The sequence below is a fragment of the Brachycentrus maculatus genome, unplaced genomic scaffold (genome assembly GCF_059751285.1).
Source record: "Brachycentrus maculatus isolate JH-2025_06_01 unplaced genomic scaffold, ASM5975128v1 h1tg000685l, whole genome shotgun sequence".
NCBI classification, from domain to species: Eukaryota; Metazoa; Arthropoda; class Insecta; order Trichoptera; family Brachycentridae; genus Brachycentrus; species Brachycentrus maculatus.
Window position 1 is genome coordinate 5,353 of NW_028281417.1, and position 129,597 is coordinate 134,949.

At 34.8% G+C, this 129,597-nt stretch overlaps 2 protein-coding genes across 2 annotated transcripts; both read right to left on the reverse strand.

Moving 5' to 3' along the window:
- Positions 1-2,421: 2,421 nt before the first annotated feature.
- LOC148300610 (chymotrypsinogen B-like) lies at positions 2,422-55,453 on the reverse strand. The gene is made up of 7 exons (XM_088274526.1): positions 55,100-55,453; positions 24,276-24,452; positions 7,499-7,676; positions 6,378-6,570; positions 5,721-5,825; positions 3,882-3,989; positions 2,422-2,845 (listed from the first exon to the last, which is right to left on the reverse strand). Exons 1-7 carry the CDS (start codon positions 55,443-55,445, stop codon positions 2,669-2,671), a joined length of 1,284 nt encoding a protein of 427 aa, XP_088130652.1. The 5' UTR covers positions 55,446-55,453; the 3' UTR covers positions 2,422-2,668.
- Positions 55,454-60,671: 5,218 nt separating this feature from the next.
- On the reverse strand, positions 60,672-119,267 carry LOC148300611 (uncharacterized). The gene is made up of 17 exons (XM_088274527.1): positions 119,157-119,267; positions 117,815-117,950; positions 113,798-116,823; positions 99,145-99,283; positions 90,999-91,655; positions 89,218-89,498; positions 86,817-86,955; positions 83,649-83,842; positions 81,139-81,277; positions 79,428-79,651; positions 77,938-78,112; positions 76,775-76,954; positions 75,873-76,168; positions 73,862-74,051; positions 70,214-70,353; positions 65,228-65,399; positions 60,672-64,508 (listed from the first exon to the last, which is right to left on the reverse strand). Exons 1-17 carry the CDS (start codon positions 119,251-119,253, stop codon positions 62,888-62,890), a joined length of 7,806 nt encoding a protein of 2,601 aa, XP_088130653.1. The 5' UTR covers positions 119,254-119,267; the 3' UTR covers positions 60,672-62,887.
- Positions 119,268-129,597: the final 10,330 nt, after the last annotated feature.

Below are 129,597 nucleotides of genomic sequence, written 5' to 3' on the forward strand. Positions count from 1 at the left end.
ATAATATGTCACAAACCTTAGCAAATATTTTCTATATTACAAATTATTTCTTCTTTACAATTTTTTTCCTATTCTTCTACGACCGTCATATCAACACAATAATTTACAGAACACCCTCATCTTTCATTTTTAACATTAAAAAATAATGTTCTAATCAGTGGATACAAAAATACTTACATATAAAAGAAACGGTTCTTTGTCAGACGGAAGTAATATCTAACTTAACATACTCAACCTTTAAAGGATTGTATTAGACTCGTGAAGTGTTTATAACAGCCGATATTATCAATATTTTCATTCATCATTTTCTTTTGGAAAATTCGCCTTCGAAAAAACGTTGTTTTCGAAAGTTGGCAATGAATGACGTCACAGAAATTATTAACTTATTTAAATATTGGTAGCATTGCTAAATTATTGGCGGTTCTATTTGTTTTAGTCTATGGTCCATCATCTCCCCCTCCCCTCATATTTGTATAAAAAATGGTAGTGTAGTGGTAAACAAACAATCCACACTACTACTAATACAGCTCTATAAAACAAAGGCAATAAACCATATGGCGTCATAAAACGTTCAATGACGGAAATTTGATGACGTATGCGAGTGCAAAAATATGTAAAGTTTAAACCTTCATATCTCCCTTAGTTCCCTACAGATTTCAATAAGAATGCTACCGATAGTCTTGTGATTTTTCATATTATTTTATTAGCCAATAATCACACATCGTGAAAATTATCCATTGTGAATTTAATTTCTCCATTTTTTAAAATGTGAAATCTTCATTTATTTAAAAAATTAAATATAGAAAGACATTAAAAATCATAGTTATTTTTAAAATCCTTATGGATATATTTACATTACAATAGAATCAATATTTATTTTTGTACATATGTCGTACAGGAGAAAGTGACCAACTACCAAAACGTAAAATATTCAGGAGGGCCATTTAAGTCACTTTTGCTTGGCAACAAAATAAACATCAATGCAGTTAGTCATTTTTACCAAGTCAATATATTATACTTTCAAGTTTAAAATCCTTTGGGATTTTTCCAGGGCAATATTAAGCTAGTAAGATATCAAATAGTCAATGATCACATTTTGTAAAACAATGCACTCGGTCACTTTCTCCTGTATGACCACGATATATTTACTAATATAGGATGTTTTTTAGAGGTTTCGTTTTTAATCTGGCAACATTGTTTCTACAGACTGTCAACTTGACAGTTGATATTCGATTTGTAGTCAGTACGTCTTACCATTTCATCATGAATAGACTAAATGGTCATTATGCGCGTCGTAGGTTCGGTAAATGGGCCGAAAACAATATTCAGCTTGATCCTCTTTTTCAACGCAAAATTTTGTTCACCGATGAGGCACATTTTTGGTTAAATGGCTATGTCAATAAGTGGAATTGCCGAATTTGCAGTGGAGAAAACCTAGAAGCCTTTAAAAGTCACTGTTTGGTGTGCCTTATGGGCAGGCGGAATCATTGGAATATACTTTTTTAAAGACGATGCCGGCCAGAATGTTACGGTCAACGCAGAGCACTAAACAACCATGATTACTGACTGCTTCGTACCTCAGTTGAATGGCATTGACGTGACAGAGCTGTGGTTTCAACAAGATGGCGCAACACGCCACACGGCGGGCGCCACCAACAATTTATTGTGGGAAATTTGAATTTGGATTCCTCTAAAAAAACGTCCTTTACAAAAAATTATGAAAAGATCCACTAGTTTTGATCTATGGACAAGCCTACAAAATAATTTTATTTTAAAATCACTACCACATCACTTAATTAATTGTAAAATTGTTCATAATTTATCATTACATTTAAGTACACAAAAAAAATAAGTGAAAGGATTTTTTTTTGATTATTTATTTACAAAAAAATTACAATGATTAAAGAAAACACTTCGTTTTTTACCACTTGAGTTTTATCATAGACTACATGTTTCAGAAGTTAAACTTCTATCATTCAGGTCTGTATAATAACTCAAATATAAAATATAAAATTGTTCTAATAATAAGGAGAGGGGAAAGTAAGGGGAAGGGGTTAGTCAAGGGACGGAGTTTGAAAACAAAGGAAAAATGGAAAGCAAAGGCGAAGAATTTTGAAACAATATATTATTTAATAAATTATTATTAGAATTCAGGTTTTTTTGGATTTCTAAATTTTCAAGATAATTCATAATTTGGCCTTAAATTTGAATTATCTTGAAAATTTAGAAATCCAAAAAACCTGAATTCTAATAATAATTTATTAAATAATATATTGTTTCAAAATTCTTCACCATTGCTTTCCATTTTTCCTTTGTTTTCAAATTCCGTCCCTTGACTAACCCCTTCCCCTTACTTTCCCCTCTCCTTATTTATAGAACAATTTTATATTTTAGTTATTATACAGACCTGAATGATGGAAGTTTAACTTCTGAAACATGTAGTCTATAATAAAACTCAAATGGTAAAAAACGAAGTGTTTTCTTTAATCATTGTAACATGTCTTACCACAAAGTTAATGCCGAAACAATAAATAAGTCTACTTCATATTTTAGCACAACTTCTTCTTCTTATTTCTTCTTCGTGTCACCTGTAATGCTTTTCCCGTCTTAAAACATTTTCAATTGTGTAGTTTTATAATTTTTATAACTTGTTTGACCGGCTTCGTCTTTAGTTCATGACTTTTTCTAGCCAGGGTACGAATTTTTGTATGTTGGTGTAGACTCCTGGGAGGTGTTCTCTGCCGCAGCCTATTCCCCATGAGACGAGACCGATGAGGGTGTTTCTTCCTTCTACTTTCATAGTCAATGGGCCACCTGAATCACCTTGGCAAGAGTCTCTTCCACCCTAAAAAAATACAAAGGTTAATTCCTAGAGGCTTGTCTGCGGGTAGGATAGTAAGGATAAGGAAGGTAGAGGTGAAAAATACATTACAGCCAATTGAAAATACATCTTTATTGAATGGGACGGGAATCGAACCCACGACACCAGTTTTGAGTCGAAGATTTATCCAACTACGCCACGGCACCTGTCTTCAATCACGTTTTTAAGTTTATAAATGATGATTTAAAAAATATTTTGAGAGCGTATTTAATTACAAATAAGTTAGTTATGATAAAACCCTTATCCGCTACCCAATGGTGCATAGGGCACTGCTTCATATAAACGCAGTGTTATCTTGATTGTTTACACATGAAGGAAAGGTAATCAGCCCTCCGCTTCAGGTACCAGTCCAGGGTAATATTGAACAAATATTACAGTGAAAAAATCACTTATATTTATTTGACCCCGCCTGGGAATTGAACCCGGGACCTAAAGAACGGTAGCCGAGCGTGCTGACCATTACACTACGGAGGTGGAGTTAGTTATAGAGTATTTTAATGCAAACAACGTTGTTAGAGAGTATTTTAATACAAACAGCGTTGTTAGAGAGTATTTCAATAAAAAAAGAAAGTTGTTTAGGAGTATTTTAGTGCTTTTTAAAAAAACGTTAAAAGAGAGTGTTTTAATACAAAAAAAGGAAATACGGAGTATAAGAACGTTGTTAAAGATAATTTCAATACAAAAAATGATATAAGAGATTATTTAAATACAACAACAAAATCACTGTTAGAGAGTATTTCAATACAGAACACGTTCATAGAGAGATTTATTTTTTTAATACAAAAAAACGTTGGTAGAGTATATTAATACAGTGCTGCTATTTTTTTTAAACTAAATTATTTTATAATCGTTTTCCTTTTAAACTACTCTAAACAGAATATACAATAGTTTATTTTGATCTAATCAACGCTGATTTTCAGCACTGAGCTGAATTTTAGTCCTTCAAACATTGCTTTTCCGGACCATCATCAAGTTCGCTGAAAATCAACGAATGCCTTACCTCCTTGTACCCAGCACAGAGAAAGACGTCATGAATAGTCTCTCTTCTTCCTGCAGCTCTGAACCAGCGCTGGCATCTTTCGTTTGGGATCACCTCAACGTCTACTTCCTAAAAAGAAACATTTGATTTTAAAAAAAAATTGAGTTTAACCATTATTTTTTGACATCTCATCAAAGATGAAGAAGAAATGGAAGTCTAGGCATTTACGGGGCTGACGACCGTTATGATGGTCTAGTTTAAGTGATCACTTTACACACGTTCACCAATTCTACCCATTATTGACAACCACACTACTCAAATTCTTGGAAGTTCTATATATATGAACCAATTTTGAAACATTATTCTTGGATCACTAGAAATTCATTAGAGACATCTATTGGTGAGATGAAAAGAAGCTTTTTATTGAGTAGAAACTCTTTTATTAGTATGTGAGGTCCGAATTCTGGATTATAATCACACACATGAGAAAAGCCAGAAAGTATCATTTTCATTTTTATTATTTAAGCTTATTATTTGACCAGATAATTTATTTACAACATTTTGAGTGTGTCCAAATAGTGTTCACAAAATCTGGATTATCTCCAATTACAGGAGTTATTTTCATATTATGTTTTGACATCTCATTAGATGTGTTTTTCTTCATCTTTGATGAGATGTCAAAAAATAATATGAAAATAACTCCTGCAATTGGAGATAATCCAGATTTTGTGAACAAGTATTTGGACACACTCAAAATGTTTTGAGTTTAACATTTAAGCTTTATTTTTATTGTTTGTTGAAACCGCAGTTCTGTCGCATCAATGCTTGATGGTGGCACTTGCCGTGCAGCATGTTGCGCCATCTTGTTGAAACTAAAGCTCTGTCACATCAATACCATTCAACTGAGGTACGAAGAAGTAAGTAATCATGGTTTAGTAGCGCTCTCCATTGACCGTAACATTCTGGCCGGCATCGTCTTTAAATAAATATGGGCCAATGATTCCACCTGCCCATATAGCACACCAAACAGTGACTTTTAATGGATGTAAGGACGTCTCGACAAAGGCTTCTGGGTTTTCTCCACTCCGAATTCGGCAATTCCTATTATCGACATAGCCATTTAACCAAAAATGTGCCTCAAAGGTGAACAAAATTTGCGTTGTAAAAGAGGATCAATCTGAATATTGTTTTCTGCCCATTCACTGAACCTAATGGTCATTCAGTGTATTTATGGTGAAATGGCAAAATGTGCTGACTACAAATCAATTGTCAACTGTCAAATTGACAGTCTGTAGATACAATGATGACAGTTTTAATTCCAACTTCTAAAAAAATACACCATATTAGATACTTGACGTAAGAGAGCAAGCAAACAAGGCCTCTGCTGTAGCTGGATGCTTAAAAAGTTTTTGTATAGAGAAACAAATACATGCTGAAAGAGGTGAGGATCTATAAAACCTGCGTAAGACCGATCCTGACATACGGCACGGAAACAAGAGCCGACACTGCGAGCACACAAAAAGCCTTCTTAGCACACCGGAAATGAAGACTCTACGACCCATTGCAGGCCTAACACTTCGCGACAGAGTTAGAAACTCAGAAATAAGAAAAATCTGCGATGTTGAAGATGTTGTGCGATGGGAAATAGAAAGAAGACGTTTCTGGAGGTATCATGTGAGAAGAGCGAGTTCGGATCGAGTGGTGAGGGTGGCAGCGGACAGCAGCATAAGCGGGATCAGACCCCCAGGAAGACCACCTAAACGATGGAGGGATAGCTGGTCTTCCACCTCCCGGGAGCGACCCGAGAATGATAGGACCTAGTCCTAAAATAAGAAGAAGAAGATACTTGAACATGTTTACCTGTAACACAGCTGGAACAGTGCTTTGTCCATGTTTGGTTCTCCCCCAGCCAGCTACAGTGGCCATCTTTCCAGCCAACTTCATTTCCTTTGCGGGCAGACACACCTAAAAATCAAAACCAGCCATGACCAATACATAGAAATACTGCAGAACTCGTTTATAAAACAATAATTATTCCACAAATCGCTAACTCCTTTCAACAACGTCAAACATCAAAAATCGTCAATTTTCAGTTGTGCATGTTTTCAGAATGCCCAGAAAATGTACTATATCCCAGCAAAAGCGGCATATTTTAAACTTAATATTTACCCGCTACAGGGCAGAAAGTGTTGTTTTTGCATTTTGAAGAAAAGGTATTGTTTAATTATTTTTTTAAGTATCCAAAATATTTTTCAAATGGAGAAAAAATATTCAGGTTTTACCTAAAGAGATCTGTTGTCTATGAAAAAATTGTTCTAATGTATTTAATCTAATAATAATAAAAATTTAAAAAAAATTATTAACATTTCGGCTTAACACAGGCCATGCCTAAAGAGCTGTAATACATATAGTAAAAAAAATGTATGTTTCTATGAAACTAATTAAAAAATTAAAGTCGTTTGTAATCTGGATACGGCGACACACTTCCAACTTCTCGTGGAAATTGATTATCCTTACCGGTAGAATGTGCTGCTTGAAGGCCACAGACCTGCTGAGTCTGACCAGAGCCACGTCGTTCTTGAAGTCGGTGGGACTGTAGGAGGGGTGTACCTCCTTGCGCTCCACGGCATACTCCTCGTGAGGTAGTCGCTCAGCCTGCGCACGCACGTCCCATTCCCCAAGTCTGACTCGAAGATTGGAGTTGGGAGTGCTAGAACATGGAAGAGAAAGATCACCATCTCGTATGGACATGTGATAAACACTACTAAATTTGGCACAAGCTGCTTAAATTATATTGCTAATACCCAAATTAACCAGCTGCCTGACATGTATAAAATAAAACCCGTTCAGGGATCCAAAATAAATTATATATGTAGTGATATATCGCTCACTTCTTTCAAGAAGGTCATAAATCAAAAATCGTCAATTTTCACTTGTGCCCTGAAAATGTGCTATATCCCAGCAAAAGCGGCATATTTTGAACTTAATATTTATCAGCTACAGGGCAGAAGGTGTTGTTTTCACATTTTGAAGAAAAGGTAGTGTTTAATTATTTTTTTAAATATACTAAATATTTTGCATATGGAGAAAAAGATACATTCAGGTTTTACCTAAAAAGATCTGTTGCACAGTAAAATGTTCAAAAAGTGGCTTCATAATTATTTTTAATACATTTTATTATATTTTTAAACTTTAAAAACGATCTCCTGAAAAATCAAGGCTCTGAGATAAGCATTATCGATAAAATTAAGAAAGGTGTGTTGAGATGGTTTGGACATGTAGAACCAATGAGTGAGGAAAGAACGGTAAAACAAATTTATGAGGCGAATGTCATTGGAAAAAGGAGCAGAGGAAGACCGAGAAAAACATGGCACGATCAAGTATGCCAAATACTTGAAAGTGGTCAGGTTAGGAGTCTTAACAATCGGCGGGTATGTATGAGGAGATGCATGAACGTTGAAGAGGCGAAGAATGTTTGCAAAGACAGAGTGGTGTGGCGTTCTATTCTCTCTGCCTACCCCTGCGGGGAAGCGGCGTAATGGTTAGTTAGTTAGTTAGTTAAGTGTTGTGTAGTCCATTATTCCACATGTGACTTGACTTCAAGCCTGTTTTTGATATGATATTTGTTTTATACTAACGTTGCCACGCAATGAGCCGCCGTTACCACCCATCTGTCGGAGACCAAGGCACCGCCACACGACAGCTTCTTGCTCAGGAAGCCTGACTTGATGAGAGCAGCTTGCCAGGGATGAGAACCAAACGCTGTCGAATGCCCTCCCACGATCCTGTTAGACCTCGTATAAAGCTCTCCACAGGCTAAAAAAGATCAAAATAGAATGTCACAATACGGTAAAAAATTATTCCTGTCAACAAATAAAATCTCATACATTAGACAGTAAATTATGTGGTGAAAATTCAAAATAATATATAAGAAATGAAAATATAGGTTTGTATTTTACAAAAGTATTCTTAAATCTACTGTTTGAAGACTGGGATAGTCACTAATTGTTAGAAACATTGAGAGTGAGATGATCTTTAGAAAAAGACTAAAAACACATTTCGCTCACTCCTTTCAAGAACGTCATAAATCAAAAATCGTCAATTTTTAGTTATGTATGTTTTCAGAATGCCCAGAAAATGTACTATATCCCAGCAAAAGAGGCATATTTTAAACTTAATATTTACCGGCTACAGGGCAGAAAGTTTTGTTTTAGCATTTTAAGAAAAGGTATTTTTTAATTATTTTTTGAAATATACTAAATATTTTACAAATGGAGAAAAAACCTTCAGGTTTTACCTATAAAGTTCTGTTCCGCAGTAAAAAGTTCGATAAGTGGTTTGATATTTATTTAATACATTGTATTATATTTTGAAACCTTTGAAATGTAAATATATAAAGATGATGTAAATGTATATAATAGTTTATATTAGTTTTAATATAAGCTAACTTAAGAAATAAATAAAAAAAAAAAAAAAAAAAAAAACGTTCTGCTGAAAAATCAAGTTTTTTGATTTATGACGTTCTTGAAAGGAGTGAGCGATTTGTTTGCTAAATCATTTCCACTATAATATTTTCCCCAATTCATTAAACGGCGCTATATAAGTTATCCAAATTTATTATTTTTATTAATTTTAGTCTAGCTTTGGTCTTACATAGTCTGGACTAGGTCTGTTGTTGTTTTGCTAAGGTCTGAAATAATTCGGCTTAGGGTGGTGACTGACATGTTACGATGCGAGTTCGTATAGTCAGTACAGCGAGCCGAGCGCTCCATCCATAGTTTCGGATGCTCGGTGATGCTCGCCGCGAGCGATGTAACAACGTTTGTTACAACGAAATGCTCCGGTCAGTCACCACCCTTAGGTTTAAAATAGTCTGCCTTAGGTCTGACACAATCTGGCTTAGGTCTGACATAGTCTGACTTAGCTCTAAAAAAGACTAAGGTGTGACATACTAAAGTCTGGCTTGGGTTTGAAATAGTCTGCTTTAGGTCTGTTATAATCTTGCTTAAGCCTGATATAGTCTGCGTCAGGTCTGACATAGTTTGCGTCGGATCAGACATAGTCTAGCTAAGGTCTGACATAGTCTGACTTAGGTCTGACATAGTCTGACTTAGGTGTATAACAGTTTGCTTTTGGTCTGTCAATATCTGGTCAATTCTACTACATATTTAAAAAAGCGTCATTCTCTTAGGCTAACTGATAATTTTTATCCTTCTTCTTCTTCCTTCTTATCCTGATCACCACTAAATGGTGCAAAAGGCACTGCATCAAATTGGTGCAGTATTAAGTTGATCATTCATTATATGAAGACAAGGCGGCCAGTCTCACGTTTCAGGTACTAGTCCAGGGTAATATTGAATATTGTTGTGAAACATATATTTATTTATTTTGATACCCTGGAAATCGATCCCAGGACCTTCAGCCTAGTAGCCAAACGCAAGGCGGACTATTGTTGATTTTAAAAGTCGAAAGAAAAGAATAAAATAATCGTAAAAACTAAAAAAGATTGATTTTACAAAAATATTGAAAATATACAGAGGAAAAATCTAATGAACTAGTACCGCAGATAATATAGAAAAACGTCAATCTATATGTAAGTATGTGGTAAGAATACAGACTTATAACATAAGAAGAAAGGGGTTTTCATGTGTTGAGGAAAAAACTAAAGAAGTGAAAAGAGCTACATGTTTGTGCTGTAGACGGACTTATCACTCACTCCTTTCAACAACGTCAAATATCAAAAAACTTGATTTTTCAGGAGATCGTTTTTAAAGTTTAAAAATATAACCAAATGTATTAAAAATAAATATCAAGCCACTTATTGGACTTTTTACTGTGCAACAGATCTTTTTAGGTAAAACTTGAAGGCTTTTTCTCCATTTAAAAAATATTAAACAATACCTTTTATTTTAAATTCAAAAACAACACTTTCTGCCCTGTAGCGGGTAAATATTAAGTTAAAAATATGCCGCTTTTGCTGGGACATAGTACATTTTCTGGGCATTCAGAAAAATTTGTTATTTTTGATTTATGACCTTGTTGAAAGGAGTGAGCGTTATGTGTAATACGTAGGTTGTAATATTACAAGAGTAGAGAGTTATATGGTAAAACAAAAATGAACCAAAATCTTTACAATAGAATACAAATATTTTTTAAAAGATAAGATAAGAAGAAAGTTACTGAACTAAAATTGACTAGTTTTGGTGTGATGTGCAACGAACCATATTGTTTAAAAAGTAAATTTTGAGCTAGACTTTTGATAGTAAATATATGTACACGGCTGTTTGATTGTGTCCAAATACTTAAAAAACAGGAATTATTTTTACATTTTAACATCTCAACAGAGATGAAGAAAAACATGCAAGTCACAGGGCTTGTGACCTCTCATAGGCTGGTCAAGTGATCACTTTACACACGTGTAACATTCGCTAATTCTACCCATTATTGACAAACATAATACTCAAATTCTTGGAAGTTTTATATATATATATGAACCAATTTAGAAACTTTGTTCTTGAATCACTAGAACTTCACTAGAGACATCTATTGGTGAGATGAAAATAAGCTTTTTACTGAGCATAAACTCTTATATTAGTATGTGAGGTCCGAATCCTGGATTATAATCACACACATTAGAAACGCCTAAAAATATTATTTTCATTTTTAATATTTTAGCTTATAATTTAACCAGTTAATTTATTCACAACATTTTGAGTGTGTCCAAATACTTGTTCACAAATCTGGTTCTACCCATGATTGACAAACACATTCTACCCATGATTGACAAACACACTCTACCCATGATTGACAAACACAATCTACCCATGATTGACAAACACATTCTACCCATGATTGACAAACACAATCTACCCATGATTGACAAACACATTTTACCCATGATTGACAAACACATTCTACCCATGATTGACAAACACATTCTACCCATGATTGACAAACACATTCTACCCATGATTGACAAACACTTTCTACCCATGATTGACAAACACACTACGATTGGAAGTCAGTCTCATGACGTTCCATGATTGAGTTTACAATAGCCATCTATGATTGGATTTAGAAGGAAGGGTCTCTGTTAAACAAAAGTTTTCTCATGCTGATGACTGTTCTGAAGGCATATGTAGTGTGTCATGAGATAGATGATATATATAGGAGTTCCAAAAACTTGAGTAGTGTAGTTGTCAATCATGGGTGGAATAATAAATTATACATGTCGCTCACTCCTTTCAAGAACGTCATAAATAAAAAAAGCTTGATTTTTCAGTAGAACGTTTTTAAAGTTTAAAAATATAACACAATGTTTTAAAAATAAATATCAAGACATTTTGAACTTTTTAATGTGCAACATATCTTTTTAGTTTAAACATGAATGTTTTTTCTCCATTTGAAAAATATTTAGTTTATTTAAAAAAATTATTAAACAATACTTTTTCTTCAAAATGCTAAAACAAATTATTTTGCCCTGTAGCGGGTAAATGTTAAGTTAAAAATATGCCTCTTTTGCTGGGATATAGTACATTTTCTAGTCATTCCAAAAACATGCACAACTGAAAATTGACAATTTTTTATTTATGACGTTCTTGAAAGAAGTGATGGATGTGTGTAAAATGATCACTCAACCAGCCAATAAACAGTTATGAACCTTGTCACAATATCCAGACTTCCATATTCTTTTTCATCTCTGTTGAGCAGTCAAAATATTTTTGTATTTAAATATGTTTTATTTTAATTTAGCTAAATTCTGAATTAATTTTTGTGAAAAATAACTTGTCTCGTGTGATGTAAACAATATTAAAAGCAATCGTATATATCAATACAGCGATGCTTTGCATAACGACCAAAGCCCATAACAAACTTTTTATATTCCATTATTCTTCTTCTTTTAACCCTTATCCGCACCCAATGGTGCATAGGGCACTGCACCATATTGACGCATTTTGATCTTTACTGACATGAAGGCAAGGTGGTCACTCCTGCGCTTCAGGATCCTGTCCTGGATAATATTAAATAAATATTAGAGTGTAAAATCACTGATATTTATTTTCAATCCCCCTGGGAATTGAACCCGGGACCTCCGACTAAACACGCTAACCATTACACCACGGAGGTGGACAAACCTTTGATTCATACAACGAACCTCGCTTCATACAACGGACTGTGTCTTATTTTGTCTTGTCGTTCGAATGCTCCAAGGTCGAAAGCAGTCAATACACTTGCACGAGGAGTTTATTGAAGAACAGTTACATAAAAGCTGGCAACTAATAAACTCCAAGAACTTCTAGTCCAACAACATGATGAAGCTCAGAGGGAAACTTCATCTCAAGACGAGGAGGTGGAATCTAATCAAACAATCACCAACTGCTCCCATCGAGAAGATTCTGGTCAAATGGGAAGAGGTGCTGAACTTTTATCCGAACTCAGCTGAGGCCAACAGGATCTACCATCTCTACAATAGCAGGTGTTCAAGAAGAGGGAGAAACCATATTTTGTGCTACAGAACAATTTTTTAAACATGTTTTGAAATGGAAAAACCCGTTTCATATAATAAAGTACGTTATGCAAGGCATTACTGTTGTTAAAAGGGTTGCTACTACTATTTTAAGAACTGTGCCAGGGTTGGAGATTAGGTGCTCAATTTGCACAAATTTTGTATCAATTTACCCCGAAAGCTAGGATCATTCGTGCCATCGTCACCGTAAAATCCGGATCCACCTTGCCCTTGCAAAGACACTGGTTCATAGTTGTTGTCGGGGGAGTAATAGTCATCTGGTTGTGGGATTTGGTTGGTTGTAGTCTCGTAGTGGTTGTGGTAGGAAGGTTTGACGTGGAAGAAGGGGTTCTGGTCGAAGTTGTCTGAATTTGGTTTTGTGGGTCTGTAGAAATCTGGTTTCACCCAGTTATATTCTGGCTTCGGTCTGTCATAGTCAAGGTGAGGTCTGTCAAAGTCTGGCTTGGGCCTATCGTAATCTGGTTTGGGTCTGTCGTAATCTGGCTTGGGCCTATCGTAATCTGGTTTTGGTCTGTCGTAATCCGGCTTAGGCCTATTGTACTCTGGTTTTGGTCTGTTGTAATCCGGCTTGGGCCTATCGTACTCTGGTTTTGGTCTGTCATACTCTGGTTTTGGTCTGTCGTAATCAAGACTAGGTCTGTCGTATTCGGGTTTGTGGAATAGGATAGTGGGTTCGTCATAGATTGTCAGGGGTTTGTTGGAAATGGGTTTGGTGTCGTATGAGTGAAAATTGTCTGTTGGAAAGTGTCCCACTAGCTGTATAAGATCACCTGTTGAACAATGAATTTGTTAATATGTGTTAGATTCAAGTTTTTTTACTCACATTTCTTCATTGAACTTCATTTTATAAAATAAAATAACACCATTTAGTTATTTTTCACATTTATTTCATATGTCCAGTGACCGGGTTTCGTCGTTCCAGACATCATCAGGCACCAGTCTGATGATATCTTCTTTGAAATTTTATAGATGAAGATGAATATAGGTATTTACAGGGCTTACAACCTGTTACGGGCTGATTAAAAGAATTGTATGTTTTCATCTTCAAACCCTTATTCGCACACTGATGGTGCATAGGGCACTACAGCATATGAATGGAGTGTTATCTTGATCGTTGATATATGAAGGACAGGTGATCAGCCCTCCGCTTCAGTTACCAGTCCAGGGTAATCTTCAATAATCATTAAATCATTAAAATTTATTAGACTCACCCCCCCTGGGAATCGAACCCGGGACCTCCAGTACGGTAGTCGAGCGTGCTGACCATTACAATACGGAGGTGGACTAAGATTTTTTTTTTAGTATAAAGTTATTTTATTAGTTACGATATAAGTAAAATTAAAACAAAAACACATGTTAAAATCATTAAAAGTATTTGATTAATATGTACGAAAGAAATGGGAATGTTAATATCTCAACATAGATGAAGAAGAATACGAAAGTCTGTGTTTAAGTGATCACTTTACACACGTGTAACATTCACAATTCTACCTATGATTGACAACCACACTACTGAAATTTTGGAACTCCTATATGTATTGATCAAATTCGATTTTTTTATTTATTTATTTAAATAAATTGTATACGTTTACTCACATTACAAATATAAACATATTTAAAATATATTTTTTGCAGAGACCCACCAAGCCACCTTGTGTGTCTTGTCGGTGGAGTTCTTTTTACATACATTATTTATTATTGTTATCCGTTTTAACCTAATATGCACACAAAAAAGAGAGAAAATTAAGAATATAAACTACTTTACAAATTTTCATAGAATTAACTTTTGATCATTTACCCATTTCTTTATTTTGCCTTTGTTCCATATTTTATTTTGACCTCTAACCTCCGTGAGCAACAAATAAAAAATGTTTGTAACGATATATTGCAGTGTTGGACTCCCATATTTATTGTTAATTCTTGGGACTATCAAACCTTCGTTGCTGGTAAATCGTGTATCATATTTTTTTATATTTTTATATGTACAAGCTGTTTAATTCCCAAACAAATAATTTAATAATAAATAAATGTGAAGTTCAGTGCATATAAATACATATATATATATATATATATATATATATATATATATATATATATATATATATATATATATATATATATATATATATATATATATATATATATATATATATATATATATATATATATATATATATATATATATATATATATATATATATATATATATATATATATATATATATATATATATATATATATATATATATATATATATATATTTTTACCAAAGACGCAAACCTTTTTTAGCAAAGATCAGAACAAAACAAAAACGTCAAAGACGAATAAGGCACTTTCATTTCAACTCTTGTCACTAGATGGCGCTAAAATATAGTAAAATACAGTAAAGTGATTAGCAGAATTTGTCAGAAATGAAGACTCTAAGGAGCATATCTGGCAAGAGTCTACGAGATAGAATAAGGAACGCCGGGATCAGGGAAATATGCGAGATGGAAGATGTCGTTAGGTGGGGAAGGCAACGAAGGAGACAATGATATACGCATGTCGCTCACTCCTTTCAAAGTCATTAATAAAAAATCGTCAATTTTCAGTTGTGCATGTTTTCGGAATGCCCAGAAAATGTACTATATACCAGCAAAAGCGGCATATTTTTAACTTAATATTTACCCGCTACAGGGCAGAAAGTTTTGTTTTTACATTTTGAAGAATAGGTATTTTATTAATTATTTTTTTAAATAATAATATAATAACCATATCCGCTCCCTAGGTGGAGCATATGGAGTCCACAAACTATCTCCAGGCTTTTCTGTCGGCTGCCAGCTCGCTTGCATCCTCCCAAGTCAGATCCGCGTCCCGAAGTTCTGACGAGAACTGCCGACGAATTGTCAGCAGTGGTCGTCCTGGGCGGCGCGAACCTGATGCCTTGTAAAAGGGGCAAGCTTGATTAAGGGTCTCGGGAGGCATGCGGAGTACATGGCCAAGCCAACTGAATCGCCTTAATTTGTATACTTAATTATTTTTTTAAGTATACAAAATTCTTTAAATGGAGAAGAAACATTCAGGTTTTACCTAAAAAGATCTGTTGCACAATAAAAAGTTCAATAAGTGGCTTGATATTTATTTTTCACACATTGTGTTATATTTTTAAACTTTAAATACGTTCTTTTGAAAAATCAAGGTTTTTGATTTGTGACGTTCTTGAAAGGAGTGAGCGATATATGAAGTATGGTCAGGTAATGAGTCGAGGAGGGGAGATAGTGGAACATTATAAGGTTGATATGTAAGGGTTCTAAGGACAGATAGTAATGTTCAAGGCGTTTGTAACTTGGAGATCCTCAGACATGGTGCATTTTTCCCATGAAGAGGTCATTGATTCCATAATGTAGCTACTTGAACAATTCAGGAATGACTGAAGGATGATGTGTTATGTGGAGGAATGGAAGGTGTTCTCCCCCGAGAAGTGGATACACCATGAACGGAAAGGTAGATGAAGATAGTAACGTTTCAGCCATTTCTTGAAGGTGGACAGAGAAGGTGCCCTTTTGGTGTGGAGATGCAAGCTGTTCCAATGCAAGGAAAAGTGTTCTCACCTTAGGACAACGGAACAATATACCATGATCAGAGAGTAGAAAAAATCATACTAGGCATAAAAGGAAAGATTCCTCAAATATTTCAATTACTAAGCTAATTGCATGTTAAGAAAAAATAGCCCTATTGTCGTTCTGATTGATACCGTGTCGCGCCGCCAAAAGATCCCTCTGAACTTTCTCCGTCTCGCTCCGACGCCCGATGGACGGAATCGCCCGAGGTCAGCCGAGCGCGAACGAAGTGCGTGACCCGGAGTTGCCCGGAGAATACTCCATACATGTACTTGGACATCTAGTGATGGACAGCGGTGTCCCACAAGGCGCTTGTCTGGGACCAATACTTTAAACTATATATATATATATATATATATATATATATATATATATATATATATATATATATATATATATATATATATATATATATATATATATATATATATATATATATATATATACATATATAAATCTTCTCTCTAAACTAAGGGCATCAGCCGAAATACAACATGTTTCGTAATAACAACTAACGTACGAAAGGAATCCTACAACACTTGATGTAAATATATACATTCTTCCTCTTATTTTTCAAACCCTTATCCGCACCCAATAGTGCATAGAGCACTGCATCATATATACGCAGTGTTGTCTTGATTGTGTACACATGAAGGAAAGGTGATCAGCCCTCCGTTTCAGGTACCAGTCCAGGGTAATATTAAATAAAAATAAGAGCGAAAAAATCACTTATTTATTTAACCCCTCACCTGGGAATCGAACCCGGGACCTCCAGTAAAGTAACCGAGCGTGCTGACCATTGCACTATTGAGGCGGACAAAATATAAATATGCCTCGACAAAATATATATTGTCCTTGCAAGCATTCTTCGCCTCTTCTACGTTCATGCGTCTCGAAATTTCTGTACAAGCATGGACATACTCAAAATATTTTGATAGAATCTTGTTCACTGCCTTTTTGTCGGTTTAACTTGAATTCTTCTTCTTCTTCTTTTTGGTGTAGGCATAAGGCCTACACCAAAAAGAAGAAGCCTATTTTCAAGACGGATAAGCCTCCTACGAAGTCGATTTCCAGCTGTCAATCCATCTCTTTGGTGGTCTGCCCGGGAGTCACACTCAAAATATTTGGATACAATCTTGTTCCATAGGCTTTTTATTTTAATTTCATTTTTTAGTTTTTTTACATCTTCTTTCACTCTTTTTGCCCTTCTTTATTTGGTTTTCTACTTTCTTCCTCATTGAACCGCTGCAAAACACTTGTCACTTAGCATGACCATCGAAGCAAAACGATATCACCTGATTGTTTTTGTATCAGAGTCATTATCAAGTCATGAGTCGTTACAATTATTTACAGGCGTTTACTATGTTCGTCGTTCGTTTCATCTTCTTCTTCTTCCTAGCTCCATTCCTACTTATCGTCTTTGTAGACTGTTGAAGTCAGCTATCCTCGTCCTCAGGTTGTGGGTCCTTCTATTATGGACAACGCCACCTAGGCCATGCCTTTGAATGGTGTTATCTTTCTGCACCATCCATGATTTTTTTCATGACGCAGCAGCTGGTCACTTAATAATTTTGTACATTTGAGAATACACCATTAAGACTCTGTTACCGTCTTTTTCTCCATTTGAATCCTCATTACTGAGGGTTGTAGCCCTTGTGGAAGCAATGTCTCTTCTCCAGTTATCCCTTGCCTGCGCTGCACGTAGCGCTCCAACCACCGAGGGCCTGCTGTTGCCCTAACTTGATCGGTCCAGAATAGAACCCCACACCACTTTGTCCTTGCAAACATTCTTCGCCTCTTCCACGATCATCTCCTCATGCACGCCCGACGATTATTTCGGCTCCTAACCTGTCCACTTTCGAGTATTTGACACACCTAACCATGCCAAGTTTTCCTCGGATTTCCTCTGCTCCTTTTTCCAACTACATTCACCTCATTCATTTTTTCCGTTCTTTCCTCACTCATTAGTCCCATATGTCCAAACCATATCAACACACCTTTCTTTTTATTTTTTTTAAAGAATAACCCGCAAAGCCAGAGGCTTGTCTGCAGTTTTGAATGTAAGGATTTTTTAAAACCCTTATCTGCACCCCAATGGTGCATAGGGCACTGCTTCATATAAACGCAGTGTTATCGTGATCGTTTACATATGAAGGAAAAGTGATCAGCCCTCCGCTTCAGGTACCAGTCCAGGGTAATATTAAATAAATATTAGAGTGAAAAAAAACACTTTTATTTATTTAACCCCCCCCCCCCGGGAATCGAACCCGGGACCTCCAGAAGGGTAGCCGAGCGTGCTGACCATTACACTACGGACGCGGACGGAATGTAAGGATAGGGAAGGTAAATGTAAAAAATGCATTACAAAAACACTTCATCAGACTAATTAAAAATAAATCTTTCTTGAATTTATTTTGAATTGACGGGAATCGAACCCGTGACGCCAGTTGCGCAGTTGAAAATTGCTGATTTTTTACATATGAGGTTTGATCATAAGATTTTTTGGCTTGATTGGTTTTATGGATAATTCATTTAAATGGACTTTTCGTCACAAGGACAAATATTGACGGGTTTTTTGAATACGGATTATATGTAAATACATCCCAAGAAAAATTCGTAAGAAACAGTGTGTAGAACGGTTTCTCTTCTATTCGCAGATGGTACTTTGGGCACTTTAAAAAATAGACTATCTTCTAATTTTGTCCGCCTCCGTAGTGCAATGGTCAGCATGCTCGGCTACCGTTCTGGAGGTCCCGGGTTCGATTCCCAGGGGGGGTTTAATAAATATATAAGTGATTTTTTTCACTCTAATATTTATTCAATATTACACTGGACTGGTACCTGAAGTGGAGGGCTGATCACCTTTCCTTCATGTGTAAACGATCGAGATAACACTGCGTTTATATGAAGCAGTGCCCTATGCACCATTGGGGTGCGGTAAGGGATTTATTATTTATTATTATTACTATCTTCTAATTTACTGATGGCAGACAGCGCGCTTCTTTACAACAGCTGTCACTTTGTATTTTTAAAGGAGTGAATGATATGTACTCGTACGTTCAGTTCGCTCGAAGTGTTTGCGCGGATAAGTGAGCCGAGTTAGCGACAGACAATGGAGAAGATTCAGCCGCCGGAACGGCGAGGAAAGTGAAAAGAAGAAAGAGCGAAATGGCCGCTGCGGTAGCGAGAGAGGCGATGTTACTATGGCCGGTGTTATAATCACAGATTGGTGAGAATTACGGACCCCCGAAGAAAGTAAAAACGTACTGCAAGAGCTAACGAAATTGGAGTGAAAACGAAAGTCGACGAAAGGGACACCGAAACCGCAAAGCGCCGATGTCTTTTTCACCAAATTACTAGTGAGTATTGGTCTGTAATGGAGTGCCATCACAGACCTTTTCATTTTTTATTATTAGTGAGTATTGGTCTGTAATGAGTGATTTTTTATTATTACTGAGTATTGGTCATTTCATTTTTTTATTATTAGTGAGTATTTGCCTGTAATGACCTTTTCATTTTTTATTATTAGTGAGTTTTGGTCTGTAATGACCTTTTCATTTTTTATTATTAGTGAGTATTGGTCTGTAATGAGTGAGTAATAAGTGGTGTGTAATTACTAGTGAGTATTGGTCTGTAATGGAGTGCCATTAGAGACCTTTTTATTTTTTATTATTAGTGCGTATTGGTATGTAATGAGTGATTTTTTTTATTATTAGTGAGTATTGGTCATTTCATTTTTTATTATAAGTGAGTATTGGTCTGTAATGAGTGAGTAATGAGTGGTCTGTAATTAGTAGTGAGTTTTGGTCTGTAATGGAGTGCCATCACAGACCTTTTAATTTTTTATTATTAGTTAGTATTGGTCTGTAATGAGTGATTTTTTATTATTAGTGAGTATTGGTCATTTCATTTTTTTTATTATTAGTGAGTATTGGTCTGTAATGAGTGAGTAATGAGTGGTCTGTAATTAGTAGTGAGTATTGGTCTGTAATGGAGTGCCATTACAGACCTTTTCATTTTTTATTATTAGTTAGTATTGGTCTGTAATGAGTGATTTTTTATTATTAGTGAGTATTGGTCATTTCATTTTTTTTATTATTAGTGAGTATTGGTCTGTAATGAGTGAGTAATGAGTGGTCTGTAATTAGTAGTGAGTATTGGTCTGTAATGGAGAGCCATTACAGACCTTTTCATTTTTTTATTATTATTAGAGATGTGCCGAGTTTTACCGAGTTACCGAGTACGAGTATTACTCGGTTTGTTGTTTGCCAAACCGATAACTCGACCGAACAACTCAATCAATCAATTATGCCCTACTTTACTGGATCCCAGATTCAGAATGAGATTTTTTTAATAATTAAAATGTAACTTCTTATTTTTTGACATCTCATCAAAGATGAAGAAGAATATGGAGTCTGTGCATTTACGGGGCTGACGACCGTCATAGGCTGGTTTAAGTGATCACTTTACACACGTGTAACATTCACCAATTCTACCCATTATTGACAACCACACTACTCAAATTCTTGGAAGTTCTATATATATATATATATATGAACCAATTTGTAAACACTGTTCTTGAATCACTAGAACTTCACAAGAGACATCTTTTTTTGAGATGAAAAGAAGCTTTTTATGAGCAGAAACTCTTTTATTAGTATGTGAGGTCCGAATCCTGGATTTTAGTCACACACATGAGAAACGCCAGAAAATATCATTTTAATTTTTATTTATTATTTGACCAGATAATTTATTTACAACGTTTTGAGTGTGTCCAAATACTTGTTCACAAATCTGGATTATCTCCAATTATACAAGTGTTTTATTTCAATGGACGAACTCAAAGACAATTTTAACACCTGATTTGCTGGATATACAAATATGGCTTCCCATACTTTTAGCCTACGCCAAAAAATAAATAAAATTACCGTCGTTTTCAAAAGGTTTTTTTTAAACAGTCATCAAATTTGTTTTTGGAGAACGTGGGTTAGTTTTATGTCTTGTAATAACACCATTTTGATGTTTTGTATAATGATAATGTATGATGTTGTTTGATGATTAGAAAAATACGTTTTAAAGAAGTCGAAAGGAATAATTCATACATTCGTTCAACGGATCTTTGTCAGACGGGAAGAATATCTAATTTAACATACTCAACCTGTAAAGTACTTCGTAAGATTCGTTTTGTGTTTATAACAGTCGATATAATTAATGTTTTCATTCATAATTTTCTTTTGGAAAAATCGCCTTCGAAAAAACGTCGTTTTCGTAAGTTGGCAATGAATGACGTCGCAGAAACGATGGAGCTATTTTAATATTGGTGACATTGCTAAATTATCGGTGGCTTTATTTGTTGGTGTCTACGGTCCGTCCTATTTATTTTTAATACATTTTAATATATTTTTAAAGTTTAAAAACGGTATGCCAAATACTTGAAAGTGGTCAGGTTAGGAGTCGTAACAATCGGTGGGTATGTATGAGGACATGCATGAACGTGGAAGAGGCGAAGAATGTTTGCAAGGACAGAGTGGTGTGGCGCTCTATTCTCTCTGCCTACCCCTGCGGGGAAGCGGCGTGATGGTTAGTTAGTCAAAAACGATCTCCTAAAAAATCTAGTTTTTTGATATATAAAGTTGTTGAAAGGAGTGAGCGATGTCCAAAGCATCTCAACACACCTTTCTTAATTTCATAAATAATGCTTATCACAGCCTTGCATTTTTCCTCAGCTTGCAAGAGCCTGGGTGAGGACTTATCAGACATCGTATCCGTGATAATTCATAAGAAACTGTCACGAGAGGTGGTATCATACATGATAAAACTAGTGAAGGACATTGCTACCATAAACCAAGCTAGGACACAAATGCAGAACCCTCTTCTAGTGGAACGGAAGGCCTGCTGAGGACAGTCAGCAGTCCGCCTTCTGCTGAGGAGTTCAACGTGGTTTCCTCCCAGCAATGGGCAAATGCTGACAAATCCCGATTGGCCCACACTAGATTATCCCTCCTGTTCCCAACACAGATAGAAATAAAATAAATATTTAGCTAGAATAAACAAAAATCCACTTAACGTACTAAGCTAATAAACCTTTGACAAAATAAGCAAGGTAAATCGAACATCTACCATACATGGTTTTGTACAAAACCATGTATGTTACATGATACATGGTTTTGACGCATATAGATACTATCTAAACTGCATTATTTCCTTATCACTTTTCTTGAAATTTTCTTTGTAACGTCCACGAAGAAGAATATGCTCCATCCGCGCAGTAATGAAGGCAAGAACTGTTAAATTTGGCGCCGCAGAATCAATTGGCTCAAAGACTGTTAGAGCGGACTTGGAGCAATTGCAAAACAGGTGAATTAGAGCACATCTAATAGGTGCTTAATTGGATATATTTTATACATTACATGTGTTTTCTGTTAAGTTAAAACGTGCCCAAGCATTATAACGTATGTTTCGTAATTGTATTATACAATACTTTAAGAAATACCACCTAAAGACCTACTCTAGGCAACTAGAAACTGCTGAAATGTGAATGCTGTGAAAGCTGGAGTGTCCCTTAGAGACAAAATAAAGAGTTCACGCATTCGTGGCAGCCTGGCTGTAACAGGCATCAATAGTAAGGTAGGGGAAAGGCAATTGGAGGTGGTATGGGCACATAGGACGCAGAGAACCTGGTCATATTGTGAACCAGGCAATCACACTGGGGAACTTCTAGAAAATTTGGTGATGGACTTACAATCTTGTATTTATTAAGACTGGCAGTGACAGGTATATTGAAAGCTTTTAGATGTAAATTCACAGTAAAATCGGGATACAATTTTATGTTGTTTCACATTTTCAATAAATTTCACAACTTTGTTTTAAAAAAAATTGCTTAGCAAGAGCAGATCTGTCAGGAAGCCTAGATGCTTCTGTATCCGATCTGGGCATGCGGTGGGACAGCTTTCAATGAACCAGGCAATCATCATAGATGTGAAAATAGTACAGAAAACAATAATTATATTAAGTTATTTAAAAATATATATTTATATATATATATTTCCAACAAAATTATTATTTACAAAATTTTAAGTCCCAAACATAGAAGCCATTTTTTTAAAAAAACGCAATTTTTCAATTTCTAAAGGGTGACAAATATTCGAATTTGAAAAAAAGTTTACCTTTGAGATTCTCAAATGATTTTTCAATTCCAAAATGTAATACTAAACAATTTCAACAAATAGGGTAATAAATTAAACCCTGAAGAGGGTAACCAACAGGTTGTTGCCGAAACTAGTTGGTTAGTAAAAATGTGAGTGGATCAGAACACAAAGTATTTTTATTTCTCGAAATAATGTAATTTTAACATAACTTCAAATATTCGGGAATTAAATATTTCAATAATAATAATAATAATAATAAAACCCTTACCCGCACCCCAATGGTGCACAGGGCACTGTGTAATATTAACGCAGTGTTATCTTGATCGTTTACACATGAAGGAAAGGTGATCAGCCCTCCGCTTCAGGTACCAGTCCATGGTAATATTGAATAAATATTACAGTGAAAAAATCACTATTATTTATTTTACCACCCTTGGGAATCGAACCCGGGACCTCCAGAACGGTAGCCGAGGGTGCTGACCATTACACTACAGAGGCGGACAAATATTTCAATAAACTCCCTAAAGAAATTAAAAAAATAGAAGACATAAAAATTCTTAAGAAAAAAATTAATGCCCATTACATATAAATCTTGGAAAAAATATATTAAAAAAAGACTATTATACCATTCATTATATAAAACATTACACCTTGAGTTTAAGTCCCTCTCCAAGCACTCAAGAGCTCAGTTCCTTTTTTGGAGAGGCACAGCGAATCTAAAACTATAAATTTGCCATATGTATATTTATACATATGGCAAATTGTATTATGTTTAGAAATTGTATCATGTTGTACTTAAAAATGTAACTATATTAAATTAAAAATTTAAAAAAATAAAAATCTTCTTCGAAGGACATCAAGAGGAAGATTAAAGAATTCACGGAGGCTGCAGAAATTTCATTCATGATTCGAAAGCACAACCTGGGTGACATTGTCCATGGTCCAGAAGGACCTACAGCCTGAGGACGAGGAGAGCTCTACCACCAACAGTCTACAAAGACGATAAGTTGGGATGAATCCAGGAAGAAGAATATATATTCTACAAAATTACAAAGTAGATCGCTTCAAAATCCATCTTCATCTATGCTGAGATATGCATTTATAATATTTTTTTGTAATGGTGCAATTGCCGGGTACTTACTGACGTTGTGGAGGGTTGGAGGTTCGGGCTTGTCCGCGGGCAGGTCCCTGTCCACGCAGCACGCCCATATCATCCCTCCGGAGCACAGGTCCACGGGGCGACCGCCGCCAAGCACGCAGGAGATGCTCAGCCCGCACTCAAACTTGGCGCCCTTATACCGACAGCTCTGAGGGATCACTGAAACGCAACAATTCATTTTATTAATTGATAGAAAGAAGAGATAACACCTCGAGAACGAAAAACGTTCTTAGAATAACCGAAATGAAGACTCCACGACGCATTGCAGGCCCAACACTTCGCGGCAGAATATGACAGATGTATGATAGATGTTCGAATAGTGAAATAAGGAAGGAATGAAAAGCTGAGATAAGCATTATCGATAAAATTAAGAACGGTGTGTTGAGATGGTTTGGTCATGTAGAACGAATGAGTGAGGAAAGAACGGTAAAACAAATTTATGAGGCGAATGTAATTGGAAAAAAGAGCAGAGGAAGACCGAGAAAAACTTCGAAACAATCTGCGGGTATGTATCCTCATACATACCCTCAGATGCGTGAACGTGGAGGAGGCGAAGAATGTTTTTAAAGACAGAGTGGTGTGGCGTTCTATTCTCTCTGCTTACCCCTGCGAGGAAGTAAATATATATATATATATATATATATATATATATATATATATATATATATATATAAATATATTTATATGTATATATATATATATATATATATATATATATATATATATATATATATATATATATATATATATATATATATATATATATATATATATATATATACATATATATATATACATTATATATATATATATATATATATACATATATATAAACATTTATTTATTTACTTTAAGTTTCTTTCAGACTCTTTTCATTCTTCATACATTCAGGCATTTTCAAACCCTTATTCATTATTTAATTTTGCGACTCTATTTTTTTCTCCAAAAATGGCTTATTATATCCTTATTTCTAGTACTATGTATGTGTAAAACTATTTCATCCTTAAAATATTTAGGTAATTTATACTTTTAAAAAATTGAATAATTATGTACATAGATCAGTTGGAAAACTGAAGATGTTTTTTATTTATTTAGCTGGGAATACGTAAGTATGTCAGATATTTCCATATTGTACGGATATGAAAATTGCTTCCGTGTTGATTTTCCCACAGTTTTAAGAAATTTCTCACAATTTTCACGCGTGCGTGTCTCACATATGAAAGTTCATTGTATTTTGTAGAGCCTACATCTTGCATTGTTCCTCTGTCAAAACCGCAATCAAATCAGGCAACATACATGTGCTCATATCGCTCACTCCTTTCAACAACGTCATATGTCAAATATCGTCAATTTTCAGTTGTGCATGTTTTCGGCATACCCAGAAAATGTACTGTATCCCAGCAAAAGAGGCATGTTTTTAACTTAATATTTACCCGCTACAGGGCAGAAAGTGTTGTTTTTGCATTTTGAAGAAAAGGTGTTGTTTAATTATTTTTTTAACATACTAAATATTTTTCAAATGGAGAAAAAACATTCAGATTTTACCTAAAAAGATCTGTTGTGCAGTAAAAAGTGGTTTTATATTATCCACTGACACTTCGTGATGGAATTGCATTTTTCAATATATTATTAGATTAAAACCAATATTTTTAGCTATTCCACTTTATTTGAAAGCTTATATATATTTCCCTTTTCCACTTTATTTGAAAGCTTATATTTTTAGCTTAAATAAAGTGGAAAAGCTAAAAATGTTGGTTTTAATCTAATAATATATTTAATAAGTGGCTTGGTATTTATTTTTAATACATATCATTATATTTTTAAACTTTAAAAACGTTCTTCCAAAAAATCAAGTGTTTTGATTTATGACGTTCTTGAAAGGAGTGAGCGAGATGTGCTCATACCTGGCTCTACACATGGTTATAACGCATCAAGTCCAACATACTTCCTTGCTGAGCTCTTGGAAGTGTGTGAGGAAAATTTGTAATGATAGCTGGATGCTGTATCAATTTTTTTATATACGATATTGAATGCGAAGCGATAGTGCAAGTATACAAGCCTGCAGTCATCTGAAGGATGCCTGAAAAAAAATATATGGAAAAACCCTGACATGAAGATCGTCAGCAAAATTAAAATATATAAAATTTGTGTACTGTACATTCGATCCCATATCGCTCACTCCTTTCAACAACGTCATAATATATTTAAAAAAAACTAGATTTTTCAAGAGATCGTTTTTAAAGTTTAAAAATATAATCAAATGTATTAATTAAAAATAAATATCAAGCCACTTATTGAACTTTTTACTGTGCAACAGATCTTTTTAGGTAAAACCTGAATGTTTTTTCTCCATTTGAAAAATATTTAGTATGTGTAAAAAAATTATAAAACAATACCTTTTCTTCAAAATGCAAAAACAACACTTTCTGCCCTGCAGCGGGTAAATATTAAGTTAAAAATATGCCGCTTTTGCTGGGATATAGTACATTTTCTTGGCATTCGGAAAACATGCACATTTGAAAATTGTCGATTTTTGATATATGACGTTGTTGAAAGGAGTCAGCGATATGACATGATGGGTCGCACACAATTTGTATATATTTCAATTTTGCCAACGATTTTTATATCAGGGGTTTTTAATATAGAATTTATATAGATCAAATCATATTATCTACAATACAACAAAGTGAATGGTGCACTGAAATCAGTTATAGCAAATAAAAACCTGTCAGCGGAAGCTAAACTGGCAGTGCACAACGGAGTCCTGGTTCCAACTCTAATGTATGGAAGTGAAACATGGAGTTGGCAAAAGAAGGATGAAAGTAGACTGAATGCAGTCGACATGCGATCTCTCAGAAGAATGTGCGACAAAACGATGTATGATATATGTGCGAATAGTGAAATAAGGAAGGAATGCAAAGCTAAGACAAGCATTATCGATAAAATTAACAAAGGTGTGTTGAGATGGTTTGGACATATAGAACGAATGAGTGAGGAAAGAACGGTAAAACAAACTTATGAGGCGAATGTTAGCGGGAAAAGAAGCAGAGGAAGACCGAGAAAAACATGGCACGATCAGGTATGCCATATACTTGAAAGTGGTCAGGTTAGGAGTCGTAACAATCGGCGGGTACGTATGAGGAGATGCATGAACGTGGAAGAGGCGAAGAATGTTTGCAAGGACAGAGTGGTGTGGCGCTCTATTCTCTCTGCCTACCCCTGCGGGGAAGCGGCTTGACGGTTAGTTAGTTAGTTAGTTATATTATCTAAGACATGACATCTAGGCCACACATTTTGCAAGACCCACAAAATATGACATGACATAATAAAACGTTATGTGATGTAATTGTAAAAAGGAAATGGTTTCAAACAGTTTTGGAGTTCCATTGTTGAATTTCCTGATTTTTCAAACATACTTAAAGGCCTAATTAAAGCACGTACTATTTACTCAACACACACCGCATCAGTGATGCTCAAACGTGTTTGGCTACAAGACCCTTTTGAGAAAGTAAATATTTTACAATTTCATTCATTTCATTCAGACCTTTATCCGCATCCCAATGGTGCATAGGGCACTGCATTATATAAACGCAGTGTTATCTTGATCCGCAAAAAAAAAATGTGTCAAAAGTCTGCGTAATCGGAGGGCATGTATGACTAGATGTATGGATGTGAAGGAGGCGAGCAGTGTATGTCAGGACAGAAGAGTGTGGCGTTCCATCCTCTCTGCCTACCCCTGCGGGGAAACGGCGTGATGGTAGTAGTAGTAGTAGTTATCTTGATCGTTTACACACGAAGGAAAGGTGATCAGCCCTCCGCTTCAGGTACCAGTACAGGGTAATATTTAATAAATAAAAGAGTGTAAATTTCACTCATATTTATTTGACCCTCCTGGGAATCGAACCCGGGACCTCCGGAATGGTAGCCGAGCGTGCTAACCATTACACTACGGAGGCGGACAATAAATAATAAATATTTTAAGGGGATCAAAATAATAAAAATAATTATAATAATCGGCAGGTCTGAAGCACAGGAGTGATCACCTTGCCTTCATGTAAGTAACAATCAAGATAACACACCGCGTCAATATGATGCAGTGCCCTATGCACCATAGGGTGCGGATAAGGGTAAGATGTAGAGGGGGTGCATGAATTCGGAAGACGCGAATAATATTTTTAAGAGAGTGTTGTGGCGTTTTATCCGCTCTGCCTACTCTGCGGGGAAACGACACCGACAGGTCGATAATATACGGTTTAAAATTAAAAGTTGTATTTGTAATGTGTGGATGACTTGCATGTTAGTCTTATAATGATACGGGTGAAAAATGATATTTTTTATTTTTTTATTTTAAGTATTTATGAAAGAAGTTCCAATGGTGAAACAAGGAAAGAATGCATAGCAGAGATAAGGATTATCAATAAAATTAGTGTTTGGATATATGGACCGAATGAGTGAAGAAAAAATATTTTTAAAAAACGTACAACAACGCTTTGAACCCTATTAAAATAGTTCAGAAAACAATAATTTGAGTCATTTAAAAAAAAAAATCCAACAAAATTACTATTTTCATCATTCGTCCCAAGTCACTAATGTAGAAACCGTTTTAAAAAATCGATTCTTCAAGTATTAGGGTGATAAATATTTAATATGTATTGAAAGAAAAATTCATCTTTAAAGTTTCAAAACAAATTTACAATAGGAAAATGCATTACCGAAAAATTCCAACAGAACTCCAAATATTTGGGAACAAAATATCTCGAAAACCTTCCCACAGATATATAAAAAAATATAAAATATTCGAAATTCTAAAAAAAATAATTAAATGCTTTTTAAACATGTCAATCGAAAGAAGAAAAACACATAAAATAAAAAAATATAAAGAAGAAAAAAAACTATTATTTCATTCATAAGTATTAACAATAAATTTGATTGTAAGTCCCTCTCCAAGCACAAGAGCTTAGTCTCTTTTTTGGAGAAGAGCGGCGTTAACTAGTATGAAGATATACGAAATAGAATTGTTTAGGAAACAAAGAAAACAAAAATATGTTTTCTTGAATGATTTTCTAAGATACTTAATGGCACATTTTATAAACTTTATAAAACAAAACAATTTTATTTTTAACCACTTTTTATTGGTGCTTTTATTCTCTAACCGGTTTCGACAAGAACCTTGTCATCATCAGAGTTAAGCATGCACATGTTTAACCCTGATGATTATAAGGTTCTTGTCGAAACCGGTTGGAGAAAAAAAATACCAATAAAAAGTGCATAATAGTTTTATTTTATAAAAATAATATATTTAAAAACAACATAAATAAAATACCCTTACTTCTTTCTAAAAGTTGGACTATGTTTCCATCGCTGTCGTGGTAGCTTCCTTTTCTCCTCGCAAACGCGTCAAGGATCATCAAATCCTTCTCCTGCTGTGTCGACGGCCTCTGCCTATCCAAAGGATATATGTCGTCGACATTCCTGAACAAGTCTACATCGAAATTCACGACGTCTCCATCATCTGCCTTAGAAAATCCGCATGAATTCGAAAAAACTGCACTTAGTATGAAAATGGCGCCCAATGTGGGGCTTAAATTTTGAAACCAATTTTTTCTTTTATTTTTAAAACAAACAGAATTATTTCTACTTATTTTATTCAATTTATCACTTGAATGTTTATAATCTTTAGTTTTTCTTAATTTTTTGGTACATTTTTGATCTTCAGTGTCCGAAATTTGGCGTTTTATACAAGTTTTTTGTTTTTCAGTTGTATACTTAGTCCATTGTACGCACTCTTGTATTAATAAGTCTATATCAGTCATTTTTATGCGGAGTAAACTATTTTCTGCACTGCACTTTCATTTTCAGCCGTATAAATACTTCCGGATGGGTTCTTATGCAAAACTGAATAATATAACGGCTTATTCAAAATCCAACAATGGCTTTGCACTTAAAATTGTAAAGATGGATGGTTGATTATTGTTTATTTGAAATGAACTGTACCCGGCCAAGCATTGCTTTGGTTTAGTCAAGTAAAATGGAAAAAAACAAACTGTTTGCAAATAAATGAAAACAATAAATTTTCATTAATTGATTCGGCAGTCACCTTGTGGTAAAATCAATCCACGTTAAATTAATGTTTTACTTAGTAAATAGCACTTTTTCTTAAAATCTTTTTATGCATTACGCATCATTTTCAATGCATCGAAACACGTGTTACAGTAGATTAAAAAAAAATGGTATTTACTTAGTAAAACTATATATATATATATATATATATATATATATATATATATATATATATATATATATATATATATATATATATATATATATATATATATATATATATATATATATATATATATATATATATATATATATATATATATATATATATATATATATATATATATATATATATATATATATATATATATATATGTATATATTTATAGTATATATATATGTATATAACGTGGTAATATTTTCCTTTTGAAAATTAAGTGTAAATAATATGTAAAGTGGGTGTATAATAATAAAATAAACAATGTGTTGCTTTGTAATTAAAGAAACGACAATAAAAGTTTATTCTTAATTAATCTTTACAATAATTTTTATATCTATATGATTCTGACAGTTAATAATATTATCGGAAGTCTTTTGTTTTCTTCTGAGTGACGCATGCGACATCTGTTGGTAGAACTGTTTTATGTAGGTACTATTTGTAGGTACTTAATAAAATGTATGGGTAGGTACCTAGTTATTTTATTACATCTCCCCCCTTGGGGATGAAAATTCATAGTAAAATTTTCACTCGTCCTCCGGATCATCTTCTTGTAGTGAAGGGACTGGTATAAGTTTAGTGATATGATAAAGGTTTGATTTTATTTTTTTGTGACCTGTATCAATTCTGTATATTGAGTTAGAAATTTTTTCAATAATTTTATAAGGTCCAATTTTTAGTTCATCCAATTTTTTTCTGTTTAGCTTGTTTCCATTTTCCACATACACCATGTCTCCTACGTTGAATTCGCAGCCTATTCTATTTTTGTCAAATAATGTTTTATTGTAATTATGTGATTTTATTGTATTTTCAAGCGCTATTTTCCTGTCTCTAATCCAGTCATTATTAGATTTTCCTTGTTTTAATTCGTTGGGTAAAATATTTACATCTGTACCATATAAAAGATAACTTGGGGAAAAGTCAGTGACTGAGTGATTAGTATTATTATATTTATTAACACATTCTTGAGCTATTGTGGTCCATGCTCTTCTTTTTCCTTTTTCATTTATTTTGCATCTGATTTTGTTCACCAATGTTTGATTCAGCCTTTCATTTAGGCCATTTGAGAATGGTGCATTTACTGCAGTGAAGATTATTGGGATCTGCTTGTCATTTAAGAATTCCTTGAATTCTTTCGAGTTTATTCCTGGGTATTGGTCGGTGAGAAGCATACCAATATCCTCGGTTTCTGTTATTTTGATTAGTTTTATAAAATCATTTGCATTCTGAGTTTTCGAGGTTAAAATAAATGCGTATCTTGTAAAGTGATCCACTAAGAGATGTAGATATTTTTTTGTTGATCTTGAACCTCCTAAACCTCCAATTGTGTCTAAAGATATTATTTCAAAAGGCTTTGTGGCCGGGCCTAGATGAGACATAAATCCAAATTTCTTTTGTCCTCTTGATTTATTTTTAATACAAATTTCACAATTTCTACAAATTGTTTTTATGTTTTTCGTCAAATTTTTGGCTGTGTAATGTGGACTAATAGTCTTTTGCATTTGTCCAATTCCAATATGGCATAGGTTTTCATGTATGTCTTTTATGATTTCGATGCTAAACGGTTCTGAAAGAATTATTTTTTCTTTTTTCTTGACCTTTTTAAAATAGACATTGTTTTTTTCAATCCATTTGTTTTTTTTCTGTTGAATTCTTTCATTTTTATTCTGATCTCTTAAAATATCTTCTAATTTAACCAAATTTACAACTTTTAATTGTTCATCTGCATTTTCACTCGATTCTAATACTGGATTCCTGCTTAGACAATCTGCTTCTAAATTCTTCTTTCCTGGATTATATTTTATTTCAAATTCATATTGCGATAAATAATATGTTAAATCACCTAACTCTTCATCGGTCCTAGATTTCAGATTCATATTTTCCAAAGGTTTGTGATCTGAATAAACCGTAAATGATTTACCTATTAACCAGTATTGCCAGTATCTTACTGCTTCCTTAATTGCTAAACATTCTAAATATATTGCTTTTTTTTTCTTCTGGGCTTCATTTAGTTTTTTTGAAAAGTATGCCACTGGTTTTTCTCTACCATCGGGCTGCTTTTGTTTCAAAATGGCCCCAACACCTTCTAAAGAAGCATCGGTATAAATGTTGATTGGTAAATCCTGATCAAAAATTTCTAGAACGGGCTGTGAGCAAAGCATGCTTTTTGTTATTTCAAATGCTTTTTGGCATTTATCACACCAAATAAATTTTTGATTTTTCCTTAGTAAGTTATGCAATGGATCTAGTAATATTGCACTCTTTGGTATGTATTCGTGGTAAAAGTTTATTTTCCCCAGAAATTGTCTTACATTTTTTATCGTTTTTGGAACAGGAAAATTCTTTATTGAAATCAAATTATCCTTTACTGGTTTTATTGAATTATTTTGAATTATATGACCTAGATATTTTACCAAGTCTGACGCAAATGCGCATTTTGTAAATTTTAACCTGAAACCTTCCGTTTCGATCGCTTCCAGCAACTGTGTTAGATGTTTAATGTGCTCAGCAAAAGTTTTAGAAAATATAAGAATATCATCTATGTAATTAACGGTGAAATCAGTAAGTTTATACTTTCTTAATATGTTACCTAGTATCCTTTGAAAAATTGCTGGTGAGGTCTTCAATCCAAATGGTAGGCAAGTCCATTGGAAATGTCCTTCTTGTGTAACAAATCCCGTCTTTTTTCTGTCTTCGATTCGTAAAGGAATAGACCAAAACGCTGAGTTTATATCTAGTGTTGAAAAAAATTTGCAATTCCTGGTCTTTATCATTAGGTCTTCAATTAAAGGAAATGGTTGAGCTTGAGGCACTACTATTTTATTCAAGTCTCTGAAATCTATACACAGTCTGGATTTTTTGTTTTCCTCTTTTTTAAATGCCAATGTAACAGGTGCAGCAAATGGACTGTAGGATTCTTCTATTAGCTTATTATCCAGTAATTTTGCAATTTGTTTTTCTATCTCCTTTTTATCTTCTACAGTACATCTGTAAGGCCTCTTACTGCAATATCTGTCTACTAGTAAGTCTATCCTCGCTTCGTATCCACTAACAGTGCCAATATCATATTTGTCTTTTGCAAAAACGGATTTATATTTGCAAATCAGTTCATTTATTTTAGATTTTTGAAATTGATTTAAATGATTTATTTTTATTTCAAAATCTTCTTCTTTTACATGTTCATTATAATTTATTTTGCATTCCTTGCTGTTGTTATTTTCTGTATTTTTAAATTCACTATTTTTAATTTTATATTTTGTAGAAATTTTTTCTACTTTCTTTTTATTTTCATTTTTCAAGCATTGTCTTTGTGTTATTTTTAAGTCTTCATTTTGGATTAGTTTAAATTTTTTTATCATATCTAATCCTATCAAAAAATCATATTTGAAATTTTCTTCATCAATAATATATACATCAACGTTTTTTTCCAATTCAAATATTTTTATTTTCAAAGTCGTCAAACCGTTTGTCTTTTTAACACCATTAATTGTTACTAAATCTGCTTCATTCATATTGTTTCCTTTTCCTTTTAGTTTTAATAACTTAGAATTTATTAGAGAAACATTTGAACCTGAATCGTAAATTCCAAATATTTCAATTTGATCATTTAGTAATAGTTTGACATTTATTAATGGTGTTACTATTCGTTTTTTTGATCGGTTTCGTTTAACTTAGCTTCTATAACTGAATTGTTTACATGTCTGATAGTATTTTTATTATTAAACTTATCATCCTCCTTTGTTCTAAACCAGCACGTTACTTCAGGGTGATATCGAGTTCCCTTATTTAATTTTTCACAAATCTTACATGGACTTTTATCTTTAATTTTACCACTAGTTCTTAGATTTCCATATCTTCTTTGATCCGAAAACCTTTTTTTATTTACAATGTTTTCGTGTTTTTTTACTTCATTGAATAAATCGACTGTATCTTCTAATTTTTCTCTATCAATCATATTAATTATAAATTCTGGTAAACCAGCCACAATAAGATCTACTAAGGTACCCATGTCGATCGTTCTTCTCATCTCCAACAAAAGTTTTTCCTTCCTTATGGCATAGTCTAACAAGGAACCGTCGTTATATTTAAAAGATAATGCAAACATTACATGGTTCCATCCCTTGTTTGTAAATGTTTTACAAAAGTTGTTTTTCCATACTATCCATTCTGAGTTCATGGAAAATTTTATCATCATCGAACTGTACCAATCTTCACAACTTTTATCCATAAACAATCTTAATATTTCAATTTTTTTCTCATCCGTTGTCACCTCAAAACGTATACATTCTTTTTCAAAAATATCCATCCACTGGTTTGCATTAGGATTTTTGCTTGTAAATTTTTCAATGATGAACTTCTCTGAAATATCTTTTAAATTTTGATGTTTGCTTACCTGAGCATTTTGTATTAATTTTTCTAGTAAGTTTTGTAATGTTTGAGGAGCAGTATCCATTTTTATTTTTATTTTGTTTCTTTATTTTTGATTAACAAAATTGTCGTTTTATAACGTGGTAATATTTTCCTTTTGAAAATTAAGTGTAAATAATATGTAAAGTGGGTGTATAATAATAAAATAAACAATGTGTTGCTTTGTAATTAAAGAAACGACAATAAAAGTTTATTCTTAATTAATCTTTACAATAATTTTTATATCTATATGATTCTGACAGTTAATAATATTATCGGAAGTCTTTTGTTTTCTTCTGAGTGACGCATGCGACATCTGTTGGTAGAACTGTTTTATGTAGGTACTATTTGTAGGTACTTAATAAAATGTATGGGTAGGTACCTAGTTATTTTATTACATGTATATATATATATATATATATATATATATATATATATATATATATATATATATATATATATATATATATATATATATATATATATGTATATATATATATATATATATACATATATAATTATATATATATATATATATATATATAAATATATATATATATATATATATATATACATATATATATATATATATATATATATATATATATATATATATATAAATATTTATATATATAAATATATATATATATATATATATATATATATATATATATATATATATATATATATATACATATATATATATATATTATGAGTGGGTAAATATACTTGACACTCCAAGACGGAATCGGTTAGAATTACACATTTACAAAAATAAGATTCTTTTATCGTCGTAATTTGGCCAATTACCGGTTTCGCAACTTTCGAACATTGACGAAATTTCACTTTTAAACTTGAATCAAGTACCGTCTCTAGAAAACCGGCTTTCCGAGGAATGCATTGGGCCAACTGTGCAATAAATTAGATTGTACCTCTATATTACACTCGTACACATTATTTGAACGTATTTAGATAGTACCGGCATAGTAACTAAAGTAATTAATGAAATATAAAGAAAAATAACAAGCTAGCTCCGTAGGGAAAGGTACAGAGAAGAGAACGCTGCACCAATCGGTATTTGCAAACAAACTTCGTCCCTTAACGTGAAATAAATATTCAAACATCTCCTCATTTATTCATTTAATTCATTCAAACCCTTTTCCGCACCCCAATGGTGCATTGGGCACTGCATCATACAAACGCAGTATTCTATTGATCGTTAACATATGAAGGAAAGGTGACCAGCCCTCTGCTTCAGGTACCAGTCCAGGGTAATATGGAATAAATGTTGGAGGTAAAAAATCATTTACATTTTTTTGACCCCCCCTGGGAATCGAACCCGGAACCTCCAGAACGGTAGCCGAGCATGCTGATCATTACACTAAGGAGGCGGACAAAATATATATATGTATGCCCTCCGATTATACCGACTCCTGACCTGTGCACCCTGTAGTTTTTTTTTTAATTGTCAACCATGCCAATTTTTCCTCGATCTTCCTCTGCTTTTATTATCAACCACACTAGCCACATACTTTTGTTTTGCTATCCTTTCTCCATACTACAACACACCTTTGTGAATTTTATAAATAATGCTTGTCTCGGCCTTGCGTTCCTTCCTAATTTCACCATTCGAACATCTATTTTACAACGTTTTGCCGCACGTACTTCTGAGAGAAAGCATTCCGACTGCATTCAGTCTACTTTTATCCTTCTTTTTCCAAATCCACACTTCACTTACCATACTTCCAGATCCTGCCCATATCAAAGTATTTGAAACACTAAGTACATGCCAAATTTTCTTCCGTCTTTCTCTGCTTCTATCGTGCATTATTATTATTATTATTCATGCATCTCCTTATAATCGTTAGGTGTGTGTAAGGAGATGCAAGAATATTGAAGACACATATCGCTCATTCCTTTCAACAACGTCATTTATCAAAAAACTTTTCATTTATCAAAAAACTTTCAGTTGTGCATTTTTTCGGAATGCCCAGAAAATGTACTATATCCCAGAAAAAAATGCGTTTTTTAACCTTATATTTACCCGCTACAGGGCAGAAAGTGTTGTTTTTGCATTTTGAAGAAAAGGTATTGTTTAATTATTTTTTTAAATTTACTAAACATTTTTCAAATGGAGAAAAACCTTCAGGTTTTACCTAAAAAGATCTGTTGCACAGTAAAAAGTTCAAAAAGTGGCTTGATATTTATTTTAAAAACATTTCGTTATGTTCTCCTGAAAAATCTTTGTTTTTTATATATATTACGTTGTTGAAATGAGTGAGCGATATGTCGGATTGTGATCCCGTGAACTCTTAAGTCAGAGTTACTTTACCACAATTTGATACCTATTTACGATAATGAGCCGCTTAGGCTCAAAGAAATAGTATAAAATTGAAGTATTTTGGTAAATAATAAAAACACAAAAAATTCTTAAAATAAAAAAATAAAACAATATAATATTTGAAGAAAAAAAACAGATTGGTGTCGCGTTCTTTTCTCTCTGCCTACCCCTGCGGGGATGCTAGATAATTAGTTGGCTAGCGTTTAATAAGAGGAAAGTGTCGTTCGGTAATCAATCGATAACTCCTATACATTAAGTGCAGTTTTGAAATGACACATCCGGTAAAAGAAGGTCATATTGCAGCAAATTCTAATGAATGATTAAAATTCCTCAATGCTCTTATCAACAGTTTCCCAACTAAGTATAAGTATGAAGCTTTAATGGAAATTACTAAACGACTTTCGTAACCTTCGAGACATTACCATGGATGAACTAACTAACTAGGATTCACGGATCTCCTCATACATACACCAAATACCAAATACCTCTTGCGCCGTTCTGTACTCCTGGTAGCTTCATGGAGTTTGTATGGAAGTGATGAGTGGAATATCATAATGTATGTGTGTTATTGAATTATGTTGGAAGGTTGTATGTATCCCTTCGTAGTACTATAGTAAAAAATATAATTAACTAATTTACTGGCATGGGTACCAAATACCTCCTGCGCCGTTCTGTACTCCTGGTAGCTTCATGGAGTTTGTATGGAAGTGATGAGTGGAATATCAAAATGTATGTGTGTTATTGAATTATGTTGGAAGGTTGTATGTATCCCTTCGTAGTACTATAGTAAAAAATATAATTAACTAATTTACTGGCATGGGTACCAAATACCTCCTGCGCCGTTCTGTACTCCTGGTAGCTTCATGGAGTTTGTATGGAAGTGACGAGTGGAATATCAAAATGTATGTGTGTTATTGAATTATGTTGGAAGGTTGTATGTATCCCTTCGTAGTACTATAGTAAAAAATATAATTAACTAATTTACTGGCATGGGTACCAAATACCTCCTGCGCCGTTCTGTACTCCTGGTAGCTTCATGGAGTTTGTATGGAAGTGACGAGTGGAATATCAGAACGTATGTGTGTTATTGGATTGTATTGAAAGGTTGTATATACATACACCCTTATAATACTATAGTAAAAATAATCATTGACTAACTAACTAGCATGGGTACCAAATACCTCCTGCGCCGTTCTGTACTCCTGGTAGCTTCATGCCATCAGTACCTTACATCCTATCATCAAAATAGGTTGATCTGGGTGTTTTAGCTAGCTAACCGTCACGCTGCTTCTCCGCAGAGATAGGCAGGGAGAATACAACGCCACACCACTCCGTCTTTGCAAACATACCTCGCCTCTTCCACGCTCCAATTTGTTTTACAGTTCTTTCCTCGCTCATTCGTACACATGTCCAAACCATCTGAATCCACCTTTCTTAATTTTATCGATAATGCTACTCTCAGCCTTGCATTCTTTCCTTATTTCACCATTCGAACATCCATCAAACATCGTTTTGCCGCACATTCGTCTGAGGGATCGCATATCCACTGCATTCAGTCTGCTTTCTACCATCTTTTGCCAACTCTATGCCTCACTTCCATACATAAGGGTTGGAACTAGGACTCCGTTGTGTACTGCCAGTTTAGGTTTCAATGACAGGTTTTTTTATTTCCTATAACTGATTTCAGTGCACCATTCAATATCTTTTCTATATCTTTATCAATCTTTCCATCCCTAGAAAACATACTACCCAAATATACGAAATCATTTACCTGTTCCAAAATCTCCCGATTTAAATGGCTTCAAAAAACCTTCTTTCATCCCACCAATAGATGTCTCTAGTGATATTCTAGAGATTCAAGCACAAGGTTTCAAAATTGGATCAAATATATAGAATTTTTAAGAATTCGAGTAGTGTGGTTGTCAATCGTGGGTAGAATTGGAGAATGTTACACGTGTGTAAAGTGATTACTTAAACCAGCCTACGAAGGTCGTAAGCCCCGTGGATGCCCAGATTTCCATATTCTTCTTCATCTATATTAAGATGTCAAAAAATATATTTTGGCTAATATTGTGATAAGAGTTTTTGGCTTCATTGGTAAAATGTCATAAGAGTTTTTGGCTTTATCGGTTAACTGTCATAAGAGTTTTTGGCTTTATTGGTTAATTGTCATAAGAGTTTTTGGCTTTATCGGTTAACTGTCATAAGAGTTTTTGGCTTTATTAGTTAATGTCATAAGAGTTTTTGGCTGTATTGGTTTACTGTCATAAGAGTTTTTGGCTTTTTTGGTTTTATGGATTATTAATTTAAATGGCCTTTTCGTCCCAAGGTCAAATATCGACAGGTTTTCTGAATACGGATAATATGTACATACATCGTTTGTATAGTTGCAAGAGAAATTATTAAAGGTCATTGGAAAGTTGAACAAGTAGTTCAATACTCAAATGACAGCCATTGCTGTAAATCCATACAATTACTTCAATATCCCAAGAAACAGTCTTGTATGTAGAACGGTTTCTCTTCTCTTCGCAGACGGTGCTTTGGGCACTTTAAAAAATAGATCTTCTAATTTACTGATGGCAGTCAGCGCGCTTCTTTACAATAGCTGTCACTTAGTATTTTCAATAACAATGTCGTTGTATTGTCACATCATACTAGCTTGCAATACAAATTTGGCATATATATTCTTGCATTTAAATGAGTGTATGTATGTATATATATATATATATATATATATATATATATATATATATATATATATATATATACATATTTATATATATATATATATAATATATATATATATATATATATATATATATATATATATATATATATATATATATATATATATATATATATATATATATATATACATATATATATATATATATTTATATATATATATATATATATATATATATACATATATAAAAAAATAAGAATTTGAAATATCTGCCAAATTTTCTTCAGCCTTCCTTTGATCCGTTTTCCAACAATATTCACCTCGTTTATTTATTTTATCGTTCTCTCCTCACTCATTTGTTCTACACGTCCGAACCATCTCAATACACACTTCTTAATTTTATCGATAATGCTCGTCTCACTTGGCCATTCGAACTTCTATCATAAATTGCTGCACATCTGTCTAAGAGTTCGCGTTTCCATTTCATTCAGTCTCCTTTCTTCCAACTCTTCACTCCAAAAGTTTTACTTGGTACTCTCTTATCATTCACCGTTCACCTTGTGTAATACCACCAGATTAACGATGAATGATAAGGAGAGTGTTATATTACAATACCACGAAGTTTACAATGCGTTTAATATACAAAATATAATAGCGAATTTACTGCACATGTAATAATTAACATCACTTTTGTTTCGGTCAAAAATATTGTAAAATTTCACTAGAACAGTACGTTTCGGTAATGCGAAGTAAATCCGGTAATTTGAAGTAAATAAACTAATGATTCCGGTAATTCGAAAAAAATAAACCAACGAATTCGATAATTTGATGTAAATGAAGGAGGAGAAAAAGGAGAGAACAGGGTAGTTAATTTAAAGATTTTAAAGTAGAAATGTCCAGAAAATTAATTAAATTATAATTTTTCTTCTTCCTCTTCTTTTAATAGATCCTCAGGATCTGTATATGCCGCCCCCTGTCGCTCTTTGCATTAAATTAAATTATACAAAAAAATCAAAAAATTATATTAAATTATTTGAAATAACATCCCAAGAGCTACAAGCGGAGGCACAAACAGATTCTAAGCATCTAGAAAAAGAAGAAGAAGATTTAAAATAAGACTCTTGTTACTATATTATGTAAATAAAAATAAATAAAAAATGAAAACGATAATTTGACGTAAATAAACTAAAAGATTCGGTAATTTGAGGCAAATAAACTAACGATTTCGGTAATTTGTGGCAAATAAACTGAAAACTTCGGTAATTTGTGGCAACTAAACTAACGATTCCGGTAATTTGGAGTGAATTTGAACCTCTTTTGATACCCGATGCGGTAAAGTTCGCGGCGGCTGTCTCACGACCGGGTCAAGTCGCGCCGAGTCTACAACTGAAGCCTCCAGCGGACAATGGCAGCGCCTCCCACCCAGCGCGTCGGGCCCGGTGGTGGAGTGGTACGAGACATGCTTGCAGAGTCACGGTGCGCGGGTTCGAAAGCGGGTGTAGCGATAACACTTTGACGCCCGGAAAATTTTCAATTTGTTTTTTTTTTTAATGTAAAAGAAGGAACTTCTTCAAACCAACCCTTATCCACACCCCAATGATGCATAGGGCACTGCAACATTTAACGCAGTATTATCTTGAATGGTTACACATGAAGGAAAGCTGCTCAGCCCTCCGTTTCAGGTACCAGTCCAGGGTAATATTGAATAAATATTATGGTAAAAAAATCACTTATCATTATTTGATTCCCCCTGGGAATCAAACCGGGATCTCCAGAGCGGTAGCCGAGCGTGGAGGTTAATATATACACCTTTTCATATTGATATAACATACATAGGATGAATAATACAGTGTCTGATATGATATAATTAAAAATGAAAAACACCTGTTTTTTTACCACTTGAGTTTATTTAATGACGACTTGTTTCGGAAGCCAAACTTCCATCTTCAGGTCTAAATGTAAACTAAAACATGACAAATAATTATCTGTTCTGTAAATAATATATTATTTCATATTATTTTTCGACATCACATCAAAAAAGAAGAAGAATATGGAAGTCTGGGCATTTACGGGGCTAACGACCGTCATAGGCTGGTTTAAGTGATCACTTTACACACGTGTAAAATTCACCAATTCTACCCATTATTGGGTACCCAACCACACAACTCGAATTCTTGGAAGATCTATATAAGTATTTGAACCAATTTTGAAACATTGTTTTTGAATCACTAAGACTTTACTAGAGACATCTATTGGTGATATGAAAAGGAGCTTTTTATTAAAATAACTCTTATAATTGGAGATAATCTAGAATTGTGTACCTACATATATTATTTATTAAATAATATATTGTTTCAAAATTCTTCACCTTTGCTTTCCATATTTCCTTTATTTTCAAACTCCGCCCCTTGACTAACCCCCTCCCCCTAACTTACCCCGCTCTTTACTTAAAGGACAGATAATTAATTATTACGTTTTAGTTTCAATCTAGACATGAAAATGGAAGCTTAGCTTCCGAAACTAGTCGTCATAATAAAATAAACTCAAGTGGTAAAAAAACAAGTATTTTTCGTTTTTAATTACATCATGTCTTACCACAAAGTGAATGCCGAAACAAATAAATAAAATACCAGATATAATAAATAATAACAAATTTTATTTTACACTTTTTAAACTACTACTACTACTACCATCACGCCGTTTCCCCGCAGGGGTAGGCAGAGAGGATGGAACGCCACACTCTTCTGTCCTGACATACACTCCTCGCCTCTTTCACATCCATACATCTAGTCATACATGCCCTCCGATTACGCAGACTTTTGACACCGCCAGATTTCAGGTTCTGATTGATCTGATCGTGCCAAGTCTTTTTCGGTCGTCCACGTTCTGTTTTCCCTCTCACATTCGCCACATATATTTTCTTAGTCATTCTCTCGCTATCCATTCGCTCCACATGTCCGTACCACCGCAAAGAGCTCTTCCTAATATTTTCAATTATTCCTCGTTCAGCCTTACATTCCTTTCTTATATTCACTTTTTAAATGAATTTTTTAAAACAAGAATCAAGGTCTGAATGGGTTTATTCTAATTTTATTGATTTAACTCGTAAGTGAAATGTATTTTAATAACTAAGAACGCTATTTTGTTATTTGGTCATTTTTCAATTGTATTTCATCATATGTAGTGTCCGCCTCCGTAGTGTAATGGTCAGCATGCTCGTCTACCGTTCTGGAGGTCCCGGGTTCGATTCCCAGGGGGGTTTAATAAATACAAGTGATTTTTTCACTCTAATATTTATTCAATATTACACTGGACTGGTACCTGAAGCGGAGGGCTGATCACCTTTCCTTCATGTTTAATCGATCGAGATAACACTGCGTTTATATGAAGCAGTGCCCTATGCACCATTGGGGTGTGGTAAGGGTTTTATTATTTATTATTATTTCATCATATGTATATGACAATTCATCATATCGCTCACTCCTTTGAAGAACGTCATAACTAAAAAAACTTGATTTTAAAGTTTCTGAATATAATGAAATGTACACTTCAAAAATCACTTCTCTTCCACATTCACGCATCTTCTCCTTCATGCCCGCTGATTATTCCGACCTTTGACCCGACTACAGTCAAGTATTTGAAATACTTGATCGTGATATGTTTCGTTCGGTCTTCATCTGCTTCTATTACCAACCACATTCGCATCATCAATGTGTGTTACTGATCTTTCTTTACATATTATATAAACATCCCCAAACCATCTAAATATACCTTTTTTAAATTTTATCGATAATGCTTATCTCAGCCTTGCATTCTTTCCTTATTTTACCATTCGAATATCCATCATGCATCGTTTTGCCGCATATTAATCAGGGTGATCGCATTTCTACTTTCATTCTTCGTTTGCTAACTCCATACTTCACTTCTACCCATTAGCGTTGGTACCAGGACTCCATTGTGTTTGTTTGTTCATACTGAGATTTTTTTTACAATCAATCATATGTATTTTTATTTACTTTTTTAATGATCGTCGAGTATGTATGAGGAAATGCGTGAATGTGGAAGAGGCGAAGATTGTATGCAAATACTAATTAGTTTGGCGTTCTATTCTCTCTGCGTACCCCTGCGAGAAAGCGGCGTGAAGGTAAACTAATTAGTTATAAATATACAAAAGAATTGTTAATCGATAACAAGGATGGCAAAGGAAGTAGCATCAGGTAAGGAGTTGAGGGGGGGAGGAATAGAAGAAGAGGCAGCTAATGAAGAATCATATGATGGACAGCTAGGGTTTCGAGGATATATACAAATATAGCAATGTTTCAGATGGTTCTTGAAAGTTTTCAGAGATGGCGCATTTTTCGCATATGGATGTGATTAAATTCTACTCTCTCCGTTCATATTATGTCCGAATTGTTATTGAATGCAATTCACGTACTAAAAAAACGAAAGTATATTCGGCAACATTTATTTCGAATTATAAATATCGATTTCGAATTATCGATAACTGTAATCGTCATTCGTCATCGCCGTCCGCTTTAGGTAGGAACCTTTCCAATGCATTAAGGTACTGCTTATTTGGCTGTTGTTACGAAACAAAATTCAATGTGACTTTTAATAACTTGTCTGTTTTTTTTAATCACAACATATCAAATTCACGTTAGTTCGAAATGACAACATATCAAATTCACGTTAGTTCGAAATGACAACATATCAAATTCACCGTAACTCGAAATCACACACATTGAATTCAGAGTACATCGAAATTACAATATATCCTATTCAAGACAGCTCTAAATCACAACATATCAAATTCAGAGTAGCATATGAATTATATATGTTGTGATTAACAACGAATACTATTTTAATGTGTCGTGATTCACAGCCAATATGAATTTAGTGTGTTGTGATTTCGAGCTGCCGTGAATTTGATGTGTTGTGATTTCGAGCTACTCTGAAGTTGATATGTTGTGATTTAGAGCTGTTGTTAGAGATGTTGTGACTTCGGCCAGTGAGAATTTGTCATGTTTCGAGTGAAATTTCAAACTCTGGACCGCAGCCTTATTAAACGATACGTTTTGACAAGTTTTCGGTCAAACGGTGAGGGAAATAAAGAAATTCAAGGCTTCTCGGTTCGATTCCCACACCGGCCTACTTTAGGGTCAATAATTACATTTCAAAGTGATTTGAAAGTTCCGGTTTTGCCCTTGAATAATTTCACATCGCACGGTAATCTTTGTATTTCGGGAATATAAACTAACTTACTAACCACCACGCCGCTTCCCCGAAGGGGTAGGCAGAGAGAATACAACGCCACACCACTCTGTCTTTGCAAACATTATTCGCCTCTTCCACGTTCACGCATATCCTCATACATACCAGCCGATTGTTTCGACTCCTAACCTGACCACTTTCAAGTATTTAAAAATGAACTGAACTCTTAAAACGCTAACTACTAAATTTCGATAAATAAATACTTGATCAATACTTGATCGTGCCAAGTTTTTCTCGGTCTTCCTCTGCTCATTTTTTCGACTACCTTTTTCAATATTATATATATATATATATATATATATATATATATATATATATATATATATATATATATATATATATATATATGTTTGTTCGCCTCCGTAGTGTAATTCCCGTAGTGTAGTGGAGGTCCCGGGTTCGATTCCCAGGGGGGTCAAATAAATATAAGTGATTTTTTTTCACTGTAATATTTATTCAATATTACCCTGGACTGGTCCTGAAGCGGGGGGCTGATCACCTTTCCTTCATGTGTAAACGATCAAGATAACACTGCGTTTATATGACGCAGTGCCCTATGCACCATTGGGGTGCGGATAAGGGTTTTATTATTTTTATTATATATATATATATATATATATATATATATATATATATATATATATATATATATATATATATATATATATATATATATATATATATATATATATATATATATATATATATATATATATATATATATATATATATATATATAAATATATATATAAGTGGTATGATTTCATCGAATAACTTCTTTATTCCAAGTTTCTAATTGATATTCAAGGCACATACAATTTGTCCCATTTTTGTAATGTGCTCTAAAGTAAATTGGGGTAACATCGACTAAATTATTCTCGCATTAATTTATTTGACCAATGACCGGGATATTGACGAATACCGACTAATAACGATTATTTGGTCGCAGGTCCGGTAAAATAAGTAGGAAAAACTATTATGGCTATTATTTAAATTAAATGCTGGATAAAATTTTTATTTGATGCAATAACTTTGTGATTTTCCATTTTAAAATTAAAATGTGACTTTGTATAAAAATCACTGTTAATATTTTATTATAACTTAATTATAATGTCATCCGGTTTCGAAGCTTCTTCATCAAGACTGATTAATTGTATTCACACGTTTAACCTCTTCTCGTAACGCATGTCTGTATTGGAAACTATAGTGCATGTTGGTCTTCGGGTCGACCATAAATCGCATGTGTTAGACATTTTGTGTAGTTTTGAGTGTGTAAATGGTGCTATGGTGGTGAAGGGTAGTATTGTTTGCATGCTGTGGTAGTGGTTGTCCTGACGAAGAGACGGGTACGTCTCGAAACCGCTAGACATAAAAATCTCTGTGAGTGGTTATATACTGATTTTATTAACATTTTTGGAAAAAAAATAAGTAAAAATGACTAACCACAAAGTAAATGCTTTGAATATTAATAATGTTGAGAATATAATAGTAATTAGTCTTGATCAAGTTATAATAAAATATTAATAGTGATTTTAAAACAAAGTTACATTTTTATTAAATGTGCTGGATTTTTGAATTCTTATATTAAATATTTCTTCTACTCCCTTGCTTCATCCCAAATTATTGTTGTGTGTAAGTCTGAATATTCCAAGATCTTCCATTTTATTTGTCACCATTTTGCCCGTTTTCATTTACATATTTGTGAAAAATGTATAATGTACTATGCGATGTTAGATTCCATTCGTATGTTTGCTGTAATTTTGATAGACGGTCTTACTTCTACGTATAAAAGGAATCCAACAACTGTTCATATATATATATATATATATATATATATATATATATATATATATATATATATATATATATATATATATATATATATATATATATATATATATATATATATATATATATATATATATATATATATATATATATATATATATATATATATATATATATACGTAATAAATCATTCAAATATTAATGTTATAATAATAGTCATTGGTGTTATGTTAGCACGCTTATGAGGTCCCGGATTCGATTCCCAGGGGGGGTGAAAATCAATATAAGTGATTTTACACTCTAAAATTTATTCAATATTACCCTGGACTTGTACCTGAAACGCAGGAGCGCATCACCTTTCCTTCATGTGTTAACAATCAAAATAACACTGCGATTATATGATACAGTGCCCTATGCGCCATTGTGATCAGATAAAGGGTCAAAATTTAATGAAAATATATAGTTAAGGTTGTAGAACTTGGTAAAAGTGTCTCTAAAAATTGCATTTTTTTAAATTATTTTTTGTAATAATAATAATAATATAATAAAACCCTTATCCGCACCCCAATGGTGCATAGGGCACTGCGTCATATAAACGCAGTGTTATCTTAATCGTTTATACATGAAGGAAAGGTGATCAGCCCTCCGCTTCAGGTACCAGTCCAGGGTAATATTTAATAAATATGACAGTGAAAAATCACTTATATTTATTTTACCCCCCTTGGTAATCGAACCCGGGACCTTCAGAACGGTAGCTAAGCGTGCTGACCATTACACTACAGAGACGAACATATATATTTTTTTTAATAATAAAATAAAATAAAATTTATTTCCCCAGTAATTTGGAGTGACCCTAGTTTACAAAGGTACATCTACTCTAGCGGTCACGGACGGTGGACAGCCGATGTGAGAGTCCGGTGTTCCGTGAGTGCACTTTCACTTAGCGCCGCGCGTCCACAAGACGGAGGAGCCAAGTCCAAAATGCAACGTCCGTCGGGCGACGGACGAAAGATTAAAATTCCAAAAAAAATTTATATTATATACAAAATTTTGAGTGTATCCAAATACTTGTTCACAAAATCTGGATTATCTGCAATTACAGGAGTTATTTTTATATTATTTAAAAATATATATATTAAACAAAAAATTAAAGTAACTCCTGTTAGATAATCCAGATTTTGTGACCAAGTATTTGGACACACTCAAAATGTTGTAAATAAATTATCTGGTCAAATTATGAAAAACGAAAATGATATTTTTTGGCGTTTCTCATGTGTGTGATTATAATCCAGGATTCGGACCTCACATACTAATATAAGAGTTTCTGCTTAATAAAAAGCTTCTTTTCATCTCACCAATAGATGTCTCTAGTGAAGTTCTAGTGATTCAAGAACAATGTTTCGAAATTGGTTCATATATATATAGAACTTCCAAGAATTTGAGTAGTGTGGTTGTCAATAATGGGTAGAATTGGTGAATGTTGCACGTGTGTAAAGTGATCACTTAAACCAGCTTATGACTTCCATATTCTTCTTCATCTATGTTGAGATGTCAAAAAATAGTCTTATTCATATAAGTTTAGACGTAACAAATGCGAAACAACTGTTGGGAATGAAACACAAATTTGTGAACAACTATTTGGACGCACTTAAAATATTATTACCTTACCTTACCTTACCTTACCTAACGTAACCTTTGATAATTTTAAAAATATTAATTTCGAATCGTTTTTAACACCTTGCGGTGTGAGAACTTTCACTTTCATTTGCTGACAATGTTGACACTTGAAATATAAAGAATTTCACCTTTATGCAATATCGCCTTAAAGGGTTAACGATACTGCAGTCAGGTGTATTCAATTTTAAATAAGTTTTTTTTGTATTTTTTTTAATGAAATTAGCCACAGTTTGTGGTTAATTTTGGACTTTTGGCCCAAAAATTCTTGTGTTGCATTCAGCAGTGTGGTGACTCGGGTAGGTCTCTAAACAGACAGCAGACCTGTCAAGCTGTCAAGCTGTCAAGATGTCAAGCTGTCAAGCTGTCAGGCTGCCAAGCTGTCAGGCTGCCAAGCTGTCAGGCTGCCTAGCTGTCAGGCTGTCAAGCTGCCAAGCTGTCAGGCTGCCAAGCTGTCAAGCTGTCAAGCTGTCAAGCTGTCAAGCTGCCAAGCTGTCAGGCTGGCAAGCTGTCAGGCTGCCAGGCTGTCAGGATGTCAAGCTGTCAGGCTGTCAAGCTTTCAGGCTGTCAAGCTTTCAGGCTGTCAATCTGTCAGGCTGTCAAGCTGCCAAGTTGTCAAGCTGTCAAGCTGCCAAGCTGTCAAGCTGTCAAGCTGCCAAGCTGTCAAGCTGTCAGGCTGCCAAGCTGTCAGGCTGGCAAGCTGTCAGGCTGCCAGGCTGTCAGGCTGTCAAGCTGTCAGGCTGTCAAGCTGTCAGGCTGTCAAGCTGTCAGGCTGTCAAGCTGTCAGGCTGTCAGCCCTTACACGTTTGCTTGGGTATTATCACTTGGAAGAAATATCAAATTTAACATACTCCACCTATAAAGGGTTGTGTAAGACTCGTTTTGTGTATATAACAGTCGATATAATCAATATTTTCATTTTTCATTTTCTTTTTCAAAATTCGCCTTCGTTAAAACGTTGCTTTCGTAAGTTGGTAACGAAGGACGTAACAGAAACGAATCCACACTACTACTATTACAGCTCTATAATGCAGATACATAAAGGGATACGCCCCATAACACACCCGATGACTTTATATGATTTTATAAAATGTGCCGAGTATCTGCGAAAAACATTCTAAGAATTGTGAATGTTACACTTGTATAAAGTGATCGCTTAAACCAGCCTATTTAAAGTCGTACACCATGTAAATACCCATCCATTCATATTCTTCTTCATCTCTGCTGAGGCTTTTGACAAAGGCTGGTTGAGTAGTGATCACTTTACACACGTGTAACATTCACCAATTCTACCCATGACTGACAAGCACAATACTCATTTTTTTGGAACTCCTTCATACAGAGTTCACTTGAGCTATCATTGGTTGGTTTGAGCAAGCTTGAAGAAATACTGAGCCATTGAAGAAATACTTTTCTTCGTCTTTGTCGAGATGTCAATAAAAATAACTTCTTACTTGAGAAAACCCAGATTTGAGAACGTGGATTTGGAATCACGTGAATTTCACGATGACATAAATTAAAAAACCATTGTATCAACTAAAAATCAGATACTATGTAAGATTATAACACGTTTTAGCGTCATATTAGGTGTACAATGTATGAAAGTACAGTAAAACCTCAATATAATGGACCTCTACATAACGAACAAAAAAAAACGATGAAAAAAAGTAAATTTTATTCATTCATTCCATTCGAACCTTTATCCGCACCCCAATGGTGCATAGGGCACTGCATCATATAAACGCAGTGTTATCTTGATCGTTGACACACGAAGGAAAGGGGATCAGCCCTCCGCTTCAGGTACCAGTCCAGGGCAATATTGAATAAATATTACAGTGAAAAAATCATTTTTATTTATTGGACTTCCCTCTGGGAATCGAACCCGGGACCTCTAGAACGATAGCCGAGCGCGCTGACCATTACACTACGGAGGCGGATAAGATATAATCAAGACGTAAATATTATACATTCTTAAATTCCGAATCCTCCTGTAGCTGAACGGAAGGTCTTCTGATGACAGTCAGCAGTCAAGATAATACTGCGTCAATACAATGCAGTGCCCCATGCACCATTGGGTGTGGATAAGGCTTAGACGAAGAAGTAGAAGAATCTTTATCTCTTCGTATATCCTTTATTTATTGTTATTATAATGTATTCTGTTTGTTAGAGCTTGAAATCACTTGAAACCAGTGGAAACTTCATTAAAAAAATCACCCTTCTTTCTAAACCTAATTCTAGAAATGCGGTAATAATTTCTGAAATTATAAAGCAAACAGCATTTAAACTACGTAATTTTGTATTAATTGTTATTATTATATTGTTTGTTAATCAAAAATAATACTTGACACTGTCAGAAACATCCTTTCACTGGGTGACTGCCAAATATAAGTTAAAAATTGAAAAAAATAAATAAATAAAACTGTTCATACTTTTAAAAAAAAAAGTTCTTTTGATTTATTTTAAACTTATTTTTATATAACGGACTCTCGACTTTAACGGAGACCCCCTCCCCCTAATCAGTCCGTCATAACGAGGTTTCACTGTAAATATATATATATATATATATATATATATATATATATATATATATATATATATATATATATATATATATATATATATATATATATATATATATATATATATATATATATATATATATATATATATATATATATATATATATATATATATATATATATATATATATATATATATATATATATATATATATATATATATATATATATATATATATATATATATATATATACGTCCGCCTCCGTAGTGTAATGGTCAGCATACTTGGCTACCGTTCTGGAGGTCCCGGGTTCGATTCCCAGGGGGGTTTAATAAATATAAGTGATTTTTTCACTCTAATATTTATTCAACACTGGACTGGTACCTGAAGTGGAGGGCTGATCACCTTTCCTTCATTGTAATCGATCGAGATAACACTGCGTTTATATGAAGCAGTGCCCTATGCACCATTCGGGTGCGGTAAGGGATTTATTATATATATATATATATATATATATATATATATATATATATATATATATATATATATATATATATATATATATATATATATATATATATATATATATATATATATATATATATATATATATATATATATATATATATATATATATATATATATATATATATATATATATATATATATATATATAAATATATATATATATATATATATATATATAAATATATATATATGCAACATTTTGAGTGTGTCCAAATACTTGTTCACAAATTCTGGATTATCTCCAATTACAGGAGTTATTTTCATATTATTTTTGGACATCTCATCAAAGATGAAGAAGAATATGGAAGTCTGGGCATTTACGGGGCTGACGACCGTCATAGGCTGGTTTAAGTGATCACTTTACACACGTGTAACATTCACCAATTCTACCCATTATTGACAACCACACTACTCAAATTCTCGGAAGTTCTATATATATGAACCAATTTAGAAACCTTGTTCTTGAATCACTAGAACTTCACTAGAGACATCTTTTGGTGAGATGTAAAGAAGCTTTTTATTAAGCTGAAACTCTTATATTAGTAACAACATATACATATTACTTTACATATCTACGCAGAGTAATTCTCGTGTCGGGTTTGGTGCGCGCACGCGTTGATGTCTCCGCTAAGGAAAGTGACCCACTTCGTTTGGAGCTCGATAAAGCGTATAGGAAACAAGTCTGTGTTTGCTTTATATATCCATACCTAAGTGGACGTGTTCACGTTACATCTGTTGTTAGGTGAAACCTGCCTTTGGTACTTCTCACATTTTTATATGGAAATCAAAAATGCACCAGGGTTGCCATGTCGCTCACTCCAAGAACGTCATATATCAAAAATCGTCAATTTTCAGTTGTGCATGTTTTCGGAATGCCCAGGAAATGTACTATATCCCAGCAAAAGCGGCATATTTTTGACTTAATATTTACCCGATACAGGGCAGAAAGTGTTGTTTTTGCATTTTGAAGAAAAGGTATTGTTTAAGTATTTTTAAAATATACTAAATTTTTTACAAATGGAGAAAAAACATTCATGTTTTACCTATAAAGATCTGCTGCGCAGTAAAAAGTTAAATAAGTGGCTTTATATTTATTTTTAATACATAGTATTATATTGTTAAACTTTAAAAACGTTCTGCTTAAAAATCAAGTTTTTTGATTTATGAAAGGAGTGAGCGATGTATTCACTACTTTTAAATTATTAAATTATTTTCAAAGACTAAATTTTTCATATCATTTTTTGACATCTCATCAAAGATGAAGAAGACTATGGAAGTCTGGGCATTTCCGGGGCTGACGACCGTCATAGGCTGGTTTGAGTGATCATTTTACGCACGTATAAAATTCACCATTATTGTTCTACCCATTATTGACAACCACACTACTCAAATTCTTGGAAGTTCTATATATATGAACCAATTTTGAAACATTGTTCTTGAATCACTAGATCTGTACTAGAGACATCTATTGGTGAGATGAAAAGAAGCTTGTATTGAACAGAAACTAAAGTCGTTTTTCAACTTTACGTACTTATATCAACACCTATGGATAATTTTTTGCACTTAAATTTTGTTTGAAGCATGGATAAATTAGTTCTCTTTGATTTATTGTCATAAAATATCAAAATTATTTTAATTTAGTGTCAACTTTATCGTGAATACTTCCGGTCGGCTCGTGCTCCGCAGATACGACAGCCGCGTCTTCTATACAGCCGCCATACTTTAGGCCGCGAGTCCGTCAATGTTAATATTTTTGTGTAAATACACCATAAAAACATAATGAGTAAAGTGCATTGTGTACTGTGAACATCTATGATGGATATCCGAAAGTTTCACTACAAAAAATAGGCAAAAATATACTTTTTTTGTCAAAAATATTGTAACGTAAAATAATCCAGCACGGGACGGAAAGTTTGACACTCGAAATCGAGCAGCTTAGAGGTTCATAATCCAGATTTGTGAACAAGTATTTGGACGCACTGAAAATGTTGTAAAAAATTAATTTTATTGCTAAACAAGGCTCGTTACTCCATCGGGTGATATTTAAATATGTTTTTCCCCAATTACACAATGTCATGATTCAAAAGCGGACACCGCCAATACGGACGTAGACGCAAGTTTCACATCGAAATTTTTACATAACCAATGAGCTGCATTGAATGTATCATCCAAACGTATTTCTGCAACTTGTGACGTCATCTGTATGGGGTAAAAGTTGGTTCAGTTGGGTATTTCGCATTGGGCAACGCTCCAAATTCCCATGAATCATTACAAATTGACTAATATGAGTATCAAATACCTCCTGCGTCGTTCTGTACTCCTGGTACCTTCATAGAAGCTTGTATGGAAGTGATGAGTGGAATATCAGAACGTATGTGTGTTATTGAATTGTATTGGAAGGTTGTATGTATCCCTTCGTAGTACTAAAGTAAAAATAATAATTAACTAACTGGCATGGGTACCAAATACCTCCTGCGCCGTTCTATACTCCTGGTAGCTTCATGCCATCAGTACCTTACATCCATTCATCAAACTAGGTTGTTTTGGATATTGTAGCTAACTAACCATCACGCCACCTCTCCGCAGGGGTAGGCAGAGAGAAAAGAACGCCACACCAATGTATCTTTACAAACATTATTTGCCTCTTCCGCATTCTAGCACCTCCTCATACATATGAGCTAGTTATTCCGACTCCTGACCTGGCCACTTTAAAGATTTTGAAGTACTTGATAACGCCATGTTTTCCTCGGTCTTTTTCTTATTCTATTACCAATCACATTCGCCTCATAAATCTTTCTTCTTTTTAATCCGTCTCTATAGTGTAATGGTCAGCACGCTACCGTTCTGGAGGTCCGGGTTCGATTCCCAGGGGGGTCAAATAAATATAGTGATTTTTTTCACTCTAATATTTATTCAATATTACCCTGGACTGGTACCTGAAGCGGAGGGCTTATCACCTTTCCTTCATGTGTTAACGATCAAAATAACACTGAGTTTATATGATGCAGTGCCCTATGCACCATTGGATGCGGATAAGGGTTTGAAGAAGATTCTTTCCTCACTCATTCGTTCCACATGCCCAAACATCTCAACACACCATCCTTGGTTTGATGGATAATGCTTATCTCAGCCTTGCACCCTTTCCTTATATCACCATATATCGTTGACCGCATTTAGTCTACTTTATTTACGCATATTAGGGTTGGAACCAGGACTCCTCTATGTACTGCCAGCTTAGCCAAAGGTTTTCATTCGTTATAAACTCAACTATGGTAGAAAACTTAAAACTAATTTGAAAAAAATTAATACTCACATCCCAAGTCTTCGAAAAACTTGGACTTCAGTGGGACATCGTCGTAGAACTGTCCCACATCCGGTTTGGGCTTCCGCCGCCCCGGCCTCTTCCGGTCTGCTTCGTTCTCGCTCTCCCCAACTTCCTGATCAGGGTTTATGACGTCATCGACGTAAAAACTCAAAGGTTTAAATTTGACACTGTCTACCGTCATATTTGTGATATACTTATTAACGATCGGTTTTAAAATAGTCAAGTCAGCATTAGTAGCGTTTAATTCAACAATTGTAAGTGCGTTATTTGAATTATTAGATAGTTTAGTTGAATTTTTGGAAAGATGGGTTTTGTCGTTGTTGAAATTTGTCATTAGTATTGGATTCGTTACTAGTTTGTTTGCGTTAAATTTGAAAATGTCTGGTTTTAGTTTTACAATGTATGGTTTTTCAACGTCTTCATCCAGCGGTTTTCTGATTGATGTTATATGGTATTTCTTTCTGTTAGCGCTAAAAGCGTTATTTGGTCTAATAGGTTCATAGTATTGTACTCTTTTAGTGTTGAAAACAGGCCCGTTGATGGGTATAATGGGCGTCTTGCTCACCAAAGTCCATCTGTTGTTTTCATCTCTTTTGTCGTCGTAATATCGCGGTTCCAACACTTCGCGAAATTCACTTTCTTCTTGCGCGTCATCGTGTCTAAAAACTACCTTGTCTTGCCCGGAAACTAGACAATTAGCGAACAGCAGGAACCCGACCGCACACAAAAACATAGTCGAACGGAGCTTGGCCACATTTGTGCGCAATTCGCGACCGTCTGAACGATTCGAATACAATGTCATCTTAAAACACGAAACGGTTTTTTTTAATGTGCTGTCTAAAAACTTGACTATCTGTTTTTCAGAAATGATTTTAAACCATTTTAAAGATGTAGACAGTTAAAAACACTAGTTTTATCTGATTTTTTAAATTGTTATTTAAAACACATAGTTTTTAAATAAAAAATAAGTCAATCAATTGAGTTTTCATGTGTCTTTTTTAGTTAGTTTTACAAAGAAGTTTATTTTTAATTATTTTTACATGATAACAATATTATACGCGGTATTTTTTAATGTGAAAACCTTAGAAAATGTTAGTTAGTTGGTACTTTTAATGATTTATTTATTTTATTATTATTTTTAATATAAATATGTGTTCAATTACCGTGTGATAAGGTTTTTAAATAATTTTTTAAACGTCTGATATTAACAAAAAAAGCTGTAATATTTATTATATCTCTTCCGATTTCAACCTAATTTTTATCATGTAATCTGTTTCTTATTCATGGTTTTATTTTTTTTTAAATTTATTATAAATTATCTGTTTAAATGTATATTTAAAACTGATTTAATTAGGATTATGGTCCTATTTTTAATTTCTTTATTTCTATCTTCGTTAAAACGTCACTATTTCCAAATTCTAAACATACATATTGGAGCTGATTTTCAAAGATTGTTCAAACGTATTTTCCACCGACAAATTGAAGTTATAAAAACCATTAATGTTACAGTTTTATCACTAATACAACCCTATTTTTTTAGATTCTTTTTCCACTATTTTCATTAAAATGTCACTATATGCGATTTCTAAACGTATCTTGAAGCCGATTTTAACAGAGCAACTTCCAGCAATACATTTAAATCACAAAAACCATAAATTGTACAGATTTATCACTATAATGGCCCTATTTTTTAGCTTCTTTTTCACTATTTTCGCTAAAATGTCAACATTTTTCGATTTCTAAACGTATCTTGAAGCCAATTTTTACAGGGCACTTCTAGCAACACATTTAAATCGCAAAAACCAATAATTGTACAGTTTTATCACTAATACACCCCTTTTTTAGCTTTGTTTCCACTATTTGCGCTAAAATGTCAACATTTTTCGATTTCCAAACGTATCTTGAAGCCAATTTTAACAGGGCACTTCTAGCAACACATTTAAATCGCAAAAACCAATAATTGTACAGTTTTATCACTAATACACCCCTTTTTTAGCTTTGTTTCCACTATTTTCGCTAAAATGTCACTATTTGCGATTTCTAAACGTGTATTGAAGCCGATTTTAACAGGGCTACTTCCAGCGGCAGTTTGAATCACAAAAACCATTAATCGTACAGTTTTTTTTCACTATTTTGATGTGTCACTTTAGTTTTTGATTCCGCTGGAGTAGTTTTGAAGTGATTCGCTCGATTCACGAGTCGGCTGAAGCGTCGCCTTTCTCTCGGGAGCGTCGGAGCCTACTAAAGTGAGTCTGATCTCTTGTCGGTGACTGTAGCCGGTGGGATATTATTGGTACAGCGTTCAAACTGTCTCTCACGGTGAAAAATTTGGGAGAAAGACCATTAAATGTGTACACGGTGGTCGGAAACGCTAGCTTGGTATTTGGTAATTTTTTTTTTAGCGGGAATGGCTTTTATTATTCACCTTTCTTATTATGTACAAGGTTTATAGATCATTTACTGGATTTTTGTTGCTTTTTTAACTAATTCAATATAATAATAATAATAAAACCCTTATCCGCACCCCAATGGTGCATAGGGCACTGCTTACTATGAACACAGTGTTATCTTGATCGTTTACACACGAAGAAAAGGTGATCAGCCCTCCGCTTCAAGTACCAGTCCAGGGTAATATTGAATAAATATTACAGAGAAAAAAATCACTTATATTTATTTGACCCCCCCCTGGGAATCGAACCCGGGACCTCCAGAACGGTAGCCGAGCGTGCTGACCACTACACTACAGAGGCGGATGGATTCAATATGTAACATGAAAATATATAAAACAATAAATTAACATGAAAAATCACAAGACTATCGGTAGCATTCTTATTGAAATCTGTAGGGAACTAAGGGAGATATGAAGGTTTAAACTTTACATATTTGAATAAACAAAAAACGTGCGTTCGCATACGTCATAAAATTTACGTCATCGAACGTTTTATGACGTAATATAATTTATTGCCTATGGTTAATAGAGCTGTAATAGTAGTAGTATGGATTGTTTTTTATACCACTATACTACCATTTGTGTTACACAAATATGAGGGGAAGGGGGTTGTTAGGGGGGACCATAGACATCAACAAATAGAGGCGTCAATAATTTAGCAATGACACCAACATTAAAATAACTCCATCGTTTCTGTGACGTCATTCATTGCCAACTTACGAAAATAACGTTTTTGGAAGGCGAATTTTCCAAAAGAAAATGATGAATGAAAATATTGATTATATCGGCTGTTATAAACACTTCACGAGTCTTATACAATCCTTTATAGGTTGAGTATGTAAAATTACATATTCCTCCCGTCTGACAATGATCTATTGGACGAATGTGTTAATTATTCATTTTGACTTCTTTTAAACGTATTTTTCTAATCATCAAGCAACATCATACATTATCATCATACAATACTTCGAAATGGTATTATTAAACGATATAAAACCAACCCACATACTCCAAAAACAAATATAATGATAGTTTTAAAAAAAAGTTTGTCCGCCTCTGTAGTGTAATGGTCAGCACGCTCGGCTGCCGTCCCGGAGGTCCCGGGTTCGATTCCCAAGGGGGGCCAAATAAATATAATAATAATAAAACCCTTATCCGCACCCCAATGGTGCATAGGGCACTGCTTCATATAAACGAAGTGTTATCTTGATCGTTTACACATGAAGGAAAGGTGATCAGGCCTCCGCTTCAGGTACCAGTCCAGGGTAATATTGAATAAATATTACAGTGGAAAAATCACTTGTTTAATTATGTTTTTTTAAATTTACTAAATATTTTTCAAATGGAGAAAAAACCTTCAGAGTTTACCTTGAAAGATCTGTTGCACAGTAAAAAGTTCAGTAAGGGGCTTGGTATTTATTTTTAATATATTTTATGATATTTTTAAACTTTAAAAACGTTCTCCTGAAAAATCAAGTTTTTTTTTATTTATGACGTTCTTGAAAGGGGTGAGCGATATTGTCCAACAAGGAGCTTTACGACACTGTAAAATACAAGTATTTCACTGTCTAGTTTAGAGTTTCAATCGACTCTTGGCCCAGGCATTGTCATCTGGTCGCGGTGTGCGCGGATCAATGTACTCTGGTAATGAAATGATTGTCGAATCTCGGAATTTGCCCACCAAATTTATTCAACCGTTGACGTTCAAGAAATGTCACAGTGACAGTTTCAAACACATCGCTCACTCCTTTCAACAACGCCAAATATCAAAAACCCTTGATTTTTCAGGAGATCGTTTTCAATGTTTAAAAATACAATAAAACGTTTTAAAAATTAATATCAAGCCACTTATTGAACTTTTTACTATGCAACAGATCTTTTTAGGTAAGACCTGAATGTTTTTTCTCCATTTCAAAAATATTTAGTATATTTAAAAAAATAATCAAGCAATACCTTTTCTTCAAAATGCAAAAACAACACTTTCTGCCCTGTAGCGGGTAAATATTAAATTTAAAATATGCCGCTTTTGCTGGGATATAGTATATTCTATGGGCATTCCGAAAACACGCACACCTGAAAAGTGACATGTAGCACATTTTAAAGCCTTTGGCCTGACTTATGTAGTTTATTTTAAAGTTTTCTGCCTGACTTATGTAGTTTATTTTTAAGTTTTCGGCCTGACCTTTGAAGTTCATTTTACAGCCTTAAACCTCTCCCATGTAGCACATTTTAAAACCTTTGGTCGTACGTTTTGACGTATGTAGTTAAGATGAAGAAGAATCCGATAAAAACTATACTGTATATTTATATATATATATATATATATATATATATATATATATATATATATATATATATATATATATATATATATATATATACTAACTATATATATATATATATATATATATATATATATATATATATATATATATATATATATATATATATATATATATATATATATATATATATATATATATATATATATATATATATATATATATATATATATATATATATATATATATATATATATATATATATATATATATATATATATATACATATATATATATATATATAGGAAAAAAGTTCATTTAAAACAAATCTTGTTGAGGATTATGCTGACATCTAGCGGTGGAGAGCGAAACTTATTTTAAAGCGTTTGAAGTAATCATGAAACATAGGCTATTGGACAACTAAGATTTGATGCAAAAAATAAATAAATTGCACTTTTTAAAATCACTAATATTTAAATGATAACGAAAATGTTACTATACATGTTGAAATAATTTAATTTGTAACGTTATATAACAATTTTATTTTTATTTTTTTAATATTACTAAGTGTAATAATAATATTGACGATATATAAATTATTATTCGTCGAAATAAAAACAAACAAATTTATTTTTACGTATTTCATTTATTTCATATACTTCATACATTTGAATATTTTTTTTAAAAAATAGAATACACTGGCAGTGTTCATATGAACAATTTACTAAACCTAATTTTTTTCAATATTATTTTTAAATTAAATAATTTATTTTATTATAGTTATAAAGGTATAAAAATAATACAAAATATAAAAAAATATATTTTTTTTAAAGTACGTTATGGTAGTTTTTAAAACAGCTTATCATGGTGGAAAATTCTTAGTTAAATACCAAAAAATCTTTTCTATATTTAATTTGACAACGCTTCTTTTCATTCGCGATCAACAGAACGCCTCATCAATCAATGAAGTGGCCTGTAGGATGCTTATAATGCGTCGTATTGCCGTTTTGTAGAGGTGAGATTATAAGTTGAATCAAACATTGGTCCTTAGATTAAAAAAAATGGTAATTTTTCAACAATGTCTAAAAAAGGTCAATAAACTGTATTTTATAACTATATATTAATTATCTTACAGTATTTCGATACAAGCATTAATTATAACTTATAACATAACACTCTACGTATAGTAATATACCTAGAGTGTTAGGTATAGTAATATAACATTCTCCTTATCATTCATCGTTCACTATTATATTATCAAAGTGGTATTACACCAAGGTAGATGATTTCATATATTTGGGTAGTATGTTTTCTAGGGATGGAAAGATTGATAAAGACATAGAAAGGAGAGTGAATGCTGGGAACAGAGTGAATGGTGCACTAAAATCAGTTTTAGCAAATAAAAATCTATCAGCGGAAGCTAAACTGGCAGTACACAATGCAGTTCTGGTTCCGACCCTTATGTATGAAAGCGAAGCATGGAGTTGGCAAAAGAAGGATGAAAGCAGACTGAATGCAGTCGAAATGCGATCGCTCAGCCAAATGTGTGGCAAAACGATGTTTGATAGATGTTCGAATGATGAAATAAGGAAAGAATGTAAGGCTGAGATAAGCATTATCGATAAAATTAAGAAAGGTGTGTTGAGATGGTTTGGACATGTGGAGCGTATGAGTGAAGAAAGAACGGTTAAACAAATTTATGAGGCGAATGTAGTTGGAAAAAGAAGCAGAGGACGACCGAGGAAAACTTGGCACAATCAGGTATGTCAAATACTTGAAAGCGGCCGGGTCAGGAGTCGTAATAATCGTCGGGTATGTATGAGGAGATGCAAGAATGTAGAAGAGGCAAAGAATGTTTGCAAAGACCGAGTGGTTTGGCATTCGATTCTCTCTGCCTACCCCTGCGGGAAGCGGCGTGATGGTTAGTTAGTTAGTTAGTTAGTTATTACACAATGTGAACGATGAATGATAAGGAGAGTTAATATGCATACTTTTTACTATACTATAGTATACTAAAAAAATTATATTATATAAAACTTGAAGTTTAAAATATGTTTAAATATAATATCACGAGTAATTGGATTTTAAAAACCCAGTAAATTACCAGCGCTTTACACCATGCTTCAAAAACCCATAGCGCAGTTAGATTTTAGCTGTCAGTAGAATTCCGGTTGTGAAGTCTTGTGGTTAGTGTCGCAGACTCTCAAGTCAGAGTTTCTCGGTTCGAACCCACTCTACCACAATTTGATACCTATTTCTAATAATGAGCCGCTTAGGCTCACATACATAGTATGAAATTGAAATATTTTTGTAAATAATAAAAGCAGAAATATTTCTCTTCAAAAAAATATAAATGGTCGTTTCTACATTGATAAATTCAAAAGTTTAATATTTATTGATTCGGCGTTAATTTAGTGGAATAAATGATGTTTTACATATAAAAAAATCCAACGACTTATGACAATTCGCTCACTCCTTTCAAGAACGTCATAAATCAAAAATCGTCAATTTTCAGTTGTGCATGTTTTCGGAATGCCAAGAAAATGTACTATATCCCAGCAAAAGCGGCATAGTTTTAACTTAATATTTACCCGCTACAGGACAGAAAGTGTTGTTTTTGCATTTTGAAGACAAGGTATTGTTTAATAATTTTTTTAAATATACTAAATATTTTTCAAATGGAGAAGAAACCTTCAGGTTTTACCTAAAAAGATCTGTTGCACAGTAAAAAGTTCAAAAAGTGGCTTGATATTTATTTTTAACACATTGTATTTTATTTTTAAACTTTAAAAACGTTCTCCTGAAAAATCAAGATTTTTGATTTATGACGTTCTTGAAAGGAGTGAGCGAATTGTCTTAAAAGTAGTTCTGTATACGACCAAACATAAGAAAGCTTTGTGGCTGAATAATTTTAACACCATTATTTAAATATGAAAATGAAATATTTACTTAGACAAAAATATTTCTCTTTAAAAAAACTGATAGAATGTATTATTTTTTTGGTTGGACTTTTCATTACTTGGTCAAATATTAACAGCCAAACAATCACAATACGACTTCTTCGGATTCCCTCTGTTTTTGTGCTTCTAGAAGTCGTTTCCTGACTGCGTTCGGATTGTAGCTGAGTCTAAAGTTCCTCCTTCCTCTTTTGATGATCCGGCTTCCCGCCAGGGCTCTGGGAAGTTCTACTTTCTTCACTTTTCCCGTTCTGGCCCCAAACTGGGTAGTCCCAGATGAAATTTTAGCAAAAGATGGCACTGTTGGTTCCACCGACTCCTCCCTGGCGCTTTGAAAAGGCTTTTTATCCGTTCTTTGGACAGCTTTATGCCTCGCTTCTTCGAAAACGTCGTTGTCTCTTCTGTAAGACTTCTTTGAATCGTCTCTGTTGCTTATGTGATGAACAGCGTCTCTAGCTGGAAGGTCAATCAACCTTTGGTTTTTAAAACCACCTTGGATTTCCGCTTTTGAAACTGGTTCAACATCGCCTAACCCATTCCAGTTTTCATTTTTGTCACCCGGTACTTTTACATTGACTGCGTAATCTTTTAACTCTACCTTTTCTATCCTGCCGAGCGGTTTCTTTAGCTCTGCGTCTTTTGGTGACACCTCGTAGAATACTTGTCCATTGCTAACTACAGATTTTGATGCGTCATCGGTTAGATTTTCTAAATTTTCTTGTGTTTTGAGCGATTTTGATGATCTGTGATTTCCAAATCTGGATTCGTCTGATTCAAAGGCTGTAGACACGTGGCGTTTGACTTCATAATCGAACGGATCCGAGTTTGATGAAATTCTGCGATCGCTGATAGATCTATCATATGTTTCCCTGTCATTCCAGCTCCGGCGTCTTTCATCTTGATTGCTAGGTTCTGAATACCTTCTGTCTCCGTTGAACAACTTTCGATTATTTCTTGAAGTGAAATTTCTAAAACTGTTTACGTAGCTTTCTTCTGGCAGTCCCAAATTGACCTTATGCTCGTCTTCGAATTTCTCTGCCTTGTTTTCAAGAGTGACTGGTACAAATTCTGGATTGAATCTAGATCTTATCCCATAGTTCTGTCCCGATCTTTTTTCGACTACCACACTAGTTCTGCTGTCATCTTTTGAACCAAATGTTTTACCAATTTCCTCAATTTGTTTTTCTTCCTTCAGCAACCTCTCCAGGTTCGCTTTTGCATCTTTGTCCGTGATCTTCACCGGCTCATCTACTGTAAACACTTCAACAGCTTCACCTGAGAAATTTTCTAGTTTATCATCTATTCCCTTCGAGTCTTCTTTTTTACTTGAATTATTCTTCACAATCCTTCCTCTTTTGTCCATTGGATCTGCTGGTTTACCCATATTACTGCTCGATATCAAAACCAGTCCATCATCGCTAATTTTACCATCGTTAGTATTATTCATTCCGTTTTCTTTGTCTCTTCCACTTCTAGAACCATCTAATGGAGCTTCAGTTGTCATTTTTGATTCCGGTATCTTATCCGTGGCACCTTCCATAGATTTTTGATCTACTTTATCGTCTTTCCTTCTATCTGCTTCCTGATTCACATCCGGTCTTCTGTCGAAACCGTTGCGTGGACCGTTGCTCCTTCCGTTTTCAGCATCGAATTTGTAATAAGTTGAATTTGGGGGTCCATTTTTGTGCAGATACGAAACAGGCCAATATCTGAAAACAATAAATATATTTTCATGTTTTAAAGGGTTATTAGAAAACCAAAGTGATATTTGGCGTATGTAAAGAAATATATAAATCTATAACTAACTAACTAACCATCACGCCGCTTCCCCGCAGGGGTAGGCAGAAGAATAGAACGCCACACCAATCTGTCCTTGGAAACATTCTTCGCCTCTTCCACGTTCATGCTTCTCCTCATACATACCCGCCGATTATTACGACTCCTAACCTGACCACTTTCAAGTATTTGGCAAACCTGATCGTACCATGTTTTTCTCGGTTTTCTTTGCTCCTTTTCCCAATTACATTCGCCTCATAAATTTGTTTTACCGTTCTTTCCTCACTCATTCGTTCCACATGTCCAAACCATCTCAACACGCCTTTCTTAATTTTATCGATAATGCTTATCTCAGCTTTGCATTCCTCCCTTATTTCACTATTCGAACATCTATCGTACATTGTCTTGTCGCACATTCTTCTGAGAGATCGCATTCCGACTTCATTCAGTCTACTTTCAGCCTTCTTTTGCCAACTCCATGTTTCACTTCCATACATTAGGGTCGGAACCAGGATTCCGTTGTGTACTGCCAGTTATACCTATTTTAAACATATCGTATAGGAAAATGAAGAGAATGACAGAGTTTAGTATTTGTCAGTGCCGGTTTTTTTTTCTTTGTGTTTCCCTGGATATATTGTATAGTATAATATACCTCGGTGTTCCGAATCCTCCTGGTTTAGGTGGATCCAGGAATCCTGAGTCCTCGGGATCCTCTGGTATCCTGACTGGAACCCAGTGTGGTCTGTCTGGTCCATGCTGTGAAGGGCCATGGCTGTGGTGGTACTTTATGGGGTTCCTCTCGACGGTTGGGACTCGGACGTAGCCTAGAAAGAAAAACGGAAACTTAAACTTATTCACCAAATAACCAGTTAACCATCACGTCTCTTCCCCGCAGGCGTAGAGGATACAATGCCACACCAGTCTGCCTTTGCAAACAATCTTCGCGTATTCCAAATTCATGCATCTTCTGTATCAAGTATTTGGACACACTCAAAATACAACATTTTGAGTGTGTCCAAATACTTGTTCACAAAATCTGGATTATCTCCAATTACAGGAGTCATTTTCATATTATTTTTTGATGAGATGTCAACAAAAAAAAAACATCTTCTAATACATTATTCTAACACTTTTCTGCACCCAGAGGTACATTGGGCACTACATCGTATTGATGGAGTGTTATCTTGATATTTACTAACATAAAGGCAAGGTGATCACTCTTGCACTTGCAGGGACCAATCCAGGGTAGTATTTAAAAAAATATTAGAGTGTAAAATCACTAATATATATTTTTACCCCCCTCCCCTGGGAATCGAACCCGGGACTTCCAGCTCGCTTCACACGCTAACATCTTCATCTTTGATGAAATGTCAAAAAATAATATGGTTATAATATATATGTAGATCTTCTTCCACTACCTCTGTATGTAACAGTATGATATCGTTATTTTAGCGTATTGAGTGATGTAATTGATATTTTTCCACCGTGTGATTTGTGCAATGTCTCAAAGCGTCCAAAAACTGCACGTTATGGATTTTTTGCTGTGCAAACTTAGTGGACATCGTGAATTTATGGTCTTACCTGGTTTTAGATTGTTCTAATCGTTGTAATATGACTGGGGTCCATATCTTTACTGGTATAATTAGTCATTTTGGTATTTTTAGTGATGTGATTAACATTTTTCCACCGTGTGATCTGTGCAACGTCTCAAAGCGTCCAAAAACTGCACGTTATGGATTTTTTGCTGTGCAAACTTAGTAGACATCCTGGATTTAGTGCCTTACCTGTGCAGGTATGATAAGATATTTCTGTGCAGGTGTGATAAGGCATTTTAGTATATTGAAGGGTATGATAAAAAAAAATCCACTATGTGATCTATGCATTATTTTGAAGTACCGTAGAACGGGGCTACTTGAACTTTGATGTGTTACTTGTTTATTATTATATTGGGTGATTTTAACCTGCAGTCGGCAAGAAATATAACAAGTGTAGAAGATGACCTCACTTTTCTGAAATTATCCGGGACATTGGTCTGTATGTTCCCGATAGTTACCTAAGACAGCGTCGACATAGATTGTTTCACATTCCGATACACAGGACCAACCTGCCGATGGTTATGCCTGTAGGAAGAGCTACCGCTATGTTGAACAATATCACATTGGATATTGATCTGTTCCATGTGTCCGAAGGAGTTTTCCGAAGCGGGATTCTTCTACACCTTTAAGTCTTCTTGCTTACTTTTAATATATACGCCTTGAATATTGTTTGTTATGTATATATTATTTTTTTGTTGAATAAATTGAATAAATTGAATTGAATTGAATTGAGCCCAGTACAAAAAAAAATTAGATCTGTATTTGGTCTACGGTACAATAATGAACGTATAAGTGTCACCTGTCAAAGAAACAATGAATCATGTGTATAAGTTCATACAATAACAAATACAGATTAATTTTTTTTTGTACTAGGCTCAAGTAACTCATCAAAGTTCAAGTATCCCCGTTCTACGGTATCCAAAAACTTCAAGTGATGAAATTTTTGCTGTGAAAACTGGATAGACTTCTTGAATTTAGTGTCTTGCATAATCTAGGGTTATTACATTCGTGGTAGTATGACTGGGGTCCATTTCTTTGCAGGTGTGATTAGGTATTTTAGTATATTGCATGATGTGATACAAAATTTTCTACCATTTGATCTGTGCCATGTCTTGAAGTGATGGATTTTTTGCTGTGCAAACTTAATGGACATCGTGAATTTATGGTCTTACCTGGTTTTAGATTGTTATAATCGTTGTAATATGACTAGGGTCCATTTCTTTACTAGTTTTATTAGTCACAATAGTATTTTTAGTGATGTGATTACCATTTTTCCACCGTGTGATCTGTGCAATGTCTCAAAGCGTCCAAAAACTTCATGTTATGGATTTTTTGCTGTGCAAACTTAATGAACATCGTGAATTTATGGTCTTACCTGGTTTTAGATTGTTATAATCATTGTATTAAGACTGGAGTCCATTATTTTACTGCATGATTATGTCATTTTGGTATTATTAGTGATATTATAAACATTTTTCCACCGTGTGATCTGTGCAGTATTTCAAAGTGTCCAAAAACTCCATGTTATGGATTTTTTGCTGTGCAAACTTAATGCACATCGTGAATTTATGGTCTTACCTGGTTTTAGATTGTTATAATCATTTATGTAAGACTGGAGTCCATTTTTTTACTGTATGATTATTCAATTTTGGTATTATTAGTGATGTTATAGACATTTTTCCACCGTGTGATCTGTGCAGTATCTCAAAGTGTCCAAAAACTTCACATTATGGATTTTTTGCTGTGCAAACATAGTGGACATCGTGAATTTATTTTTGGTCTTACCTGGTTTTAGATTGTTATAATCGTTGTAATATGACTGGGGTCCATATCTTTACTGGTTTTATTAGTCACAATAGTATTTTTAGTGATGTTATTAACATTTTTCCACCGTGTGATCTGTGCAATGTCTCAAAGCGTCCAAAAACTCCACGTTATGGATTTTTCGCTGTGCAAACTGGATGGACATTGTGAATTTATGGTCTTACCTGGTTTTAGATTGTTATAATCGTTGTAATATGACTAGGGTCCATATCTTTACTGGTTTTATTAGTCACAATAGTATTTTTAGTGATGTGATTACCATTTTTCCACTGTGTGATCTGTGCAATGTCTCAAAGCGTCCATAAACTTCATGTTTTGGATTTTTTGCTGTGCAAACTTACTGAACATCGTAAATTTATGGTCTTACCTGGTTTTAGGTTATTCTAATCGTTGTAATATGACTGGGGTCCATATCTTTACTGGTATGATTAGTCACAATAGTATTTTTAGTGATGTTATTAACATTTTTCCACCGTGTGATCTGTGCAGTATCTCAAAGCGTCCAAAAACTTCACATTATAGATTTTTTGCTGTGCAAACTTAATGGACATCGTGAATTTATGGTCTTACCTGGTCATAGATTGTTATAATCGTTGTAATATGACTGGGGTCCATATCTTTACTGGTATAATTAGTCATTTTGGTATTTTTAGTGATGTTATTAACATTTTTCCACCGTGTGATCTGTGCAATGTCTCAAAGCGTCCAAAAACTCCACGTTATGGATTTTTCGCTGTGCAAACTGGATGGACATCTTGAATTAAGCGTCTTACCTGGTCTAGGGTTATTACATTCGTCGTAGTACGACTGGGGTCCGTCCCTATACAGGTCGTCCCAATATCTTCGGTCGGAGTTCGGGAAAAATGGTCTACCAGTAAAACGGTGACGTCCTAACAAGGAACAACAACTATATACAAGAACATACAAAATGTACAACATTTGGTTTCACCCCGCTTACAAAATGGCAATTTTCCTTTCTCGTACTGATCATTCAAAAATTACACATAATTTTTTTGAATTACCCAACGTCCAAGTGACTCTGAAATCTAGCTACGGCTTATGCAACACCACTTATCTCAGGTCATCCCTACTCAGGCTTCAACTTTTTAAGTTTCATAGCCTATGCCTACTCGTGAGTGGATTTACACTTGATGTTTAAAGTAACTATAATTTCATGTTATTCATGAGTGACAATTCTAGGCAAAAACACTTGTATTACTTATAATCCGAAGCGAGGTACCAAAAGAACCCAGTTGATGTTTGTATGGAAATCGTACTACGCAGCAAGTACCAACTCGCTGCCAACTGAGACATAGGCGGTACGTCCGCTCCAATACGCCGTCATTCAGCGACTGAATGCGTGAGTTGGGGAACTGACGAGATGATTGATTGGTTGATCAATTATCTTATCAATTTACCACTACACTGTTTGACAGATGAGGTCATTGACATTTGTCTGATGGGCACTCCGGTGGATGAATAAATCTTTTGAATTAATTTCAATTCATACAGATTAATGGTCTCTAACTTACTAACTAACTATCTTCCGCTTCCCCTAAGGAATGGGCGGAGAGAAAATAACGCTACACTAATCTGTCTTTGCAAGCAATTATTGCCTCTTCCATATTCATACATTTTCTCCTAAATACACGCCGATTCCTGAGCCAACCACTTTCAAAAATTTGAAATACTTAATCAAGTCAAATTTTACTTGGTCTTCCTCTGCTTTTATTACCCACCACATTCTCGTCCTCTGAATTTGATCATCTCAATTACATTTTAATTTTATTTGATACTAAATATGTTTAAGTTTTTCAAATACTTGGGTGTGATCAGGTCAATTGGTGCAATCAGTGAGCATGTATAAGGAGACGCATGAACGTGGAAGAGGCGATGATCATTTGCAGAGACAGAGTGGGATGGCTTTCTTCTCTCTCTGCCTACCTTCGAGGAGAATCAGCGTGATGGTTAGTTAAGTTTTTTTGATCATGTACAATAATGGATAGGAATGCCCATGTCAATATAATGCAAGAAAACACAATGGCCCAAATTGCTCTTCAAGGGAACCCAGGCTTCCGTCTGGGTTCTCTTCTTCCGAAGACCACTTGGAAGACCTCCAAAGCGATGGCCTGACAGCTGCCAGTCCTCGTCGCAAGAGACATATAACGAAACAGGCAGCTACGAGGATCTTTTAGCAGGAAAAAGAAGCAGAAGAATACCTGGGTCTTTTCGGTCGTTGTGACCAGGTCTGTCCCAGGGTAGCAAGGCTTGGTGGGGAGCAGATGGGCTGGAGTGGGCGTAAGGGTAGTACTGATCGCTGCATGGACGCCATTGCTCGCGAGACGCACCTACGTAACACCTGAAAACATCGCATTTATTTGATTTTATTTGGAAATTTTATAAACAGTTACATCAAGCACAAACAATTATTGACTAAAATATAATAGACTCGAGGGTGGCTCGATGATTTGGGGGCCACACGAGCTTAAGTACTCTCTTAAGGTAGAGAAAGTCCAAAAGAAGTTTCTGAGGTATCTCTACATGAGAGAGTACGGTTATTATCCTCGGCTCTACCCGACCCAGTTCCTCCAGGGTATGCTCGGCTACAATAGTTTAGAGACTAGAAGGAATGTGTATTTGATTTTGCATTTTTATACATTGTTGCGCGGTATGATCGATAATCCTGAAACTATCCGGGACATTGGTCTGTATGTTCCCGATAGTTAGCTAAGACAGCGTCAGCATGGATTGTTTCACATTCCTATACACAGGACCAACCTGCCGATGGTTGTACCTGTAAGAAGAGCTACCGCTATGTTGAACAATATTTCATTGGATATTGATCTGTGCCATGTGAATGAAGGAGTTTTCCGAAGCGGGATTCTTCTACAACTCAAGCAATAGTTCTTTCTTATATTTTTTTAATGTATTTTGTATACGCTTTAATTTTTTTGTTTGTAATGTATATGTTAATTGAAAATAAATAACTAACTAACTAACTAACCATCACGCCGCTTCCCCGCAGGGGTAGGCAGATGGAATAGAGCGCCACACCACTCTGTCCTTGCAAACATTCTTCGCCTCTTCCACGTTCATGCATCTCCTCATACATACCCGCCGATTGTTACGACTCCTAACCTGACCACTTTCAAGTATTTGGCATACCTGATCGTGCCATGTTTTTCTCGTTCTTCCTCTGCTTCTTTTCCCGCTAACATTCGCCTCATAATTTTTTTTTACTGTTCTTTCCTCACTCATTTGTTCTTCATGTCCAAACCATCTCAACACACCTTTCTTAATTTTATCGGTAATGCTTATCTCAGCTTTGCATTCCTTCCTTATTTCACTATTCGTACATCTATCATACATCGTTTTGTCGCACATTCTTCTGAGAGATCGCATTTCGACTGCATTCAGTCTACTTTCATCCTTCTTTTGCCAACTCCATGTTTCACTTCCATACATTAGAGTTGGAACCAGGACTCCGTTGTGCACTGCCAGTTTAGCTTCCGCTGATAAATAAATTGAAAATTGAAAATTATAATTGCGTAGAATAAGTGTGGGTGGATGAAGTTGTAAAAATGGCAGCCACGGTAAAAGTCTACCAAATAATTATCAGACCCGCACTCCGTTATGACTCCGAATGCTACACGATGTATAATACCTACTCTAGGCTACTAGAAACTGCTGGAATGCTTAGATGGTCAGCTGGAGTGTCCCTTAGAGATGAAATAAAGAGTTCACGCATTCGTGGCAGCCTGGCTGTAACAGGCATCAAGAGTAAGGTAGAGGAAAGGCAATTGGAGGTGGTATGGGCACATAGGACGCAGAGAACCTGATCATATTATGAACCAGGCAATCGCCATGGATCTTCCTCCTTTAGATAATAAACCCTGATGATGACAAGGGTCTTGTCGAAACCGGTTGATTAAAGTGTACTTATAATAATAAAGTGTTTAAACAAAGTTGTTTTATTTTATAAAGTTCATAAAATGTGCCACAAAGTACCTGCCAAAAACATTCAAGAAAAGATCTCTCTTTCTACATATCAAATAAATAATCTACAGATGGCATATCTTGTATCATGGTGTCCTAAGCCATTACTAAAATACAAGTTTTCCAAGAAATGATTACTATTATTTAGTAACTTACCTTTTTACTTACCTTTTATGTATTAAGTAACATTTAAGATATATAAACCCTTATCCGCACCCCAATGGTGCATAGGGCACTGCATCATATAAACGCAGTGTTATCTTGATCGTTTAACACATGAAGGAAAGGTGATCAGCCCTCCGCTTCAGGTACCACCAGTCCAGGGTAATATTGAATAAATATGACAGTGAAAAAATCACTTTTATTTATTTTACCCCCCTTGGGAATCGAACCCGGGACCTCCAGAACGGTAGCCGAGCGTGCTGACCATTACACTACGGAGGCGGACAGAATAAGAAAGGATACAATTTAGAAACCTTATTCTTGAATTACTAGAACTTCACTAGAGACATCTATTGGTGAGATGTAAAGAAGCTTTTTACTAAGCAGAAACTTTTATATTAGTATGTGAGATCCGAATCCTGGATTATAATCTTTATGATGTTTCTAGTGAAGTTCTAGTGATTCAAGAACAATGTTTCAAAATTGGTTCGTATAAATATAAGTGATTTTTTCACTGTAATATTTAATCAATATTACCCTGGACTGGTACCTGAAGCGGAGGGCTGATCACCTTTCCTTCATGTGTAAACGATCAAGATAACACCGCGTTTATATGACACAGTGCCCTATGCACCATTGGGGTGCGGATAAGGGTTTTATTATTCTTATAATTAAATAGAACTTCCAAGAATTTGAGTAGTGTGGTTGTCAATAATGGGTAGAATTGGTGAACGTTACACGTGTGTAAAGTGATCACTTAAACCAGCCTATGACGGTCGCCAGCCCCGTAAATGCCCAGACTTCCATATTCTTCTTCATCTTTGATGAGATGTTAAAAAATAATATGAAAATAACTCCTGTAATTGGAGATAATCCAGATTTTGTGAACAAGTATTTGGACACACTCAAAATGTTGTAAATAAATTATCTGGTCAAATTATAAGCTTAATGATAAAAATGAAAATGGTATTTTCTGGCGTTTCTCATGTGTGTGATTATAATCCAGGATTCGGACCTCACATACTAATATAAGAGTTTCTGCTTGGTAAAAAACTTCTTTACATCTCACCAATATAAAAAAGGAATGTAAGGCTGAACGAGGAATAATTGAAAAGATTAGGAAGAGCTCTTTGCGGTGGTATGGACATGTGGAGCGAATGGATAGCGAGAGAATGAGTAAGAAAATATATGTGGCGAATGTGAGAGGGAAAACAGAACGAAGACGACCGAAAAAGACTTCGCACGATCAGATCAATCAGAACCTAAAATCTGAAAACCTAAAGTCAGCGTAATCGAAAGGGATGTATGACTAGATGTATGGATGTGAAGGATCCGAGGACAGAAGAGTGTGGCGTTCCATCCTCTCTGCCTAAGGTGTGATGGTAGTAGTAGTACTAGTTATTAAGTAACTTAATTTTATTCATTCAAACCCTTACCCGCACCCCAATGGTGCATAGGACACTGCATTATATAAACGCAGTGTTATCTTGATCGTAAACACATGAGGAAAGGTGATCAGCCCTCCGCTTCAGGTACCAGTCCAGGGTAGTATTGAATACATATTATAGTGAAATGTTCATTTATATTTATTTAACTCCCCCTGGGAATCGAACCCGGGACCTCCAGAACAGTAGCCGAGCGTGCTGACCATTACACTACGGAGGCGGACAAAATTTAATTTAATTTTATAAAGAGAGATATCTACTCACCAAGGATACTCCAGGCCTCTGGAGTGTCCACAGCGGTGCTTGGGGTGACAACAATAGTCCCACGAGCCGACTTCTCCTCCTTCCAGCTCACAGCTCCAGTAGCCCGCCAGCTTGTTGGGCGCACAGCGAGACCCCTTGCGGCATGGCCAACCCGACACCGTGAAATAGGACCACGTGTCCTGCCCGAGGTCTATAAAAAATACAAAATAAAATACATATCGCTCACTCCTTTCAAGAATGTCATAAATCAAAAATCGTCAATTTTCAGCTGTGCATGTTTTCGGAATGCCGAGAAAATGTACTATATCCCAGCAAAAGAGGCATATTTTTAACTCAATATTTACCCGCTACAGGGCAGAAAGTGTTGTTTTTGTATTTCGAAGAAAAGGTATTGTTTAATTATTTTTTTTAATATACTTAATATTTTTCAAATGAAAAAAAAACCTTTAGGTTTTCTAGTGAAGTTCTAGTGATTCATGAACAAGGTTTCTAAATTGGTTCATATATATAGAACTTCCAAGAATTTGAGTAGTGTGGTTGTCAATAATGCGTAGAATTGGTGAATGTTACACGTGTGTAAAGTGATCACTTAAACCAGCCTATGACGGTCGTAAGCCCCGTAAACGCCCAGGCTTCCATATTCTTCTTCATCTTTGATGAGATGTCAAAAAATAATATGAAAATAACTCCTGTAATTGAAGATAATCCAGATTTTGTGAACAAGTATTTGGACACACTCAAAATGTTCTTTAGGTTTTACCTTAAAAGATCTGGTGCACAGTAAATTGTTCAATAAGTGGCTTGATATTTATTTTTAATACATTGTATAATATTTTTAAACTTTAAAAACGTCCTCCACAAAAATCTAGTTTTTTGATTTATGACGTTCTTGAAAGGAGTGAGCTATATATGTATTATTGATTGATTGGCATTAATCTTCCTCTCCCGTGATATGTATTTGTAAATGAGAATATCAATATAAAATATAATACATACGGGCACACAACTTTTGTATTATTTTTATTATACAAATATTTTCGTGCCCTAATTTTGGGACACTCTGTCTGGCCATTCGTATGACCATGTTAATTAAGATGAACTGTATTTAAATGTGAAATATTATCTGAATGTGAAATATTGGTAAACGGAGAGATTTTGGAACAGGTAGATGATTTCGTGTATTTGGGTAGTAAGTTTTCTAGGGATGGAAAGATTGATAAAGAGATAGAAAGGAGAGTGAATGCTGGGAACAAAGTGAATGGTGCACTGAAATCAGTTATGGCAAATAAAAACCTATCAGCGGAAGCTAAACTGGCAGTGCACAACCTGGTTCCAACTCTAATGTATGGAAGTGAAACGTGGAGTTGGCAAAAGAAGGATGAAAGTAGACTAAATGCAGTCGAAATGCGATCTCTCAGAAGAATGTGTAACAAAAGGATGTATGATAGATGTGCGAATAGTGAAATAAGGAAGGAATGCAAAGCTGAGATAAGCATTATCGATAAAATTAAGAAAGGTGTGTTGAGATGGTTTGGACATGTAGAACAAATGAGTGAGGAAAGAACGGTAAAACAAATTTATGAGGCGAATGTTAGCGGGAAAAGAAGCAGAGGAAGACTGAGAAAAACATGGCACGATCAGGTATGCCAAATACTTGAAAGTGGTCAGGTTAGGAGTCGTAACAATCGGCGGGTATGTATGAGGAGATGCATGAACGTGGAAGAGGCGAAGAATGTTTGCAAGGACAGAGTGGTGTGGCGCTCTATTCTCTCTGCCTACCCCTGCGGGGAAGCGGCGTGATGGTTAGTTAGTTAGTTAGTTAACTGTATTTATCTGAAATATTTGTTGGTAGAATATACTCGGGTGATAGAGAAATCAGTGATTAAAGTTATACCTGCGCCGGGCCAGACATTGTGGCCCACGGAGCTGCCTACTAGAATCATACGGGCCAGAATGTCTGGCCTACAGATTGGTAAGAGTTAAAATAATACTGGTTAGATGTCCTCCTCACCTCCTGGCTCCTGCCTTCTATCCCCATCGTATCCATGATCATGATCCAGTGGTCTTGGAGGCCCGCTAGGCCCACTAGGCCCAGAGGGTCCCGGGTATCCAGGAAGTCCTCCAGGTCCAGACGGGCCTGGCCTATGGTGGTCTGGTTCCGCTGGTCCTAGATGCCCTGGTCTATGGTCCAGAGAAGGGTGGTCATGGTGACCGTAAGGAGGTCGGACTGGAGGACCACTTGGCCCATAGTGACCTGGTGGGCCATGGTCAGGACGTTCACTGGGATAAGAGGAATGATGATCGCCCCTGAAAAAGAAATCATTATTATGGTCGTATCAACATTTTTTAAACAATATACAAGTCTCCTTCTTCGTAGGACAAAACCTGTGTGGTGTTTTTTTTTAAATTTATTTTAAATTCTTTTCCATTTCACAATACATTATGATTCATTCATTCATTCAAACCCTCATCCACACCCCAATGGTGCATAGGGCACTGCATCATATAAAGGCAGTGTTATCTTGATCGTTAACACATGAAGGAAAGGTGATCAGCCCTCCGCTTCCGGTACCAGTCCAAGGTATCTGAGCCCACCATCCACCCGCAGCAGTTATAGAGTCCTGAGGGACTCTCTGTCAGCTGCACATAGAGGAAAATCTTAAAACCAGTCCAAGGTAATATTGAATAAATATAAGTGTGAAAAAATCGCTTATATTTATTTGGCCACCCCTGGAAATCGAACCCGGGACCTCCAGTACGGTAGCCGAGCGTGCTGACCATTACGCTACGGAGGCGGACATCCTATTACGATCGACTAAATCTATTTTTAGGACTGGTCAACTCATGAACTCATTGAGTACACACACCTAGAATTTAAAAATATATATGAGTATTTGTTTAAATATCACATACCCTGATGGTATCAGACCAAATCCAGGCGGTCCTACAGGTTCACATTCTGGGTCAAACGTATCGTAGGCGAAGAGCCAGTGGGTTTTGGCAGGAGTGTAGTCAATATCTGGCTGGAGGTCCCTCAGCTGGATATCGGACAAGAGGCAGTTGTCCTTATTGGGAGGTAAATCCGGGTCTGACCTGAAAACCAAGATACATAATGATTTACAACATGTTGAGTGTGTCCAAATACTTGTTCACAAAATCTGGATTGTCTCCAAATACAGGATAAAATACATAATGATGATGTGTAATTCTTGAAGGGCCGTTTTTGTGAAAAATCACCTCGAGAGGCAAGGAAGAAAACAATTGTATATATGAGCAATGTTTTATTACTGCGTGTGTTGCTATGCGTTTAACAGATGGCACTGCCAATTAAGTCTTATTGGGATAATCCAATTTTGATTTATAAACATATAAAGTTAATTTCGGTACGTGAAATATTGTGGATGAGTATCATCGTTGAACAAAAAACTAGAAAAAATATAAAAATATTTTAGTACCCAACCATGATACACGATTTACACACAACTAAGGTTTGATAGTCCCAAGAATTAACACCTGCAAGACACACAAGGTGGCTTGGTGGGTCTGCAAAAAAATATTTTAAATGTGTTTTTTTTTTAATAAATGTTTCTATATGGTATAGTTAATGTAAAAAAAATATATTAAAAAAAAAAAAGAAAAGAAAAGGCTCTAAGGAGCATATCTGGCAAGAGTCAACTAGATAGAATAAGGAGGACCAGGATAAGAGAAATATGCGAGATGGAAGATATTGTTAGGTGGGGAAGGTATTGAAGAAGACAATGGTAGACGCATGTGAGGTGAATGGAACCATCCAGACTCCCCCACATCGCACTGCACGGCCAAACCCAGGGTAGAGATGGATTGACAGCTGGGAATCCACATCGAGGAGGATAGTCCCTCTTAAAAACAGACCACAAGGCTCAAGACTCAAGGCAAGGCCTAGGAAGGAGAAAAAGAAGAAGAAAACACGATTAAATCAATAATTTTTAAACGTGGACTGTCGCGTCCAACTGTGGAAGTCCAAGAGGGAGGGCTTTGTTCAATACTGGACGCAAGAATAAGATTGAAGTAAGCAGTAAGTAAGCCAGATCACTCACGTGTAACTGAAGCTCATGCACTTGAAGTGGGGTGTCGGTTGACCGCTGCCTGTGCGGCCCGCGCGCAGCCGGTCCGCGCACAGCAGCTTGCACGCGTGCTCTGTGCCCAGGCGCGCGCCGTCGCGCACGGCGGACGGCAGCAGCTTGGCGGACGTGTCGTACTGTAGGTAGCACACTGCGGACAAGCAAAAATCACGAATGTAGCGTGCTGTATTGTGGTGTCCTTCTGTGTTATTGTTGAGACTTTGTACCAGGTTGTGAGATAGGGTTGTTCTTTATTTTTTATGTCCATCGTTCGTCAAGATTATGATAGGCGTGAATCAAGAAAAATATATGTGTATATACGTATGTATATATGTGTCGTTACTTGTGAAAGGGATCCGAAATAGAGTGTCGATAATGGTTGGGTGGTAATGCGATGATTGACCTCTGTTAATGTCTTTGCACTGTTCCGTGTCTGTCTGCTGTGCTGGTCGGGGCTGTGGGCGTCTGTGTACCAGCCAACGTCGAGTCGGAATCGGATCTAGCTGACTAATTGAACTAAACGCTAATCCCTTTCACTGCCTACACTGGGGTACTTCTAGAAAATTTGGTGATGGACTTACAGTCTTGTATTTATTTATATTTTGGCAGTGACAGGTATATTGAAAGCTTTTAAATGTAAATTCAGTAAAATCGGGATACAATTTTATATTGTTTCACATTTTCAAAAAATTTTGCAACTTAGTTCAAAAAAAAATTTGCTTAGCAAGAGCAGATCTGTCAGGAAGCCTAGATGCTTCTGTATCAGATCTGGGCATGCGGTGGGACAGCTTTCAATGGGGTGTCCTACTGTGACGCTTTTGGTCGGTCGAAATGTGGCTATGTCGTAGAATGCTACGCACTCTATGGACCGATATAGTCAGCAATGTGAATGTCCTCCAAAGAGCAAGAGCAGGGAGACTCTCAATCCCTGGTATAGAATACAGTCTCCTACTATCCTCAGCTTTTCTATCCCTCGTACAGAAAACAGCCTCTTACTATCATCAGGTTTTCCATCACTGGTACAAAAAACAGTCTCTTACTCTCGTTGGGTTTTCTAATACTAGTATATAATACAAATTCTTACTGTCCTCAGCTTTTCTGTCCCTAATACAGAATACAAACTCTTCCTCTCATTGGGTTCTATAATACATACTGGTATATAATACAAATTCTTACTGTCCTCAGCATTTCTATCCCTAATACAGAATACAGTCTCCTATCCTCAGATTATTTATCCTTGGCACAGAATACAGTATCTTACTATCATCAGATTTTCTAAAGCTATGACAGATTCTTACTATCGTCAGGCTTTCTAATCACTGGTATAAAACACAGTTTTTCTAATAAAGGTTTTCTAATACTTTATAATACAGACTCTTACTTTCCTCAAGTTTTATATCACTAATACAGAATACAGTCTCCTATCCTCAGATTATCCATCCCTGGCACAGAACGCAGTCTCTTACTCTCATCAGGTTTCCTGCCCCTGTCGCCCCCGTGCGGCCTGGAAGGGCGGTGCTGCGGCGTGTCCAGCCGGAAAGGGTCCCCCTCGCAGCCGCGCCCGTAGCTGCCGCGCTCGTACAGCGCGCAGGGGGGCGCCGGCGCCAGGGCGGAGCCCGACAGCGCCGAGGCGGGCGAGTCCGCCAGCAGGCAGTTCTCCGCGGGGGCACCTATCACGGGCGAACCGTGCCTGCAAGAGAGAAATTTATTTTATCTGCGAATTTTACAGAACAGTTACATCAATACATTTAAAATAATGAGTAACAAAAGAATAGGTTTTTTCGGCGGGTATGTATTTGAGGAGATGCATGAATGTGAGAGAGGCGAAGATTGTTTGCAAAGACAGATTGGTCTGGCGTTCTATTCCCTCTGCCTATCCCTGCAGGTGAATGCCGTGATGGTTAGTTAGTTAGTTTATTTAAGTATACTTTTTTAGATTAAATATCTTTTTATCTGTTAACGATCAAGAGTATTCATAATATTAATGTGAAATTATTTAAAACATTTTGAGTGTGTCCAAATACTTGTTCACAAATCTGGATTATCACCAATTATAGGAGTTATGTTTCAAATTGTTTTTGACCATCTAATCAAAGATGAAGAAGAATATGGAAGTCTGGGCATTAACGGGGCTGACGACCGTCATAGGCTGGTTTAAGTGATCACTTTACACACGTGTAAAATTCACCAATTCTACTTATTATTGACAACCACACCACTCAAATTCTTGGAAGTTCTATATATATGAACCAATTCTGAAACATTATTCTTGAATCACTAGAGACATCTATTGGTGAGATGAAAAGAAGCTTTTTTACCAAGCAGAAACTCTTTTATTAGTATATGAGGTCCGAATCCGGGATTATAATCACACACATGAGAAACGCCAGAAAATATCATTTTCATTTTAATTATTTAAGGTTATAATTTGATTAAACAATTTATTTACAACATTTTGAGTGTGTCCTAATACAAAATCTGGATTATCTCCAATTACAGGAGTCATTTTCATATTATTTTATGACATCTCATCAAAGATGAAGAAGAATATGGAAGTCTGGGCATTTACGGAGCAAATAAATACCCAGACTTCCATATTTTTCTTCATCTTTGATGAGATGTCATAAAATAATATGAAAATAACTCCTGTAATTGGAGATAATCCAGATTTTGTGAACAAGTATTAGGACATGCTAAAAATGTTGTTAAATAATAGGTATTTATAACATTCCATTTACAAAAGAAAGGTGTGTTGAGATGGTATGGGAATGTAGAACGAATGAGTGAGGAAAGAACGGTAAAACAAATTTATGAGGCGAATGTTAGTGGGAAAAAAAGCAGAGGAAGACCGAGAAAAACATGGCCCGATCAGGTATGCCAAATACTTGAAAGTGGTCAGGTTAGTAGTCGTAACAATCGGCGGGTATGTATGAGGAGATGCATGAACGTGGAAGAGGCGAAGAATTTTTGCAAGGACAGAGTGGTGTGGCGCTCTATTCTCTCTGCCTACCCCTGCAGAGAAGCGGCGTGATGGTTAGTTAGTTAACACAAGCGCTCTACCCCTCCAGTAAACCATGCCAGTAATAGTTTATGTTTTTATATCAAACCGAGCTGCAAAATACAGCTGAGTTTAGATTCAACAACATAAAAAGGACATAGAATAAACATGAATGTCACCTGTAACTGAAGGCCCTGCAAGTGAATGTCGTCAGCTGAAGACACTCTTCCTCGCACTCTGCCAAACTTCGGACTTCCAGAGCAGCTTTGGTCACCTCAGGAGTCAGCCTCCTCCCCGAGCGAACTCTCCAGAAGCAATCTGTAACAGACACGATTAAAGTAATATCTAACATTGTCACAGTACATCTATGACCTGGGATATTTTCAGTCCAATAATTTCAACAGATCTCTGCCCGTGAGAGGCTGTCGACTCTCAGACAAGCTTGATCTAAAAAAACTAACCATCACGCCGCTTCCCTGCAGGGGTAGGCAGAGAGAATAGAGCGCCAAACCACTCTATCCTTGCAAACATTCTTCGCCTCTTCCACGTTCATGCATCTCCTCACACATACCTGACCACTTTCATGTTTTTCTCGGTCTACCTCTGCTTCTTTGATGTCAAACTGCATAACTTATTTTACAACATTTTGAGTGTGTCCAGATACGTTCACAAATCTGGATTTTCTCCAGTAACGAGTACATTTTACATTTTGACATTTCGACAAAGATTTTTACAGGACTTATGAGCTGTCTAAGGCTGGTAAAGTGATCAGTTTACACACGTGCAACATTCACCAAATTCTACCCATTATTGACAACCACACCACTCAAATTCATGAAAGTTCTAAATATATATATATATATGAACCAATTTAAAAACATAGTTCTTGAATCACTAGAACTTCTATTGGTGAGACGAAAAGCATATTTTTACTGAACAAAAACTCTTATATTACAACATTTTGAGTGTGTCCAAATACTTGTTCACAAAATCTGGATTATCTCCAATTACAGGAGTTATTTTCATATTATTTTTTGACATCTCATCAAAGATGAAGAAGAATATGGATAGTGAATATGGATAATATGAGTAGTGTGGTTGTCAGTAATGGGTAGAATTGGTGAATGTTACACGTGTGTAAAGTGATCACTTAAACCAGCCTATGACGGTCGTAAGCCCCGTAAATGCCCAGACTTCCATATTCTTCTTCATCTTTGATGAGATGTCAAAAAATAATACTCTTATATTAGTTTGTAAGGTCCGAATCCTGGATTACAATCACTCACATGAGAAACGCCAGAAAATAAAATTTTCATTTTTTTATTATTTTAGCTTATAATTTGACCAGTTGATTTATTTACAACAATTTGAGTGTGTCCAAATACTTGTTCACAAATCTGGATTATCTCCAATTACAGATACCTGAGTATTTTTATACAAACCTACGTCAATAATGGGTAGAATTGGTGAATATTACTCGTGTGTAAAGTGAACACTTAAACCAGCCTATGACGGTCGTGAGCCTCGTAAATGCCCAGACTTACATGTTTGTCTTCATCTTTGATGAGATGTCAAAAATAATTTGAAAAATATCTCCTATAATTGGAGATAATCCAGATTTGTGAACAAGTATTTGGACACACTCAGAATGTTGTAGATTCTGTAATCTTCATTTATCTGAACCAGTGGACCGTTGAATTTGCTAAAGTCGAAACGTCAAGTCGCTAATGTGGCAATACCAACATTCCTGTCGTATTGTCATTCGCCGGCGAGAAGTCGAGCTGTCACGTGGAGTGATTGGACAATCAGAACAGACAATGGGATTTTGCAATCGAAGAGATGGGTAACATTTGAAATAAAGACTGTAATTGTTTAAATGTTTCTAGTTTTCAAGTCACTCTGCGACCTGTTGCCTTTTGGATCAAAGTATATCCCAATCACTTCAACAGCTGTCATATATCTGGGCCTGTTCTCTTAAATGGATCTCTGTCAGACGGGAGGAATATCTAATTTAACATACTTAGCCTATAAAGGGATTGTATTCGACTCGTGAAGTGTTTATAACAGCCGATATAATTAATATTTTCATTAATAATTTTCTTTTGGAAAATTCGCCTCGAAAAAACGTTAATTTCGTAAGTTGGCAATGAATGACGTCACAGAAACGATGGAGTTATTTTTAATGTTGGTGTCATTACTAAATTATTGGCGGCTTTATTTGATGTTGACTATGGTCCACCATCTATTGGTGAGATGAAAAGAAGCTTTTTATTGAGCAGAAACTCTTTTATTATTATGTGAGGTCCGAATCCTGGATTATAATCACACACGTGAGAAACGCCAGAAAAAGGCTTCTTTTCATCTCACCAACAGATGTCTCTAGTGAAGTTCTAGTGATTCAAGAATAATGTTTCAAAAATTGGTTCATAAATATAGAACTTCCAAGAATTCGAGTCTTCCATATTCTTCTTCATCTTTGATGAGATAATAATAAGAAAATAACTCCTGTAATTGGAGATTATCAAGATTTTGTGAACAAGTTTTTGAACACACTCGAAATGTTGTATTAAAAACTTTTAATTAAAAAATATAAAAAATTCCTCAAATATATTTGCGGAAAATCGTTCAATGACAGAATTAAAAGCAAAAATATAAAAAAAAAATATAATTTAAATCATATTTGCCTTACCACTTTCCAAGCCGTCATCATATCCAGGTTTTCCTCCGGGACCTTGTGGTCCTTCCAATCCTTTGCAGAACCTTCTGTCAGGATTCATGGCGTATACATCAGAATCTCTATCTGGTTCTACGTCGTTATAGAGATCCAAGGAACGGTACTGGCGATCGCTCAGGAAACAATTGTCCGAAGGACCTCGGGTGTACCTAAGGGAACACAATTAAACCCTGTTTTATTTTTTTATTATTATCCCGTAAGCTGCGGATCGCATCTATTGTCGTTTTTTTATAGAAGTACCGTTGACTGCGGATCACATGCATCGTCGTTTTTCAACTTTACGTACTTATATCAACACCTATGGATAATTTTTTTGCACTTTTTTGGTTCGAGGCATGGATGAATTAGTTCTCTTTGATTTATTGTCATAAAATATCGAAATTATTTTAATTTAGTGTCAACTTTATCGTGAATACTTCCGGTCGGCTCGTGCTCCGCAGATACGACAGCCGCGTCTTCTATACAGCCGCCATACTTTAGGCCGCGAGTTCGTAAATGTTAATATTTTTGTGTAAATACACCATAAAAACATAATAAGTAAAGTGCATTGTGTACTGTGAACATCTATGATGGATATCCGAAAGTTTCACTACAAAAAATAGGCAAAAATATGTTTTTTTTGTCAAAAATATTGTAATGTAAAATAATCCAGCACGGAACGGAAAGTTTGACACTCGAAATCGAGCAGCTTAGAGGTTATACAATAAAGAATTTAATGAATAAAGCACAACACTGTATTGGAAATTATACAAAATAAAGCGATGAGAATGGTGCTTAAGAAAAATAGAAAATAATATAGAAAAATTAAGAGAACTAAACTGGTTATGTATAAAAAAGGGACCAAAATTAAATACGCTGATCTTTATATTTAATTTTTTTAAACAATAAACCACAAAAATATTTTAAGGATAAAATAGTGTTAAACAGAAATATTCATGAACGTATCACTAGAAATAAGGATAGAATAAGACTGTCATTGTTGACAAAAACCGAGTCACTAAATTGTTCCATGTATAAGGGTTTGAAAATGTATGATGAGATGCCTGAATGTATGTAGAATGAAAAGAGTCTGAAAGAATTTTAAAATAAATGTTTTGTAAATTTTATTTATTGTTTCGGCATTAACTTTGTGGTAAGACATGTTACAATGATTAAAGAAAACACTTCGTTTTTTACCACTTGAGTTTTATTATAGACTACATGTTTCAGAAGTTAAACTTCCATCATTCAGGTCTGTATAATAATTATAATTAATTGTTATTATACAGACCTGAATGATGGAAGTTTAACTTGTGAAACATGTAGTCTATAATAAAACTCAAGTGGTAAAAAACGAAGTGTTTTCTTTAATTTTCGTAAATTGAGTGTAAATAAAAGTTTGTATTACGTAATTAAAGAAAGGATGAAAGTAGACTGAATGCAGTCGAAATGCGATCTCTCAGAAGAATGTGTGACAAAACGATGTATGATAGATGTGCGAATAGTGAAATAAGGAAGGAATGCAAAGCTGAGATAAGCATTATCGATAAAATTAAGAAAGGTGTGTTGAGATGGTTTGGACATGTGGAACGAATGAGTGAGGAAAGAACGGTAAAACAAATTTATGAGGCGAATGTTAGCGGAAAAAAAGCAGAGGAAGACCGAGAAAAACATGGCAAGATCAGGTATGCCAAATACTTGAAAGTGGTCAGGTTAGGAGTCGTAACAATCGGCGGGTATGTATGAGGAGATGCATGAACGTGGAAGAGGCGAAGAATGTTTGCAAGGACAGAGTGGTGTGGCGCTCTATTCTCTCTGCCTACCCCTGCGGGGAAGCGGCGTGATGGTTAGTTAGTTAGTTAGTTAGTTAGTTAATTAAAGAAATAAAAAAATAAAACCAATTGGTTATCACAGACTGTGACAGCGCGCCGCGTAGGATTGCCAACTTGACTACTACGCACTCGCTAGACTTAAGAATAAAAGATGTAGGCAGGTATTCACACTGGCAGCATACGAATTGCTATTTTTGCTTTGTTTTATATTTATTTTACAGTTACAATAGTTTTTTTTATAATTTAAATCATTTTCTAGAATTTTCCTACTTTACAATCTTAAAATTCATTACGGTGTTCTCTCCAAGAGACTAAGCTCTTGTGCTTGGAGAGGGACCTACACTTTTTATTTAAAGTTTATGTTTGTGGGTGATTTAATTTTTTTATTGATTTTTTAATGTCTTTTTTATATCTGTAGGTAGGTTATTGAAGTATTTGGTTTCTAAATACTTAAGTTTTCATATTATTTATTGACATCTCATCAAAGATGAAGAAGAATATGGAAGTCTGGGCATTTACGGGGATGACGACCGTCATAGGCTGGTTTAAGTGTTCACTTTACACACGTGTAACATTCACCAATTCTACCCATTATTGACAACCACACTACTCAAATTCTTGGAAGTTCTATATATATGAACCAATTTAGATACCTTGTTCTTGAATCACTAGAACTTCACTAGAGACATCTATTGGTGAGATGTAAAGAAGCTTTTTATTATTATTTTTTTTTTAGTGATTCAAGAACAAGGTATCTAAATTGGTTCATATAGATAGAACTTCCAAGAATTTGAGTAGTGTGGTTGTCAATAATGGGTAGAATTGGTGAATGTTACACGTGTGTAAAGTGATCACTTAAACCAGCCTATGACGGTCGTCAGCCCCGCAAATGCCCAGACTTCCATATTCTTCTTCATCTTTGATGAGATGTCAAAAAATAATATGAAAATAACTCCTGTAATTGGAGATAATCCAGATTTTGTGAACAAGTATTTGGACACACTCAAAATGTTGTACTTAAGTTTTGTTGGAATTGTTTGGTATTGCATTTTGGTACTGTAAAGTCATTTTAGTATCTTAAAAATGATTCTACTTTTGGAACTTGAATATGAATATAAATTTTTAATTTCTATATAATATCCAATTTGATTCTTCAAACGGGTATTTGATTTGTATGGCGTAATTTAGTTAGTGAAACATCTAATTTGAAGTAAAACAAACCTATATCAGCATCATATCGAGCACTGTAGCATTCACCAAGATGCAGAGACCTTCGAGTACATCAGAGTATGTAAGGAAGATCAGGACTTACCTAAAGCTGTAAGACTTGCAGTCGATATGATGATCAGTATAGCAGATTCTCTCACACTCGTTGACGTCACGAACTTGGAGCGCTTTCCTTATCACTCCATGGCTGAAGCGGAATCCAGAACCAGATCTCGAGGAACATTCTGGAACAAGAAACGTACAAAATCCACGTAATCTTCTTCTTCTGTGCGTGTCATGCAGGTCCCCCTAGTCGACTATCACTTGGGAGGAATTGTCCTTCTCTTTAGCAGCTCTAAACAGCGCCCAATCTCGTGTATTCCGGAGCCAGGAGATTTGTCATATAACACTCTCCTTATCATTCATGGTTCACTTTGTGTAATACCTCTTTAATACAAAAATTACTTAAACGAAACTTAACTTTGATGAAACTTTATTAAAGTGGTTTTACACAAAGTGAAGGATGAATCAGTGTTGCCATATAGCTCACTCCTTTCAAGAACGTCATAAATCAAAATACTTGATTTTTCAGGAGAACGTTAAAAAATATAATACAATGTATTAAAAATAAATATCAAGCCACTTACTGAACTTTTTACTGTGCAACAGAACTTTTTAGGTAAAACCTAAAGGTTTTTTCTCCATTTGAAAAGTATTTAGTTTATTTAAAAAACAATTAAACAATACATTTTCTTCAAAATGCAAAAACAATACTTTCTGCCCTGTAGCGGGTAAATATTGAGTTAAAAATATGTCGCTTTTGCTGGGATATAGTACATTTTCTGGGCATTCCGAAAACATGCACAACTGAAAATTGACGATTTTTGATTTATGACGTTCTTGAAAGGAGTGAGCGATATGCCAAACTAAAAAATCTGAATCAAACAGTCTAAAAATCTGTATAGAATCAATAACCCAAAATATAATATCTTTTTTATACACATTTTTACTAATTTTAGAAATCAAATCCTTTTCTATTTTTAGTTTGTAGCATGGATCATTGTAGTCGTTATGATAGTAATAATCCTTCCAACGTTTCAGTACTTATTATCAAATGTTAATGATGCTCGAATCTATACATATTTTCATTCTTCTGTTTTATCAAATACTATGTCTAATTCCAAAAATGTGTATAAAACTAAAAGTACTACCTAAGAGTAAAATCTGCCATATGTAACGGCAGCCTAAAATCTGTATCAATACAGATAAATCTGTATATATGGCAACACTGGGATGAATGATAAGGAGAGTGTTATATTACTTTACCACAAAGTAAACAATGCTTTTAATATACAAAATATACTTCGTCGATTGAATAGTACTCTGCCTCAAATTCTTGGATTTGGAAGTCCAGAACTTCGTTTATGAATTTTAGATAAGCCCCACTTAGGAGTTATTAATATTAAATACACTTAATGCACTCGAAATGCGATCTCTCAAACGAATGTGTGCAATAAAGATGTATCAATTAAGTATAGCAAATAAAAGCTTGTCAAAGCTAAATTGGCAGTACACATAGAGTTTTAGTTTCTACCCCAATATTTAAAAGTGAAGCATGGAGTTTGCAAAATAAGGTTGAATGTAGACTGAACGCAGTCGGAATGCGATCTCTCAAACAAATGTGTGTCATAACAATATATAATAGATGTTCCAATGGTAAAATAAGGAATAAATGCAAGGCTGAGATAAGCATTATCCATCAAAGCAAAAAAGGTGTGTTGTGATGGTTTGGACATGTGGAACGAGTGAGTGAAGAAAGACCAGTAAAACAAATTTATGAGCAAAATTTAGTTGGAAATAGGAGCAGAGGAAGATCGAGGAAACTTGGCATGATCAAAATATTTGAATATTTAAAAGCGATTGGGTCAGGAGTCCGAATAATCTGCAGATATATTTATATGAGGAGATATCGCTTACTCCTTTCAACAACGTCATACATCAAAAAACTTAATTTTTCAGGAGGACGTTTTTAAAGTTTAAAAATACAATGCAATGTATAAAAAATAAATATCAAGCCACTTACTGAACTTTTAACTGTGCAACAGATCTTTTTAGGTAAAATCTGCAAGTTTTTTCTCCATTTGAAAAATATAATATATTTAAAAAAATAATTAAACAATACCTTTGTTTCAAAATGCAAAAACAGCACTTTCTGCCCTGTAGCGGGTAAATTTAAAGTTTAAAGTATGCCTTTTTCGCTGGAATATAGTACATTTTCAGGGCATTCCGAAAACAAGCACAACTACAAATTTGCGATTTTTATATATGACGTTGTTGAAAGGAGTGAGTGATATATGAACGTAGAAGAAGCTAAGATTGTTAAAAATAACGCGTGGGGTGACTTATTGGCACATTCATATAAACACATCGATTAGACTGCCAAGAGCAGTCAAGTGGATGGAGAGTCTGACGAAGATGAACGCCTAAAGAACTCTTAAAAACCTTACCTATGTTTTTCTGATGACCACCATAATATTCCTCTTCCTCGTACCCTGGCCTTCTATCCTGGTTGGGTCCGTACCCTTCTTTGGGCGTGAGGCCATGCAGATTGTGCCATGACCCGACCCCATAACCACCGCTTCCGTATCCGAATCCACCCCCATAGCTGTCATGGCGGCTGCCACCCTCCCACTTATGGTGTCCGAGGTCTTGGTAATTGAAATCGTGCCCGTGCTTTCTGTCATCTTCAAAATCGTGATCGTAGTGACTCACTCCTCTTGAAGGATACCTACAACAGACAGGTTATATTGAATAAAATGACAATTATGTAGTTACAACATTTTGAGTGTGTCCAAATACTTGTTCACAAATCTGGATTATCTCCAATTATAAGAGTATTTTTCATATTATTTTTGGCATCTCATCAAAGATGAAGAAGAATATGGAAGTCTGGGCATTTACCATCATAGGCTGGTTTAAGTGATCACTTTACACACGTGTAACATTCACCAATTCTACCCATCATTGGCAACCACACTACTCAAATTCTTATATATATATATATATATATATATATATATATATATATATATATATATATATATATATATATATATATATATATATATATATATATATATATATATATATATATATATATATATATATATATATATATATATATATATATATATATATATATATATATATATATATATATATATATATATATATATATATATATATATATATATATATATATATATATATATATATATATATATATATATATATATATATATATATATATATATATATATATATATATATATATATATATATATATATATATATATATATATATATATATATATATATATATATATATATATATATATATATATATATATATATTTATATACATATATAAACCAATTTAGAATCCTTGTTCTTGAATCCCTAAAACTTCACTAGAGACATCTATTGGTGAGATGGTCGTCAGTGGTCTCACCAATAGATGTCTCTAGTGAAGTTCTAGTGATTCAAGAACAAGGTTTCTAAATTGGTTCATATATATAGAACTTCCAAGAATTTGAGTAGTGTGGTTGTCAATGATGAGTAGAATTGGTGAATGTTACTCGTATGTAAAGTGATCTCTTAAACCAGCCCATGACGGTCGTCAGCCCCGTAAATGCCCAGACTTCCATATTCTTCTTCACCTTTGATGAGATATCAAAAAATAATAAGTATATTTTTAACCATTATGTCGTTTCTCCGCAGAGGTAGGCAGAGAAAATATAACGCAAAAACAGCTCTGCCTTTAAAACATTCTCTGCCTCTTCTTCATTCTTGCATCATCTCATACAAATCCGCTGTTTATTCCTACTCCTTGTCTGACAAATTTAAAGTAGTTGAAACACTTGATCATATCTGGTTTTCCTCGGTTTTCTTCTATTCCTATTTTCTACTGCATTATCCTAGTTGATTTGGCTTGCCGTTCTTTCTGCAGTCATTCGTTCCACTTGTCCAATTCATCTCAACACACCTTTCAAAATTTTATCTGTTATATTTATCTACGATCGATAATCCTGAAATTATCCGGAGCATTGATCTATATGTTCCTGATAGTTACCTAAGACAGCGTCGACATAACGCCATAACGGCCTATAATTGAAGATAATCCCGATTTGTGAACAAGTATTTGGACACACTTAAAATGTTGTAAATGAATAACTTAGTTTTAGGTAAAAAAATATTGTTGAAAAATACATTTGTATAGGTTAATTACCTGCTGGCGTTTGGTAGATAGTGTTTATCATGTCCATCATTCAACCCCCAGTAGTTGTACGAAGAACCATGCTCCTTGTGCTTTTCCTCGAAAGAGTAATGGCTTCCTCCGTGTCCGTACGATCCTCCATACTGTCCCCATTCTCTTTTGCCACTCGGCCCAGCGATCTCGTACGGCACAAAGTGTCTGTCCCACCTTCTGTCAGTGCCTGGTCTATTTCCATACCCTCCAGATCTCTCATGGTCTTCATGGGAATTCTGCCATCCATTCCAAGAGTCTCTATGGCTTCCGTAGTGTCCTGACGACTCTTGCTTGCGATATCCCGGACCCAATGATCCTTGGTTTGGATCCCTGTAGGACCCACCGCATCCAGAGCATTCCCATCGTCTGTCGTGAGCGCTGCTGGAAGAAAAATACCCAGTTTGGCTGTATTGACCAGCTTGGTATCCTCCCACCCTGAAGGGAGGTCCTTGGCTGGGTCTCTTGGCGGAGAGCTGGTAGTGCGGCCAGGTCAGGCTGCAGTCTGGGGCGCTGTTCCTGTCTAGCTCATAGAAGTCGTAGTCTCTGTCTTCTATGAAGTCTTTCCGAAGATCTAGAAGAGAAACTGGCGTGGAAGACATCTCGCAGACTCCTTTGCCCCTGTTGGAGGGATCCAACCTAAAAGAAAAATAACGGAATTTAGAACTATAAGCATTCTAACCCTTATCCGCACCCAATGGTGCATAGGGCACTGTATCGTATTGACGCAATTTTATCTTGATCGTTAATCATATGAAGGCGAGGTGATCACTCCTGCGCTTCAGGGACCAGTCCAGAGCAATATTAAATAAATGTTAGAGTGTAAAATCACTAATATTTATTCTCACCCCCCCTGGGAATCGAAACTGGGACCTTTTGTAGCTAAACACGCTGACCATTACACCACGGAGGCGGACAAAGCTATAAGCATTATCGATAATATTAAGAAAGGCGTGTTGAGATAATTTGGGCATGTTTTTAATTTTTTTTTTTAGAAGGGATTTTCATTTATTATTTACCTTGTTTATTATGTACAAGGCTAACTAACTAACCATCACGCCGCTTCCCTGCAGGGGTAGGCAGAGAGAATAGAGCGTCACACCACTCTGTCCTTGCAAACATTCTTCGCCCCTTCCACGTTCATGCATCTCCTCATACATACCCGCCGATTGTTACGACTCCTAACCTGACCACTTTCAAGTACTTGGCATACCTGATCGTGCCATGTTTTTCTCAGTCTTCCTCTGCTTCTTTTCCCACTAACATTCGCCTCATAAATTTGTTTTTATCATTTACTGTATTTTCGTTTCTTCTAGCTAATTAAATATGTTTTTTTTATTCTGTGTTGGGAACAGGAGGGATAATCTAGTGTGGGCCAAACAGGCAGACAGTTTGGGCATGTGAATCCAATGAGTGAAGAGAGGATACTTTAACAAATTTACGACGCGAATGTGGTTGGTAATAGAAGCAGTGGAAGACCGAGGAAAAATTGGCATGATCGAGTATTTTAAACACTCGAAAGTGATCAAGTCAGGAGTCGGGATAATCGGCGGGTATGTATGTGGAGGAGCATGAACGTAGAAGAGGCGAAGATTATTTGCGAAGACAGATTGGTGTGGCGTTCTATTCTCTCTCCCCACTCCTGTGGCAAGAGGCAAAGTAGTTAGTTAGTTAAATATTTGAAGGAAAAAAAAATAAATGTTCGTTTGTTCAAAATCTTAAATCACCGATTGCTTCGAAACTCTGATACAATGTTGCATTCTAATACGCGCGTTTTTACATCTTGCAGGAAAAAAACACATTTTACTTTAATGACAGCGCCATCTTTTGAGCGTAATAATTGTTCATGGCGGACATCATGCTTCTTTATATTCAGTCACCTAGCATTTTCGCCTCTCATTTCTCTTTCTTTCATTCTCTCTGCCTACCCCTGCCGTGAGCGGCGTGATAGTCAGTCAGCTAGTTAGTTTACTATTAGAATTGACAGTATATCACTCTTGCCTGGTGTTCCGACTCACGCGATGTGACCTAAAAGATGCATATCTGCAATGCATGTCCGTGGCTTACATAGTCGGCAGAGGCGATTATCCCGTGCGTTGTGCAAGCCCGCCTGACTTTCCGTACCGCAGCCAGGGTCAGCGGGGCATTGTTCTCCGGCGGGCCGCAAGGGATAATGGACCTTATTGTCTCGCGTTTTGCATACGAGATTTTTATGGGATCACTCGCAAATGCATAATAACAGATATTATGTTGCGCTATGGGGCTGCAGTGTATTGTCCGCCTCCGAAGTGCAGTGATTAGCGCGCTTGACCAGGCGTATGACCCAGGGATCGAGTCCTGGCAAGGTCACCTTTAGGATCATTCATTTAAATATGAATATAAATTTCATTTAAAAACCCTTATTAGTGCCCTACGGTGCATAGGGCACTGCATAATATAAACGCAGTGTTATCTTGATAATTAACACATGAAGGAAAGGTGATCAGCCGTCCGCTTCAGGTACCAGTCCAGGGTAATATTGAATATATATTAGACTGAAAAAATCACTAATATTTATTTGACCCCCCCTCGGAATCGAACTCAGAAGTGACATGGTAGCCAAGCGTGCTGACCATTACGCTACGGAGGCGGCAAATATATATGTATATATATATATATATATATATATATATATATATATATAGGGTCCGCCATCTAAAGTTTTTTTTTTCAACTAGTGCTTATTTCGTGAATGGTAACATTTAGCTCATGTCTGATTTGACAGATAATTAGTTTTATCCTTCCGCTGAGCGAATATGGTTGTGTATACGCTTGAACAACGCTGGGAAATATTGCGACATTACTTTGAAAATCATGGTAATGTTGCAGAATGTGTGCGAAAATTGCGTACGGTTTTTGGAAGAAGAGAAGCACCGTCAGCTCCGTATGTTCGTTATCTTGTGAAAAAAGTGAAAGAAACTGGCATCCTCATCGATAAACCAAAGCGTGAAAAGCCAAAAACAGTGCGTACACCCGAGAATATCGATGTTGTGGCAGAAAGTGTGCGTGAAGCGCCATCAACATCAATTCACCGTCGTTCTCAACAATTGAACATTTCGGAGACATCATTGAGACGAATTTTGCATAAAGACCTTGGTATGACGCCATACAAAGTCCAATTGGTTCAGGAGTTGAAGCCAACTGACCATCCAATGCGTTTTCGCTTCGCTGAGTGGGCCTGCGATCGACTTACAGAAGATGCCGATTTTGCCAAAAAAATCATCTTTTCGGATGAAGCTCATTTTGATCTTGGCGGGTATGTAAACAAGCAAAATTGTCGTATTTGGGGCACAGAAAACCCGCACGCATACATTGAAAAGCCGGTACACCCAAAACGAGTCACTGTTTGGTGCGGATTTTGGTCCAGAGGCATAATTGGGCCATTTTTCTTTGAAAATGAGCAAGGAGTGGCCGTTACAGTCAATGGCGATCGGGCCATGTTGAACGGATTTTTGTTCACAAAAATTGAAGAGGAGGATATTGGCAACATTTGGTTTCAACAAGACGGCGCTACGTGCCACACAGCCGAAGCTACACTCGATGTTTTGCGCCCTGTTTTTGAAAAAAAAAAGTTATTTGGCGGACCCTTCATATATATATATATATATATATATATATATATATATATATATATATATATATATATATATATATATATATATATATATATATATATATATATATATATATATAAATACATATATATATATATTTATATATATATATCACATTTACCTTCCCTATCCTTACTATCCTACCTTCAGTCAAACTTCTAAAAATACAGGTTTTGGGGGTTATTCCTTTATAAAAAATTTAATTTAAAATTCAAAATTAAAATAAAAACATTCGCGTCATAAATCTGCATTATAGTCCTTTCTTCGCTTATTCGTTCCACATGTCCAAACCATCTCAATATACCTCTCTTATTTCGATGTATAATGATTATCTCAGCCTTGCACCCTTTCCTTATATCACCATTGGAACATCTACCATACATGGTTTTGCCGCACAGTCTAGTTTCATCCTTCTTTTGCCAACTCCATACATTAAAATTTAACAATATTTTTCAATCTTTACTCCATGGTCACCCTATTGACAGGACAATAGCTCAGATTGCGTGTTGTACCTGCGGAACGATGTAGCAGGGTGACCTCAAGAATCCATTCAAAGCTCCTCCGGACACTTGAGATAAAAATTAGACCCAAACAATGGATTATTAGATTAAAACCAATATTTTTAGCTTTTCCACTTTTTTATTTGACCAGCGACCGGGTTTCGTCGTTACCGACATCATCAGACTGGTCATCATCAGACTGGTCATCATCAGACATAGCTAAAAATATTGGTTTTAATCTAATAATAAATTAAAAATGCAATTCCATCACGAAGTGTCAGTGGATAATATAAATCTATCAAACAATGGATAATATCTCCGTATAGGTAAGCAGAGAGATTAGCATACAATGGACACAGTTAGGAAATGAATTTCGATGTAATACACACTTTGTACAACAATCGATCAGTCTTTTATGTGAGAAAAACATGGTGTTCTAAAATGAAGGAAATCAAGGGTGTATCATTAAGTTATGGAATTAATACTTTAGTATGCTACAACATTTTGAGTGTGTCCAAATACTTAAACGAATAATTTTTTTGACATCTCATCAAAGATGAAGAAAAATATGGAAGTCTGGGCATTTACGGGGCTGACGACCGTCATAGGGTGGTTTAAGTGATCACTTTACACACGTGTAACATTCACGAATTTTACCCATTATTGACAACCACACTACTCAAATTCTTGGAAGTTCTATAAATATGAACCAATTTTGAAACATTATTCTTGAATCACTAGAACTTCACTAGAGACATCTATTGGTGAGATGAAAAGAAGGCTTTTTATTAAGCAGAAACACTTTTGTTAGTATGTTAAAATGAATATAACTCCTGTAATTGGAGCTTTTGTCCGCCTCCGTAGTGTACCGGGTTCGATTCCCAAGGGGGGTAAAATGAATATAAGTGATTTTTCACTGTCATATTTATTCAATATTACCCTGGACTGGTACCTGAAGCGGAGGGCTGATCACCTTTCCTTCATGTGTAAACGATCAAGATAACACTGCGTTTATATGACGCAGTGCCCTATGCACCATTGGGGTGCGGATAAGGGTTTTATTTTTATTAATTGGAGATTTTACATCGAGTATTATTTGGACACACTCAAAATGTTGTACACCCTTACGAGTATCAATGTTGTTCTAGTCAATCATGAGTAGAATTGGTGAATGTTACACGTGTGTAAAGTGATCACTTAAACTAGCCTTTGACGATCGTAAGCCCCGTAACTCCCCAGACTTCCATGTTCTTCTTCATCTATGTGAAGATGTCAAAAAAATAATATGCTTAACTAATAACTCCTATAATTGGAGATAATCAAATTTGTGAACAAGTATTTGGACACACTCAAAATGTTGTAATACCATCAGGACTGAAGTGGTCAAGATGTGACTATATTGAATGGATAAATTGTGTTATAATTGGCTTATAAATTAATATGAAAAATCACAAGACTATCGGTAGCATTCTTATTGACATCTGTAGGGAACTAAGGGAGATATGAAGGTTTAAACTTTACGTATTTTAATAATAATAATAATAAAACCCTTATCCGCACCCCAATGGTGCATAGGGCACTGCGTCATAAACGCAGTGTTACCTTGATCGTTTACACATGAAGGAAGGGGGTTAAGCCCTCCGCTTCAAGTACCAGCCAGGGTAATATTGAATAAATATTACAGTGAAAAAATCACTCGTATTTATTCTTACCCCCCCTGGGAATCGAACCCAGGTCCTCCAGAACGGTAGCCGAGATGCTGACCATTACACTACGGAGGCCGACAATTTACTTACATATTTTAATAAAACGAAAAACGGTCACCGCTATACGTCATCGGTGTGTTATGCGACATATCCCAAAATGTCTCTGCTTCATAGAGCTGTTATAGTAGTAGTGTGGATCGTTTGTTTACCACTACACTATCATTTGTGTTATACAAATGTGAACGGGGGGATGGTGGACCATAGACATCGACAAATAGACCAGCCAATAATTTAGCAATATTAAAATAAGTCCATCGTTTGTGACGTCATTCATTACCAACATACGAAAACAACGTTTTTTAAACAGGATAATTTTCCAAAAGAAAATGATGAATGAGAATATTGATTATATCGGCTGTTATAAACACTTGACGAGTCTAATACAATCCTTTATAGGTTGAGTATGTTAAATTAGATATTCCTCCCGTCTGACAATGATCCATTCCAAATTGAGTGGCTATTTTTGTATGTTTTTCTTTAAATGCTTAATTCAATGTTTATCGTGTTTAAAGAGCCCAGACGAGGAAGGAAGTCAGAGCCCAGCATCATTGAGAAAATTCTCACAGCTCACTCATTATCCTTTAACCACTGTCCTCTACACAAAATGCCTCCCAAATGGTTTTATCGTATTCACACTCGGCGTAATCGGCTCATTATTCGGTTTTTTACAGTAATTATCCACCGAATGTTTGTGCATCCGCGTATGACGTCATCGAGTGCCGTTCAACATACACGAAAACAAACAAATTAATGATATTTTTTCATACAACATTTTGAGTGTCCAAATACTAGTTCACAAAATCTGGATCATCTCCAATTACAGGAGTTATTTTCATATTATTTTTTGACATCTCATCAAAGATGAAGAAGAGCATGGAAGTCTGGGCATTTACGGGGCTGACGACCGTCATAGGCTGGTTTAAGTGATCACTTTACACACGTGTAACATTCACCAATTCTACCCATTATTGACAACCACACTACTCAAATTCTTGGAAGTTCTATATAAATGAACCAATTTAGAAACCTTGTTCTTGAATCACTAGAACTTCACTAGAGACATCTATTGGTGAGATGTAAAGAAGCTTTTTACAGCAGAAACTCTTATATTAGTATGTGAGGTCCGAATCCTGGACCAATCCTAAACCAGCCTATGACGGTCGTCAGCCCCGTAAATGCCCAGACTTCCATGTTCTTCTTCATCTTTGATGAGATGTTAAAAAATAATATGAAAATAACTCCTTTAATTGGAGATAATCCAGATTTTGTGAACAAGTATTTGGACACACTCAAAATGTTGTAAATATTTTTTTATGTTTTGTCCTGTTTTTTTCGAAATATTTTGGTCGCGTCGAAATCCTGGTTCTCAAGTTCTGTTTTTTACGCTTATGGGCGCTTGTGCACTACAGGTATTTTACCGTCCGGCAGTCCGGTTTATAAAAATAACAGCGACTGCGACAGTTTAGCGTGACGGAATTTACCCGCAACGTGGCCACGCACGAGGAAAGACGGCCAGATTAATATGTAGCTATTGTCCTGACGAAGAGATGGATGTGTATGTCTCGAAAGCGGTAGACATAAATCTCGGAGTGATTGTATACCAACATTATAAGCATTTATATTCATGAAGAAATTTAAAAAAAATGAAGATATAAAAATTATTAAGAAAATAATTAATGCCCATTACATATAAATCTTGGAAAAAAATATGAAAAAAGACTATTATATCATTTATTTTATAAAACACTAAACCTTGAGTGTAAGTCCCTCTCCAAGCACAAGAGCTCAGTCTCTTTTTTGGAGAGGCACAGCGAATCTAAAACATTAAGTTTGCCATATGTATAAATGTTTATAAATTGTATTATGTTGTACTTTAAAATGTAACTATATTAAACATGTTCAAATGCATGTTCATGTTCATATTCATGTTCAAATACATGCTTATTTTTGTGCTTATGTTCATGTTTATGTTCATGTTCACGTACATGCTCATGTTTATGTTTATGTTCAAGTTCATGTTCACGTTCGTTCTCATATTTATGTTTAGGTTCACGTTTATGTTCGTGTTTATGTTTATGTTCATGTTCATGTTTATGTTCACGTACATGCCCATGTTTTTGTTCATGTTCATGTTCATGTTCATGTTCATGTTCACGTACATGTTCATGTTCATGTTAATGTTTTGTTCATGTTTATGTTTATCTCCTACCTATAGTTGAAGGTCTCGCAGTCGAATCGTCTCTCTTCTGCGCAGATCCTCTGGCACTCTTCTAGCCGCTCGCAGGGAATTATCCCCAGTATCACTCTGTCGTGCACCCGTTTCCCGGCAAGTACTCTTCTATAACAAGCTGTAAGGCAAAAATTATATGAATACATTTTTCAATTCACGACATTTTGATTATTTCCAAATCTTGTTCCCTAAGGGTTCATTTATATTGGTATCTCAACACAGATGAAGAAGAATACGGAAGTCTGGGTATTTACAGGGCTTACGACCGTCATAGGCTGGTTTAAGTGATCACTTTACACACGTGTAACATTCACCAATTCTACCCATTATTGACAACCACACTACTCAAATTCTTGGAAGTTCTATACATCTCACCAATAGATGTCTCTAGTGAAGTTCTAGTGATTCATGAACAAGGTTTCTAAATTGGTTCATATATATAGAACTTCCAAGAATTTGAGTAGTGTGGTTGTCAATAATGGGTAGAATTGGTGAATGTTACACGTGTGTAAAGTGATCACTTAAACCAGCCTATGACGGTCGTAAGCCTCGTAAATGCCCAGACTTCCATATTCTTCTTCATCTTTGATGAGATGTCAAAAAAATAATATGAAAATAACTCCTGTAATTGGAGATAATCCAGATTTTGTGAACAAGTATTTGGACACACTCAAAATGTTGTAAATATTTCTCTGTATTTAAAAAATAATAAAATTATTAGCATAAAATTTTTGGAACTCCTCGATATATTGATCAATCGTGTGACACAGTACACATGAGTTCACAATAGCCATAACCAATGTGACAGGTCATAAGCCCTGGACTTCCATATTCTTCTTCATCTATGCTGAGATGTCAAAATGTCTAAATAACTCCCATGTTAGAAAACTACAGATTTCGCTCACTCCTTTCAAGAACGTCATAAATCAAAAAACTTGATTTTTCAGGAGAACGTTTTTAAAGTTTAAAAATATAATACAATGTATTAAAAATATATATCAAGCCACTTATTGAACTTTTTACTGTGCAACAAATCTTTTTAGGTAAAACCTGAAGATTTTTTCTGCATTTGAAAAATATTTAGTATATTTAAAAAAATAATAAAACAATACCTTTTTCTCAAAATGCAAAAACAATACTTTCGGCCCTGTAGAGGGTAAATTTTAAGTTAAAAATATGCCTCTTTTTCTGGGATATAGTACATTTATACGGGATATAGGGCATTCGGAAAACATGCACAACTGAAAATTGACGATTTTTTATTTATGACGTTCTTGAAAGGAGTGAGCGATTTGTGAACTGGTATATGGACACCGAGATCTGCATTGAAGTAAGGAGTGAATGCAGGGCTGAGATAAGCATTATTCAATTATTTATTTTAAAACATATTACATAGGTACATAAATCATATAAGTATATATATATATATAATATTTTCATATTATTTTTTAACATCTCATCAAAGATGAAGAAGAGTATGGAAGTCTGGGCATTTACGGGGCTGACAACCGTCATAGGCTGGTTTGAGTGATCACTTTACACACGTGAAACAAATAACAACTGTAATGGGAGATAATCCAGATTTTGTGTTTTTGGTATTTAGACACACTCAAAATGTTGTAAATAAATTATCTGGTCAAATTATAAGCTTAAATAATAAAAATGAAAATGGTATTTTCTGGCGTTTCTCATGTGTGTGATTATAATCTACGATTCGGACCTCACATACTAAAATAAGAGTTTCTGCATAGTAAAAAGCTTCTTTACATCTCACCAATAGATGTCTCTAGTGAAGTTCTAGTGATTCATGAACAAGGTTTCTAAATTGGTTCATATATATATAGAACTTCCAAGAATTTGAGTAGTGTGGTTGTCAATAATTGGTAGAATTGGTGAATGTTACACGTATGTAAAGTGATCACTTAAACCAGCCTATGACGGTCGTCAGCCCCGTAAATGCCCAGACTTACATATTCTTCTTCATCTTTTATGAGATGTTAAAAAATAATATTTTAATATCAAACTTTTTTTTGTATATAATAATAAAATAAATAAAACCCCTATCCGCACCCCAATGGTGCATAGAGCACTGCGTTATATAAACTCAGTGTTATCTTGATCGTTTACACATGAAGGAAAGGTGATCAGCCCTCCGCTTCAGGTACCAGTCCAGGGTAATATTAAATAAATATGACAGTGAAAAAATTTTTGTAAATAATTGACATTTTGTATATAATCCCGTAAATAAAACATTTAATTTCTCCTATTCTTTACATTTTTATAAAGAAGTTTCACTTTTTATTGCTATGCTGTGCTGTACAGAGATTTTTTAAAATAATCTATACGAGGTACGTGATCTATATAGCTAGGATATGACGTAATCTCGATTTATCTTGGCCATAGATCATTCCGGCGCCAAGGATTTACCCGAAATTATTGTTAACATCACAATATAGTGTTGGGAGAATCCGTAGTCTATGCTAATCATGAGGTCATGAGAAGGATTCAATCGAACAATGAGTGAATAATATTAGCGATTAGATAGAACTGTGCTCAGTAAAGCATGGAAGTGTTAAAACATGACCCTCACTGGCGTGAACCTTTCAAAAGATGTCTTTTCAAATTTAAATTTGGTCAAACAAATATGTATGTATGGAAAAATTACCTTAATATATGGGAATCAAACATAGTTGGCAGAAGAAGGATAAAAGTAGACTGAATGCAGTTCAAATGATGTATGATAGGTGTTCAAAGGGTGATATAAGGAATGGGTGCAAGGCTGAGATAAGTATTATCCATCAAATTTGCCTTTACAAATTATCAAAAGTTACCCTAACATATGGGAATGAAACATTAAGTTGGTAGAAAAATGATGAAAGTAGATTGAATTCAGTCTGAATGATGTTTTATAGGTGTTCAAATGGTGATATAAGGAATGGATTCAAGGCTGAGATAAGCATTATCCATCAAAATTAGGTAAACAAATATTCAAAAATTACCCTAATCAAACATAGAGTTGGCAGAAAAAGGACGAAAGTAGGCTGAATCCAGTCTGAATGATGTATGATAGGTGTTCAAATGGTGATATAAGAAATGAATGCAAGGCTGAGATAAGCATTATCCATGAAATTTACCTAAATAAGACCAATAAAGTAGACTGGATGTAGTCTGAACAATGTATGATAGATGTTTAAATGATGATATACATATGTATAAAAATAAATGCAAGGCTGAGATAAACATTATCCATTATTTAAAAATAGCCTTAATATATGTGAGTGAAATATAAAGTTGGTAGAAAATGGATGAAAGTAGACTGAATGTAGTCCGAACGATGTCTGATAGGTGTTCAAACGGTGATAATAGGAATGAATGCAAGCCTGAGTTAGGCATTATACATCAAATTTGGCTTACCAAATATCCAAAAATTACCCCAATATATGTATATGGGATTCAAACAAAGTTGGCAGAAGAAGGATAAAAGTAGACTAAATGCAGTACGAATGATGTATGATAGGTGTTCAAAGGGCGGTATAAGGAATGGGTGCAAGGTTGAGATAAGCATTATCCATCCATTTGGCTAAAAAAATATTTTAAACTAACCTTATGGGAGTGCAACATAGAGTTACCAGAAAAAGGATGAAAGTATACTGAATGCAGTCTGAACTATGTATGATAGGTGTTCAAATGGTGATATAAGAAATAAATGCAAGGCTAGGATAAGCATTACCCATTAAATTTGGCTAAACAAATATTAAAAAATAACCCTTTTATATGGGACTTGGCAGAAAATAGATGAAAGTGGACTGAATGCAGTCCCAACTATGTATGAAAGGTGTTCAAACGGTGATATAAGAAAAGAATGCATGGTTGCGGGAAGCAATATCCATCAAACCATGGAACGTGTGTTGAAATGGTTTGGGAATATGAATCGATTTCTAGGAGAAAGAACAGTAAAACCAATTTAACTGGTATGTAGCTGGAAATAGAAGCAATAGAAAACCGAGGAAACTGGGCATGATCAAGCATACCCCTGCGGAGTAGCGGCGTGACGGTTAGCTAGCTACAACATCCAGATCAACCTAGTTTGATGAATGAATGTAAGGTACTGATGGCATGAAGCTACCAGGAGTACAGAACGGCGCAGGAGGTATTTAGTACGACATGCTAGTTAGTTAGTCAATCATTATTTTGACTATATTACTACGAAGGGATACATACAACCTTCCAATACAATTCAATAACATACATACGGTTTGATATTCCACTCATCACTTCCATACAAACTCCATGAAGCTACCAGGAGTACAGAAGGATGCAGGAGGTATTTAGTACCCATGCAGGGAAGCGGCGTGACGGTTAGTTAACTACAATATCCAGATCAACCAGTTTGATGAATGTAAGGTAGGTAATATAATAAATAAAATGTATAATTTTTGATACTTCACTTACCTCTAGCATCTTCCACGATAATGACAGAACTATAGGCGTCAGTAAAGAAAAATGCGTTCCACACAAACACTATGACAACTAAAAGTTTCAACTCATCCATTTTGCACTCTTGTCAGTTTGCCGACACTTTCAATAACGCCAAAATTTGCCACAAAATCCGAACAAAGCTAGCATTATGTTGAACTTATTGCAGACAGTATACAGTGTGAAGGTGACTTCAGCATACTATTGTGGAAACATAATTATAGTCATTTAAAGTCCTCCAATTTCACTCTAAAATAGGGACCTTTTTCTAACGTTAAATACTACAATACAGTGAATACGCGCGGAGCAGGTTACTCGTGAAACTATGCAATAAATTAGAGTACAATATTATCTGTGTTCCTATGTCTTATAACTATTGTAGAAACAGAATTATAATCATTTAAAGTCCTCCAATTTCACTCTAAAATAGGGACCTTTTTCTAACGTTAAATACTACAATACAGTGAATACGCGCGGAGCAGGTTACTCGTGAAACTATGCAATAAATTAGAGTACAATATTATCTGTGTTCCTATGTCTTATAACTATTGTAGAAACAGAATTATAATCATTTAAAGTCCTCCAATTTCACTCTAAAATAGGGACCTTTTTCTAACGTTAAATACTACAATACAGTGAATACGCGCGGAGCAGGTTACTCGTGAAACTATGCAATAAATTAGAGTACAATATTATCTGTGTTCCTATGCCTTATAACTATTGTAGAAACAGAATTATAATCGTTTAAAGTCCTCCGATACACGATTTCATGCACTTAGGGCCTGTTCACACTACACCATTTTTTAATAGATACTACTTTTTCAATTGGCGTATATTAGGTCCGTATTCACAGCGGCTTGCAACATCGCATAGCGTGTAACGTGTTGACATTGTTCCATATAATTTTTCCCCATCTAGACAATGCTCTGTTCTTATCTTGATTTATCCATTTGTTTGTAATTGCCCAGAGTATAAAAATTTGTTATGGCGCATTGCGAAACGGAATATTTGACACTCAAAAAAATCATTCGTTAACCTTCTCTCTGCCAGCCAGAAGTTTGAGAAAAAACCTTGTTTTGTGTCATTTTTGAGAGTTTAATTATCATCTATTGGCTATCATATCACTCACTCCTTTCAAGAACGTCATAAATCAAAAAACTTGATTTTTCAGGAGAACGTTTTTAAAGTTTAAAAATATAACACAATGTATTAAAAATAAATATCATGCCACTTATTGATCTTTTTACTGTGCAACAGATCTTTTTAGGTAAAAAACCTGAAGGTTTTTTCTCCATTTTAAAAATATATAATATATTTAAAAAATATAATTAAACAATACCTTTTCTTCAAAATGCAAAGCCATCATTTTCTGCCCTATAGCGGGTAAATATTAAATTAAAAATATGCCTCTTTTGCTGGGATATAGTACATTTTCTGGGCATTCCGAGAACATTCACAACCGAAAATTGACTTTTTTTTTATTTATGACGTTCTTGAAAGGAGTGAGCGATATATCGTCTATAATCTATCATCTACCGTCTTTCAGATGATAAAACGTTAAAACATTGTTATGCACAAAAATTGAAAGTTTAACTGTCATCTATCGGCTATCATCTATCGTTTATCATTTATCATCTATCGGCTATCATCTATCATACATCATATAATTAAACAATACCTTTTCTTCAAAATGCAAAAACAACACTTTCTGCCCTGTAGCGGGTAAATATTAAGTTTAAAATATGCCTCTTTTGCTGGGATATAGTATATTTTCTGGGCATTCCGAAAACATGCACAACTGAAAATTGACGATTTTTGATTTATGACGTTGTTGAAAGGAGGGAGCGATATATCAGCCATCATATGATGGCATCTATGATCATTCATTTTTCTTCTAACATCTATCGTCTATTCTATTCTTTATCATCTAACGTATTTCATCTGTCATCTTTCATCTACTATTTATCAACTGTCATGTGTCCTTTTACGATCAATCCTGCGCTTCAGTTACCAGTCCAGAGTAATATTAAATAAGTATCAGAAATAGATTTATATTATCCACTGACACTTCGTGATGGAATTGCATTTTTAATTTATTATTAGATTAAAACCAATATTTTTAGCTTTTCCACTTTTTTATTTGACCAGCGACCGGGTTTCGTCGTTACCGACATCATCAGACCAGTCTGATGATGTCGGTAACGACGAAACCCGGTCGCTGGTCAAATAAAAAAGTGGAAAAGCTAAAAATATTGGTTTTAATCTAATAATAAATTAAGTATCAGAAAGATAAATCACAAATATTATTTTTACCCCTCTGGGTATTGAACCCGGTCACTCCAACACGGTAGCTAAACGCCCTAACCACGGCACTACAGACGCAGACTAGAAAACCAATAGGAAATTTTCAGCTTTTCACTCACTACACTTAAATATTATAATTCAAAACATTTCATTTTTAAATAAAGTTTTACTTGGTAAATATATGTTATTTCTTTAAAAATTATTACGACGCGTGTTTCGATGCATTCCGCATCATATTCAAACACCGGAATCATCCATTAAAATGATGCGGAATGCATCAAAACACGTGTCATAATAGATTTTAAGAAATAGCGGTATTCACCAGGTAAAAATAGACAGATATTACCTCAAAGTGACTGCCGAATCAATGATTGAAATCAAAACATTTCGAATGAAATATATATATTTTTTTAATGTTTAAAACGCACTTTTACACGGGGTTTTTAAAAATATATAAATATGCGTTTTTATTTTTGTTTTTAGAGGACAAATGTGTTTATCGCACGCTTTTAAAATCACAACTGACTCTGAATTGATTTTGAATCTGTCACCGTTAATTTTATTCAAAAATTCGTTGGAAAACTGTTAATTGTCTTTGAAAACAATGGGGGATTTTTACTCATACATTGTTATTATTGTCTATGACCGCTTCCGTTGCATTATGATGCAAATGCTCTCTGTGCGACGGGTGATGTACTACTGAAGCGATTGAACAATCCACTGTGCGATATATACTAGTGCCATGGATCACCTTGAAGCTACATATTACTATCAGATGAAGATTGCTCTTAGAAAAAACTAGCTAAAGAGGGTATAGTATATTTTGTACATTAAAAGCATTGTTAACTTTGTGGTATGGTAACATATCACTCTCCTTCTCATTCATCTTTTACTTTGTGTAATACCACTTTTAAAAAAAAATAATGACTACCACTTTAGGAATAATCATTACATCATCAGATCATTAAAATGAAATTGTTACAGTCTGACATTTCGCTCACTCCTTTCAAGAACGTCATATATAAAAAAAATCGTCAATTTTCATTTGTGCATGTTTTCGGAAAGCCCAGAAAATGTACTATATCCCAGCAAAAGCGGCATATTTTTAACTTAATATTTACCCGCTACAGGGCAGAAAGTGTTGTTTTTGCATTTTGAAGAAAAGGTATCGGTTTTTTTTAATACTAAATATTTTTCTAATGGAGAAAAAACCATCAGGTTTTACCTAAAAAGATCTGTTGCATAATAAAAAGTTAAATAAGTGGCTTGATATTAATTTTCAATACATTTCATTATATTTTCGAACTGTAAAAACGATCTCCTGAAAAATCAAGTTTTTTTTAATTTTATTTATGACGTTGTTGAAAAGAGTGTGTATATATATACATATATATATATATATATATATATATATATATATATATATATATATATATATATATATATATATATATATATATATATATATATATATATATATATATATACATATATATATATATATATATAAATATATATATATATATAAATATATATATATATATATATATATATATATATATATATATATATATATATATATATATATATATATATATATATATATATAAATATATATATATTTAACGATTAAGATAACAATGCTTCTATACGATGCAGTGCCCTATGCACCGTTCGGGTCCGAATAAGGGTTAGAAGAAGAATATGTTTATCATATTGTCATAAAGAAGTAATACAAAATGTTCACCCAATTAACGTTGAATTCATTAAATTTATCAGTACATTGTTTGCAAGTAAATTAAATTGTAGACAAAATGTTCATTATATAACGTGGTGGCCTGGTTCTCAGCACTATGGCTCTACATCATAATTATATCCAAAACAAGGTGATCAAAATAATCAAACAATGAGTAAAATATTGTATTTCAGAGAGACTAACAGACGCATGAGAGATGTTCCGATGGTGAAATCCGGAAAGAATGCAAGGCTGAGATAAGCATTATCCATCAAACTTAGGGAGGTGTGCTGAGATGGTTTGGGCACGTGGAACCAACGAGCGAGGAAAGAACGGTTAAATGAATATTTTTGGCTAAAGTAGTTGGACATAGGAACAGAGGAAAGTCAAAGGAAACTTAGCATGATCAAGTACTTGAAATACTTGGGTGTGGATGTCAGAAGTGTGTTATAATAAGAGTATGTTTGTTTTGTCCGTTTCACCTCGATATAGGATGTTTATGTTCATGTTCATGTTTATTTCCATTACATCTCCAACTAGATACAGGATGTTTATGAGTGTGTACATGTTTATGTACATATTCAGGTTCATGTTCATGTTTATGTTCCATCACATCTCCACCTCGATGCAGGATGTTTATGTTTATATTCATGTTAATGTTCATGTTCATGTTCACATGAACATAAATGTCCATGTCCATGCCCATGCCCATGTCCATGTTCATGTTCTAGTTTATTTTCATGTTCATGTTCACATGAACATTCATGTCCATGTCCATGCCCATGTTCATGTTCATGTTCGTTTTCATGTCTATTTTCATGTTCATGTTCATGTTCAAGTTCATGTTCAAGTTCATGTTCATGTTTGGACATCTCCAAGGCGTTTCTCAGTACACTACGATGGCCTTATAAGTCCCTGGTTCTCATTTCTTTATTCTGAATATAATGAGCTGTACGGAATTAAGAGGCACTAATTAGGATGAGAAAAAACCTATATTAGAGCTTGAATTTTTCTTTCGTGAAACATGAAATTACTGTAATTTAAACATATAGAATAAATCCTCTCTCACGCAGGTAAAGGCATTAAAACATATATTGTTGAAGCCGAAGTATGGCCATTATAAGCGGTGTTGCATAAGCCGTGGCTAGGTTTTACAGTCACTTGGACGATAGGTAAATAAAAAAGACATATCCTTTGATACAACGATTAAAGATGTAGTTGAAATCAACAAAAAAAACAACAGCTAATTGCAGAATAAAAAACTATTGAAGTAAGAGGGAGGATGCTAATCATATCCCTTAGGGACAAAAAAACGAATGTGAATAAAGGAAAAGACCAACACATGTGGCTCAAAGAACCACGGAACTAGAGTGAAACTGGGAAGGTCATGTGGCACGAATGTCTGAGGATAGATGGATGGAAAAGGTGCTCGACTGGAGGCCTAGAAGCGTGGGTAGGCCGCAGACAAGATGATCCAACAGCATTAGGAAAATGGCTGGCCTGCACTGGAAGAGAGTCGCGTCCAATAGAGAACTGTGCAAGTCCAAGAGGAAGGGGTTCTCTTCAATACTGGACACATGAAGAAGGCTGAAGTAAGAACTAAGAATTTCGATGAAAACCTAGAAAGATTTGCTACGGTATAAAAGAACACCCTGTGCATGGCTGAATCTAATAAAAGCAATGACTAAAATTGGTGAGTAACAAACTGCAGACGATGCACCAAAAAAGTACTATGATCAAGTCAAATTCTATTGTTCGTACATCGTTTTACGCTTCGCAGAACATTGTAATAGCGATGCAATGCTAAAAAACCCACAGTAAATAGAGAATCGTCATAGAAACGTGTGTAAAGTATTAGGTTTCTTCATCTTTTTTATGTCTAAGCTAAAGCTAGACAAAATCTGGTAAGACCGGGTGTGAGTGACAACACCAAGATAAAGCTTGTCAGGTGTTTGGTCCACTCCGAAAATGGAGAAAAATCTCTATGCTGCTGAAACATGGACCATAAAAGCAGCAGAAAGGAGAAAAATTGACATCTCATCAAAGATGAAGAAGAATATGGAAGTCTGGGCATTTACGGGGCTGACGACCATCATAGGCTGGTTTAAGTGATCACTTTGCACACGTGTAATATTCACCAATTCTACCCATTATTGACAACCACACTATACAAATTCTTGGAAGTTCTATATAAATGATCCAATTTAGAAACCTTGTTCTTGAATCACTAGAACTTCACTAGAGACATCTATTGTGTGTGATTATAATCCAGGATTCGGACCTCGCATACTAATATAAGAGTTTCTGCTTAGTAAACAGCTTCTTTACATCTCACCAATAGATGTCTCTAGTGAAGTTCTAGTGATTCAAGAACAAGGTTTCTAAATTGGTTCATATATATAGAACTTCCAAGAATTTGAGTAGTGTGGTTGTCAATAATGGGTAGAATTGGTGAATGTTACACGCGTGTAAAGTGATCACTTAAACCAGCCTATGACGGTCGTCAGCCCCGTAAATGCCCAGACTTCCATATTCTTCATCTTTGATGAGATGTCAATAAAATAATATGAAAATAATGAAAATATGAAAATAAAAATTGATGCTTTTATCAGCTAGACGCACCAACGAGTCCGTTCGCCAGGAATTATAGTAAGAGAGATGGTATCTATAAGGATGGTGTGGCCATGTGGAGAGAATGGATAGAACAGTATATATGGATGAGTAGAGCCAAGAGTCTACATAGCATTTGTGACTAGAAGCTAGGACTATATGCCAGAGTAAAGAATTACACTTGGTTGGTTTGACTCTGGCCAGTGTCTGTATACGACGGATACTCCAGTTCTTTGGGCATATTGCTCGTGGCAACGAGGATAGCCTGGACGACTGGTCGTGATGGGTAGCCTGGAGGGGAAGAGAGGTAGAGGAAGATCCCCACACCATGGACTGATGGAGTTAAGGCAGCAGCAGGCACCTCGGTAGTTGGAGCGCTACGTGCAGCGCAGGCAAGGGATAACTGGAGAAGGGTCTTTGCTTCCACCACAACCCTCAGTAATGAGGAATAACACGGAGAAGAGATATTTGTATACCTCTCGTTTTAGGTATTATTTCCAATTTTTAAAGCCCGTTGTAAATAAAGAATCATCTAACCATCACACAGCTTCCCGCAGGGGTAGGCAGAGAGAATAAAACACCACAGCTCTCTGTCTTTGAAAACATTCTTCACCTCATCAACATTCATGAAACTCCTCAGAGACGCTCGGCTACCGTACTAGAGGTCCCGGGTTCGATTCCCAGGCGCGGGTCAAATAAACATAAGTGATTTTTCACTCTAATATTTATTCAATATCACCCTGGAATGGTACCTGAAGCGGAGGGCTGATCACCTTTCCTTCATGTGTTAACATTCAAGATAATACTGCGTTTATATGATGCAGTGCCCTATGAACCATTGGGGTGCGGATAAGGGTTTGAAGATATATATATATATATATATATATATATATATATATATATATATATATATATATATATATATATATATATATATATATATATATATATATATATATATATATATATATATATATATATATATATATATATATATATATATATATATATATATATATATATATATATATATATATATATATATATATATATATATATATATATATATATATATATATATATATATATATATATATATATATATATATATATATATATATATATATATATATATCGAAGTCGTACAGGAGAAAGTGACCAACTAACAAAACGTAAAATGTTCAGGAGGGCCATTTAAGTCACTTTTGCTTGGCAACAAAATAAACATCAATGCAGTTAGTCATTTTCAACAAGTCAATATATTATACTTCCAAGTTTAAAATCCTTTGGGATGTTTTCAGGGCGATATTAAGCTAGTAAGATGTCAAATAGTCAATAATACGTTTTTGTAAAAAAATGCACTTGGTCACTTTCTCCTGATGACTACGATATATATATATATATATATATATATATATATATATATATATATATATATATATATATATATATATATATATATATATATACATATATTTATGTACTCTACGCTTCAGTTCCTTACATTAGGGTTGGGATCAGGACTCCGATGTAAGCAAATAATTAAAGTGTTGCATTTATCCGCGTGTCCTTGTACAATTAAACAGATATCATCATTATAGCGTAATTCTCATTGTCTCTATAGAAATAATGATATCATTCAGAACTAAACACAAAATTGGTACTTAGAATTAAATAATTATATACAAAAAAGTAAGGCTAGCTTTATTAAATCTTTAGGATGGATAATTGACAGGCCAAAATTACTTTTTCTTCAAAACCAGGTAATATTTAACGTCCGCTTCGTAGTGTAATGGTCAGCACGCTCGGCTACCGTTCTGGAGGTCCTGCCAAAACCCACTGGCTCTTTGCCTACGATACGTTTGACCCAGAATGTGAACCTGTAGGACCGCCTGGATTTGGTCTGATACCATCAGGGTATGTGATATTTAAACAAATACTCATATATATTTTTAAATTCTAGGTGTGTGTACTCAATGAGTTCATGAGTTGACCAGTCCTAAAAATAGATTTAGTCGATCGTAATAGGATGTCCGCCTCCGTAGCGTAATGGTCAGCACGCTCGGCTACCGTTCTGGAGGTCCCGGGTTCGATTCCCATGGGGGGTAAAATAAATATGAGTGATTTTTTCACTGTAATATTTATTCAATATTACCCTGGACTGGTACCTGAAGCGGAGGGCTGATCACCTTTCCTTCATGTGTAAACGATCAAGATAACACTGCGTTTATATGACGCAGTGCCTTATGCACCATTGGGGAACGGATAAGGGTTTTATTATTATTATTATTATTATTATTTAACGTAATTTAATTTTTTGTTTCACCTTTCCCTTCCGGTACTAAAATAATACGCGCGTCCCGGTGTTGGGAGGTCACAATTTTTCCGATTTAAAATTAGCCATTTTAAATCGGAAAAATACGACATTCATAGCTAATCCCCTTAATGGATTATAAATTCAGTCAAAAATTATAATTATTTTGATTTATTTGCTGAAAACATTAAAAAAAACCATCTGGCAACGCTCACGGAACCAGCATAACTCCACTCTTGTCGGAAGCTCAAATCCTACTACCGCTAAGCCAGAGAACATTGAGCTTTGAGCTCCTCGCGCTTGCACAGTGCAAATATGCAATACTGAGATGCGAATATAGTGTCCCAGGGGGGGTCAAATAAATACGAGGGATTTTTTCACTCCAATATTTATTCAATATTACCCTGGAATGGTACCTGAAGCGGAGGGCTGATCACCTTTCCTTTATGTGTTATCGATCAAGATAACACTGCGTTTATATGATGCAGTGCCCTATGCACCAACGGGTGCGGATGAGGGTTTGAATGAATTAAAAGAATATTTACATATAATTTTCAGTGCATTGTGCAGGAATTTTTGGATTCAACTAATATATTTTTCGACCCTTTTTTTCATTTGGAGATCTCAACATAGACGAAGAAGAATATGGAAGTCTAGGCATTTACAGGCAGGTCCTATGACTGTCATGGGCTGGTTAAGTGATTACTTTACACACGTGCAGCATTCACCATTCTACCCATGATTGACAACCACACTACTCAAATTTTCAGAACTCAATTGATCTCATAACAGCCATCTGTGTTGGATTGAGAAAAGCTTTTGTTCAGCATAAACGCTTTAGGATGTATTCAAGTTCCTAACTGGATTATTTTTACATACTGGGAAAGCCTTATTTTAATTTTATTATGTAGCTTATAATTTGACCAGATATTATTGTCCACAATATATTAAACTCTTTTTACACTCTACCACAATTTGATATTTCTGTAAGTACTAAAAATACAAATATTTCTCTTTATTAAAAAAAATCATGGGAATATTTTGAAGAATGGATTTGATCGCTTAATTTTCGGTATTCTGAGGATTCACAGATCATTTGAGGTTGAATAAAAATGCTTCTCTGTCCAAGAAAATATTTTATTTGAATCCACATATGTGCAAAGAAGTGCTCAAACAATGCAAAGATCACTCACCACTTATATTGGGTTTGATCTCAGTAGTAATTCCATATCCTGGTCTTCCTCCACTTTCTTTCCTGTATCCACTATCGTCTTCCCCATAACTCTCCGGCCTTCCGTTGCTACTAGGTTTATCACCGCCACTAGGTCTGTTGTTATACGCATCAGGACTTCCAGCTCCATCGGGTTTATCATTGTATCCACTAGGCCTCTTATCATAATCCCCCGGTCTTCCGCCATAGTCGCTCGGTCTTTCGTCGTATCCACTAGGTCTTTTATCATAACCACTTGGTCTATTATCATAACCGGTTGGTCTGTAATCATTGTCACTTGGCATGTTATCATATCCACTTGGTCTTGCACCATGATATTTTGTATCACTATTAAGTCCATCATTATATCCTGCCGGTCTATCTACGTATCCACCAGGTCTTTCTTGATACCCACCTGGGTTTTTATCATATCCACTCGGTCTTTGGTAGTATCCATCAATCCTATCATTATAGCCCTTATTTGTGCTATCATAACCCTGAGAACTTTCTCCATATCCACTCGGTCGATTATCATAACCATCAGGTCTATTGCCATAATCGGTAGGTCTATTATCATAACCACTTGGTCGATTATCATATCCACTTGGTCTTTTATCATAACCACTTGGTCTATTATCATAAGCACCAGGTGGATTATCGTATCCGTTTGGTCTGTTATCATAACCGCTAGGACGATTGTCGTATCCACTTGGCCTGTTATCATTGGCACTCGGTCGATTATCGTATCCGCTTGGTCTATTATCATTGCCGCTTGGTCGGTTATCGTATCCATTTGGTCTGTTATCATAACCGCTAGGTCGATTATCGTATCCGCCTGGTCTGTTATCATTAATGCTAGGTTGATTACCGTATCCACTTGGTCTATTATCATTGCCGCTTGGTCGATTATCGTATCCATTTGGTCTGTTATCATTACCGCTCGGTCGATTATCGTATCCGCTTGGTCTATTGTCGTAACCACTAGGTCTATTATCATATCCGTTTGGTCTACCTACTTCTCCTTTCGGTCTTCCATACGCAGGATCAGGACGATCGTTGACTTGAGGTTTATTGCTATTGTAGCTTCCACCAGTGTCTCCTCCAGGACCTCCTTCGCTAGGATCTGGCTTATCCTTGTCATAGCCATTCGGTCTGTAGTTGCTAGATCCCCCATATCTATCTGGATTCCTCCCTGTATTACCCTCAGATCCACTCCCATACCCTGACGATGGTGATTTTTCTGTTACCTCATATCCACCAGGGTTTTTATCTTGATTCCCATAACCCTGAGTGGTTTTGTCTAACTTATCTCTATCATTATTATATCCTCCATCAGGTCTATCCTTGTCATAAAGAGGTCTTTTAATATCTGGTTTGCTGTCGTATTTTTCAATCTCATTGTAGCTTGGTTTCTTGTAATTGTAATCATTCGTTCCAGTGTGGTTTTGTTCGTAGCTGTGACTGGCGCTGCTAAAACTATTTGACCCATGGGCACCTTTATTGTATATCGGACTATTGGGCATGAGGTTGTCATAACCATTTCCTCTGTATCCGTTTACCTTATAGGTTTGGCCCGTACCATAACCTGGCCTGTCGAAAACTGGTTTTCTGTCGTCGGGCCTGTAACCAGATCCATGGGAAACAGCTATCTTGTCACCATAAACTTGACCAACACTCTCTTGTACTTTATACCCATTATTTCTGTAATCTGTTGCATAATTGTCATAGTACGGTCTTTCATTGTATCTCGTTGGTATATAGTTACTATATCCACTTCCATAGGTTTCTTGTCTGTCGTTATCATAGTATGGTTTTCTATAGTCATAACTTGACTTCCTTTGGCTGTTTTTATAATAGTTACCGTATTCGTGATCTTCTTTCTTGTAGCCGTCGTACGACCCAGGTCGCTCATAGGGGAAACTGTCTCCATACTTGGTCGGGTAGGGTCTTTCGTAGTGACTTTGTGGTCTGCTCCATTCGAATCTGTCACCGTATTTAGTGTCTTGAGAGTAACCGCCATATATGTCTCCATAGTATCCTGGTGTTGGTCTGTAGCTGTTGTGATCATCGTTTGATGGCCTGTTGTATGAACTGCCAAAGCTGTAGCTGTTTGATCCACTTGAATACGAACTACTGCTGCTATGATAATTGGATCCAATTTCATAATCATGTGGTCTATTTTCTCCTCCGTATGTAATACCACTTTCTCCGTACGGCTTATTTCCATTTTCGTATGGTCTGTTGTTGACGCTACTCCAACCTGGTGGTCGACTTCCCCAACCGTTGTAGTGAGGTCTTTGGCTGTTTCCATATGACTGCTGGTCGCTTGGTCTAGAACCAGTATCGTAAGGTCTACTGCCGCTGTACGTTCCAGAACTTGGTCTATTGGAGTTTTGATAATACGACCCATTACTTCCAGAAGTACTGCTGCTGCTTCCATAACCGCTGCTACTTCCTTGAGTACTTCCGCTGTATCCGTTTGATATCTGTGAGTTACTTAGAGTTCCGTAGCTTCCGCCGCTACCAGAATTGGAACTTCCTCCGCTATTCGCTGGTCTATTACTCCCACTGTATCCAGATGAACTAGATCCATAAGAGTCGTCGCTTACTGAAGGTCTTTTATTTGAACTGTAACTGCCACTATTCCCAGAATATCCTGGACGCTCTGAAGGTCTACTGCTTCCAGTATAACTGGATCCATCGCCGCTACTCCCAGAATATGCTGGACGCTCTGAAGGTCTACTGCTTCCAGTATAACTGGAGCTGCTTCCATATCCAGGGTTTGTACTTGGTCCATCATTATACCCTGAGCTGTCTTCGAACAACGGATCAGGTCGAGGTCTCGGGGTCACCAATGGGTCTTGGATCTCCCCATCTCCATGAACGCATTTGTTCCTTTTGGTGTATATATCAAAATCTGGATCTGCGACAGCGTCAGTAATCTTGGATTCAGATTCTGGTAGCTCTCTGATGCTCAATTCACATGTTCCATTTCCTTTGGCACTTATACTGAAATGAAAAAAAATACATTCGTTACAATCCATCCATTCATTTTATCCGTTTTCATAGTGTAAAAGGGTTCGATTCCCGTGAGGGTAACAATAAATACAGGTGGATAAGTACTTTTATTAATATCGTAGTCGTACAGGAGAAAGTGACCAACTTACAAAACGTAAAATGTTCAGGAGGGCCATTTAAGTCACTTTTGCTTGGCAACAAAATAGACATCAATGCAGTTAGTCATTTTTACCAAGCCAATATGTTATACTTCCAAGTTTTAAAGCCTTTGAGATTTTTTCAGGGCATTATTAAGCTTGTAAGATATCAAATAGTCAGCGATCACGTTTTTGTTTTAAAAAAATGCACTCGGTCACTTTCTCCTGTACGACTACGATATACATAGCCAATGGTGCAAAAGACACAGAATTCTAATAATAATTGGTCGTAGATTACAAATAGACCAGATGATCAGACATTGTGCTTTATTTTCGCAGATCTACGTGGGGAATTTATTTGAAGGTAAACACATGACCTAAGCAAAGAGCTCGAAGGTAAATGAAATTATGACTATATAGGAAAGGAAAGGAGAATTGCAGCAATAGCCACAGGACTTTGAACCTTTTTGAGGTCAGACGAATTCTTCTTCCTGACTCTATCTTATCATATCGTCTTTGTAGACTGTTGTGGTCAGCTCTCCTCGTCCTCAGGCTGTAGGTCCTTCTGTCATGGACAACATCACCTAGGCCATGCCTTCGTATCATGTTCCTGATAGTATCATGTTTCTCCCTGCAGCATCCATGAATTCTTTGGTATTCCTCTAGATGCCTTTCGAGGAAGATCCATGGCGGTTGCTTGGTTCACAATATGATCAGATTCTCTGCATCCTATGTGCCAAATTAGGTCAGACAAATTGGTGACTGAAGGAATCGAACCCTGGAAGTCTTTTGTCTGTAGCTGAACAGCTAATCACTGAACTACAGTGGACTAGAGGGATATTTACCCAAAACTGAAGGAGTTGCATCTGTCCTTGTCTTCCGAGCACTCTCGCTCGCACTTGGTCGCAGACGGCGTGTCCACTCTCCTTGTAGTGTCGCTAGAAGGAAGCCTCTCTCCCAGAGCGACTCTGATGAAGCATGCTGCAAACAAAATATAATTTTATAATTTTTTTTATTGAAAGTGTTTTTTAATATAATAATAATAACCATATCCGCTCCCTAGGTGGAGCATATGGAGTCCACAAACTGTCTCCAGGCTTTTCTGTCGGCTGCCAGCTCCCTTGCATCCTCCCAAGTCAGATCCGCGTCGCGAAGTTCTGACGAGAACTGCCGACGAATTGTCAGCAATGGTCGTCCTGGGCGGCGCGAACCTGATGCCTTGTAAAAGAGGCAAGCTTGATTAAGGCTCTCAGGAGGCATGCGGAGTACGTGGCCAAGCCAACTGAATCGCCTTTTTTTGACGACAGTTGTGACCAGGATTTGCTGCGTCCTACGCCTTATCTCTTCATTCCTCACAAAGTCAAACCACCGCACGCCTAAGATTCTCCGCAAACACCTGTTCTCAAAGCTTAGTACACGGCTGCTTTGGGCCCTTGTAAGGTGCCATGTTTCACAGCCGTATAAGAGAACAGGAGCAATGCAGGCATTGTATAGGCGGCATTTGGTTTTCACCGAGTATAAATCCGATCTCCAGACAGCCTTCATACTGTTGAATGTTGTTTTTAATATATATTAAATTTTTATTTAAATATATTCTTCTAACTTCTAATCCGCACCCAATGGTGCATAGGGCTAATCTTAATCAGCATGTTATCTTAAAAGTTAAATACACGAAGGAAAGGCTTTCAGGGACCAGTCCCTGAAGCGCAAGAGTGATATATATATATATATATATATATATATATATATATATATATATATATATATATATATATATATATATATATATATATACGTTTTTGTATATATATATATACAAAAACGTGATCATTGACTATTTGATATCTTACTAGCTTAATATTGCCCTGAAAAACATCCCAAAGGATTTAAAACTTGGAAGTATAATATATTGACTTGGTAAAAATGACTAACTGCATTGATGTTTATTTTGTTGCCAAGCAAAAGTGACTTAAATGGCCCTCCTGAACATTTTACGTTTTGTAAGTTGGTCACTTTCTCCTGTACGACTACGATATTAATAAAAATACTTATCCACCTGTATTTAGTCTTACCCTCACGGGAATCAATTTTTTTCTAACCCACAATTAATTAAACAAATAAAAATATGCATAAAACAATGTCGTCCGCATGACATCAGTATTTTAAAAAAGTGGTTTTACAACTTACTTGTTTTGGCTTCCACCAATTGCGAGTCTATCTTGAGTGACGTCACCAGCCGACTGACTGCACACAGTAACAAAAACAACTTCACAAAAATAGACATTTTTAATTCACTAAATTAACACTGTTCAGTTTTTAAATTCATATTTTTGTCCTCGTTTATCACTGCGTATCGTACGAAAACATTATTTGAAAAACTTTGTTTTATATATATATATAAAACCACTTCAAAAAAATATATATTTTAAAATTTTAGTCAGATAAATTCCCACAGAAAATTCATTTAAATAAATTAAATATACTTTATAATAAATATAAATGTATGATATATTGTGAGGCATGGAGTTGGCAAAAGAAGGATGAAAGTAGACTGTATGCAGTCGAAATGCGATCTCTCAGTGCGGCAAAACTATGTATGGTAGATGTTCCAATGGTGATATAAGGAAAGGGTGCAAGGCTGAGATGAGCATTATATAATAGCACTCGATAATATTAAGGGAGATGTGTTGAGATGGTTTGGTCATGAGGACCAAATGAGTGGTACAAAAAAGTGAAAGGATGGTACAAAAAATTTATGAGACGAATATGAAAGGTTATAGGAGCAGAGGAAGACCAAGGAAAACTTGAAATGATCAAGTATTCAAAATACTTGAAAGTGATTAGGTCAAAAGTCGGAATAATCAAACATAATAAGTATATATGAATGTGGAAAAGATTTTTTGCAAATACACATTGGTTTGGCGTTCTATTCTCTCTGCCTACCCCTGCGGAGAAGCAGTTAGTCTGTTCTGTTGACTGTATTCTATCGAAATCTTAATTAAAGTTGCTACAAAACGTGACCAATCCTGTGTTAAACCAATATGAAATCATTAAATCGCACCGAAACGAACAATTTTACAAGCTAGAATTCCTGATTACTTAAAATCATTTATATTGGAAATGTAACGTTATAGTGAGGACCTCCACATTTCGATTAAATACAAGAGTTCATCGAGCTGAATACGGGCAAAACCGGGTAAAAACACAACCAACGAATTTGTTGAAATACAATTTTTTTAACGTATATCAAAAAACAAAGAAAATCAAATATTTCATTTAAAAAATTGTGTAATATTTGTGTAAACCGTTTTTTTAAATACTAAGCCAATTATATTATTCCTTGACATCTCATCAAAGATGAAGCAGAATATAGAAGTTTCGGCATTTACGGGGCTGACGACCGTCATAGGCTGGTTTAAGTGATCACTTTACACGCGTGTAACATTTACAAATTCTACCCATTATTGACAACCACACTATTAAAATTCTTGGAAGCTCTGTATATATATATATATGAACAAATTTTGAAACATTGTTCTTGAATCACTAAAACTTCACTAGAGACATCTATTGGTGAGATGAAAAGAACCTTTTTATTGAGCAGAAACTCTTATATCAGTATGTGAGGTCCGAATTCTGGATTATAAACACACACATCAGAAACGCCAGGAAATATCATTTTCATTTTTATTATTATATTTTAATTCGAGTAGTGTTGTTGTCAATAATGGGTAGAATTGGTGAATGTTACACGTGTGTAAAGTGATCACTTAAACCAGCCTATGACGGTCGTCAGTCCCGTAAATGCCCAGACTTCCATATTCTTCTTCATCTTTGATGAGATGTCAAAAAAAATATGAAAAATAACTCCTGTAATTGGAGATAATCCAGATTTTGTGAAGTATTTAGACACACTCAAAATGTTGTTCATAGTTTGTATTAAATTTAAGATAAACGCACTGAAGAAATAAAAAAAAATATTAAAAAATATACAGCATTGTTAACTTTGTGATAGGTATGGTAATATAATACTCTCCTTATCATTCATCGTTCACATCGTGTAATACCTAAAGTGGTATTAGACGATGTGAACGATGAATGATAAGGAGAGTATTATATTACCATACCTATCACAAAGTTAACAATGCTATATATTTTTAAATATATATTTATATATATATATATATATATATATATATATATATATATATATATATATATATATTATATATATAATATATATATATATATATATATATATATATATATATATATATATATATATATATATAATATATATATATATATATATATATATATATATATATATATATATATATATATATATATATATTATATATATATATATATATATATATATATATAATATATATATATATATATATATATATATATATATATTTATATATATATATATATATATATATATATATATATATATATATATATAAATATATATATGTATATATGTATATATATAAATATATATATATGTATATATATATAAATATATATATGTATATATATGTATATATATAAATATATATATATATATATATATATATATATATATATATATATATATATATATATATATATATATATATATATATATATATTTTATATATATATATATATATATATATATATATATATATATATATATTTATATATATATATATATATATATATATATATATATATATATATATATATATATATATACATATATATATATATATAAATATATATATATATATATAAATATATATATATATATATATATATATATATATATATATATATATATATATATATATATATATATATATATATATATATATATATATGTATACAAGGTAATAATACGTTGCGACGGGTCGACCTTAGGTCTAGAGAGATAACACGCGGATTCGAGTGTCGAATAGCCCGAACGGAGATTTACCTCGCGAAGGCAGCGGGATGGGCCGTCCCGAGCTGGCGACGGAGGACGCGGGACTGACCGCGGGGTGAGGCCGCCTCGAGTGCCTCGGGATGGCACAAAGAGCCGACGCACGGCTCGTCTGCCGAGAGGGGCGCTCTAGTAGTTATCGGTCGTTGTTATTTTATTTAGTTAAATTCAATATCTGATTCCACTCAGTTTCGTTATTCGTATTTCATCATTCATCATTCATCATTCATCATTCATCATTCATCATTCATCATTCATCATTCATCATTCATCATTCATCATTCATCATTCATCATTCATCATTCATCATTCATCATTCATCATTCATCATTCATCATTCATCATTCATCATTCATCATTCATCATTCAACATTCATCATTCATCATTCATCATTCATCATTCATCATTCATCATTCATCATTCATCATTCATCATTCATCATTCAACATTCATCATTCATCATTCATCATTCAGCATTCATCATGCATCATTCATCATTCATCATTCATCGTTCATTATTTATCATTAATCATTCTTCATCCGTAATTCATCAATCATCGTTCATCATTTGGAATTCACTATTACATCATTCATCATGCATCATTCATCATTGGTTATTTAGAATTCATCAACAATAATCCGTCATTCATCATTCGTCATTCATCTTTCACCATTCATCAATCATCACTCCTCATTTACAATTCAACATTCATCATTCGAAATTCATCTGGTAAGATGAATTTCGAATGATGAATGGGTACAATTGGGTACAATTCACCATTCGTCATTCATCATTCATCGTTAGTCATTTATAATTCATCAATAATAATTCGTCGTTCATCATTCAGATTTCACATCATTCGTCATTTATATTTCGTCATTCATCTTTCATCATTTGTATTCATAATTCATAACTCATCAATCATCATTCATCTTTCATCATTCGTCATTTATTTTCCATCAATCGAGTCATTGTACAGATTTAATCGGGTAGAAAATATATGAAATAGTGAATATTAGTTATGCGAGAATTACTCCGGATTCAAAATTTGCATCTCAACTGGTATGGATTTTTAAAAATAAATTATTAATAAAAAATTCGATACTAAAAACTTTTCAGCTATCCTCAAATCTTTTGTGGGAACTACAACGTGTTAAATTTAGTTCCTGTGCAAAATACTCAGCGCCCAAAAGACGTAAGCGACTCAAATGAACTCATTTTCTCATTTTTTTGTTTAATAACTTAACTCCTAAGGCTACCGTATGATGTTTTTTTTCTAAGTTGATTTTGAGTAACCTGCTATTCACTGTATTGTAGTATTTAACTTTAGAAAAAGGTCCCTATTTTAGAGTGAAATTGGAGGACTTTAAATGATTATAATTCTGTTTCTACAATAGTTATAAGACATAGGAACACAGATAATATTGTACTCTAATTTATTGCATAGTTTCACGAGTAACCTGCTCCGCGCGTATTCACTGTATTGTAGTATTTAACGTTAGAAAAAGGTCCCTATTTTAGAGTGAAATTGGAGGACTTTAAATGATTATAATTCTGTTTCTACAATAGTTATAAGACATAGGAACACAGATAATATTGTACTCTAATTTATTGCATAGTTTCACGAGTAACCTGCTCCGCGCGTATTCACTGTATTGTAGTATTTAACGTTAGAAAAAGGTCCCTATTTTAGAGTGAAATTGGAGGACTTTAAATGATTATAATTCTGTTTCTACAATAGTTATAAGACATAGGAACACAGATAATATTGTACTCTAATTTATTGCATAGTTTCACGAGTAACCTGCTCCGCGCGTATTCACTGTATTGTAGTATTTAACGTTAGAAAAAGGTCCCTATTTTAGAGTGAAATTGGAGGACTTTAAATGATTATAATTCTGTTTCTACAATAGTTATAAGACATAGGAACACAGATAATATTGTACTCTAATTTATTGCATAGTTTCACGAGTAACCTGCTCCGCGCGTATTCACTGTATTGTAGTATTTAACGTTAGAAAAAGGTCCCTATTTTAGAGTGAAATTGGAGGACTTTAAATGATTATAATTCTGTTTCTACAATAGTTGTAAGACATAGGAACACAGATAATATTGTACTCTAATTTATTGCATAGTTTCACGAGTAACCTGCTCCGCGCGTATTCACTGTATTGTAGTATTTAACGTTAGAAAAAGGTCCCTATTTTAGAGTGAAATTGGAGGACTTTAAATGATTATAATTCTGTTTCTACAATAGTTATAAGACATAGGAACACAGATAATATTGTACTCTAATTTATTGCATAGTTTCACGAGTAACCTGCTCCGCGCGTATTCACTGTATTGTAGTATTTAACGTTAGAAAAAGGTCCCTATTTTAGAGTGAAATTGGAGGACTTTAAATGATTATAATTCTGTTTCTACAATAGTTATAAGACATAGGAACACAGATAATATTGTACTCTAATTTATTGCATAGTTTCAAGAGTAACCTGCTCCGCGCGTATTCACTGTATTGTAGTATTTAACGTTAGAAAAAGGTCCCTATTTTAGAGTGAAATTGGAGGACTTTAAATGATTATAATTCTGTTTCTACAATAGTTATAAGACATAGGAACACAGATAATATTGTACTCTAATTTATTGCATAGTTTCACGAGTAACCTGCTCCGCGCGTATTCACTGTATTGTAGTATTTAACGTTAGAAAAAGGTCCCTATTTTAGAGTGAAATTGGAGGACTTTAAATGATTATAATTCTGTTTCTACAATAGTTGTAAGACATAGGAACACAGATAATATTGTACTCTAATTTATTGCATAGTTTCACGAGTAACCTGCTCCGCGCGTATTCACTGTATTGTAGTATTTAACGTTAGAAAAAGGTCCCTATTTTAGAGTGAAATTGGAGGACTTTAAATGATTATAATTCTGTTTCTACAATAGTTATAAGACATAGGAACACAGATAATATTGTACTCTAATTTATTGCATAGTTTCACGAGTAACCTGCTCCGCGCGTATTCACTGTATTGTAGTATTTAACGTTAGAAAAAGGTCCCTATTTTAGAGTGAAATTGGAGGACTTTAAATGATTATAATTCTGTTTCTACAATAGTTATAAGACATAGGAACACAGATAATATTGTACTCTAATTTATTGCATAGTTTCACGAGTAACCTGCTCCGCGCGTATTCACTGTATTGTAGTATTTAACGTTAGAAAAAGGTCCCTATTTTAGAGTGAAATTGGAGGACTTTAAACGATTATAATTCTGTTTCTACAATAGTTATAAGACATAGGAACACAGATAATATTGCACTTTAATTTATTGCATAGTTTCACGAGTAACCTGCTCCGCGCGTATTCACTGTATTGTAGTATTTAACGTTAGAAAAAGGTCCCTATTTTAGAGTGAAATTGGAGGACTTTAAATGATTATAATTCTGTTTCTACAATAGTTATAAGACATAGGAACACAGATAATATTGTACTCTAATTTATTGCATAGTTTCACGAGTAACCTGCTCCGCGCGTATTCACTGTATTGTAGTATTTAACGTTAGAAAAAGGTCCCTATTTTAGAGTGAAATTGGAGGACTTTAAATGATTATAATTCTGTTTCTACAATAGTTATAAGACATAGGAACACAGATAATATTGTACTCTAATTTATTGCATAGTTTCACGAGTAACCTGCTCCGCGCGTATTCACTGTATTGTAGTATTTAACGTTAGAAAAAGGTCCCTATTTTAGAGTGAAATTGGAGGACTTTAAATGATTATAATTCTGTTTCTACAATAGTTATAAGACATAGGAACACAGATAATATTGTACTCTAATTTATTGCATAGTTTCACGAGTAACCTGCTCCGCGCGTATTCACTGTATTGTAGTATTTAACGTTAGAAAAAGGTCCCTATTTTAGAGTGAAATTGGAGGACTTTAAATGATTATAATTCTGTTTCTTCAATAGGTATAAGACATAGGAACACAGATAATATTGTACTCTAATTTATTGCATAGTTTCACGAGTAACCTGCTCCGCGCGTATTCACTGTATTGTAGTATTTAACGTTAGAAAAAGGTCCCTATTTTAGAGTGAAATTGGAGGACTTTAAATGATTATAATTCTGTTTCTACAATAGTTATAAGACATAGGAACACAGATAATATTGTACTCTAATTTATTGCATAGTTTCACGAGTAACCTGCTCCGCGCGTATTCACTGTATTGTAGTATTTAACGTTAGAAAAAGGTCCCTATTTTAGAGTGAAATTGGAGGACTTTAAATGATTATAATTCTGTTTCTTCAATAGGTATAAGACATAGGAACACAGATAATATTGTACTCTAATTTATTGCATAGTTTCACGAGTAACCTGCTCCGCGCGTATTCACTGTATTGTAGTATTTAACGTTAGAAAAAGGTCCCTATTTTAGAGTGAAATTGGAGGACTTTAAATGATTATAATTCTGTTTCTACAATAGTTATAAGACATAGGAACACAGATAATATTGTACTCTAATTTATTGCATAGTTTCACGAGTAACCTGCTCCGCGCGTATTCACTGTATTGTAGTATTTAACGTTAGAAAAAGGTCCCTATTTTAGAGTGAAATTGGAGGACTTTAAATGATTATAATTCTGTTTCTTCAATAGGTATAAGACATAGGAACACAGATAATATTGTACTCTAATTTATTGCATAGTTTCACGAGTAACCTGCTCCGCGCGTATTCACTGTATTGTAGTATTTAACGTTAGAAAAAGGTCCCTATTTTAGAGTGAAATTGGAGGACTTTAAATGATTATAATTCTGTTTCTACAATAGTTATAAGACATAGGAACACAGATAATATTGTACTCTAATTTATTGCATAGTTTCACGAGTAACCTGCTCCGCGCGTATTCACTGTATTGTAGTATTTAACGTTAGAAAAAGGTCCCTATTTTAGAGTGAAATTGGAGGACTTTAAATGATTATAATTCTGTTTCTACAATAGTTATAAGACATAGGAACACAGATAATATTGTACTCTAATTTATTGCATAGTTTCACGAGTAACCTGCTCCGCGCGTATTCACTGTATTGTAGTATTTAACGTTAGAAAAAGGTCCCTATTTTAGAGTGAAATTGGAGGACTTTAAATGATTATAATTCTGTTTCTTCAATAGGTATAAGACATAGGAACACAGATAATATTGTACTCTAATTTATTGCATAGTTTCACGAGTAACCTGCTCCGCGCGTATTCACTGTATTGTAGTATTTAACGTTAGAAAAAGGTCCCTATTTTAGAGTGAAATTGGAGGACTTTAAATGATTATAATTCTGTTTCTACAATAGTTATAAGACATAGGAACACAGATAATATTGTACTCTAATTTATTGCATAGTTTCACGAGTAACCTGCTCCGCGCGTATTCACTGTATTGTAGTATTTAACGTTAGAAAAAGGTCCCTATTTTAGAGTGAAATTGGAGGACTTTAAATGATTATAATTCTGTTTCTTCAATAGGTATAAGACATAGGAACACAGATAATATTGTACTCTAATTTATTGCATAGTTTCACGAGTAATCTGCGCGTAAAATATTGTTTTTAAGTGTTAATTTGTAATTATAAACCTGACATCATCATTACAGATGACTAAGCGAGTCGCTTAGGCCACATTGGATCTGAGACACATCCATTGTAAATATAAAGATAAAAAATAACAAGACAAGACTGTAATTGGTTTCGGCCAATGACCATTCGAGATGGTGCATTAGAGTGACCATACACTAACGGACGAATAAAATTAAAACGGCTTTTTGAATTAAAATATTTTATACCGAATAAGTATTATTTTAAATTGCGTTGGACCCTTATAACGAGCATAATTCGTTCCAGCATCTTACCCGTTAAGCGAAACATTTTTTTTCATATGGAAAACAATGTAAAATACGATTATGCGTTCCATGCCGAATGAATACTAATTTTTAAAATATTTTATTATTAATATATATTCAATCTAAAAAAAATATATTACTTGTTTTTAATGAACATCTGACGTCACACACGGCATGCCCAAGCAATGAGAAAAGATGGAATGTATAATATGAACAGATTAAACATTTATGGCGACATTACACATCCCTGTTTAACACCTTTAGAGATGTCAGCAAATTCCTTCTTTGCCACCATTGGAACATCTTACATCACTTATAGTTTTCCAGCACTGAGAAATGAGGTAAGAGTATGTGTAAGAGTGTAAGATGTACAGATTAAACAACCATGGTGACATTACACATCCCTGTTCAACACCTTTAGAGTTGTCAGCAAATTTCCTTCTTTGTCACCATTGGAACATCATACATCACTCATAGCTTCGCAGCACTGAGAAAAGAGGTACGAGTATGTGTAAGAGTGTAAGATGTACAGATTAAACAACCACGGTGACATTACACATCCCTGTTCAACACCTTTAGAGATGTCAGCAAATTCCTTCTTTGTCGCCATTGTAACACCTAACATCACACATGGCATGCCGCAAAAACTGAGAAAAGAGGTATGTATGAGATGTACATATTAAACATTCATGGTGACATTACACATCCCTGTTAAACACAATTAGAAAATTTACTTCTCAGTGACCGTTGGAACATCTATCAGACATGGTTTTGAAACACTGAGAAAAGAGGTACGAGTATGTGTAAGATGTACAGATTAAACAACCATGGTGACATTACACATCCCTGTTTAACACCTTTAGAGATGTCAGCAAATTCCTTCTTTGTCGCCATTGTAACACCTAACATCACACATGGCATGCCGCAAACACTGAGAAAAGAGGTTTGTGTAAAATGTTCAGATTAGACCATGTACAGAATAACCATGGTGACATTACACATCCTTGTTTAACACCTTTAGAGATGTCAGCAAATTCCTACTTTGTCACCATTGTGACATCTAACATCACACACGACACGCCGCAAACACTGAGAAAAGAGGTTTGTGTAAGATGTGCAGATTAGACCATGTACAGAATAACCATGGTGACATTACACATCCCTGTTTAACACCTTTAGAGATGTCAGAAAATTGACTTCATTGTCACCATTGGAACATCTATCACACATGGTTTTGCGGCACTGAGAAAAGAGGTATGTGTAAGATTTTGTTTTGATGTGTTTCTGAATGATTGAACGATGTCCACGCTATATTTCCTGAGTGATGCCTGCCATAGAACTAGTTTTTGAGAACCGGTTTTTAGAATTCTACTTTCGGTCCGAACGGAACCAGAACTCGACAAGAAAAAAACGTAATAGATCTCAAAAATCACGACCATAAAACATTCGTTAAAAAAAGTGACACGGATGTTTGGGGCCCACATTTTAAAAGTGCACTTAGACTATGCAAAAATTAGCTTGATTATAATAAATTTATGTATTAAAAAAAAAACTAACTAACTAACCATCCCGCCGCTTCCCCGCAGGGGTAGGCAGAGAGAATAGAGCGCCACACCACTTTGTCCTTGCAAACTCTCTTGAACGTGGAAGAGGATAATTTATGTAGAATTTTTTTGTGTGTCCAAATACTTGTTCACAAATCTTCAGACTTACAAATTCTTCTTCATCTTTGATGAGATGTCAAAAAACAATATGA

Coding starts and splice junctions, on each gene's coding strand:
- LOC148300610 (XM_088274526.1), bottom strand. CDS start 55,445: ATGACAAATTTCAACAACGACAAAACCCATCTTTCCAAAAATTCAACT. Junction 24,453..55,099: donor GTTTTTCGAAGACTTGGGAT/GTGAGTATTAAT, acceptor GTTGCGTTTCAG/TGATCCCTCAGAGCTGTCGG. Junction 7,677..24,275: donor TCCAACCCTCCACAACGTCA/GTAAGTACCCGG, acceptor GATCTTTTTTAG/CCTGTGGAGAGCTTTATACG.
- LOC148300611 (XM_088274527.1), bottom strand. CDS start 119,253: ATGTCTATTTTTGTGAAGTTGTTTTTGTTACTGTGTGCAGTCAGTCGG. Junction 79,652..81,138: donor TGCAGGGCCTTCAGTTACAG/GTGACATTCATG, acceptor TCTCTCTTGCAG/GCACGGTTCGCCCGTGATAG. Junction 78,113..79,427: donor GGGCAGGAAACCTGATGAGA/GTAAGAGACTGC, acceptor GCTTGTCCGCAG/TGTGCTACCTACAGTACGAC.